Raw genomic sequence first — 144179 nt, forward strand, 5'->3', positions numbered from 1 at the left:
ACTGATTTTATTTTTCCGAGAGGAAAGTGCTGAGCAGGAATGCGGACTGGCGGGTGTCTTGGTTTGTTAGGGCTGCTTGCATTTTATTTTATTTTATTTTGGTCGTGCAGTTTTTCTGCACGCTCCTTTTTGTGTTGCCATTCCTGTGAACTGCACGTTGGTAGTTTTGGGGCAGTTTGCATGGCAGATGTATCGGTGGCCCCTTGTGATGCCTTTGGGCATGTGCCAGGGCTGTGGGCTGACATTACTTTACACTGTGACTGGGATGACTGGACGAGATGCCAGCGATCACTTGGGGTAGGGGGCAATGTGTTTCGGGTGGGTGTGTTTCTTCTCCCCTCCTTAGCTGCACCCAAATAATAGGTTGTAACCGGTTCTCCCCCACCACCTCCCCTTCCTCCCCCTCCCCTTCGCCCTCCATCTCCCGCATCTCTGTTCCCAGGTTGTAAAATCAAAGCTCTGCGGGCAAAGACCAACACCTACATCAAGACCCCGGTTCGCGGGGAGGAGCCGCTCTTTGTTGTGACGGGCAGAAAGGAAGATGTGGCCATGGCCCGCAGGGAGATCATCTCAGCGGCCGAGCACTTCTCCATGATCCGAGCATCACGGAACAAGAACACAGCCCTGAACGGCACCGTCCCTGGCCCCCCGAACCTGCCCGGCCAAACCACCATCCAGGTGCGGGTGCCTTATCGCGTGGTGGGCTTGGTTGTGGGGCCCAAGGGGGCCACCATCAAGCGCATCCAGCAGCAGACGCACACCTACATTGTGACCCCGAGCCGGGACAAGGAGCCAGTCTTTGAGGTGACAGGCATGCCCGAGAATGTGGACCGGGCCCGGGAGGAGATCGAGGCGCACATCGCTATGCGCACCGGCGGCATCATCGAGCTGACGGACGAGAACGACTTCCACGCCAACGGCACGGATGTGGGCTTCGAGCTAAACGGCACGGGCAGCCTCTGGAGCAAGCCAACGCCACCCAGCATCACGCCCACCCCAGGCCGCAAGCCCTTCTGCAACTACCGCAACGACAGCTCCAGCTCGCTGGGCAGCGCCTCCACCGACTCCTACTTCGGCGGCGGCACGGGGGGGGGCGGCGGCGCCCGCCTGGCCGATTACAGCCCCCCGAGCCCGGCGCTGAGCTTCACCCACAACGGTAACAACAACAACAACAGCGGCAGCGCCAACGGCTACGTGTACGGCGGCGGCGGCGACGTCCTCTCCTCCCCGGACTGCTGCTCCGAGCTGCCGTTCGACTCGCCGCCCGGCTTCGACCTGGCGCCCGCCCCGCCGCCGGGGGCCGCGCTCCTCTGGCCGCAGTTTGAGCGCGGCCCGGCCGCGCCCCCCTCGCCCGCGCCCTCGCCCGCTACCGCCTTCCCGGGCGCGGCGCCCGCCAATGCCAACCTGGCGCTGCTGGTGAGCGGCCCCCGGCGCGGCGGCGGCGCCCCGCCCCCGGCGCGGCTCTCCCCGCCCCTGCACGGCGGCGCGGCGGGGCCCGAGCACCCGCTGGCGCGGCGGGTGCGCAGCGACCCCGGCGGGCGGCTGCTGGCCGGCTCTTACCCGCTGTACGGCAACGGGCTGGGGGCGCACCTGCCGGGGCTGCCCTCCGACTCGTCCGGCTCCTCCTCCTCCTCCTCCAGCTCCTCGTCCAGCTCCTCCTGCTCGTCGTCCGGCGTGCGGCGGAAGGGCAGCCGCGACTGCTCGGTGTGCTTCGAGAGCGAGGTGATCGCGGCGCTGGTGCCCTGCGGCCACAACCTCTTCTGCATGGAGTGCGCCAACCGCATCTGCGAGAAGACGGAGCCGCAGTGCCCCGTCTGCCACAGCGCCGTCACCCAGGCCATCCGCATCTTCTCCTGAGGGCCGGGAAGAGCAGGGCAGGGCCGGGCTGACCCGGTCGCACCGGGGCCCGCGAAGGGGGTGCGGGCTGCGAGCAAGGCGCGGCCGAGGGAGGGCGGGGGGTGGTGGTGGTGACAGCGGGTGCATGCTATAAATAATAACGGGCGACTCCATTCTAGTGCTAGGCTAGTTTTTACACTGTACTTTAATACGAAGCTTCCAAAACTCCCCCTTTTTTATAAACAAACAAAAGAAAAAAACATAGAAAAAAATACTGAAAGTAGAAGATGCTTATGATGATGACAATGGTGTGTGGACTGTTAGTAAACCGTGCTGGTAGTTCCTAGGATGCTTATTATGAAATAATTAAATCTATGGGTGGATACTTTTCTGAATGTTCTTGAAAGGACAAGAAGTTCCTGTGAAAAAACCATGATACTGCAGCTTTATCAAAGTTTAAAAAAGAAAAAAAAAAAAAGGAAACCCACAAACTGTAACATATCTCTTATATATATTAAAAACGTTTAAAGGTTTTAAAGATAAATTGCATTAATACAGATTGAAGTATTTTATTCTTTTTTGACTTGAAAATTATATTTCATATTGCAAAGATGTTTACAAGTATTTTAATTTAAGTTCAGTGAACTTTTTGTAGCTGGGTTAAATCTTTTTTATTTTAGTATGGCCTTATGGCAAAGAACACTGTATTATTTTAATATCACACAATTGTGAACGGAATTACAAACCATAAAATGTGTAATGCTTTGAACAGTATTCTGTTGGGATGGAGATTTTATAGGTTCAGAAAAAAAAATCTTTTAGATCTGCTTCACCCAGCATATTTTCTATTCAGTGATATAAAACATATTTTATTCTATATTATTACAAAAATGGAAATGTATAAACATATGTCAAAAGGAACTGTTGAAGCTTTCTAACATTTGTATAAATAGATTTCAGTGGAAATTACAAAAATTCTGTTGCACCACTATAGTTTTAGTATTTCTATTTTAATACATTTGTTTACCACTTGTTTATGTATATGTAGGTGACGTTACTTGAGCTTAAATGTACTTTACTGAGCAAAGTTTAAAAACAAAGTATATTTTATTTTATGATAAAGGGCCTTTAACCTCATGGTCAAATACTAATATTATATTTGCTGAGACAAGATTTGAAATTGTATCAAGAGTTTTATTTTTCTGACATTTAAAGTTCTACATAATAAAAGTAAAACTTAAGTAATGGTGCTACTTCATGTTTTTTTAAGTATTTCTATATAAATAAAATAAAATATTACAGAAAAAAAAATAAGTGCTCTGTGTCGTGATTTGATGTGATGTGCTGAGAGTTTCTTCTGGAATATTTTATTCCCTGCTTGTAGCACTAAAACATGTCGGGAGTTCAAACTCTTGTCATGTTAATGTTGCTGGAACTCTAGCTTGTGAAGGCTTCCAGAAGAATCCTGCCAGCGATTCAGCGGTCATACCTTAGAACATGTTTTTAAGGAAAAAAATGACTTGTGTTTTTGTAATGTGTGGTACATTGCTGAGGTTATTCCACATCTAAAAATATGATTTTTTTCCCGTAATTTTTAGTCATGAAAAATACTTGGTGGTGTGTGAATTGTTACCTTTAAGTAAAGCCTGTGTAAGAAGCAGAACTGGCAGCTTTGGGGTGTACAAGCTGCTGTAGCAGGGGTGGCTCTGCTGTTGGCTGTGTTCTGTAAAACTCATGCTTGGGGACCTCCCAACGCTGCCCAGACCTGGTTCTACAGTGGAGCCAGGGCTTCAGCTGCCTTCCTTAGTGCTTGGAAGGGCTGCTTGGTATTTAATGGTTGTGGTTCAGGTAATTGGTGTTGACAAGCTTATTTAAATACAAAATCTATTGCCGTATAAATTTTGTTTGCTTTTTGATGGTGCCTGCAGTGGTATTGGGGCAAAGGAAGTACAGAAAGCTCATTAGCTTTCTGACTAACGAGCCTACTAACCCACCAGGCAAACCCTGCAATATTTTTGTTGCTGACTGTAGTTCAACGTGTTTGAATGAACTTGCTGGATAGAGTGTGTCAGAGCATATTTCAGGAGGTAGCTGCAGATCACTTTAAATGTTGGTTTTGTGAGTGTGCTGGTGCACTTCTCAGCAGGAGAGTGCAAACAACAAAACAAGCCCTAAACTGTAGCGTATTTCATATGTCCTACTTTGTGCTTAGCAGTGTGTGCCAGAGCTGCTCTGCTCCGATCTCCTTTATGGACTCCAGAGCTGCTGGTTGGGTGGGAAGGGGGAGGAGGGAGGCTGCGGCAGGGGATGATGGGATCTCTTTGTTTGATTTGATCTGATTTTTGCTTCTTTCATTGAACTGTGATTGTGGTATCATCTGATTTATAGAGTTAAAATCCCTCACTTGAGTGTTGCATTTGTGTCAGGAAGCTTGTCGTTTTGAATGATGGGTAAAAGAACCCCACCCAGTGCTGTGGAAGAGAATCCAGAGAGTGGCAGAGAAGGTGTGCTTAAATACAGTAGTGGTACGGATACTGACCAAAAAACACTTGGCAAAATTGGTTACTTCAAAAGGATCAGGAAGTTTAAGTCCACATGTATATTTTCTTAATGATGGGTGTTTAGGAAATGTACTCAAAATGCGTCAATCAATTTCTTGTTTCAGTGTAAACATCCTGTGCTCTTGTCTGGGATAAGTTGTGAAAATGGGTATGAATAAAAAAGTGAGTTTGATCACTTTGTATTTCCCAAGCTTAGTGAAACCGAAAGGTCAATAGGATGAACAAAAAGTGAAAACTAAATTCTCCTCCCTCTTTTTTCCCCCTTAATGTCCAATGCTTTGTGTCTCCGTGATGTTGACTGCAGTGGTACAGAGGGCTGTGAACTGCCAATGTCCCTCTGGAGAACGGCACTTATGCAGCAGCTCAACAAACGCCATGGCCAAGGCGGTGTGACAGGGCATTGCCCCGCACAGCGCTGAGCCCCTCATTAATGTGACCACCTCATCGTCTGTGTTCATCTTGCAGGACTTCACTTGCTATTTTCTTTACCAAGCTGTGGCTGAAACAAAGGCAATCCTCTCTTCATGTATGGTACTGGCTGCCTTTTTAGCCTCTGTGTGCTGTTTCACCCCATTTGCATGCTCCACATGCAAGTCATTTTAGAGATGGGAAGATGGGCTGCAGTGCCTTAAGAACTGATTGTGTTCATTTCTTTTGGGGAATTATTTCGCCTGCAGAGGAATTGGTCTGGATTACTCTTGCTTTGGTGTCCAAAGATGCTTTTGCCTGGTGGCAGTGGCAGAGCCAGTCCTTTGCCGCCCAGCACGCTGGTGGGGTCAGCAGCCTCTACCTGCAGCAGTTCTGACATAGGGCCGGTGTGTTCCTTGCTGTTGACAGGTTTTCAGAGGTGTGCTGGCACATGCAGGGTCCATTGTGCTATATGTTATCCCGGGTTACAGTGATGTGCCCCGGACCCAAATGTGTTCCCTGTGGGTGTGGTGTTAAATCCCTTGTCTTTGGCTGGTAAAGATAAGTGTGTGTAGGAATGTGCAGGCTACACATGTGTGCTGTGCCCCAGATTTATGCTGCAGGTCAGTCCCTCAGATCGCAGAGGCCATAAATCAGCGCAGAATTTGTCCCAGGGTCTGGGGCCATATGGTGTGCTGGAGCAGGAGAGGGATGCCCGTGCGGAAGGAGAATAAAGGCCTGTGTTTGGTGCAGGAATATTTCAAAGCCTGAGAAAGGGGCAAAGTTCAGTTTCTAATTGAGTGCTTTGAAACATATAGATGTATATGGTCAATGTTTATCTTCCAGAACAAAGATCACTTTGTTTTGCCAAATGTTTGTGTGTTGGTGCTGAAAACTGCTCCACGAGAGGCTCCGTGGCAGTGCTCAGGGGTGCAGATGCCCCTGTCACATGTGCCCAGCTTGGCCCTGCTATCCAGCCCGCTGCTCGGAGGGATCTGCAAGGACCTGCACCTTCCGGGTGTTTTCCTGCCTTTGCTAATGTATGTGTGTGGTTCCCAGTGCGTATACACATCATTATCTCCAACAAGGATACATTTACACTTGTAAGAATTATTACATACCAAGTCCTGAGCTTAGTTATTCCTCTGTCCATATCTTGTACTCCACAGAATTTGCATAACAATCAGACATCAAAGCCAGAGCCCTTCAGTGGAAGAAAGGATTTTCCACTATATTATTTTAATAAAATAAATTATAATGATCAATTTAATCTAAATTTACTCTTTAGATATTTTTTCTGCAAATCGATTGAAATGAGACTTAAAAGCAAACTTTAAATTTAGTAGTAAGAATCTAGTACAGTAAGGTATTTAAATTAAATTGCTCTTCGTTTGATGTTTCTCACTCCTCTCTACCCCTCACTCTTCTTTTTTTTCCTTCATTCTCCTTGTCTTGCCATTTTGGAAATTGAACTGTCCCTGAAGCAAATGGGAATTCTGCTGCTGGAAGAGCACACTGCTGAGTGTTGCATTTAATTGATCTAGAAATAGCAAAAAGTAATTATTCACCCTGCCTCTGCTTATTTGTGTTTCCTGTACCTGTTGCCTCTCTAGTAGAGATGTTTTAATTAGAGAACAAAGACCATTTTAAAGTCAGGGTAGTTAAGGGATGCCTCAGTCTGTATGATATTTGAATTTCTGATTTACCTTTTTATGATAATCAACCTGGCAAATGCCAAGGGGCCTGGGCTTGCAGGTAAAGAAGTGGTTTATCCGATGGTGGGTGATGTGGGAAGATGGTCATAACTGCTGTGTTCTCTTGCTTTGTTCTCAGAAAAAATATATATATATATGACCATATATTTAATATATACTTGTGTACACAGGTGACTGCTTAAAATTGTCCAGAAAATCATGGATTATAAAGTCTTTCGTTTTTCAGTGCATTAAACACGCTGTAATACCAGAAAAACTTTTATTGTAGTTTTATTACTTGATATTAAGGATTTTAATGAAGCTTTCACAGTTGGATATGTAAATTAATTATATCTCATCTAATTTCTAACTTTGATTAAAATGTAAAAAGCTTATTCTGTCTTAGTTTTGGTGAATTAGGTTCTATCGTGATGTGCTTGTATAGTGATGAAGTTGTATCAAAAACACTTAAGCATTTGGTATATGGATTATTCTTTAATGTTATCTGTACACCTATAGCATGTGCAACTCTGACTGTGCCCTAGATATATACCTGCATATATGCACAATAATGTAAATACCATAGAGCCCGATCTATAAGGTTTGTACAGACCTGATAAATAGCCTCTATCATGTGATGTTGAATTTTTGGCTTTAGAATCATGGAATGGTTTGGATCAGAAAGGACCTTAAGATCGTCCAGTTCCAACCCCTTGCCACAGACATGGACACCTCACACTAGACCATGGCACGCAGGGTTCTGTCCAGCCTGGCTTTGAACACTTCCAAGGACGGCGCATCCACAGTTTCCTTGGGCAGCCTGTTCCAGTGCCTCACCAATCTCACAGTAAATTATTTCTTCCTTAGATCTCCCCTGTTTAAGTTTAAACCCATTATCCCTTGTCCTATCACTACAATCCCTGATGAAGTGTCCCTCTTCAGCATCCCTGTAGGCCCCTTCAGATACTGGAAGGCTGCTATGAGGCCCCCACACAGCCTTCTCCAGGCTGACCAGCCCCAGTGCTCTCAGTTTCTCAGCCTGCCCTCATATGGGAGGTGCTCCAGCCTCCTCCCACCCCCCACCCCCCCCCCAATCATCCTCCTCCTACTACTTAAGGAGTATCAGGTGTGGCTGCAGGAATTACTTAGATTCATTCTAGACTGTTTTCTTCTGGGGTTTGAGCTCCATGAAACCAATAGCAGAAGTCCCCCCTTGATCAGGAATTAATTTGGCCCATAAATTAAACTCCGGGAAATAAGGTTTGTTTGCATATAAAATCGTACCTCAGGCACACAGCTACTATTTCTCCTTTGCAAACACCTTAATGTGGGTTTGTTATTTGTTTGGGGTTTTTTTGTAGGAAATATTTTGTCATATTTTTTGTAGCAACTTATAGCTGGTAAGAAGGTTATTGGTTAAGAAAATCAGTCAGTTAATACATTCACACTAAATGTCTTACACCTTTACCACTACTTTAGCTTAGATTGATTAGCTGCCTTGAGAAATGTATAGCCTTTGATAAGATTGCACCAAGAGAAGTTTCTTGTTAGTTATAAATGGAGAACAAAAAGAGATTTTTTGATGTTACTCGTTACTGGTTTTCCACTTGTGATGGAGATGAAATACAGTAAAGTGCTTTTTCCTCTCATGTGTAAGGGCTCTTCTGCCTTTCATACCTGGTAGAATTGTGTGCCCACTCTACATTAGTATGAATGGCAATTACTTTGTAAATGTGACTGCTATGAATGGGTGAATAGTCTGTCATCTCCTATTTTGTCCTTTGTCTTTATGTTTTATTCACTTTTACCCTCCACAAAAGAGCCATAATTCAGACCTGAAAAAATGGTAGGATGCTCCAGTTTGTTGAAGGTCTAGTGACAGGTTTTATTTGCTTTTGATGTTCTTTATATTTTGATGGGTGTACTAAACAGCAGAAGCTATTTTAATGAAAGGGAAAATTCAGCGAAAGCATGATCTAGAAACAGTGGGTTTGATAGAGTCACAAAAGTTCGTGATACACATTGGGAAATTATTTCAGTGATTTAACTGCAAAGGGCAAGTAAATCACCTCCCTTTAAGAGTTAGAACAAAACAGGAGTGTTTTTCAGGATCTTCAGTTCTGCTACTGAGTCATTGTATCATCTCAGCTAATTAATTTTACCTTTTTTATGCTTCAGGATTTCCATCTGTGAATGAACTAGTGACACCTACTTACAGGCAGTATTGTGAAGATTAATTAATTGACATTATTGAAGAATCCTGAGGTTGAAGTCCTGATGTAAGTACAAATATTATTACTGATACTTTGTAATTAATCAGTTCACAGTAGCCAGCATGTGGGAATCATTGGTCTAGAGCAAACAAACACAGAACTGCATTATATTTGAAATCTGTGTGGGGTTTTTTTCCCAGATACCTGGTTTTACATGTTATTTGAACAATCTTACACTGTAAGTGTAAGAATCTCCCTTCTTCCTGTTGTACACACAGGTGTGGTAGTCTTGATGTGGGAGAAATATGAGATCCCAGTGTTACACCTCGGTCCCTGCTAGCCTTTGTTGAGGATACAGAAAGGCAACTTGGGCTAGTAGTTTTCCTGCTTCCTCTGGTGTAACATTACCAACACCTTAAAATGTGTTATCCTTTTTTAATGGACACTAAAACATTATTGTTATAAAGACGCATACAGCACTGATTGAGTAATCCCTGTGCATTTTGCTGGCTGTTACTGGAGAGAGCTTTTTCTGGATGAAGGCAGATGGGAGGAGTGATGTCTCATGTCACAAAGCATCGGAAGGGAATTGATGTTGTGAAATTGTTTATAATTTATACGGATAATAAGATCTATTCTAACTACTCATGGCTGGGATGCTGTTTGCATAATGATATGAGTACAGCTGTGCAGGTCTTAGGCCACTTGTTTTAAAATGGCAGGAATATCTGAAAACAGTGGATTTTGAGCCTCACTATAATTAAATACTAGAATGTAACTATTTTTTCGTAATGTTGAATATACAGTTGACAGTAACATGAGTGTAGTTGCTGTCTGTATCGCTTTATAAAGACTGACATTCCTGAATGACTCGATACACTTGTTGTGGTTGGAAATCTAAGTCACAAGATATTTTTATTGGAAATATTTGCAACTGTTGTGCAAGTGCAGGAGGGAGGTTTAAAGCTTCATAAACATTCATATTTCTTTCTCCTTATGTCAGTTACTTAAAGAAAAGAAAGGCAATCACATGCAATTATGAAACTGCTTCGTGTTTGACACAGTTGAAGATGATTTCAGGCCACAAAAACGTAAGTTTCTGTGAGTAATTTGAATTTAAACCCCACTATGCCAGAAAACATCCTCAATCTTTGGAGTCACATGGTTCTTGGAAAGCTCTCTCTTGGCTGTGCAGGAGGTCAGCCTTTCAAGGAGAGAGTCTGTGCACAAACGTGCAGCGCTGCTAATGAGAGGAATTTCACACTTCTCCTGGACGCAAGCTCTGTGTTCATCCTGCGGACTGCTGCCTCTGAAGCCTTTTGGTATTAGATGCTATAATGAATGCTGGGCCATTACTGAGCTGGTGTAGCAAACCGCTGGAACTCTAGCTAAAGAGATGCCTTCCAGAAGGCAGGGTCACCCCTCTGTGAAAATAAAAAGTAATTAAAAGTGGGGTCAGCTGTTTGTCTCTGGCAACATGGCTGCCCTTCCTTTCCCCAGTGGTGATTTTTAAGCCAAATGTCCCTTTCATCATCACTCTGGCTTAGCAACAAAGTTGTCTGTCACTAATAGCAGGCTTCACTTCTTTCCCAGCTAACTGGTAGTCAGACTGCCAAGGAATGGCCTATCCAGAATCAGGATATGCTCAATGCACCATGCGCTGGTGGTGTTCCCATCAGCCTAATTATATGACTTTTGGGTCAGACAATGTCTCATTGTGTGGCCTTTGGCAGCTACAGGATGCCTAATGCTGCATGAATGTCTAATGCAGAGTTTGATGGCTATGACTGAGGCTGCAGTTCCATGCTGAATTGAAAACATCCGTGTCGTTTCCTTAGAAAACCAGGTCAATGGTGCTTCCATAAAACATTAGCCCCAGGGAAAGCTATTGGTTGCACATTGCCTGTACAAATCCATGCATGGTGAGCAGTTTACAGTGCATTACTCTTTCAGGTAAATCACAATTAAGGAGTCAGATTGATTTAGTCTTTAGTGACCTATTTCAGAATCCGAATTTATTGCAGGCACCATCCATCATCCGTTTATCTCCACCTTTTCTTCTATTTTGTGCATTTAAGAACACTTGTGTTCTTAATGTATCTTACAAATATTGCAAATACAATGAGTATCACTTTGTAACAGTAGGTTTAAAAAATCACTTTATGTTTTCTTTGACTATAAAATTTTAGGTGGAACTATCCTATCTTTACAACACTTCCTGTAAAACCTGCCTTTTTTACAGACAGAAGCAAGGTATGAATGTAAAAGGCAATTCATTGTAGATGAAGGCTGTAATATGCTTGTTCATTTCAAAGGAGAAGGTATAACTAATTATGTTTTAATTGAATCTCTAATGTCAACAGCTGTTTTTAAGGGATCTTTTAGGCTACATTTATTTTTAGTATTGTTTAAGATTGTATTTCTTTGCATGCATCTCCTTTCATGCATTATTGCCCTTTAAAAAGTTTTCCCTTTCAAAGTGTCAGCTAACTCTGGCATATATTAAAGGCTAAGCACTGGTAAAATTCATGTTTTAGGATGCTGGCTGCGACTTTTCCAAGCAAAGAGAGCAAAAGACATGACACAACCAAAATGCCCTTTGTTTTTTTTTTAGTCCCAGAAGTAAAAGGTTCGAGCTCCAAACCCCAGATTGCTGAGGCCAGTTTTCAGCTGACAGTGGCTTATGTTGGCTGGCTGTTATCAGTTCCTCTACAGTGCAGCTGCTAATTATAGTAATAGCACAACTATCTCTTTAGACTGAGTAAGCCACACTGATTTAATCCTTCTCCCCCCTAAGTCAACAACTGCCTCAGTGAGTAGCCTTTAATTTGTAGAGGAGATAAAAAATCTAACCCCTTTTCACATGAAAAAACTTAGCCAAACTTAAGGTTTCATGTATCAAGGCTTGGTCCTTTTGAGTTTTCCTGGAACTCCTGTCAGCCCATAAAGCTTCAGGTGTTACTGTGGCTTCTTAGTGTTCTGGGTTTGTCGTTTACAACTTGGATCATCCAGTAGTAGAGAGGAAGGAAACAAAGAGTCTTTACTCAGCCTGTAGAAAGATGGAAACCCTTTCATGTGAATCTCCGGAGCCTGATGTGTCCCAGCTGCTGCAGGACTTCGTGGTGAGCTGTATGTTGGGGACTAGGGTCAGAGCCACACCAGTCATCTCTGTCCCTGACTGGGTGAGAATCATATCTGTTGGTCACCATCTCTGCTGTAAGAGGACACAGCTCTACCCTGCACCTTTCTGCTTACCCCTAAGCAGACCCTGCAGCCTTTAATGCTTCTATGGAGGAAGGAGCTTACTGCTCCGCAGAGCAGCATCCTGCAGTTAGGCTTAGCACCCTGCAGGGCATGGCTGTAGTGCTGCTGTATCTTCCTCACCCATGGTAAAATCATTCAGGAGCATCTCCCAGCCCTGTGAAGAAGTTAATGCATCCCCTTTCTCTCTGCTCTGATTGGAGGTGTTGGTTCATGTTGTGGTGGATTTGCAGGTAGCCTGTGTCTTGTTGCTATTTCTTTGCAGTTGCTGGGCTTCCTGTAGTTATGGGGTCAACCCAGAGTAAAGACAAACTCTGTAATTTCCTCTGTTTCCCCTAACACCTCTCTTCTTGCTGAACTGGATGGTTTTGCATGATTTAGATTGAATTTCTTAATTCAATGATTCTTAATTCATGATTTCTTAAGCACTCCAGAAATAGATGGAAATATTTGAGAGATGATTACTGTATTGCTGTGCAGGAATATGTAGCTAATATCAGTTTACTATCTAAGCTCTAATTTTCTGTAAACATCAAAACCCAGTCATGATGAGAACCCTGTGCTGGTTTTGGAAGGCAGTTCCATTATAGATTGGGATGCTGGTGTGTTTGCTAAAATTGCATAAATAATAAATAAGGATTTATTATCTCTTTTAGGAAATGAGCCTATAGGCTCAGAAAGACTTGTCATCTGAGACTAAGATAATAATTGATGTAGTGGTAGTAAAATAATGGTAAATCGGAAAAACTGGTGAATCCTCTACTCAGCACCTGCAAATGCATGGTGATTATATTTTTCACTGATAAATAAAGATTTGTGAGACCCATAATTTGCAAGAGCAGAGCTGACCCTTTGTATTTTACCATGTCTTGCCAGACACCTCTCTTTGTAAGTGCACTGCATCTAATTTTGATCTCAGGCAAGTGTAAATCGCAGTTAACACTGGTGACATCACTGTAATTGCATCTATCTGAAGTAGTGTGTTTGAGAGAAAATCAGACCTGTTCGAGTGGATTCCTCAGAGGCTGAGTCTCCGAAACCAGAGCAAATTCACGTGAGTGACATGAATTATCCCTAGCCCGCTGCTACTGTAAATGAAAGCTGAATCTGACCGGCTTAGTGCCATGGCTTGAATGGGATTTTTGATGAAGCATGCCACAGCTGTCTCTACAGCAAAAATGCCTTTTATTTCAATAGTGTAAAGCAAGCAGAAATACAAAGATATATGGTGTTTCCTCAGCATGGTGAAGGACACTTCTGTGTCCACTTCTGATAGATGGACCAGCTGTTCTTGGAGCAGCAGGCAGCTCAAAATGTTTTAATGACCTGATGGGGTAACTGAGCCTAAAAACAGCCTTTGGGGCACTTGCAAACATTTCTGAGAATATCATACTGAGCAAAAACACTTGTTGTGGTCTTGTGGGATGTACACAAGATGGAGTTAAGAGTTGGTCTTGCAGCTGTGCCTCTGATGTGAGTGAATCACTGGATTTCTCCTCTCAATTTAGTTATTAAACAGGATAATAGTCTTTACTTGCTGTATTAGGGTGCTGTGAAGATAACTTCCATTAAAACATGCTTAAAATTCTGGATTGGAGAGCATAATAGAAGTGTGAAGCACTTCTTGTTACGTTGGACGCTGTGGCATTGGCAGGCATGGTGAATCCCCAGTGTTCAACAATAATTTCTCTGTAGCAGGACAGAAAAACAGGGCCAGGAAGAAATGTGCCATAGCAGGGCTGATGGTGGCTGCAGTGAAGCAGCATTTTGATTTGTGAGTCTCTCAGAACTTTGCTTAATGAATTACTATTTCTTCTTGTTAGAGGTGAACGAATAACATAAAGCTGAATTCCAGGAACTGAATAGCTACATGGCATTGTATTAGGAGACATACCAATCATTCTAGGATTGCTATCCTGATGTCAACAACACATACTGCATACCAACATCCACATTGTACCAGAGATGCTCTTCCATATAGCTGGAAAACTGTATGACGGTTTGTGCAAGATGAGCATATTTTGCAAGCTGTCTTATTGCAAAGCTGAGTAACTTTACTAGTGTTATTTTCAGTAATATTTACCAATGCATGGACTTTTAGACCTCCTGGTGAACCCCCAGCCTCCTGAGTCAACACACGCTTTCTTTCTGACCTCAGTGGATTCACAATTTTCTTGCCATTTACATTTGCTGCCTGGACAGCAAGTCAGCATTTCTTTGGCCTGTGTGATCACACACGTAAAGCTTCATGGAGCAGGTATGTTCTGTGTGGCTGATAAGTCAGGGAATGCATGTTGTCTCTCATAAACATGCTTTTCCTGTTGTGAAGGCTATTCAAGTTATCTGTGTATGATATCATGAGCTGGAAGAGAAAGGAAATTTGTGCCCTTTGAAGAAGCTCCTCCAGATTCTTTTCTGTCTCTCTTCAGTGTGATACACCACTATTTACATTCTTTTTTATCTCTTTTTCCCCCCACTCTGTTCTTTCAGGCAGTTAGAGTCTAGGTTTGGTCTTGCTGGTGGATGCAAGTGTTCATTTCAATGTGTTACTGGATTTTTTGGTTCTGGTGCAGAAGCCAAGCTGTCTTACAGCAGCTCCTCTTTGCATCAGACCATGTCAGGTCTCTCCTGCACTGATGCACTTATTAAAAGCTTAGTTATTTATTCATTTCCTCTTCAGTATCTTTAGGTATAAGCCTGGACTTGGAAATGATCAGTCATGTTTATTTCATGTTGCCTTGCTTTTTTTATTCTCTTACATCAGTATGGAAAACCATGGTTGGTGTTGGTACAGGATTCACCCCTGGAAACTAATGTTTCTGACCCATTTATCTGTACAAATAATTTTTCTGGATTATTTTTTCTGCTTTTCTGAGTAAAAACCTGCTGACATTGAGAACTTCAGGGCTTTGCCATTTACAAACCTGATTGACCTTTTTTTCATTGCTGTGAATGTTTCCAGAAACTAGTCCATTTTCAATTACTGCTTGTATTATTGTATATTACTATATATTATTTATATACCTGGCTTATTTTTCCCCTTGGTCCAGGAGGGCATAGTGTGCCTGCAGACCTCACCAAGGGAACAGAGAATAAGCAAACTTGGGTTGCCTACTGGGGATAAAGCTGCCTCTCAGTGGGGATACCCAGGGGTGAAAGGATAATCTGATTGTTTCAAATTGTGGTGTTTTGTGCAAGATTTTGGTGCTAAATTTGACTGAGCAAGATGGAGAGGATTTAGAGTGGGCTCCAAGCTGCAGCCTACTACACATCCTTTCAAAATGCGAAGTGAAAGACAGGGAAAGCAACCAGGTAGAATAAAAGTTTTGAATCCAGACATTCCAGTCACACAGTGAGATGTGGTTTATTTTGGAGAAATGAGCACTTGCAATCACCTGGATCGTCTGCTGGTACCTATCTAGACAGGTGCTGCTAAACCTGAATTCAAATAGTTTAACTGTGAGGGAAAACCTATCAGTACAAACCAGTCTGCAGACACCTTTCTGCATGCAAATGGGAAAGGGGGAGGCTTGCTTTAGAAGCACAAATGTAACAGACATAGCAAAACAGAGGAAAATGGAGGTATGCTGAGAAAGCAGCGGGGCCGGGGGGGGAATATTGGGTAGAGGTAAAAAAATGGTCTTTCTTGGGAAAGTCACAGCAATATAGTGACTGCGCTGAGAACTGCTAGCACTGCCCTCTAAAAGCTGCTTGGTTATTGGAAATTAAGGGGAAATTCCCTATTAGATCAATGAGTGCTATAGATGGCACAAAAATAGACAGTTTCTATGCTCTAAGTGTAATTTGCCTTTTTTTAGCATAGATTTTGATTAGGATCTGGGCAATTCCTTAGGCTTTGAAGAGAGTGCATGTGAGGCAACAAAGGTACATTTTCACAGGTGCTGTGATCATTAATAAGGAGCTGTTCATGATGCAGGTTATCATCTGGTAATATAAACTTGATCTGAATCAAGAGGCACAGTGCCATCACACTTCTGTCAAATTAGCCAGCATGAATGATGCAAAGTTTATGCAGCTTTATGTTTTTAGATTAGTTTTATGCTTGCTGTGGGAGGGTGGCTGACGGTGAGCCAGACAAGGTTAGCAGCTGATCTGGTGTAAAGTCTCCCAGTGCAGAGTTACCCCATTAAAGATTTTACAAGAAGTTTGCAAAGGCAAAATGAATTTGCATTGGCCCAGTTCTTTCTATCCAGCGGTCACAACATTGTGTAATACCATAAAAACAGATTTAGCATCCCGTCAGGCTGCCAGCACAGCTCCCTGAGGTGCAGTTTTCCAAGGCCTAAGCCCCTAGTGACCTCTGTGAGCAGAGCAGGAGCTCAGCACGTCGAGGGGCAGCCTGGCAAGTTCCATACGTGCATCTGAGGAGTGTGGACAGATTGTGGCTATGTGTGGAGAGTCCCAAATTGCACTTGCAGCTTAGTTGTGGGGTAGTGATTTGTTTGGGTTTGTTGGGGTTTTTTACATAACTGTATGCAAGTTATAATTCTGAAAAGGTACCTCCAGAGGTTTCAATACAAGTTAGAGGAGAATGGGTTCACCTGAAATGGTAGGTTAACACGAGTTTGTGTTAAAGCTGGTTGTACTCCCTGAAGCCAACTGTTAAAATCTCTGCTGATTTCCAAATAGGCATTAAAGGCTTCCTGCAGCCAGCTCTGTCTCCCCTCTATGCCTCTTCCCAGGAACCTCTTGCTCTGAAAAGGGCTTCTCCTTTTCTTCATCTCCTTCCTCCACCTTACACGTTCATGTTGTCCTTGTCTTCACCTTCTGCGCTTCAGCTGCATTTGCCCTACTAGTAATTAATCTGGCAGTGTACACATGGTAACAAGACAACTGAATGTCCCACATAAATCAAATGCAAATGGAAAGAGATGGTCACACAAATGTTTGTGGAGAGGGACCAGGTGGGAAGAGACTGGTATACTTCATATCAGGCCAGAGTGTAAGACTTCATTAATGTAATTGGCTTTCACTTGAACGATGCCTTTCCAGGTCCTGGTCCATGAAGAGTACTTGTCTGAGTGCAGCTGGTCAGTCACTTTAACTGGCACCAGTACCAGGCATTCTTAAGATGGGTGAGGATGGCTAAGGAAATCTCCTATTGTGTGCTAAGAGAAGAGTCATTACCAGCCTGTGTTATAGTCATAGAATACCTCCAGAATATCACTGGCTGGGAAGAGCTGGGGGACTCTTGAGCTTATGGATTTACTAATCTTCAGGGTGTAGCATTGATTAGAGAGGCTGTCTCATAATTTTTAGTTTAGTGTGAGGTGTCCCTGCCCATGGCAGGGGGGTTGGAACTTGAAGATCTTAAGGTCCTTTCCAACCCTGACTATTCTATGATTCTATTCTATGATTCTATGATTAATTTTAAAGTAGCTTGTGCTAGAGCTGATTTTTTCTTTCCCCCTCCCTTCCAACCAGCGATGCTTTCTGCTAGTAGTACAGCTACACCAATGGTTGTAAACAGGTCCCAGGTTGGCTCATGTCTTGCCATCATTTAGTTTTTACCTTAACACAGGCTGTTTTTTCAGTTCTGACTAGCAGAAGCTGTGGAAAAAAAAAAAAAAAAACGATTAATGATGTGTTTCTCATGGTATCAGTTTAACTTACTGTGATATAATTTCACTCTTTAACTAAATGGGTTGCTGAAAGATATATGAGAACAGGTGAATGTTTTCTGCCTGAACAGCTATACTGGGGACTATACATTTTGCATAGGTCTGCTGTGTCTGCAGCTAGAATAGCTGAACAGGAGTGTTGTTGGCACTATAGTAACTTGGTAGTGTAAAGGAACTCCCCTTGAGCCCACTATTTCTTTGGCTGGATGTGAACAAAACTTTTGCTTTGGACACCCACAGGGAGGGAAGGAAAGGACTTTTCCTTGTCATGACTGTGAGCTTACACTTGTTCTCTTCCCTGGCACTTCAGGGTGCCCAGGTTCCAGTTTCTGATCCTCTGAATTGTGCCTCAACTGAGGTGCCCAGAGCTGAGGACATCCCCCACAGAAGCAGAGCCCATTGTGTCATTCTTCATTCTCTCAAAAATGGAAAGTCATTAAAAGTAATGATAGATAAGTGGTTGTTTTATCAGGGACTGTCTTGATGTGAGTTCAGTTGTGAAGTAGCAAAGGGGTAGAAAGGCTAATTCCCTTTAAGAAATGAGTCCATTTAAATTTGGACATCAGAAAAGAGTAATACATGGTTTTGTTTCTGTAAGGAAACATCGTTGCTAGAAAAATAGAGTATTATTTTTCATCAGTTCTCCCCAATTTAAATATTTGTATCAGGAGAGGTAGGTCACCTTTCTGCATAAAAGGTGATTAGAACAAATAGAGAAGCTAGAAATATTGGTACAGGATTTTACCCCCTCCAAGCATGGCCCTGATGTCATTTTTGCCTGTGGTTTCTCCCTTCACTGCTGTGTTGGTTGGGATGTGAAGGGGAGCATGAGCTGCTGTGATCACCTACTGCTGCATGACAGACTGGTGAAGTCCATGGGGAAAGCTGCTGCTCTAGAATTACTCCTAAGGTGCTTCCCACATTGTTCATGCTTCATTACTGACGGGAATAACTGGGCAGGTGGCTTCCTGATCTTCTGTTGCTGCAGCTTTGCTCAAAATGTTGCATAGGTGGTTTTGTTAAAAAATATTTAACACAAGGTTTGGGATTTTATTTCCCCTCAAAAAAAAAAAGCAGTGACTGCAAGAGAAATTTCTCCTTACAGTTCCTCCTGGGAAGGATTACCCAGGTGTCTGTTTGTCGCATGGCTGCTCTTGTTCAAATCTATAGAGGGAAAAGCGGCAATCGTGGCAAAGAAAGCAGCTGCTTGGAGGTGTCGGTCTTTTTTCTTAATCTTTTTTTCTGTGTTCGTTGGGGATGACTTCTGGTGGCTGTTTTCTCTTGCATTCATTTCTTCATGTCACAAGAAAAAAATGCAGGGCAAAGAATTGGTAGAGCAGGTCTCAGCCATATGTTTTCATATTACAGGGTGGTATTGGCATCCAAATAGTCTTTTTCTCCCAGAATATAGTGATTGTTGATGACAATAACTGAGAGGTATAAATGAAAGCTCCTTCCACCCATCTGCTGAGTAGTACCTTGCTCCAGTGGAGCTATTCTGCCCATTTCTGGGAGTCTACTTGACATCAGTGAAGTTTTCAGCTGTACTGGATGAAAATGAATTCTGTAAGCACAATTTAGGCTTGGTTATTAATCTACAGATGAGCTTTTAAACAGATGTTCAAACCTCATTATCATCTGCCCTATTTAAAGTGAAAGGAAGCTGCCCAAGAGATCAGAATCCATTCAGCTATGGTTTTGGTTTCTTTGTGAGAAATGTGACTTTTCCTTCCCCTCTCTGGAGGACGCACATCCCTCCTCCTGTTGGAGAGGATCAGCACTGGCATCTGTGCAAACCTTCTTGCTCGCATTTTCCTGTTGGGAATTTTCTGACTTTGCTGCCCACACTGGCTCTCTAGAAACCACCTTTCCTTGAGAATCCCTCAATTAACTGTGGATGGTGCTGGGAAAGAGCCTGACCCTGTTATGCCTTCTTTGAAGCAAACCTGGTTATTGGAGGAGGGACTCTCCATATGGTTTAGCTTTCGCCATTTCTTTCTGTTCTTCTCAGATAAGCTGATTGACCAGGGAATCCACTTGGCCATGGCACAATTTAGGCTGTACATAATCACATGACAAAAAAAATGTGAAAAGCCAGGAAAAGTGTGGTTTCTGGACCATGCACTTAGCTGGACTGGGGCAGATCTGCTTTCAGGTCCCAGATCTGCTACAAGCATCATCTGTAATTTTATGCAGGTCACTTAACTCCTCCATGTCTCCATTTCTAGTCAAACAGAGGGAGCAGTGCTTCTGCTTTGTCCAATGGTTGTGCTTTCTGTCTCCCATCCTTTGGAGCAGGGCTTCTCTTTGTTTACAAGTTACCCAGCATGATGGCGATAACGATCTTGCTTGAGGTCTGTGCAGTCTCCAGTAATAGTAACATAGACCATCACTTAACTGAAACAAAAATAAACATTCAACCAATATGCCTGTGAGATTTCTCTCTTCATTGGATTTTATTATGATGTATTATTTGATTTACTTTATACATCTAGGAATATTTATTTAGCTTATTTATGACATTATGATTTTCTTAGAAAGTCAGGAGATGGTTCTGAGCAGTCAGGTGGATAATGCCTTTATTCCTGCTGCTTCTCATGTAATAATTCGTAGCCTCTACAAATACCTACTTCTGGCATGAATGTATTATAATTCTTGCATAGTTTTTCCTCTCTCAAGTATGATGAAATACTCACCCCTAGCTGGCTGGATTTGGACCTTCTGTTTGGGCTGTGATGGCCACATTGCTCCATGCTCAATGCCACTGTGATTGCCAGACTTTCAGCATGAGTAAGACAATCTAGCTAACAGCAATAGTATGCACTTTATTTTTCCCTTTCAGAGGTTATATCTAATGACTGTGTGACTGGAACAATGAGACTAACCTCAGTTTTACAGTAACAAAGCAGCTACGAGTTTTCTGGGTAAAGTATATTTTGACTGACATGCAAGTAGCTGTAGCTTTGCTGCACAATGGAGAAAATTACTTCATTTAACAGCTTTCTGTGCCAAGAAAGAAATAAAACAGTTCTGAGAATGTTGAAGATTTTTTTTTTCTGTTTTAATTTTAAACCTAAAAGAAAATGCAGTTGCCATATAAGTCCAAGTCAATGGAATATATAAATCTTTAAAAAGGTTTCATAAAGTAATAATGACTTCAGTATATGTACCAAATGAGATTAAAGAGCTACATTTGGTTCTAATACAGAGTTTCACATTCAAAAGGACCATCAGTTTCCTGTTTAAAATCTACTTATATTGAACTGAATGGAGTTCAAACATAATGCCATTGTATTTCAGACATTTATCTTAATCTAAAACAGCTGAAAAACATTAACAGAGCAAGGAGATGTGGAGGTATGGGCATTCCTCCCTTCCTTCTCTGCTTTTTAAAATAATCAACTCAGATATAACATACTTCTGCTTACATTGTTCTGCTCGTCTTGTAAGAGACAAGGTGCACAGTATCAGCCCCGTTGAAATCAGAAGAATAATAGTCTTTTTGAAGGGGTAAAGGATATGAGTGAAACTTGCTTCACCAAGTGTCTGTTTCTGAGCAAGCGGGTTAAACCTATTTATTGGGGCACTTTTTACCTAAAGCATCTACATGAAGCATTTGCAATACAGGCACATCAAGCTGAAACTCTGGCATGAACACTCTCCCACTTTTTGGCTTTGATCCCAGTCTCCTCTTCCTTTCTAGTCAGAATTCTCCCTCTTCCATGACTGTCTTTAAACATGTAATATCAAATCACACCATCATTCTTTTTACATGTCCTTCATATGAATTTCACCTTCTCTGTTGTAATTCCAGAGAGGGATTGTTAATTCTGTGCCAGTTGAGCTTTTCAGAATTGTTCAAATTCTTGAAGCTCTGAATTATTGTCAATAAAAATCAAAGCTGATTTCTGTTTCTTTATTACAGCGCTGTCTCTCAAGAGGAAATGGTGAAGAAAATGCATGATAAGTGCATGGGAGGTCAGTTTTAGTGTAAATACTTGAAATATGCTGATTTGGGCTGGGGCATTCTTGTGCTAGGTGCTGTACAAACACAGAGAACAGATAAGTCCTGCCTCTGAAGGTCAGTAATGTAAGTAAGCTTTACAATAATTTTCCAGTGAGTTTCACACTAGAATAAATTACCTCAAAACCCCTTCAGCATGATAAAGGAATCTTCTAGTTTGATGTTCCACTTATGTGGGAACACCTTTTCCCCAAAGACACCAGATATCCCACCAATCAACGTATCTGTCTAGTGGAATAATGTGAGAATGTAGTTTTCATTATCAGGATCTTCCCAGGGAGCCTAGGGTACTTTGTAGTGCTATATTCTTTGCAGTTCTCAGAATCATGTGCATTAAAGGTTGCTTAACAGCTGGTGAGTCACACAGCTTGTTCTTTGAGTGCGAATGCTCCATTAGGACACATTCGCTAGAGGTATTTTAACCTTTGGAAAAATCAATACAAGTGGCTTAAGCATTCTAGGTTCTAAGGGGGAAAAAGCCACAACAGAAAGCCCTAAATAACGACAAACTGCCTGCATGATGTTTAATAAATTAATCTCTGCTTTAGTGGGTGTGTCTTAGGGGTGTAGCGTTTGCTAGAGAGCAGCACAGATCTGGACCAAAAAGTCCCTGTCCCTCGGCACCAAGCAAAGCTTTGTCTGGAGGAAGTAAAATGTCTTCTGAGTTTAAAAAAATCTCCAGTTCACTTTGTTCAACATTGCATGTGGGGACAGGAATGACTCTTGGAAGAAAACTACTCCCTAATTTCACTGGGGAGTTGGTCCTTTCCTTAAACCATGAACTGTATTTACTGCAGATAATTGCAAAAATATGGCTTATATGTATCAAGGCACAGTGCTTGACTGAGTAGCCAGAATGAGAGAGGAATTCCACAGGCAGTATGTATTCCCTCTGTACCTGATGTTAAATGAGTTGAACTAGCCCTGTTTTAGCCAGACTTCTCAAGGAAATTAAGTATATGCTCCCACTCTGCTGGTCAGTGCCAGTGCTTCTCCTCTGTGATATAACTTGGTGGAGAAAGCCTGATTTGAATCAAATTTGACTGTTAGATGAAGGACTGAAGGATATTGCAGTCCTCCAAATTTCACAAGAAGAGGCAGTCCAGCAGAGGGAAAACAAATCAGTGCTCCCTTTAGGGAAAATACTGCAGAATTAGCTCAGTTGCATTATTAGACACCAGAGAATCCAGCCCTTTGCCACGCACACACAAGCCATAACTGAAGAAAACCAGATTTCCAAATGTCTGCCTGTGGAATGATTCCTTTGCATAAAAAACCCCAAAGTGGTTTTATTTTTCTCTTATGGTGTAACTTCAGTGATTTCATTTCTCATTAACTCTCCTTGGGATAAATAGCTAAGCTGTATCATGTATCTTAATTCCTGGATTTCCTCTGCTTTGGTCTCTTTGGCATCAGTTTTATCCTGAGGACAAGGTGGAGTTGTCTTGCAATGCCTCCCATCCCCTGAGCCAGCCGGGCTGGGATGCTGCTGCAGCTCTTCCCTTCATATGTGGCTGGGGGCAGGTTGGTGGCAGGGCTGGCCGAGAGCAGTTTTGGGTCACCACATGGTGCTGTGGTCAGTGTATAAACTGATGGTGAAACCCTGGCCAGACTGAGGTGAGTTCAGGATCCTGCTGCAGTTAGATGGCAAGCAGTGGCCAGGATGTTGCAGTGACATCCTGTCACTTGTAAGGGGACAGTCCAAAGCTGTCAGGCAGCCTCAGTGTCCCAGTATCAGGTACAGCATAGGGTTGCTGTCTCTCTGCTAGGAGTGGAGCCTGGATCTGGTGGGAGAGAAGCCATTTCACTGTGCCAGAGAACAGGCTGTGCGACCTCCCTAACGATGGTGCGTACTGATTGAGACATGCTGCTAAAATTTGTTAGGATTGCTGTGAGGCACAGCACAGGGAGAGAAACGCTATTGAATACGAGGAGAATTTTCTGGTACTTAATGCCACCAGGATGTCAGAAGAGTTAATGGCAGATGTGGTTGTGAAAATGTTCTGTATTTTTAGACAACCTTTAATTAAGACACTTTGTATGTAGCAGCGACCAAATAATATGCTGCCACTTGAAAGCTGTCAGAAGGGAAAAAGTGTACAAAGCTTCTAGATGCAGCCCTCTTTATTTTTATCTGAAAGTGAATTAGGAAACCTTTCCAGTAACAATAACTGTCCTTTCACGTGAAATGATTTATTTAATGCACACTGTAAATACTTTGGGCATCTATATGGATTTATACTTAACCTCTTTCACTTCATGTTGTTTAATCTAACCTCATATTAAAAAGATTACATCTGAAAGCTGAATGGGTTTTGTGATCCAAGCCTTTTCTTCTGAGACTAATGTTTTATATAATTATTTTGTTACAGCAGATTTTATTTTTTTTTAATCCTTTCATAAACCTTTGTAAGGGGTGAATACACCTTTCAGGGTTTTCACTTGGGTTAAATTATGAGAAAACAAATGTATTGAGTACAGTTCTATTTTGAACTTGAAGATGCCTTTATTAACAGATTATTTATTTGCCTATAGGGTTAGACAGATGCTAACATGATAGAGGGTTCTCTAATAGAGCACTAATTCTTACTTTGGTGTAGCAGAGATATAACACACAAGCTCAGGCTTGATGGAAAGCAGTGAGGTTCAGTAAGCCAAGATACAAAAAATCTGAAAGAACTGTATAAGCATCATGTTGACATTCCTAGAATTTTGATACCCGTCACTGTTAGTATAAACACACAGTAAATAGCAATTAGATTATTAGTTAGCCAATATATTATGCACATTTACAGAATTAAATTGGTTAATGTATTTAAACCGTTCCCAGCCCAGATTCACAAGCTGCCATTTGAGGGAAGCAGCAGGCTAATCGAGCACTGCCCCATGCCTCTTTATGCACCTAGAAGTATGCTAATGGTATGAACAATATCCATACAGAATACAAGTGGAAGACAGAGTATTTAAGAACTGCAACGACAATAAGTGTTCTGTGTGTGGATATTCATTTATAGACTTGCTTCATCTCATGTCAAATAACAAAATCTCTATAAGGCATAATCAGGCCCAAACCAGCCCAGAACAATTTTGCCTTCTGCAAGGCTGCTTATATTCAGCTGAAAGTACACACGTGTGGAAATGATGGCAGATGTGCTTATTTTCTGGTTTCCCAATTCAGTTTCAGTGTGTCTCCTTCATTCTTCGCATTTTGTTAATTTTGTTGTTGGTATACGCTTTGATATGCTAATGTGGAAGGAGAACTTGCCAGCAGTTGCACAGGGGGAGACAATCTCTAAGCCTCAAGGCTGGTCCGGATGTTCCTATAAGTCCACATCACTGCATCACAGCTACCGAATGCCATCCTGCTTTCTGCTGTGTACTTGCCACCAGCTCATTGATACCTTTTGTAACAACCTTACTGAAATAATTTAAAGAATCTTTATAATGCTATTAATATGTATTCTATGGCAACACAAGTAAGGACCACTAACAGTATCTGTAGTTTGTGGTAATGCTCAGAGAAATTTATCTTGGCTTTTCAGGTTCCAGCTCTTCTAAGCTCAGCTGCAGAAGCTGACTAAAATGCTCTCCATGTGTGGTAAGGATGGTGAGAAAAAAGGTATCTGCATGTTTTCAAAACCAGAGGGGAGGCAGTACGTGCAAGTCAACTGGTCCTTGTGCATATGGGTATGTATTGATTTAGTAGTGTCCTGCATGTGAAGAACATGCAAAACAGCAGCAGAACATGTCCTATTGTTAAAAGCACTGAATTAGTATTTATTTCCTTTTAATTCAAAAGCTCCCTGTAGTTCGGTAAGCTCTTCATACTATTCAAACCCTTGTTTCTTCGGCAGGCAGAGGATGAGTCACCTGGCTACCCAGTTTCCACAGGTGCTTTCTAACACATCACAACTTTGTAGTGGATTGGAAACCAGAAAAGAAAGGAAAAAGAGGATGCGTTTCTCATGTTATTTTTCTGAGTATCTCCTCTAATGTCGCTGGGAATGGTGCTACATATGTCTAATATCAGCATCTGAACTAAATCTGATGTCTTTGCTCGCACTGAATAGCATTCTATTCTGCTAGTATACCTATAAAAATGCTTGAATGCTGTTAAGTCACAAAAATACTGCCTCCCAAAATAGTACTTTAGGCAGTGACATACTAGAGCCAGAAATCAGTGGAATTATTAGTAGTGCAGGTGATAATGATTGTTACCAGAGGCATGAGAATTTGCCCTTGAAAGGCTTTCTGAGCACCCTGTGTTGGCAGTTAACAGCATTCAAGTGAATATTATTTCAGAAAGACAGATTTTGCACTGAAGTAGTGTCTTCTTTTGGGCTGGTTCATACAGTAAAAATCCATGGTCACAGCTGTAGGTACACAAGCCCTTCTTGAGGGCTAATACTTCAACCCTAGGCAAAAAGAATCAATTTATAAAGTACTCTTATTTGAGTGGCAAAATATCCAAGCTGTTCTGTGTGCCTGGACTCAAAGACACACTGGTTCCCCATGCCACCCTGGCTGGATTGAAACCTGTCCTGTAGGAATGACTGATGTATGGAAAGGGGAGGAGAAATATAGACACATCGAAAACCAGAACAAAGAGCACTGTCCCTGCCAGGTTTGGTAAAAATAATTGAACTGTCGCTGTCCTGGGCTGCTAATGAATTGTGATGGATTGAGATTCTTCATTAGTTGTCTGTGGAGGTGAATAATGGAGCTCAGAGGCCGATCTGTTACTTTGGTGTAACCAAGGGGTGTGCCTGTGCTTCAGTGATTGCCTCAGACACATATTCATGAGCCTTAATAGAGATATTTTGACAATGAGTTCACTGCAGCTGTAAAACCCACGCTAGAAGCTGGTTAAAAACTTTGGTGATTAGCTTGTGTTAAGTTGTTACCATCAGTTTCAGAGCTGGTTTAAAACTAGCTGTGATAACATCTATGGGAGTTGTGGTGTGTCTAGATGAAATTATTACTAGTCATGCATGAATCTACATAGAATTATAAAGCCAGGTATTTTTCCTGTTGTCACCTGAGCTGTGAGAGCAGAGCTAAAGGGAAGAGGAGTTAGTGGGTCACATGCTGAATTTTGGCTTCTCTAGCCAGCAGACAGTCAAATAGCTTCTTAGAAGGTAGCATCTGCTTCAACAGACACAATTACCTACTTAAAAATTACTTCCAAGCTAGCAGCCAAGTGTAGCCTGGTGGTACTGAATAAAAAAGCTATTTATGTTATTTTCCAGTATTCATTCAATATCACAGAGTGCCCAGGCTTGACTCTTAATTGCTTTTCCATGCAGCTGAATATCGAGGGGCTGTGTGGCAGATTAAGGTGATCAGTAGAAGCCCCATGGCTTGGTGTGCTTCAGCTGTAAGGCTGCTAACAAGCCAATAAAGGGAGTAGATCCCCCCAGTGCTTGCTGGGTGTGTGGCACAGTTGTAGGGTGATGGGTTTCAACTTTTTCTTTCCTTCCCTACTTTACCTCTTTTCTTCTTCCTTTCTCTCTGGGCTGTATGGTTCAGCTGGGTGATTTGGCATGATCTTTATGCCTTTATCCAGACTGCAGTGTACCTCTGAGGACATGCTTTTTAGCTGCTCTTTATTTTCCAGGATTTTATTCCTCAAAGGGATGCTGTAGTGATTTTTCTGGCAGGATGTTGCTATTGTAGTAGCAGAGGGCTGTGTGTCCTCACCAAGAAATGTCAACCCTTTGCCACAAGGCAGTATGTCTGCATCTTCAGTGCTCCTGATGTGTGCTATCATGACTTAGTGAAGAGATTTTGACAGGTGACAGCACTTCAGAGGGTAAGTTAAAAGCAATATGCATTTGCTTCACTAAACTGGAAACATACTTTTACTTCCAGAGCCTGCTAACAAAGAATTGCAATGACTAATCTTCATTTAGAGGTTTCAGTCTTACACTGCACATAGCTTGTCATTTGAAATACACCCAGAGAGACTGACTGTGTGCTCAGTAAACCCGTGCATGGTGCCAGCCTGGTGCTCAGAGATACAGTGTGGTGTGTCTCTCAACAGCAGAGTCCTTGCTCTATTGGACTTGAAAAGTGGGTATCTGATTGTGCTTCAGGGTACAAGTGTGGTGTATGTTTTACTGAGTCAGTGTGCTGGGTTGCTTTTTGTGAGAGGCTGCTGGAATGGGTTTAGGACTGGTCCTTGCTGAGCACGGCTTTGGTCTCTGGCAGCTCTTGTGCTGCTGAGCCAGTGTAAAGGCTGTGACTTTGGCTGGTAAGCACTGGCAATCTGTTGAGTATTCTCACTGTCAGTGTTTTTTATTCCACATTAAGCTTTTGAAATTCCCTCTTAATAAATATGTCTTGCTGGATCCCCTCCCACAGCCTCTTCCACTAAAGCTGAGATGCCTGGGAAACTAGTGCAGTCAGTCTCTTTCTTCCCCATATGGATAGGAACAGACCTTATTTCCACGTGGAAATAAGCAGGCCTTTGCTGAGTCAAACAGAAGGCATCTTTCAGCTCTCTAGGGAAGCAGGTATTAGGAGACGCATCCAGAGCTGCATATATCTTCACCACAGCAGGTTATTCTCTGAGTGGTTTTGGCGAATGTGAAGTTGCCCATCCATGTCTTCTCCCCAGAGGATGGTGGCACATACATGGTGGGTAAATAGAGACAATCAGTGTAGCCTGTTGTCTTTGTCCTTGAATTTCTTTTTTGCCTGTATCTGGACAGCAATGTTTTATCTCACCCTGGTACTCCTTCAACAACCTCTTTCTGCTACTCTTTTAAACTTTTTGGCTCTCTGGTCTCCTCTTTGCCTACATGGGGTGAGTAGTTAAGAATATTTTGCACAATGTTGTATTGAACTTCCTACCTTGTTGCTTCCAGAAAGAGTTCACCACCACCCTCTAAAGAACTGTGGCTATCAAGCACTGCCACTTGTCTTCTTGTATCCAAAGTAACTTTGTTTTGTGAGCTCCTTGAAGTAGAGGAATTTCTTGTCATTATTTACGTGTCTGCTGTGAGCTGATGTTTACGCAGGCGTGTTGTATCAATACTACTCCTGGCCTGAGTTGCAAAATGAGACATGCTATACTTGACACAGGAACACGTGCTCTTCCATTAGCATTCATTATTTGTGGTCACAGTCAGACAGATAAAGATTGACATTGATAACTGCCTGAGGAGGGGAGCTGTGCACCAGCCTGTGCTTTGCTTGCTGCTTTGATAATGCAGAGATGAGAAGGGAACAGCCACGCTAGCAAGCTATGGCTCCCTCCTTGTGTTGGCTGGCAGGTGTTTGGCTGTCATCTTCCATTTACCTCTTTGGAAAGGCAACACTGGAAAGGAATTCCCATTAACAATTCATGTGTATTTAATTAAATCACACCTAGCTGGTAGCTAATAGCCGAATCATCAAGACTACCTCTCCAACCGAATGAAACCAGCTTTTCTGGTGCGTTTTCCTTTCTAGTAGCTCCTCCTCATTTGATATGTATTTTTTTTAAAAAAATGGTTTTTTTATTTTTAAACTTCTTCATTTTTTTGGCAGTGCCTAATTATTCCACACATGGGCCAGTATTCCACAATGCTGTACAGGCTATAAGGCAGCTTAGAAGGACTTACAAGATTAAAATGATATCTGTTACATCTTTCTTAACATGGGCTGAGAGCTTTCTGCGGCTGAGGCTTCTTTTTTTCTATTCATTTATAGGGTGCTGGCTACAGCAGGTGTCTCAAGCTCATGTTTTACAGGAGCTACTGGATATATATCACAGCACTGTGTTGTTTCATGGGTCTCTTGATATATGAATTGCTGATCAAGACTTTTTTAATTGTTTGAAAGAGCTCTTAGTGCTGCAGTATCTATTTATGTGACCTTTTTGCTGGAGGCAAAATATCTATTATGTGCTTCTAAAAAAGTAACAACTGCACAGCTAGGATTTTTAAAGAAATTGAATTTTCCAGCTGCAAAATTGTCCTTTAAGGATAGTCAGGAAATGGTTGTCTAATCAGACTGCTTTGGAAATGCCAGCATTATATGGCTTATAGCCACCAAATGGGCTCTGTAGAAACCTTATGTATAGAATAGGCAGGCTGTGACTTACGAACCCAGGAATCCGAAGAGCATGTTTGTAATGGGATTGTTTCTGGGAGGTCTTTGTCATCTTTGAGAGGTGACGGTTGATGTAAGTAATTAGAAGTAATTAGAAATTTTGTGTTGCTCGGGGATGCTAAGTGAAAACGGGTTATTAAACAGGTTTTACTGGAAACTATTTATGAATAATTATCTGCAGAATAATCAGAAGCATTAAAATAAAAAGAATAGATATGTCATTAAAAAAAAAAAAAAAGAGAGAGAGAGAGATGGGATCAAAAGGGATCTGGAATTAGCATTCCTCATTATTTTAATGCCAGAACATGCTTCTGTACTATTAATAGAAGTTAAAGCTGCTGCAGATTTTTCTGACTGCATTTGTACAGCTTGAAGAATCATAATCATCCTCAGGCTGAATGTCCCTTTCTTAACAATAGCACCTGTTTTACCTTCCTTCGTTTGTCTCCCAGAACAAAAAAGGTCCTGTAAGGTCATCTTCAGTACTTTCCAGAACCAGGACATTTTTTTTTTCGTTTACTCATCATAGACAAGGCAGAGAAGCTCTGAAATCCTTTGAAAATTGAATAGTCAGGGTTTTTTTCCCTTTATAAGCATTTTACAGTACAGCATTTTATTTCTTGCCTTTTTTACTAGTATTTCCTTCCAAATACTTCTTTTCTCCCTATGTAACATGTCATTAAACTACAGAGCATTTCAGCCTGGACTTTCCCTAAGCATTATGGGCTGTTCACAGCCAGCCCTGTGAAGTCAGCTATTATTCCTCATAGCAGGGTTTAAAAATAATTGCCCAGCTCCATTAAAAAAAGAAAAAAAAAAAAAAGGCAGTTAGATAATCATTTATAAGTTATATTTGTCTGTTACAGAGCTCGGGAATCCGAAAGACCTATTTGCATGTCAGGCCAAAATTATGACTGATTTCTGTGTGCATGGAGGCGCCAGCAGTGCACCCACGGGTGCCCCCCTAGGGATGCTCAAGTGGGAGCACCCATGGGTGCATAACCCCACTCCTGCTCCAAGCAGCTGGCACAGGTGAACGCTGGTTTGGGATGTGTCAAGCTCTGGGGGTTTGGGCTGGTGCCCATGCTGAGATGTCAGCTGAAGTGGTGGTGTTGGATGTGGGGTGTAGTCGTGCACTTACATGTCTGAGATGTAATAACCTTTAGAGTGGTTTTGGGAAGTGGCCTTCCCAGAGGTGCACTCCTGAAAACCTTGTAAAAGGATGATGGAAAGGTTAAGGAAACCAACCCTCATTTTTGTGAATGCCATTAGGAGATTTTGGGTTACAATTTAACAGCTGTATTTTCTTTGAAGAATATGATTGCAGTTTGGATCTGAGATAAAGTTCACTGATGAAAAGGCTGCTGTGGTTTATAGTGAGCTCTGGTGATGGTTATTTAAGATGACTTCCTTTTTTCCCTCTCATTTTATTAATGAATTCTGTTGGTTTTCTTTTTAATTGCTGAGACAAAGTTGATGGGTTGAGTGGTACTAAATCATTCAGATGATATTTGAAAACTGTGTTTTCTTGGGGAGGTGATGGATATTATCCTTTCCTAGTGCACTGAATTAATCCTAGAAAACTAACAAAAAATAATGTAATAGGAGGATATAACCAGGCAGCCGTAGTTGAGAACAGGTTATTTTACTTACTTGCCTTGTGATTCTGTTGTAGAAATATGGGGTCAGGTAATAAAACCAGAACACACTCCCACTTAAATGAATGGAGCCATTCATTTCAAGGACAGCTTCAGGGTTTTTTTAGTCTAGCAATGTAACTAACTGAATTCCCCAAAGACAGATGAATCAGTGAAGGGAAAATGTTCAGAATAAGGATTCCAGGTTATGTGCTTTAGAGTGTTGTTTTGGGTTTTTCAGTTTTGTTTTTCCTTTCTCTTTAAGTGTTGAGGCTAATTACTCTGCTGGGGATGGGAGGTGATGGAGAGGGGAAAGCTGGGTTTGGCGAAGAGGATCTTTGTGAGCACTTCCTCCAGGCTGCAGAAGCAGCTGAATTACTAGAGCCCTGCAATCCTGAAATCCAGCTAGGTTCAGTAAAACATGTGCTGCCTTTTTTTATGTGTTTGGAACAATCCAACGAGAAACCACTCAGAGACCAAAGTTCTTGTGATCTAAACAATGAAACAATATTATTGTGCTTTAATATAATAATATTTTAGGATAACAATAATGAGCTCGTTTCTCCTCTAGAGGCAGGTCATAAAGATAAGCACTTGTGGAGCACTTCACTCCTTCCGAGTGCTGCTCTGTTAACAATAGCATCTGTGATGCTGAAAGCAGATACAGAGAGCTCTTAACTTCTGTTTATTTCTGCAGTAGGCTGATCTTGACTGTGGGAAGACTTCTATGAAAGACTAGAAGAGGCTTCATATGAGCCTTTTCCCCCCTCAGGATAATGGTCTCTTTCTTAACAGGTTTTCAAAGGAGTGGAGAAGGAACATATTCTATGGTCAAAATAGAGTGTTGTGGGGAAAATAAAGGTGATTCAGATGAGCGCATCTTATGGGTATGACTCTCCTGCTGGAAATTCAGTAGCAATACATAAACAGGACATTATCCATTGCAAATCCAAAATGCAAGCAGTGCATCATCATCCATGCCCTGTAGGACCTTAACTTTGCACTCTTAGTGATCATGGGGAGTTGTGGATAGTGTTTTGTATTCTTGTCTCTGAGTCACTTGGTCTGTCCCCTTCAACAGCAGAGAGCAGAGGGAGTTGGTGGGTTTTTTTGGATCATCCAGGATGTAAACCAGGGAGAAGGCATCACTGTTCTTTTCTTGAAGTAAAGGAAAGATCATCTTGTGCAGCAGAAGCAGAGAACAGGAGCTAGCAGATGGGCTCTCGCCTGCCGTTAGCTATCACTGCTACTTCACAAGACAAGGAAGACACTTGAAGGCTCATCAGTATTTCCACACCACCCGCCCACTCCCCGTCATAAACCCTGAGTGCTCCCAGCTCTGGTTATCTTAAGTGCTCAGTTTGTCCTCAGTGAAAAGGTAGAAAGGGATCCTTCACAAAGGCAGGGGATTGTGTAGGACATCAACCCTACCTAATGTGTCAGGGATCTGCTTCAAGGAATTAGTAAAGGCTTTTCTCTCAGCTGATGCTACTGTGTAACCTGCTGTTCCTTCTTCCTGTCCAGCCCTTGAAGAGCTGTCTCAGTGCTTGTGGGCTGCAGGATCTAAGATGGACTTGTGGTATCTATAGCATTTCCCAGGAAGTTCAACTTTGACCTTCAACTGCTTGGCTTTTCATATGAAGTTGAAAAGGCTGTGTTTTCTTTTCCCCTTTTGGGTATATTTCATTGTGTATATGATCCCTCTTTACTGACGCCTCAAGATAGCTAGATGTCTGGGGGAGTGTAAGTACAAAAATAAGTGAGAACATGGAGAAATAGGTGCTTTCACTTCTGATTGTATTTCTGAGAGAGCTTTAAACATGCTTGTTTTGTACCTACAGTCACCATAGCAGAGCAGTGATCCTTGCCCAAAACTACGTAGTAGGGGTGACACTACTGGAACAAGAAGAATGGGAGAGCAATTGCAAGCGCAGGGAGCTCAGGCCCCAGCTCTGGTCCAAGTCACTTATGTCTAGGTCATTCCTAATAAATGTTCAATGTGTCTTTGAGGCCATCTCTCAGTGTTGGTGTCTCTCCAGCTTTCCCAGCAGCCTGTCCCTCTGTTTCCCTAGTCTTACCTTCATGAAACTTTTTTCTGTAATATCTAAGGTTTTTCCTGCAGGATGAACCCCTTGCTCTTTGTTTTATCCTCTGCACATGTTGTGTAAAGATTCTCCCCTTCCTCTTGGAAATGTAGAAATTGTGTATTTATTCATATCTTGGTTTCTTCTCATTAACCTCCCTGTTTCTGGTTTTCACGCTGTCTGTTCGTCTCTTCAGCCTTTTTTATGTCCCTCCCTTAATTTTCCTTTGTCTCTTGAAAAATAAAATCCTCTTTTCAACAAAGAGAAAAACCAACTGGAGGAAAAAAAAACCCTCAATGTAAGATGAGTTTTGCAAACTCTCACACTGCATCTCAGCCCTTTGTCTGTCTCCTCTGTTTAGACAGCAAGCTCTTTAGAGGAGGGGCTCTTTTCCTGTGTTTGTACAAGTGCTTAGCAGACTGAGGCCCTGATATAGCTGGGTTCCTTAGGGGCTATCGTAATGTACAATAATAATGAACCATATGTCGTTTTAGCCAGGAAAATACTAAAGCAACAGGCCAGTAGGCAGTTTTTTCCCTTAATGGACCAGGTATTGCTTAGACAGTGCAGACCATTTCCCCTTCTATCCCACTAATAATACACTTCACTTCTAAAGGAAGTAGTCCTAGGGATGATGACGTATTTTAAAGTTCGTGGGCCTTATTGTTAGTCTAATTATATTGTAGACATTTAGAAGTATGTTACTGAAGTGTTTTGCAAAGCAGGCATTCAAGAATTACCTGTGCTTTAACTCTCGTGGGGCAGTAGTTGTGAGGTGGTGTTAGTATGGGGCCAGCCCTGACTTTATGCACGGCCCAAGTGGTGAAGTGCATTGCCTTGGGCTCAGCATCCCGCCAAGCTATTTGCTTTATTGTTTTTTTGATTACTTCTGTTTTGGCTCACTGGCAGAGCAAGTTTGTGTCAGCCTGTAGAGTGTTGCTCAGGTGTAACCCCAATAGCTAGACATGGTTATTGGCCTATTTCACATAGGTACCAGCCTTGAAGTTATCTGTTTGTTTGGTAGAGGGATCTGGTAGGTGTCAGCAGCTGTGGTAATTTTGAAGGTAGCTGGAAACTCAGATTATTTATTTATTTATTTTATTTGGTTTAATTTCACTCTTACCACTTTTGTCTTCTCATCGAAATATTTTGAGCAAAGTTTTAATTGTGTAAAAACACTTGGAAATGTTGACACCAAGATGAAGCACTTTGACTTTTTTTGAGAAGTAACTTGGAATTTTAATTTCATAAATGTTTTTCAAAATGTCCTGAATTAAAGCAAAAGGAATAAAAGGCTGTGTTTTAAAGATATTGAAAAGATACTAAGATGCCCCTGCTTTCAGCCAGAAGCTTTCTGGGACCCTTGGAGGTTCTCACCATGTCTGGGTGAGCCTCGCAAGGAGATGATCAATACTGATGTGGTCACCATGGCTGCCCTGTCCTGGTCTGGTTCTGCTGGGTGACAATATAAATCTGCTGGAGCTGTCTAAGGCTGCACCTCTCTGTTGTCAGAGCTCAGTTCAGCAGGAATCATTGGAACAGGGGGAGGGAAATAGAGGATTTGCTGCTTGGTAAATCCTCCCACTTCCCTCCTCCCGGTGGAGACATTTGTGATAATCATGGAGAATGCTACCACTTCAGCCTGCAATAATAACCACCGAGCAGCTCTCGCACTCGTAATTGCTTTACTGCCCAGGGGAGAGAGAGGACTGTTTTCCTTTTTTCATTGTCTTTGGCGTTTGGTTCAGGTTTTCTTTCTTCTGTCAGTTAAATATTCCTACATATCATCATCTTCATTTCCCTCACTAAGTAACACATGGGGTTATTTTCAGGTGGTAGAAGGGACGTGCAAGGCACCATGAGTCCTGAGATGTTGGGGTTGATATTTATGGGTAAATTCAAACTGAGTATGATTGCATGGTCCTGTGAAGTGTGGATCTGCTTGAATAAAGAGAAATATTTTAGTGGATCTGTTGTTGCCTTTAATATGTTTTTTTTTATACGTTCTTGTCAGAAACTGAATTAAAAAAAAAGGTGCTGCAGTTCAGTGTTAGCCTGTAAAAACATAAAAATCTGGCAGAGAAAGACCTGTCATCATAACTTTCATCATGTTACAAAGCCTTACTTTGCCACATCTGCTCATTACATGAGACAGGCAAGAATTCGGAGCAGCTGAGGTCTGAGAAATTCTGTTGTAGAAGGTAACGACTGATTAAAAGGTCAGGAGACAGCTTCAGCGATTTTCCTATGGTCCTTGTGGTTCATGAACTTCAGAAGTGGGATACTGTTAGGCTGGGGAATGAATTACAGTGAGGTGTAAAGTAACTGAAATGTAAGCTGTGCAGCAAATGTACTTTTAAAAATGGTTGGTGTGTTTTGTACAATAGAAGGGGAAAAAAACCCAACCTACCATAGCCATTTTGGGAGCACAGTGAGTGAGATCAAGCATGGAGTTTTAAAGCTAATGGTGCTGTGGCGATTCATCTTAGCCAATGAACTTGCCTATGGGCTCTAACTCTGCAACTTAGTCAATAAATGTGATTGTAGTTATTATGCTTACGAGTAGCTATGGATTTTCAGTCTGAATGATCTTTGCTTTTGTTTTTACTATTATTCTCTTTCCATCTGAAATATATGTCTTTCTGTGAGAGCAGTGTTTGGTTGCATCCTTTCTCTGCTGTAAGCTACCTCTGAAGGCAGTGCAGCTTCTGGGGGCTGTGGGGCAAGCAAAGGGCTGCCTCCCTGCCATCCTCTACCTGAGCAGCCTTTTCTGGTACTGATGGCTTATAAATTCTCTGCAACAATTTTGATATCAAAGGAATAATTTTAGTTTGGTGTGTAGGGTTTTTTTTTTTGTTTTTTTTTTTTTTTTTTTTTGGGGGGGGGAGGGGGGATATTTTAAGCAAATGAAGAAAAAAGTAACTAGCATAATCCAAGGAATCCAGAAACTGGAAATTTAAAAAAATTAAGTCTTGAACATTTACTATAGTAGATACTATAGATAGTTATTATAATAAAGATCAGAAAACAAGGTGCTAGTTATGTTTCCATCTTGTCAGATCGTTTCAGAGGCTTCTTATGTTGTGCATAGAGGAAAAAGGCTTTCTCCAAGGCAGTTTGCTAGCTGGTTTTTAAGGTCTTCGGCCTTTCTGAGTCATGTGGACAAGTAACTTCACAGCTGGATGATGTCAAGGCTACACATAGTTCCCCTGTAGCTCTTGGTTTTTAAATGCAGGTGTACATAGTCTGGTGTTGCAGTTGCAATATTTTCTAATAGATAACATTTTAAAATGTACAAAGATACATTTGGTATAAATATAGCTCACAGCATGAGGCACTGAATAAAACATTTCTCTTCACTCATCAGGGAGGATCATGCATAACTTACTCTTGGATCTGCTTCATCATTCAGGCGTTGGAGAGTCACCCCTAATTTGTGAAAACATATGGCTTATTCCACCCTTCCACACTGAGGATTTGTTCGAAGCATGCTTGCCTGCAGTCCTGTGCTCACCATCTGGATCAGCCTTCTGCAAGTTGAGGTAATCGGGAGTTTCGGTAAAGGGGAGCAGGAATGTACATTCCTCCTCCTCTGCTAAAATCAGAGGACATCTTTTCTAACTCCTGGCTTTGTTACAGCCCGATGGACTGAATCTCAGAAAAAAGTATCATGGACTTGGCAAATAGCCGGATATTGACCCCCACCCCCCCAACCCCCCCATGTTTTAGCCAATAATTATAAACTATAGAATCATTTAATGTTTTTAGGCTACATCTTGATTAACTACCTAGCAACAGTGAGAGAAGTTGCTGATGATCCAGTAAGAAAATATTTGGTATGTCTCAGACCTATTGTCCATTTTGAACCATAGATCATAACTTCCATTGACCCAGAGGTTTGGGCTCCCATTGTTCATGCTCAAATTTGATGGAATAGGCTACACATAGACTACACAAACTACAGTTTGTCAGGAGTCTTCCACGGCCATGCATTACTAAAGCAGGAATGAAATATTTTTACCAGTTCATCAATCTCAGTTGCTCAACAAGAGACAATTGATTATCTACATGGAGCATCATTTGAATTCGTATTATTTACTGTGGTTGCTCAGTCAAGTCAATGACAAATTAACAAGCCTGTTTGTGTTCTGGTTCATTGTTTTGACTGTTGTGATTAAGCAAGGACTTCTTACTCTGTTTTGGCTCAGAAAAGCAGTGTGAGGCATGTTGAGGCCTTACTATTTGCTCTAATGCTGGCTCCACAGTACTCTCCCCTGGAGGGAGCCTCAGCACATGGTCAGAATTGAACAGGCTGCACTCCCCAGTGCTTGCCTCAAGCAACCTGTGGAGACATACAATAGGCATCAGCATTGCAAACCACTGAGGTGATGGCTGCACCTCACTTTTACTGCAGTCCTTCAGCTACCCCTTCTTGATTTTTGTACAAAGAAGCTGAACTAATACCTCGTTCTGGGTTTGAATGCGAAGTCTGAACTGTTCAGTTTTGCTCTGAGGCCCTCTGTAATACCAGTGGTCACTCTATTGTGGACCTGATCGTAACCTTCTGGTATATTCCCAAACAGGGAAAAGCTTAATGCTGGTTTAAGGCATCCTTATGCTATTGAAACTGGTTACATCCTGGGGTTAGTAGCAACGGTAATAGTTAAAACCTGTTTTTTCAGAAAACATATTGCAGCTTTATTCTACACTGTTGTACTGGTACTGAGCCCCTGTGAAGCAATCTCTGTTTCTTTTTGATAACTATAACTTCATCCTGTTTCTGTAACAAGGCTTCATTTGAGTTAGTCCTGGATTAGTACATAGGTACAGAGCTTGTGTCTATCCAAATAGAAAACTGTAAAGCTTCCTTATGGTACTGTAAGCCCCTAACAGTCCATTTACTGGCTGTGTGTAAAGCATGGGGTCTGCAGTTAAACCTGGTTTCTCTGCCTGGTTTCTCTGCCTAGCTTCTCCTAGGTGTGTGCTTCTATCATCCTGAAGCACCATTTTCCACCTACTGCTCAGGCAGCAGAACAGTGTTCATCCAAACCCGCTGCATGTGAATTAAACTGGAGTTTGCCTATTGCCTGTGAATCCAGCCAAAATAGGTATTTAAGCAGGTAATGGCATATGGGGATAAACAGGGGTTGGGGTTAGTATATGTTTCTTTCCAGACGGATGAATTTCTGTTCTGTATGTTGGAAAGGGTTCCCCGTGGCCATATTCATGTCAAATGATTTGTCAAGATCTATCAAAATACAGGGAAGTGGCCACCTTAACCCTATGAGTTGCTTTGGAGTGATCCTTTCGGTTTCTTCTTCCAGCTAAAGGAGACCATGTTTGTGTGAAGGCAAGCCTGTCCCTCTCACCTTGAAGGCCACTGCTGTATTTTCTTTAAAGACATCCCTGTGTGTTTTCTGGACATGTCTTTTATTACTGCTAGTTTGGTCCGACTCAGGTTTCCCTCTTTCAGGGCTGGCTTTTGGGTCCTCCTGGTTTTGAGAACACTGAACATATATGAAGTAATGTATTATTTGCTTCAAAGTTGTGAAGGGTATAAAAATATTCTGCACTGGCAATGCCTCTGAACAGCTTTCACAATTTCCTCTCCTCACCACCCCCACATATACTTTCTCTCCGGTGCGTTTCTGCAGTGATACTGTGCAGGACCCTGCGTTGGCTGCAGTCAGTTGTGTCCTCCATCACCCAGCTACTCCTTCACACCACTGTGTCCCCCAGGGAATCACCCATCACAATCTGAGCTACAGGATGAAAGAGAGGCAAGTGCAATTATTTGGTGCCTGAGGACAGTGAGATCTTTCACTGCTCTGGGGATGCTTCATAGTATGTGAGCATGAGTTCAGCCTGGTATCCCAGACTGAATTTATTTAAGGGTGTATATATTAAGACTATGCCTGTCCTAGTCTACCCTCTTTATTTCCTTCTGTCTTAATCATAGTGTTCAAAATGATTAAAACAGATTAAAATGCAAACCAGCACCATAATCAAGCAGAATGTAATAGCTGGTTATCTTGAAATAACATTGAAATAAAAGATAAATAATTTATGACTAAGTCCCTCATCAACCTTAGATGGCCATAAAACAACACTAACTAGCTACCACCCAAACCTCGAGAATATGCATAGCCACGTTACCTGAGCCACATTACTCTTGTCTCCAGGCCCTGATCATGTTTCAAATCTAAAGATGCTCCATATGCCTTTCTTAGACAATCTTATAGCCTATAATTTTTATGCATATAGTTTCAAATTTTAAAATAACTGCATTTATATGGATCTGAAGATTTATAGATATGCTGAAAATGGTCAGTATTTTACAAATGCAAGTTTTTATTAGTGAACCTTCACAAGCCACATGTGTGTCTGGCTAGTCATACATTTGGTTTACAGAGAGATAACATCAGGGGACAACAAGGAACAACAGCTCATGTAAGATAGGAAGGAAGACTGTGGTTACCAAACTAGCAGATTCTGGATTATTGGTATTTCTGAAAGGCTTTGACACCAGTGTTTTCAGTACTTGCAGAATATCTGCAGGAGAGGTAGGTCAGAGCAATTTAAAGGTCTTGTATGGTTTTTTTTTTTACTTTCAAGTTTATAAATAAGCATCTGTACCTCAAAAATAAAAATGAGACTGAATGCTTTAGATGAGCCTAATGAATATTATCTCTAAAATGGGATGTATGTTCATAGATGTAAATGCAATGAGTTCAATAGCCTGAAAATACTTCAGGAAAGCTTGAGGAGCTTCTTTCTGTTCATATTACCTTTTTTTTTTTTTTTTTTTGCCATATGGATGGGTATAAAGGGAGATTGATTGGAGGAGCTGTTATTGTAATGTACCCATTAAGATGGTTCCTTTGTTTCAGTGTATAGATTGCATTTTCAAGATGATGTGAAGCTAGTTTAAACAAAATGAGATGTATGGAAGCTTTATGTTGTCCTTTCTCTCCAGCTTCTGCTCAGGTCCATGTAATTTTCAGGAAAAGGTTAGTAGCTCGTAGGTATTATAGCAAAATTTATGTCTTCCCCAGTGTTTTAAATGGAACCAGAAACATCTGATGAAAATCTCTTTTAGTGAGAAGGGTGAGGAGATCATAATTTGATTAGTGTACATGCATTCATTTTAGAAATATTCTTGAGCTTAAATGTTCTATCAGTGTGTAAAAAATTCAATTAACTTTATACTATGCAAAATCAAATGTTCTTCAACCTTGATTTTAAACCTTTTGTTGGGGTTCGCCTGTCAACAGTATGCCATGCTGTTGTGGGACATGTGCAGAAAGCCCATGCTGGCATACACAGCTTCAGGATTGCTTTAGCAGTGATCTGCAAGGGATGACTGTGATGCTTGTCTTCCCTACCCTGGTGACCTTCATCTGCTGTAAGGAAAGGACATTCACTTGCTGAAACACATTTGGTGAAAGAAGGTTTTATGAATTGGCTAAGGCAGTCAATCAGATTCAGTTTTAAGGGTGATGTCCTGTACAAAATAATATTCTGGACATCCAGTTAAAATGGAGGAAGTTGGATTTATTTTTTCCCCACACTGGATAGCTTATTTGCTTCAATTTGCATGCTATTTAAATTTTTAAAGTTTAGTGTTTGTGATCTGTTTGCTTTTCCGCTCCAGCTCATTTGCAAGCCGATGAGGATGTTGCATTCTAAATTTGGGAACAGTTTGATTTTGATACAAAAAGTAGATCGATTGCAATTCCCAAGATGAGAGCATGGTTACGAATTCTATTGGATATCTCAGAGCAGTTTCTTGCCAGTGAAAGGACTGTATCTTTTCTGCCACAATGAATTCCATACATTTTAGCGTGCACATCTGTAATTTCTTTTTGCTTTATTTTTTAAATTATACCTCTTCTAAAGTCTTTTGAAGACACTGATTGTGTTGGTGCACACCAACCAGTGCTAGAGTTCTTGGCAGCAAGATGTTATTCATGCTATGTATATAAGCTCCACATTGTCTCTAAAGACAAGATAGGTATTTGTCTTGAGATTTCAGCTGAGAGCTGGGTTTTGGAGCCAACTTAGCTTTTAAAAGCTAGGCACATTTAAAAAAAATCTAATTACTATTTAGAATAAATGGTAGCATTAATTGCAGTCAATTCTCTATAAAAAGAATAGGTTATCACTTAATTGCATTTAAATTTGTAATACAAAAATGTATCTTGATTAAAGAAAGATCAGGATAATTCTTTTCTTTAGTGATGAGTGAAATTTATACAGAAAAAATCACATTATCCTGTGGAGCTGTCATTGGCTTCTTCCTGTAGTTGGTTCTCAGTCTTCAAATAGATATTCAAACACCCGACTGTCATTTAAGCTTTGGATATTTTCCCGTCTCAGACAATAATTCTCTGCACCCAAAGTTGAAAGCTTTCCAGCTTTATGCAATCTCTGTTCTGTGGGGGTGCAGGTAGGAAGCAACTGTATAAATTGGCATGTATATTTCTTCATGGTATAATTTGCAATCAAGTGGAAATTTCAGTTTTGGCTTGTTTTTATTTTTTTCTTTATGACTGATTCAAACCCTTGCTTAGAAAACCCAAATGTTAGTCCAGGAGGGGGCAGGAAGGAAAGCACATGTGTCCCAGAGCCCTGCTAGGGAATGAAAGGTGCTCAACTGAATTATTTTCTGAAAGATTGAAACCTGGTGTGTTGTGTAAAGTCTAATTTTAGACCACATTATGCTGCAATATGGTATCAGATTCAAAGAGCAGCAGGTGTCAGAGAATCTGCTAGCTGACACTCCATGTTACAGCAGAAAAGCTTTATTAAATTCATTTTCTAAGCTGCAAATAGGACTCTGACATGGTGTGAAATTCAGCTAAACTGAACTTCTTCAGCCCCTTCTCTCACATGTCATGGATTTTCTGTGATCGCCCACTGTGATCTGGCTAGCCAAAGTTTGGAAATGCCGGCTATTAGCTTTAGCAGGAAAATTCTTTGCTTTCAAGCACTGTGTGCTTCCCACCCGCAACCTAATGAATCCTCAAGGGGGTCTGGAATGAGACAAAACCCAATCCTGAGCCAAGTGAGAACAGGAAAATCTATTTCATGCCTTTCCCCCAGGAGATGGATCTAATTCACCAACAAATATTTTGTGATGGGGTTGAGGTTATCTGGATGAAACAGCTATTTTTATTTTGAATATTTGAAATACAGCTACGCCATAAATTCCTGTGTATGAGATGCTTTCCCGAAAATTTCGAAGGTTTGTCAGGGTAGAGTTATAAATTGTGCCAACACAACTTATAATGGCAAGGCATTTTTAATGAATGCTTTCTATATGTCTGTGAATACGCAAACCCATGCTGACATGAGGAAGGACTCTGCTCCAGCTCCACTGCAATGGGCTTCATGCTGCACTGATCCCAATCTCAATGCAGATGTATGCATTAGCTCCATGTCTGTGCTTCCGAGCAGCAGGAGCTCAGTATGGTGCCTCTGCAGTGCTTGCCCTCCAGCTCTCCACTGCTGCTTGAGCCAGCTGCAAAGCACATGGGCTAACAAAGTCTTCCAGAGATGGACAGATAAGAGGGAGGAAATGTCTGCAGTACTGCTAATTTTGCCTCTGTAGTGCCCCGATTTTACCTGTAGCTGTTGTGTAAGGGGAATTCAGTAGCCATAGCAATAGGGATAGTGTTATGAGAGGACTTGCCATTCATTTTAGGCTGCTCTGACTGGGTTTAAACATTCCTGGAAGTGTTGGGAAGCAGCAGAGAAGATCAGAAAATAATTATCAAGGCTCTTGGAAGCCTGTGGAATTAATTTAGAGAGCTCCCCTTGGACAAAACAGTGTCAGGTAAAGACAGTGTTTTATACAGATCAGATGTGATCAGCTGGGCATTGCTGGCAGTCCCAGGGAGTAACAGAATACAAATGAAAATGGAATGTTCAGAGTGCGAGTTAAAGCCCTTTCTTCCTGTTTTTTGGGGTGGTGGGAGGTTGGGAGGATTCTTCCCTGCCTCTTTTTTTGGAGATAATTCCATATCTGATCTTATAAAGAGTAAAGATATAACATGCACAGGACTGTTTTCTGGGGTTGTTTATAACTGACAGGGTTTCTGTTGTATTTCAGGTCCTTGCTGGGAGTCTGGATTGCCTTTAGCCATTCTGCTTTGCTCAGAAAGGTCCTTGGCAAGTGAAAAGGGTATGAACATAAAAATCTTCAGGGAAGAACTGGGAGATGTGGGTTTTGCATATAGACCCCTTGACAGGTTGAATGCCTGATGGCTTCTGTGAGTTGTGCAAGATCCCATTTTGGGGCAATGCAAGGTGCTGCTTTTTGTCATCTATCTCATTCAAATTCTCACCCAATAGCCTGGCAATGCACGTTGTATACTCACTGACTTTGGTTGCCAAAACAATAGTAAATCCATAATTTTGGTTATGTTTTCAAGTACAGTAGTTGTACTATGACAATCATTCCTATATCAGATACATGTGAAGTGTGGCTAAGCAGTGACCTGATCCAGGGCTGGAAGATCAGCCTGTTGAGAATCAGATAGACTGGGACACCTAAAAAGTATTTTTGGCTTTGTAAGCAGTGCAGGGATGGGAGCTGAGCTGTGTGGAGTTAATTTGAAATGTGAAAGTAGGGCAAAATGGCCTTGTCAGTTTGTGGGCAATTGCAAATAAGTTTGTAATAGGCAGTGCAAACCATTCACGAGATCTTGAAGCTAGATTCAGTGTAACTGTGTTGGTTTGTATGAATCCATATTGAATTTTTTTCTTTAAATAAACCTGCACTTCTAGCCAAATCCTAAACTGAGCCTTTAAATATAAAATTAAGAACAATTTTGTTGGATTCTGTGAGAACCTTTCAAATTGTTTACAGTATCTCCACTGGGTTCCCACTACACAAAATGCATTTGGGTACTTAAAAGAAGTAGTAGACAAAAATGCCAAGCACCTACCATTTGATGGGCATTCTTAGAAAGGGTGTCTGAAGCACTGATAGCAACAGCTGTATTTTATTCTAACAGGTAAAACTGCTTGTATTTGGGATAGGTGGTTTTATTTTGTTCATAATTTTTTTACAAGGAAACAAGACTTCAGCCTGGGCACTGCCTCAGTTCTTTGGAGAAGGCAGGAGAGTTCTAATTCAATTTCCGGCACTGCTGTTCTTGTGCAGAAACCATCAATATCATCATAATGTGTTTTCAGACCATATTATGTGCAGAAAATCTGTGACTTCATCTGAAAGGTGACCTGTAAAGGAAGCTTTAAAATAGGCTTCTACCACTCCTTTTTGTTTTGTTTTTCCCTATGGGTTTTAAAAATGTTGTACAGAGGTCTGGGAAGCTTTGAATATTCCCAGCTTTCTGCTTGTGAGTTTCTTTGTTATTATACTTAAAAATAACAGGAATGCAAAGCCTGCTTTTGCTGCTCTCCCCCTCCCCCTTCTTTCCCTGGACAACTCCTTGGGGATTTCAAGGACAGGAAAGTGAAACATGGCTTGGAGAGCTGGAGGCATTTAGGCTTATAAAAAGAAGAGCTTTCTTCTAAGTGCTTGGACTCAACAGGTGTTAGTGCAACAAGCAGAATGTTAGACCTGAACCAGCCTCACTTGACATTTCTTCTTTCTAGTGCAACTTTCACAACTTTCATGTTCTTCTGTAGTCATAATTACATTAGTTTTCATGGGGATTTTTTAGGATAGAAAAATTATTAACTTTTAAATGTTAAAATATTTCCCAACCGTTATTTTTATTTTTTTTACTTTCATCTCAAATCAGTTTGTATGTCAGAAATAAGAGGAAAAATTAATTTAATGAATTACAAAGAGAAGATTCCAGAAGCTCTAGGTTAGGAGCAAAAGTGAAATGAGCAGCAGCTCCACAGCCTTTGGTGCAAATATAAAAGTACGTGGCTTCACAAGCTATGGTCCCAGTGCTATGCAGGATTGGGTAGCTGGGCAGCCATGCTGAAAAGGAAACCAGTGCTCTGCAGCTGATCTAGTTAAGAAAAGCTGGATGATGATGTGCAGCAGGAGTTTTACACTTGAAATCAGATGTGAGTGGTGGTTTAGCATACACACATATGCAGAAGAGAGTAAAACCCATTCGTTATGCCTGTGGTACTTCATACCAGCAAGGTGATGGGGGAGCAGCCTATCTGACTTGCTGCTTGTTTTGGGATCAAGCGAATAGTTTATGTGCTGGAGAGTCTTGCTGGTCCCAATCTCCTGTTGTGTTTGAGGTGCCTTTTGAAAAGGTGTTGGCTGGGAGATGTGTGTGAACAAAACTGTTCATCTGGCTCCAAGCTTGCTTTCTTCTTATGCCTTTGGGGACTTAGAGGAAAATGATGTCTAGGAGCAGACTGACATGCAAAAGCCCATGGGTCATACCTTGTGTTCCCTCTGTGTTATTTTATCTGCTTGGTTGGGACACTAACGTGATGAATTTTAATTGAAAAAGAAAAATCTTTTGGTGGAAGCATATTCTCAGATGGGGGAAGTATAAATTACAGAATAATTCATGGACTAGTTGCAGCTCTTGGGAATTCAGCTGGTCTAAATAATATATGTTTATACATATAAACTGTGTGTGTCCCTGCATATTTTAAATGTTTGATTGTTTCACATTAAGAAACAAGTGAATAAGTGCTGACTGTAGAATACTGTAACACTTGCCATTTTGGTTTTAATTTCTCACTATTATTATGCATCTCACACAAATTTTTCTCTGGTTTTCATACCTGCAATTTATTGCTGGCCTAAACCTATAGGCATCAGACAGCATCTATTTAAAGCCTGAAGAGCATCAGTAGAGACAGAGCAGCCATCATCCCACAGCTAATTAGGGATAAGAAGCGGTGGAGGATGCAGTGCTGCCTCCTCCTCTGCCTGCCTATCTGCTGGGCTTGCTCTATTGCACAGATAGAGCTGCTTGTACCTCATGGAGAATAAAATTGCATGATAGATTTTCAGTGCCTGGCACTCTGGCTGTGCTGGTGACAGGGCAGTCCCAGCGCACCGCTAGAGTCAGAGCACAGAGAGGCTGCAGGGCTGCTGCTGGCAGCAGGGGCCACGTCTCCAGCTTGTGCAGACCTTGGCCTCCTGAATCTGCCTTTTTGTAAGTAAAGGAAGAGTTTCTCTCAGCTAGAACAGAAAATAGTATGTTGTGTTTTGCAGTGCATGTGCACATGCATGCAAATGTCATAATAATCACCAGCTTCTTTAAACTCAGCGTGGGGAGGAGTTAAACGAACAGTGAATATCTGGATGTGTAACTGAGCTTCTGCATGGTGGTAATCCAGTCACTCAGATGCCCAGGCTGCTAATGGTTTGCTTCTGTGGATGTATTTTAGACTCAGGCTGTCATCGACTCTGAAGGAGAGCCTGAAGATGAAAGAGGATTTCAGGGTCCAGCCGTGTCAAAGGCTGCTGCTGTGTGTGTGTAAGTATTCAGCCTTGTCTGTCAGTGTTACCTGGCCGTGGCTGTGCACATCATTGTCCTGATTAAGGAGGACAGCATGTTCTTCTATAGCTACACCTACATGTGTGGATCTCACAGTGTATCCAAGTAGAATATGCTAGTGAATATAAGGAAAATGATGAGTTTATTAGAAAGTCTGAAATAGGGATGAAATGAGAGGATATCTGCAATTCTTGATGGATACTTGCAGGTTATGTGTGCTCTCTGAGAAGTCCTGAATAAAGCAATGATAAATGATAAGCAGCTGGAAGGGATCTCCCTCATGCAGGCAACCTGCAGATCTTGCTGCTCTGTGCTGCCAAACATAAACAGAGAAAGCTGCACCAGAGTTGAAATGCAGGGGCAAAGCACATCCACATGTGTTCAGGCTGATTTTGAAAGATGGGGAAAGAGCCTTCCTGCATTGGTTTTGGTTGGCCAGTGCTATGTGGAATCACAAGTTGTTGCACAGGTGGAAACCAAAATGTACTCATAGTGCAAAACACCGGGGCAACATGTGGGGAGCAGGGAGAAGGTTTTCTGGAGTAATTCGGGTTCAGTGTCTTGTAGCAGTTTTGTTGAAGGGGTCATGGTACAAAATTAGGTTAATTCACTTCCATGTCAGGATAACATCTTGTCCCAGCTATGAGGACTGTGTGAAAATGGATCCTGATGAGACCCTATCGGCAAGGCATTGGCAGGTGAAGGTTGAATTGGTGCCAGAGAAGTGCTGGTGCAGACTGCAAGTGCTGCCACATCAGCTTGCACACCATGGGCAAAGTACAGCAGAGGAGGATGAGTGAAACAAACAGACACTTTGAGGGGGGGAGGGGGAAAACGACTTGTTTCTCTGTGATGAAACACCAGTTTTGGGTCATTTCAGACTCCAGCACACAGGGTAAAGGTGACATGAGGCTAACAAGTATGTCCTGGGCACTGGGGTGGTGAAGTGATACGGCTGGTTTAAGGGCAGCTGTGGAGATGGGCAGCAGCCCTAAGGCAAAGCATGCGAACCACAGCGAGACTGTACCTGTGAGCTCAGCGCGTGCAGGTCACCGAGCATCCCTGCAGAGTGACTGGTTTTGGTCATTACCAATTTGAGCTGGATTCAGATCAACAGCCTAGAGGTAAAAGCTGTGATTTTTGCAGGGCATGATGGCATATTTAAATGCAGAATGCCTTCACCTTAGAGTAGCGTACTATCAATAGCTGCCTATTAAATAGCCTTGTATTTTAAACAAGATATTGCTGGTAACCAACATTCACTATTAAGTGTAAACAAGTTCCAGAAGTGTTGCCAGCTCTGTGGGTTTTCTCAATTCTGCATAGCTATTAAAGCTCCTTATTTGCAGTCCTGGCTAGCTGTGTTTTAGAGTTATATTTCTTTCACCACTCCTGCTCCTTGCAGGTGCAGAGTCACTTCCCAGTGAGACAGGTTTACCACAGCACTTCTTGTATTGGCTTACCTGGTACCAGCTCTGCCAAGGCCCCATGAGGTCCCAGTTTGAGTGTTGGCTGTGGCTGCATGCAGGTTGCACACAGAGTTCAACTACCAGATGGGGGACACTAAATCTGCTTTGTCTAGCCAAGAGCTGGCAGACAGAGCACCACTGCTGCTGTCAGCCAGAGAAATACTGAAAATTGCTCAATCAACATAATTCACGAGGCTCTGTGGCAGGTCTGCAGCTCCACAGGCCACTGTGGGAGTGCCAGGTCAGGCATGGAGATGTGCTAAGCCATGACCACGATCATCTATGTGAAGAACACATGCAGCCACTGCCCAGTGCGATGGCTCTTGCAGAGGTACTTTCAAGGGTAAAATGCTGTGAACAACACGGCTGCCCAATAATTCCTGCTCTGTTTGCAGAGTGGGGTCATGGCTGAGAGCTCTGTCCATGATCCCTTTTATGATGCTGCCTTAAAGCACGCTGAAGACCAGGGAGTTACTTGTTTGCCCCTGCCTACCATCTCTGCTTGTCATAAACTACAGACTCAAGGTGAGGGGAAAATAGCAAACAAGTTTAAATCTTTATGGGCAGAGCTGGGCAAATACTCTGACAAGTCTTCTCAATCATTCTTTCAAGCAGAAAGGTTTAATCTGTGGGATGGTACTTCCAGCCCTTATTTGCTTTCCGTGCTCTAGGGCAGTGGGGTTTCTAGTGAACACACCTTGAGCAAATGAATCTTCAAAGGTCTTGGCTAAAGTGATAAGTGCTGCAAGCTGTGGAAATGTGCTGCCTTGGGGTGCTAGATGAAGTGTACACTTGTATGGTGTGTTTGGGTGTCCAGCTGAAACATCCTCTTTGTTTGGTCAGAAAGTGGAAGGAAAGGCTGACAGTGAAGAGCAAGCAGATGATGTGCGATGGTGAACAGCTCACTAGTTTCATGATCAGAGAGTCAGTGGTCCTGCACCAGTAACACAAATAGATGTAGGCCAAACATTGAATCAATTGATAATTAAATTGTATGTTTCCATAAGCACACCATAATAATAATATACTTTTCAGATTATTTCTACTATTTTTTATGTCCTAGGCTGTAAATTGTTTAACCTGATAGCTCTTCTACGCCTGAATCCTCCTGTAGAGGTCTATCCAGCGTGTATGTGTATGGGTGTAAACGTTTGTAAACATGCAGGTAAATCTGCATGTATGTGTTTGTATTGCCCCTGCTAATGCCTAGGAGAACTGTTTTGTAGTATACAGTATGGAATAAATCTTGTAAATACTCTTAAAGAATCAATTACAGAGTTAATTTAATAGCTATTAGTAATGAAACATAAATGCAACTTTACAATTCTGCCAGCTGGCTCAGGTAACATGCTTTCATCAGCTACAGAAGCAAAGCATTTTTAAAATCTCTGGCTGAATAATAAAACCCAAAATTAAATTATAATTACCAAAGGGTTTCATGGCAGAATGTAGCCAGACCAAAGAAGACTCGTCCCTCCTGGGTATTCTGCAGAAGCTCCACTCCAGAGTCTGGATCTGCACCACATCACGTCTGCTCACGTGGGGCAGATAACTGTCAAGAAATCTTTGTTTTCCCCAGTATCAGCAGGACACTGGTCAGGAGATTTCATCAGCTGGTTGATTTGTATGAAAGAATGTAGATTTCTGTGCTTTAGATCATGGCAATAGTTTTCAATTTGTTTTGACTTTTTTCTGGTCCTGTCAATAGTAGCAGTTACTTTTGTTGACTGTGGCTATATTTCTAGACTTTGTGGGGATATAACATTTTTGGCTGTTCCTGTGTAAGATCCCATCCCCACACACAGTGCAGTTTCATATCTATCACCTGCATGTCATACCTATGTTTTCCATAATGTGGAGCATCCTCAGTAATCCTGTACTTGATAACATGAGTCACACAGCGCTATGTTGTATCAGCTCAGAAAACAACAGACTACTGCTGTGTTAGAGTATTTCAGTAAATAGAATACTAGTACAGTGTATTTTTGTGAGGCAGTTTGTTTCTGTTAGTGGCCACTGGGTGGAGGAAAAACTGAAAAAGCTGAAAGCAGGAGCACAAAAGAAAGTGGCCTGATTTCCAGGACATTCAGTGCTCCTGCAAGTCCTCTTGTCTTGTTGACAATACTCAGCAGCTCCTGGAAATCCGATCATTTGTTTAGGTGCTGATTTTGCAATATAGCAGGCTGGGACTGGGCTTGTGATAATTCCAAGACTCAGTTTATCAAAAAGGGCAAGGAAAAAGTAAGCGATGACTGAGTGAGCAAAGCTTGGGCAGTGTAAGGTGGCACAATGAGACAGCACTAGTGGGAGCAGGGCTTCGGAGGGAGTTTTGTAGGAGGTGCTTGCTAAGAGAAAACAATACTTATGCTTGCTTTTTCTTTGTAATTTTCTTCCCTATTAAGATCTGGGGACCAGAGGGTTTGTAAAAATAAGTGTGAATGTGACTTGGCCATACAAATACATCTTCTAACTGCGTGATATATTCCTCATAGAAATTAACTGTGGGTGCAATGATTTAAAAACACTGTTCCTTTTGATCCTCCCCCTGTTGTATGTTAATCTGAGGTTCTATGCAATAAATTACTGTTTCTAACCTAGTTTCCTTACTCTCCTGTAGCCAGGGGATGAGACTACCCCCTTAAGTTGCTGCTAATACTTCTGAAGCATGGGCTTAAAATGAAAATGAAGCAGTTGCTTGGAAACCCTCCTCTTCTTTGTGCTACTTATTTTACTTTCTTGAGATGTCTTTTTCCAGACTATTAAGTGGCAAAAATATTACAGGCGGAGCTGCTGGTGTCTCTTATTGTGAAGATTGTGTAATGTTGCCTCTTAGAAGCCCCTGTTTTGATTGGCATACATTTTGCCAGACTTCAACCATTTTGAATAAAATTTGAGGGAATTTTCTATGTTGGGCATCTCCCTAAACTCTTTAGGACAATTTCAGCCAAAATGATTCCTGTGAGTAGAGCTAGAGGACAATACATTGTCAAAAAAAGAATGTGGTGAACTTTGAAAAGATAAAATATCTCAATGCTTTGAAGCAAGGATGTGAAATTCAGTGGGGAAAGGATTGTTCAGCTCTTACTCAGAGATATATGTCTTACACTTCTAATCTATGAACATTTAGCTAAACTGTAGGGATTTCCATAGCTTACAATTTACATGTGTTCCATACATGTTTTTGTTTATTTAGCAGCTAAAACTAGAATCAGTTTCAGCCATGATGGCTACTCTGGACCTAACTGAAGTCAGCCCTCCAGCGGTTATGTCTCATTGAAGGGATATGCAGAAAGTATATAAATTATGTGCCAAGGAATCCTGATTCTGGCATTTCTGAAATTCTGAATACTTTGCTTTGCAACCTCAGTGTTCTTACAGGATAGTTTTCTTGTGCAAGATACATATTTTTAACTTCAACTGCATGTATCTTAGAATTCCTGCAGCACTTCTGGTACGTAATACTAATTCCCCATACAATTTTATTGTCAATCTGTTAGGAATTCAAGCAAACATAGGATCCCCTATCCTTGGTAATGGGGATGTTAGTGCAAAAGGCTGTGTGTGAAATTTTAAAGTGTATGGATCCATAAAATGCCTCAGGGTTACCCCATTGTCTGCAGGAGACAGTCCTACAGAGAATACACTGGGACTGGCTAATGCTGAGAAGGCAGCTTTCCTGACACTGGATTAATGATTTATTTCATTTTGGAAGTCTCTTCTGAGGAGTGGGGTGGGGGCAAGATAATTCTGAAGAGGGTTTAGCAGCATGAGGTCTCTTGTGCAACTAAGCAAATAGCTGGGCAGTCTGGTTACACAGAGTTTCAAAGTACACTAATCATCCAAATCTTTTTTGAGTAAAATAGTAAAATGCTGTTTGTTTCAGTGACATGTAGAATATGATACATACTTTAAATTTTTTAATGTGGAAAAAGTATTGGCGGAAAACATGGATTGTGGGAGTGAGACAGGAATTATTTTCTTCTGTACTTTTTGATGTTACTACAAACTATTTTTTCCCTCCATGTGTTAATGGCAGTACTACGTAACTGGATATTTTGGAGGCACAGAGCAACTGTTTTGTGTTCAGCAGACTCATGTCTTTCTGGGTCTTGCATCTCCTAAATAAGGTCAGGGTGATGGGTGTGTGTAGGCTAACAGGGCCAGGAGGCATCATTTGGGTAGAATCAAAAGGGGTGTGGGGTAGGGAAGAGATTAGGCTGATTATTTTGGCTATGAAATCTGGTTTAAAACTGATGTATTGCTTCATAGTCAACAAAGGACTACCATAGATCTGAGCTACCTGGATCATCTTTTTCCACCTGATAGCCATCTTACTGGGCCTGCTCTGCTCAGAGCATCTGGACGTGTTCTCTCTGGGATGTCCTCTTGAGAAATGCTGCAGCCCAGGCCTACCAGCCTGAACTTACATGGATGCTGTCTCAAACTTCTGTATCCCATAAATCTGGCAGAAATGGTGTATCAGCAGTGCTAAAATATGGCTGAAAGCTGCGTGCATCTCCCAGGAGCTGTGTTCTAGCATTCCCTCGCTCAGCAGGGGTGTGATAAGTTTTTCATTAATATTAGCTGTCTGGAAGGAGCAGATGGTGCCAAGATCTTGCACCTCAGTGCCAGAATTACAGTTCGGAGCCAGCTGCATCATTTTCATTAGCTCTAGAGTTTCACAGACCTCTTCTAGCCTTCATTTACCTTTGTAAGTGGGATGAGAGTGCCAGCTCAATGAACTGATGTGTTAAACATGAATAACATGTTGAGTGATTATTCTGAGCATCAGTGCTGACTGATGAGGGAGCACCACGTTTCCAGCCTCTCTTGCTGATGGCATATATTGCTTTCACCAATAAAATCCATAGATTCTAGAAAACCTGCACTCAAGTTGCCTGGAGAAGGCCATTATGCAGCAGCAGCAGGAATGTTCAAGGGCTGGACGGCAGAAAGGCCTTTGGCGATTCTACATAACTGCTACCTGGATGATGTGACTCTTGAGAAAAGATAGCAGAGAAGCGATAGGTTAGATCAGTATTTTGTACTTGTATTTTTGTGTATCAGATTGGTGAATGTTGCATGAACACAGATATGTTTCATAATACTGAGATAGAACAGAAGCATTTTTACTGTCATGAAGAACAATGATAAAATTAAGATATGTAAATGAAGGTAAAGATACTGTGGTGGAACAGTAAGATGAAATCCTTACTGATAGTGCAGAGATGGAGAGGGGAAATCAGAGAATCTTGATGCAAATTACTCAATAACTTCTAAAACAGAAATAGCAACTTCAGGTTGCAGTTGTGTGGTAGGTTTCATAGGCTAATTCAGTAAACTGTACTCTGCTTAAGCTCACTAGGAATGTGTTCAGACACATGACTGAAGATACACTGTGAGTAGCTTGTACCAATAGCAAGTGGAATTTTGAACATTTGGCTTAAGTAATGCAATGTGTCTTTTGCTTTCCAATGCACTTTAATCTGCTTTAAAACGCAGATGAGTCATCTCATTACCATAGAGTTACAGACTTTAAATATCCTGTTGATGGCAAAATAATTTAACTCCAAGAGAAAGGATATCTCCATCTTGGTGTTTACATTCACTTGTCTAACTCTTCAACTCTGGCATACAACCTCTCTTTTCCAGGCTCTGATCTGCATACAGAAGTCAATGAGAACATTGCTTTCAGCTTGGCAGGGCCTGTAACCAGTACTGAGATTATTGCTCTTGCTACACTGTAAATTTGGACAAGCTAGCTAAACACTGCAGTCTTTTAAGTGGATGGTTGTGAAAGGTTTTTAAATCTTGTCTTTTGTCCCTTAAGGGCTTTTCTCTGTTTGTTTTTTTTCCCTTGTTGATCCAGTTGGTTTGATGCAAATGCAGTGAAACCATCCAGGAATACAAAAAAAGTATCAGAGAATAATTTTTAGAACACTTTAAAAGGACTCACTGAGATTTCAGCTAGATATAAGGGGGTCTCATGATTTTATTTTTTTTAAATAACTTTTTTATTATTATTTTGCCTGGATTATGGAGTGTATTTTATTCTTTTCCCTAATAACTGGCAATTAAACTCAAAAGGTGAAATATATTCCACTGAAGTGAAGGGCAAAACTTCCCCCTGTCTTTGGTGGGATTAGGTATTCACCAAAAATGTACTTAGAGAAATACTTTGAACACAATGATGTAAGCATTGTTTTGTGGTAGTAAAGAGTTTTTACTAAGCTCACATCACCAGCTATTCGCATGATGCATTTGAGAGGTCTTTGCTGCACTGCTGTCTTTCTGATTACTGAAGGACATGTATACCTATTTATTAAAGGGGAATTGGTAGCTGTGTGTGCATATTTCTTTCAGTCAATAGATACAGACAGGGCTTCCAGATACTAGCCTGTGTCTGTATGGTGGAGGAAGTGTGCCTATTGTAAGACAAGGAAGTCTCCTTCCAGCCTTTCCTTCTTTTTCCTGGGCCTAAGGAAGGTTTAGTCAGCTCCATCAGGTTTCTGATGCAGTCTTAGCTATTAGGATTGACTGACACTGTGACTTCATTAACCAGCTTGGTCAATGGGTCCAAGTTTCTTGACTGGCTGCTGACTACCCTCCCCAGGCAGAGTTATAATGCTTCGCAGTAAGACAGTTATATGATAGCCAGTTAAAACCAAACCAAAGCCCCCTGAAATCAGAAAAAACCCACAAGTGTTGTCCAGCCATATGGCTTCTTGTCTGTCTCTGCCTGCTTGCCAAGGCTTCATTAAGAAAGGAACTGTTGACTCCAGTAAATTAGAAAAATTTGGGCTGGGAACTTCAAAAATATCCCTTGTAGGGTGAGAGGGAGGGCAGGAGTACCTGAGGCAGGGATTAATAATTATTTTGGCCCAAATGCTCTCATAGCAGAGATTCGAGTGTAACTCTGCCACCTTTACCTGCTCCAGGGGCTGCTGGGGGGCTTATCTGTCCCCCAAGTCCCAGCCTGTTTTCTGCTTGCAGCTCTTCATTGAGGTCTCAGGAGGAGATAGGGAGGAAAGAGAATTCACCAGAAATAAATTAAACACAGTCGAGTAGGAACAGTGCAAATGCTGGCTGCTTGTAGAGATACTGCTTGTTACAGGAGTAGAGTAGCCAGTAAAGAGAAGAATAAATGTTTAACAGCAACAAAGCTGAATGCACTAATTTCACCACAGAAGTGTCTTGTACACTCCTGAAGATAGCCTCAGATATGAGAACAGTGTGATGAATGTAAAACATGCCTGTGCAGGTCCCCTTCTGAAGGGCATTATTTATGCATTTCGGGTGAAGGTCATTGACATGTTACAGCAGCGATCATTGTCCATCATACTTTAGTTCCAACAGATGAAACCCTCACAAAAACAGCTTCTGCTGGACCTGGCCAAATAACCCAGATAGTTTTGTGGTTGCCTGGTGTGCTGGTGAAAGCAACATTTACTAGTATGCTTCGCACAAACAAAGGAGGGTCCAAAATGGGAGAAGCTTTAGCTTCTTCCAACAGTATCTCTCCTTCTCAAGTTCAAATGTCAGTAACTTGGAAATCCTTTGGTAATAGAACTTTCTTTGCTTGCTCAACAGAATTAATTGAAACTCTATAATAGTAAAAATGAATGTGTGGGGTGGTTCCTGGACACTAAATGTCCTACATTGTGCTCACATGCAGGGTAGTGATGTTGCTCCTAGTGCAGTCATGGGACAGAACAATGGATTCCCTTCTCTACCCATTATAAGTTGTGTGCCTTGAGAGAAATTCAGGTTTAATACTGATTCACACTACAGCTGCATGTGGGCTCCTGTGGTATGAGAAAGGAGGGTCTGTGGCTTTTGGTCCTTTTTCTATGTAATGGGACATGAAGACTGACTTGGAGAGATTCTTATGGCAGAGGTAGTGGGATCACTGAACATGCACTGGAGATTTTCTTGTTCAATGATAGGTTTCCTTCATGAAATTCAAATAAAGAAGTTGCTATTTAGAGAGGAATATTAACAAAGGATTTTTTGTTCTTTTTTTGTCTTTTTTGTTCCCAAATCATACTCTCAATAGTGAACACTGTGGCTGTTAAAGAGATTTCTTGTGTACAGAGGGTAGGATGCCAGGTGCCCACCAAAGCCACTCGATCACTCCCCTTCTTAGCTGGATAGGGGAGAGAAAAGATAACAAAAGTCTTGTTGGTTGAGATAAAGAACAGGGAGATCGCTCAGCAATTCCTGTCATGGGCAAAACAGACTTGACTCTTCCCCTGTTCCAGTGTGGGTCAACCCACCACAATACAGTAACTGTTTTTTCAATTAGTATAATGTTAAAAATCTGCTGTAAGGTTGTACAGAGCTGAGAAATTGTGGTTTTGTGATATAGTCAAGGGGGTAAAACGGTGAAAAAATACATGTTCTGTTAGCAAGACTTGACATATGCATCCACTTCAGGTTTTGTTAATAATGTTCTTAATTTGCAGTGTGTCATAGGAGGGCAGCATTAGTTATTGTAATGCTGTATTTATGATGCTATCAGTAGCAAAGCTGCAGTATAGTTTTTGCCACAGAACAGAACTCAGATTACTGGGGATTTAACATGAAAGTTCAATAACAGTAATTTAATATGTACTATGTACAGTTAGAATGATAGCTTTTTCTCTTGCTCAGCAGAAATAAATGTGTTTAATCATTAAGCCTTGCTACCCTGTTCCCCATTCAGAAAATAAACATACATATATGTCCATATCGTTCCATGGTTTTATTCTATGTCGTTATGTTGGCTTTGGTAGTGTGATACTGATTTACATCAGGAAAGCATCCAGCCCAACTGTCAAATATAGTATCTTTATATGACCATGAAAGTAATGGAATAAAGTCGTATCAGATCAAAAGTATTGACTGTATTTTTTTTTGCGAAACAGAATCTGGGGTATTGAGGGAAAAGTGTATTTACTTTTCAGTCTTTGACTACTGACTTCTGGTTCAGAACAAATTGTCAAGGACCAAAATGCAGTAATTTTTAAAACTTTTTCCAAGTGAATTTATTGCTCATGATATGTTCTGAGTTGACAGCCCTGGAGACTGAAGCCTTTTAATTTGGGTGGATTTCAGGATCATCACACCAAGCCTGAGTGTTTCAATTTTTGGGAAAGGATTCTCTTTATTTGTCCCTTACACAGTTCCAGGCATGCTGCTGATGCTCAATAAATAATCATAAATAACAATAAGGTTAGAATAACATGATGTACACAGCTGTCCTGGATGGGGCTTGGAGACAAGACCCACCTCATGCTGGGTCTCAGTGCTGCTATACCTCTCCTGGCTGTTGCTCCTATACATACTGCCTATGGACTGTAGGAGCAGCCGCTGACATGTGCCCTGCTCTATGGGGCCTTTACAGGGAGTTTCAGCCTGTTCTCTTCTTTGACAGATATAGGAATTCCCAGCTTGAAAGGATTGATTTCAGCTTGCTGCTAAAAGCAATTTTTAGTTGTCCCTTCTGGGGTCAGGCTGCTTATTCTGCACCTGAAGCAGAATGTTTTTTGAGCCAAAACTACCAGGATTATTCTGTCATTCCCACGGGTGTGAGGAGCAGACTGGATTTCAGAACAAAGGGAAGGGGTGCTATAGCTCAAGCGCTGACTGTTCAGATGTGCTGCCACCATGGGTAGATGTCCATGTACTTGATGTGAATTAGGAAAGAAGGAACTGGAAGGTTGTGTGGAAAATTTCTCAAGCTCAGTATCACATGACGGGTTGAAGCTGTTACAAGTTACAAAAGTTTTCCCTCAGACTTAAGCATCAGTCCTGGGCCTGCTCAGTTGGTGAGCCGGTGCAAGAACATCACAGAATACTCTGCTCCAGTGAAGTGTCAGCCCACATGTTGATGCCTGGTGTTGCCACAGGCTGGTAGCACCTTGCAGGAAACATGTCTTGCAGGACTGGTCTGCAAAGTCTTTCCCCTTTCCCCATCCAGTAAATCCACTGGCTGTAACAAGGGAATGGAGTGACAGGCTTAAAGTGCTCTTTATAGGGGATATATGTTGATGTTAGGACTTACATGTGTGACTTTGCTACTAAGAATGGTCTTGAGTAAGTCACTTATACTTGGAAACATGAATTTGACAAAAATGACCAATACAAGATAAGGATGGTGTATGCTAAAATCAGGATGTGGGAGAAATGTGAAAAAGCTGAGCCAGGTTTTTGCCCTTTGAAGACAGCAAAATGTCTGCATAATGTTACCCTTTATATCAGATTAAAAAGAAATCATTCTTTCTTATTGTTGTCAAATTGGCCTGAAGTATCACTGTGAATACATGTAGCTGTTTCCAGTTGCCTGTAACTGAGCTAAATATTACATATTTCAGTCCTTTATAAATGCAAAATGAAGTTAGCATCATTTTCCAGAAGGCTCACAAGGCAGTATAAACAATTCAGCTAACGTAAAGTATTTATTAATAACTTCTGAAGCACTGTAAAGATTATTTCCTTTTCTCTAGCTAGAAAATGCCAAGTCCCTGCCTCTGCCTCCACAGGAACAATCTATTGCTGCCTCACAGGCACTTCCTATGGGAAGGCAAAGATCTGTTCCTAGAGCATTCAGTATCCAATGTTTGCTGGTTATGGGGACAGTGGTTTCTGGTAGTTGTTGGTATCTGGCTATTCATCAATGGCCAGAAAACCAGACATTAGACTTCCAAGTCTGTTAGCAGAACTTGGCCTCGTGCTGGGCAAATTGATGCTACTGTATTATCAGAGTTGGCATCCTTCAGTTAAAATAAGGGAGTGTTTTATTTGACTCACTCCAATTACAGCTCCACCTGCAAAGAAATGACTTGTTTCTCTTTTATTAATGAAATTTTGGATTTCCCTCCCCCCTCACTAATTTCTTGTCTCTGGTCCCCTAACCTCTTGCACATTGCTCTGCCAGCTCAGCATACTTTTGATCAGCAGGAAAAGATTGTATCTGTCTCTAATGCTAAGCTGGTCTGTCTCTTTGCCCTTGTGGGAATAAAAAAATCCAATGGCATTACAAAAGGAACATGAAGACTTCTAATGTCATCCTGTTCAGCATTCTCCTTTTTAGTAAAACAAGCCTTAATATGCAGGACATTGAATAAGCTGTAGTGAGTGCCAATTTCTTACTTGTATACTTGTTGCGTTGCCAAAGTCTCTTTGGCTCTCCAACAGGGATGCACAATAGTAGAAATGAGTAAAGTGAAATACCAGATCCAGCTCTGATCAAACTGGAGGAGTTTTTATTTAGATTTGAACTTTCTCACACCCATTTCTATGCAATAGTTGCTGGTGCTTGGTGGCTTGCCACAGCATAAATATCATATGCTGGAATGTGTTTAGCTGTAGAGGATTACCTGGGAAAAAAGCCTTTCCAGTTGTAATGCTTTAAAATGTCTGTTTTAACCCTGACTTCTCTCACCCCTCTTTTCTTGCCTTTTAACACCTGCATGTGAATATAATCAAGTGCAGATTGAAAGTGGTCATTTACAGGGAAGGAAGAGCCCTGGTGTTGTAATTGAGATGTTACTGCCTGCCTCTATGGCACATATTAGCTGAATAAAACATGCAGTCAATAAAGTGAAGCAAAACAATAAAACTAAGCCCTTTGGTGCTCTGTTATAGGGTGTTATGCAACGTAGAAACCTGCAGTCATAAAATTGAGAATGAGGGAAACCTTGCACTTTCAAGAACAAAGGCACTCAAGCATTAAGTTGGAAACAGCACTAAACTCCCATTCTCTTTGCACCTGGAAGCAGTTAGTTTTAAAAGCCATACTGGTTTATACCGTTCTCTTCCAATTTAAATAGGGCCTTCATGTGTTCTTGTTAGATGCTTCTACAGAAACATGGTTTTAATTAAGGCATGCATTGATCCAAGTCCAAAAGATACATTTATTTCGGAAGATAAATTCATTAGCCATGGGCATAAAAAGCTGGTGTTCTTACTGAGACATTTCCAGCCTTGGGAACCATGTTCTGTATTCTTTTGAAGCGTATGGTATGCCATACAGCTCTGTTTTGTATGGCATCAATCAAATATACTGTATCCTTAAGCCACTTGGCATAGTTAATTTTGAGAAATACAGACAAGCTGAAGGAAGAAAATTAAGATGTATAAGCATGGGAGGACAGATGTTTTCAGCTGTCAGATTTCACTAGCATTTATCAGTAATTTATGCGTGATACTTAGTTATGGAAAATAAATCCTAATGAATAATTTATTGAAATATATGACTTTAAGTAAATTGCTCAGACAGTAGCAAGTTTCATGAATGTCTTTGTAGGTATTTCTGGATTAAAAATATTTTTTTCAATACTTCTTGAGATGTAAATGAATAGAAGTCCTGGCTGGGGATATGGTATATTTCTCTTCAGGTGAGCATAACTCACTCCCTATGCTTAGAAGCTGAAAAATGTGTAATATTAAAATCTATTCCCCTGGAATATCATCCCATGTGTATTCCTGAAACTTCTGTGAGAACATGGAAAGCATAAAAATGACTGTGACCATCTATTTACAGTGGAAAATAATTAAATTGTTATATAGTTTGTGTAACTATATACAGGGAAAACTTGCAAAATTATAATGTGAATATTTAGGAAGAATCAGGAGTTTGGTAACATTTTCTGCCTTGCTTTCTCATTCTTCTACTTTAGATAAATTTTGTTCTAATATGCCAGTTTCTGAAAATGTATTAATGTGCATGCTTATAGATGCTGAGAATGGTGCACTGTTTTCTGACAACCACTTTAGTAGAGTCTGGCCTTTTTCTGTGAACTCAGGCTTGAAATGATTTTAGTCAAACATATTCTTGACTATCTTCAATCACAAGAAATGCCCCATCTGACTCCTGACCACTTTCATGTTTGATGTTTTTTATGGATCTCATTTAAAGTCAGGGCAGATGACAGATGTGCTTTGACATCAATGAACTTTGAACATGGCACTGCAGGCTCAAATGCTTGCAGGCCTGGGTCATTGGTGTGACATCTGCTTTCTATGGGGCTACGGGATAGACCTGATTGTACCACTTAAAGAGACTTGGACTGCATGATCAGAAATACTTCTCAGTGACATGTATCTCTTCTTCAATTATACTGTACTAAGCTAAAGGCAAGAGTGCTTTTCCACTTTATTACTGCTAGTATTGTGTGACTAGACCTCATTATTTGCACATTTTCTTAATATGGAGTTAAATACTCAATGTCGCTTGTGCTTTCTCACTCTATATAAAACTATTGGACATTGTGTATTTCCTAAAACTGAAAAGTTTGACAGTTTAGCATGAAGATTTTAGTCATGAAACACTGAAGAGAAAAATTGACCTTACTGTATCTTTTCACGGGGTGTCTGTGAATGTAACCAGTGAAAATATTGACAGCCTGTGTGAACTGAATAAATTTATCGTGAATTGGTTTGTTTCAATGGTAGGATTGCTACAGAAACTTCTAACATACCCTATAGTTACCTCTTCTGTTTTCTATTCCACTTTAGGGAAAGCTTAGCATGAAATAAACTGACAGTTTGACAAAGCTACTAAATATGTGTTGAAGAAGTCTCTGCTGTACTGTGTGTCTTTGAATATTGATATTTAAAATGCAGTAAAAATATGAGGTAATGTGATCAGATTAACTGTATTTACCTTCAGAATGGGATTGTATTAGAAAAACCATTTACTTCAGCTGCTCAAAATTCTGTTTGATTTTTTTTCATTTTGAAAACCAGAATATTTTCTTCATGCAATGTAAGATTGTACTTGCTTCATTAAATTTAATTTCTTCATATGTAAATGCCAGTTTATGGTTTTTGAGAGGTGAGTAGTCTAAGGAGGATGCTGTGGTTGTGGAAGTGGGTTTACAGGCATCAAATAACGCTTTTTTCTACCTCAGCATTTGCTTACTTCCAGTTTTATGAATTCAAGGAATTGTTGCAAAGTTTTGAGGTGATCAAACAAGCCAAAATTTTCTGGTGGTATGTTTTTACTATTAGAAAGGGCTTCAGAAATAATACAGACATACTGCCCCCACTCCATCCACAAAAAAATGCTCAGAAAGTTCATGCTTGCATCCATCACTAGGGGAAGATGTAGTGGAGAAAGAGGGAGAGGCAAGAACGATTTTTCTCAAAAGCTTTTTAATCTATTAACGTTGATTAAGCACACAGCCTTCAATCTGATGGCATTAAGTTTTTGTGTCACTTTTCTTGCTGGCTCATCTGATAATTTTTGTTGGTGTTTTGAAGGACACTGAAGGAAAGCTAAGATTCCACTTAGGAGATGTTTTCCATGCTGTCCCATTATGTATGTCATAAATCCTTTTTGTTCTGAATCAGTGTGGCATTTACTATAAAAGGACCTTGGTCTATGATCAGAGGTCCTGCCTGTTACTCTGATTTCCAGAGAAGAAAACTGGATAGAGAGTTTGGGTCCTCCTGGACACATTTAGATCAGAAAACCTCTCACAGGGCGATGCCAGCTTTGATTTGAAGAATTGTGGGTTGCTTTTTCTATTTCAGGCAAATACTTACCAAAACTACTGCAAATACATGAAGTAAGTTTGTGGCCTCTTAAATGAGTGTAACAGCTCAGCTCTCAGGCTCTGGCTTTCTGCCTCCAGCATTGCTTTTGAAGTACTAGACAGAGGGGCTCTGTTAGAGGTGAACTTTCCTGAGTGGTTCTAACACTCGGAAATTTACTCCTTGCCTACTCAATTCTTAGAGTTTTTAATGTTCAAGTGACTTTTCATGCTCTTGTCTCTCTCTCTGGAAATTAGTCTCTCAATTGGTACAGATACAAATTAACATACTACAGAAAATGTCCATTCATGTTAAACATTGAACACACAGCTAGTCACTGAGCATGTAAGTGAATGTTATAGAAGATGAACTATGAACTATAAGATGCTATGTGAAATGTAAAATCAAAGAATTTGGATGGTTTTCCAAGATTTATTTTTAAGAATTCAACAGACAATTTGCAGATTATTAGAGAGGGATTTTATAGACTAAATAGTAGCTGTTCATGAACATAAATGCCAGCATACAGATTTACTGTGGTGAACTACAGCATTTCTTCCTTGGAGAAATACACAGCCTCCTTCAACATGCTCCAGTAAAATAAGCATTTCTAAAGGACTGAAGTTACACTATAATTTATAGTTATCATTTTAAGCACTGAATTTTCAGACCATTTCCCTCTGTTTTCTCACTGGTGAGGAATGTTCAAGGACTGTAATATCAGCATGTCTCCTGTTACAAAGTTAAACTCCAGAAACATTTAACAAGGTGAAAGTTCTAAAATTAGCCTGATTTCTGCAGCCCACATATCACACACCTGTGGGAGAATGTGGCCATGTACTGTGTACTCTACGCTTTCTTTCCTCATTACAAATCAAAACACTCTAACCCAGCATACAAAACCAAGCATTGCCTATTTTCATTAAGTCTAGAGACCTATTACTTCCAGATGTAAACCATTCCGCTTATCCTTCTTGAAGCTGGAAAGGGTATTTTTCTGTACCTGTGCCTGGCTTTTAGCATGTGAACTCTTTCGTCTAACATATAGTTGTAATACTGGAAAATTGCCTAATGCACCCCTGAAGGTTTGTTGCTTCAGTTGTGCAGCTGCTGCAGAGTAAAGGCATGTCTAAATGTGAAGAGTTCATCAAATTCAAAGTTTTAATGTTCTATAACATGCTTTCAAGATCAATTTGATCAATATGTGCTCAGTTTCCATACTTACAGTGTACTACCTGACCAGTGCTTGCAAAACTTGGGGCTACAAACCCCTAGTTGTCAATAATTGCTTTCAAGAGGTACACGACAGTTATAACAAGCCTGAGAAAAAGAAAGATTGCTGTTATATGATATGGGGTCTTTGTTGCAGCTATTAAAAAATGTAGATTTTCACAAATGGGTAGAGAACCACTGACTCGGATGTTTTCAAAGTAAGGATCAGCTTTATCCTGAACAATTTTTGGATGTTTATGAATCCAGCTTATTTCTTAGAAACAACATGTTTTACTGGTGGCTTTGCAGTTTTTTAGCTGGTCTGTTGGTGGGAGCTTCTTTGTGCGCAAAGAATATCTCTCAGGAATCACTGCAGTTGAAACAGTTTGGGGTACAGGCAGTAAGTCTGTAGTAGTAGCTAACAAAAATGACCACATCGCTTCATGCACTGATGGTTTCTGTCACAATTAGTTTAATGTTTTTTTAAGCACTGATGTGATAGAAGGAGCGGATCCTTTAGTCAGTTAAATATGTGTGGATTTGAACAATCTGATTGACTGCCAGTTGACAGTAAATTTATGTCTGCTAAAGAGTCCAAAGAAGCTGATTTTAGCTGTAGTGCTTCTAACACAAGAGGAAGAGAACATGCTGGTCTAACCGTGAAATGGGCACTGCAAGTGACTTGGCAGCCCTCAGAAAAGCTTACTAGCTCCATTGCTGATAGACTAAGCAGTAATGCACAATATATTGCTGCTGCTACTGAAACTTTATGCTTGTGTTGATCTGCACAACAGTAGAAATTAATTTTGATCCTAATGTTAATAAAGGGGAACAGAATTGGGAATGTATGGATAAACTCATCAGCAGCTGGTCTTGGGCATTAATTTTACAGGAGAATTTTTCAGGGTTAGTGACTAGTTCTCTGATGTGTGTTGGTGTCGTGACTAAGAGGTGGCAATCTGTGCCGGGGGCTCCTAAGTGCCATGGTAAGACAAATGACTGTTCAATTGCCCTTACTGCTGCAAGCTTTGTGATATATCTGAGTACATAAGTTTTATAAAAATTATTTACACTACATCCTTGCTTTCCTTGTATTTCAGGATAGTGGCTAACCGAGATAGAGAAACAGGCTAGTGAACAACCAAGGGAAATAAAATTGTCACTGTATTGCTGGCAGACTTTGAAATGAAAGTGCTGTGTAAAATTTTTTTTCCCTATTTTTCTTTAACCAAGAATAATAAAAAAAAGAGTGTTTAAGGCATAAGTCAAGTTGAAAAATGTAATTATTTTTGTTGGAACATGATGGAAAATAGAAAATCGAGGACAGACAAGTCACATGTTCTTAGGTATAGAACTTAGGTATAGTTCACTGCTTGGGTTGCTGCCTTTGCAGCTGTAAAATCCCTTAATTTTTTTTTTTTAAGTGATTCATTTGGCACAGTGAAATAGAAGGAATAGAAGAGAATATATTTTTTCAAGTCTCGTGTATACATAGTTTGGCGATGGTAATCTACGAATGTTTCCAGTGAAAATTTTTGTTATGTTCTTTGGGTCTTGTGAAAGGTGAGGACTTTATAGCATTTTCCAGCTCTCTGTTCTCCAGTGGACATTAAATGCAAAGACTACAGAAAAACCTTCTCATGAAAAGTTACTTGTTGCCACTGAGACACTGACTATTAGTAAATTAAACCAAACATTCTTACATAATTTATGCTTTGATTGTTTGCAAAGCTGGAGTGTGGTGCTGGTGAAAGGTCTTTAATATTTATTTATTTTCCTTAGCTTGTATGGCTTACAATGAGAAAAGGCTTTTGTTAAGCATATGTAAAAGGAAATGCAGGCTATTCATGAGAAATACCAGGAGGAACATTTTCCACTGTTACTGTAATACAGTAAATGGGGAGTATCCAAGTTGTCATTTGTTAGGAGCCGTTCTTGCTACCCTCTGACTATTGCTGAACATTCATACCCAGTGGTGCCCATGAAGAGTGGAATCAAAAGTAACCAGTTGGGAAACAATTAGATGATGAGGAGATCAATGATGATGAAGATGTCTTGGGAATAAATTCCATCTGCACGGTGCTCTTCAAGAGCTGTTGACTACATACAGTGTATTAGCATGTTAAAATGCCTAGGAGAGAAGTCTTAGAGCAGGAAACTGGCTTGCTGATAGCTACATGAACCATATAAAGGTTGTGAGGGCCCAAGTACTGTGCCCCTGCACAGCTGGTGTTGGATGCCATTGCTCAGAAATCTTCATGCTACTTTTGATCAACAAGCGAGTCTCTATTTTGAATATGAATGAGTGAAGTCAACTGCCCCTTAATTTATACACATTGCCAGAGACTGTCCCAGGGTTTGGAATTAAATACTCCAGCACAAATCTCTTTAAACCTCTCCTAAATAAGAAATTATGCTAAAGCTCTTTAGTAAGGAGATTCTCCCCCCTGTTGAAATAAAAATCAATTATGTTTGCTCTGCTGTGAACAATGTCGCTCTGTAGCCTTGCTTTCTAATTGGGTAATGCCTTAATGACCTGCTGGGAGGCTATGATGCATTGCTTTGGACCCTCACTGCAGGCTTTTAGACTACCAGTCAGATGTCAATGAAGCTTGACTCAATAGGGGTTCTTTTTCTAAAATTCCATTATTCATCAGGGTTTACGCACTAAAATGATCACAAAATAAAACCTTCACATCAAGCAGAGTTAAATAGAATTATGGATGCTTTACTTCATTGTTAGACTCTGAGATTGTCACTGGATTAAAATTAGGTTCTTTTTTATTTGTTAAATTTGATGAAAACATTTTCTTGAATTTGGGCTTTTTTGTTAAGAAGCATTGAAAGAAGCAACTTTAAAGGTGTTGTTTTATTTTAATTTTTTAATGAGGAGATGCATATCTATTTAAAATTAATTTTATCTATTACTCTTTATTTTAAACCATGAAATGGTTTAAAGAGTGATATTCACAGTCGGTGAGTGATAACTATGAGACCGCTTATTTCACTTCATAGGTTTATTGAAGCATTCTGGTTTTCTATCAGAATTGGGATAAATAGGATAAAAATCCTACATTTGCATTGTGTTTTCTTTCAAATATCCAATAGAGACCAGTAAAGTGGAATTTTAAAAATTCTTATTAGCTGTTTTACAAATGTAGTGCCTGAGTTCTGGAGGACTTCTCTTCCAGAGCAACAAGGACCGTCATTTCCTTTGCATGGAGAAGATGCTTTCCATAATGACAGCCTAAGGATATGTAACTGTGAGAAAGGTAAATTTAAGCTGAGAAAGCATCTTTCCTATTTAATGCATACATACACAAACACAAATACATGTATTAAATTTGAAAAGTAAAAGGAAATGACAAATGTATGTTTTTATAACAGTCTCAAGAAAAGTTTTATAGCCATCTAAACACAAGTAATTTTGTTATGTAGTAACAAATTAGGAGTTACCAGGGCAACTTTGTATATTAGTTTATTCATACTACCTCTGGAACACATACCACCTCCTTAATGTGACTGACTGATGTGTTGTGTCAAATACATGTGTTTTGAAATTCAAAAGGAAGTTAGTCATATGATTACAGTAAAAGGGCAACTTTCCCTCAAGCTTATAAAGGTTAGTGAAGCTTACAAAAATGCAATTACAAAGAAGTGAAATGTATAAATAAGTGAAAAGTTTATTTGGCTTAACTCTCAGGCCCCTATGTTCTAAAATTCTCTAAATCTTAAGTTTTAACTTTCTGGTTTCAAACTAAGGCCAGAATTAGTGTATCTTAGGGTCCACATCAATAAAATACTAATTTTTTGTCAGAATCCTCCCTTTTCAGAAGCAGTAAGAGATTTTCTGCAGCTGCTTCACCTTCATCTCTCACACTGAACATTGCATTTTCAGCGATCCAGCTCTTGGTCTTAGAACTTCCATGTCCTTTATTTCCTGATTAGTACTATCACCTTTACTGTTAACAAATTTTAATGCTACGCTTTGTCTAACTGTCTAGCATATAGGTATCATTTGTCATCTATCATTAGCAATATATAGGATCTTCTCATCTTACTGATTATCGCAGAGGAAAAGGAACTGATGTTTTCTTTTACACATGAAGGAGATTGACACAATTTTTTCCTAAAGCCTTCAAAAGCTGCATTAAAACCAGTCTCCCAATCATTCAGACAGTACATCTTAGTCCAGGATTTAAATAATTTTTTCACATTTACAAAGGTTTCATCAACATTTGTCTCTTCAATTGCAAGCTAGGTCATGAAAGGTGCCCTAACTACAGTTTCCTTATGTTTGCTAGCAACTTCTTCAAAAGCCCATTTTCTCCTCTGTTGTTCATTATTTAAGCAGTTTGCCAAAACAGGCTATGTGTTAAATTGTCTCCAGGAATGAACACCCACCACAGTCACAACTGACTACACAGGTTTCTCAAAACAACATTATTCAGCCTCCAGATCCGGTCTGCCTCTGTGCACAATTAGAATGATAAGTGTTGAAATCTCTGAAGTTTGCAGTGTCTTAATATGAAAAGCCTGTAATCCTTGAAAAATATATTGCACCTTGTCAAGAACAAAGCATATTTAGAATAATTGGAGACTTCATAGTTTAGTATTGATCAATTACTTAAGGTGTGAGCATGAGCTGGTGATTTGGAATGCTGCAGGCTCACCAAATGCTGGTTTTAGGAATTTAGAGAGGCTTGTTATGGATCCAGCCGTCATGTTTGATCTGTAAATATTAAAAAGCTGTTCTGTTTTATAACACCATGCCCTCACCCCTATCGTGCAAGAACCATTCTCTGCACATCTAATTCTAATCAGTAAAGTAAATTAACTTGAACTTGGAATACTCTCAAGAGCACTTGCTCATGTTTTCATAAACACTTAGGAAAGGACCCAAGTTTCTGGTAGCTAATATTAAAGCCTCAGCTGAAATACTCATTCTGGCTGTCCCAAACTAGAATTTCTTCCAGTATGCACTTGGAGAATGAGGGGACTCTGGAAAGTGAAATGACACTCCACAGGAAACTGTAAAGTCTTTTGGCCCTGAAATACAAGACTGCAAAACTCATTAAATTTACTTTATTCCTAACCCTTCTGGAGGTATCTTTTTTACATCCCTCTTCTCCCCCTGAATACTCCTGTAGATCTGTTTGATTGTTGGGCTTAAACAGTTGCATTTTAATGTTATTTTATGCGTGACAAGAGAAAAGCCTGGTTTTTATTTTAAAATGCACAAAATAACTATAAAAATCAATATACAAATGATATGGCTGCCTGATATATTCAGCTGCAGTTTTAATGATTATAGAAAACTAGTGGGCCAACTCACAGTGCAAACCTATCTGCTCCCCAGGGAATGAAATTTTACATTTAACTTTGATAAGCATAGGCTTTTATGGAAGGCTACTATCTTTCTAATGGATGAATTACTGGCATCTGTTTAACAAAGCTGGGGTTAAGACTCAGGGTTGGATCAAATTGAAATAAGGAGATTTTTGCTTCTTTCAATACTTTTTGCTTGTTGTCTTCTTAAATGTCACAAAATGTCCTTTTTAATGTTTGAGGATCTATCCTCTGAAACTTACCCCAGTGTATGAGATTTGTCGAAGCTTATTCAGTACTGAACTTCCTAAAATGCTACTTAAGTGTTATCAAAGCCTTGTGCTGTTCCCTTTGCAAGGAGTTGGGTCACCCTGAAGGATTAGATGCTTAACTTATCCTGGCTGAAGAGATACATTTATAATTTAGGCAGCTTTTTCTCTAACTATGGGGCAGCACTTTTTAGTTTTCAAAGAAAAAAATATAAAGTTTTAATCAGAAATCAGTTCGATTCTAACTTAATTTTGAATATTCTCTCTCTATGTCTTTCTTACAGTATGGTAAAAAGAAAAATAAGAAAGTAAATGTTGGTTCAAATCCAGTCCTATCTGTAGAAGGAAAGCACATAACAATGGGTTGTACTGAAGAAGATATCTTTTGTTGAGCCTCAAAGCTAGAATCAGCTTATTTTACACTGATGTACATGTACCTGTGGGCTCTCACATTCTCTGTGAGAGTGGAACTCCTGGTTTCCCTCTCTGAGAAAGCAAACCAGCAAATTTCTGGTATAATAGATGTTCAGCTGTAATTTTTGGCTGCTACACTTACCAAAGGTGATTGATGAGAGCTACAGAAATAAAGAACTGCTGTTGATTTTCAGCTTTTACATGGCTTCCATCCCTTTGTTTCATAGTCTGACCTGGAAAAAAACTTTAGAGAGAAGTATCTTTAAGAGGCAACTTCTTCTCTTCTGATCAGTTTTTACATGTTGTAGAAGCTGAGGTTTAGGAGTTCATTAGTAGGATGTGGTTTTCCGGATTTGCAGCATAAGCCGTAATCAAACTCCTTGGATGGCTGAAGTGTCAAAGATTCTCTTCCCTATGGCCTAACTGCTGCACTCTCTGTTCCCTGCTGATGTCCACAGAGTTCCTAGTGCACTAGTGAACATCAGGATTGTATTACAGCAAGAGCCCCCATGGTGAGTCTCATTATTCTAGACTGAAAATTTTGGATGTACTTAAGATGTCTATGATGTCTTATCCATTTGGTTTCAGATTTATATTAGAATTTCAGCTGATAATTTTGCAGGCTTCTGCAAACTTCTCTGATGTCTTAAAAACATGGTCTTCGTTTTGTGGTAGACTTGACTTTGATAGTAATGTTTTGGCTTGAAGCTGAATTACAACTTCTTTTTGTCTTTACTTTGCTTATAGAAATGTTAACCTTATTAGAATATGACTCCAAAGGATTTTGGTAAGTTTTCAATTAGTGGATTTGTAATGAATAGTTTTCACATGGCATCATAGCTTTTTCAGGCCAACACTGTGCTATGTGAGGTCATATTAAAAACACTAAGCTGAATTCATAGTTACTATGTTAACTGATAAAAGAACTTCTATAGAAAATAATACTTTACTATTAGAGTGCTGGCATTAGCTGTGTCTCAGATGCAGAATTCGGTTTTTCAGTCTCCCTACTGGTAAAACTAGTCAAAATTAGTTTGCTGCAAGGTTTTTTCTATGATAAGATTATCTAATCCCACCTGAAAGTGACTGGGATGTCTCTGTCTTTGTACTAACACAAGAGATATTAATTCCTGCCCTGACCAAGAAACCATTGTAAAGAAATGTAAGTTCAATAATTCCATGAGCTTGCGGCTGTGTCCTTCCTGTTTTCTTTCAATCCATCTTGCAAATTGCTGTCTTTTATTGCTTTTAATTTCAGGAACTGTTTGTGATTTGATAATATTTTCTGATGTTCACCATGAGATGTCCTGTGCTATGACTACATTAGCGAATAAATCAGCAAAATAGGGGCAGATTAGTTGAGTAAAGAAGTTGGTGCTGAGGTTTATGCATCCACATCTCATGTTCTCTGGAGATTTTTCTTCAGAATAAGTTCAGCCTGGTCTCCTGGACTAAATTTCCATATCACAAACGTGGTAGAAAGCTGTCTAAAGGAGCAGCTATTGATTCGAATCCTTATGTCTCTGTAAGTTGGTTAACACCTGAAAATGTTAATCAAGTTACAGTCCTCTCTGAAAGCATGGAGAACTGCTCTGTCAATCCAGCCATCATGGGGTGACTGGATTCAGGTGTGGACTGTCCTCAGAGCTGCCCTGCTGCTGCAACCAGAAATACCCATATAGGCACAAGTCAGCTGGCTCTGAGTTCTCATAAGGAAAGACTTCTGAATTCCTGAAAGCTAGATCTCTGTAAGGTATCTCAAATCCAACTGTCAAAATGCTACTCATTTTGGAAAGTGTAGAACACAGTAAATAAATGATAGATGTTTTAACAGTGTCGGTGCACAGGAGTAGTTTCACTACCACTAAAAGGAATATTCTGATACAGACTGGATAAAAGATTTTCAAGTAAAGAGATTTCACTGAGAAATGAAGAGACTTAAAAATTTGGGGTAAATTCAGGGAATTATTTCAGCCAGAATTGACAAGTAGGATAATATTTTAACATATCAAAACATGGCATTTTATAGATGGAATGAAATAATTTATTTTTTTTTTTAACTATTTCAAAATATTTCATTTTGAGTTGCAAGATGTAGCTGACTTTTTTTTTTTTTTTTCCAATTCTGCCCAACAGCCACAAACACTTCTGCTTCAGATCAATATTTTCGTGGGTTTTTGGTTTTGGGGTTTTTTTTCCTAAACCACAAAATGGGAAAATCAATTTATTCACTTGTTTCTTATATGTTTAATTAGCTTCAGATGTCAGATCTGAAATTCTGGTTTTCTCCAAGGTAAGGTTGTGTCAAAAATTTCTGTGAGACAGTTTTGGTAAATCTGAGCGTTACATAAATAAAAGGCACCGAGCTCAAAGCACCGCTGCTTCACTGTTTCCATTGTCAGCCATAGACTGCTATACTGTAGAAAGGTTCTTGTGCTGTGCTTGTGGTTCCAGCCCAAGTGTATTTCAGACGCTTGACAGAACATGGAGAGAAGCGAAGTAAAAGCACATGCTATTCTGATATAGTTCTTGCTCCATCTGAACCAGTTCACTCACTTACTGGCAATAAGAATGTGAGATGATGAGGTCTTGTGGTCGTGCATGAGCAGACACTCAAGGGGGCAAATGAAACCCAGGGCTCTGCTAAATAAGCTTGGGTGGCAATGTGAAGCCCCACCATCCTTGGCTATTGCTCTGTGCTGTCCCTTCCTGCCCACGGTAGGCACTCCTTGCCCCTGCAGTGAATCAGAGGAGACATATGCCTGTTGTTGCAGTTCAGCCTGGTGTCCAAGTGCAACCCACTTTCTTTGGCAGTTTAAGCTAAAATGAGCTAAAATGTCAGTTTTGAGGAGAAACCCATCTCATCCTGTTGTATGGCTCTGGAGGCTGACACAGGGCAGAGCAAGGCTCAGCTGCTGGCTGCTTTCTCAGAAGTCTGGCAGAGCTCCGATATAGGCAGGCTTAATTCCATCATACAAGTGCATCATTCTGCATCTGCAGTATCTCTTTAAGGTATGTATTTTGAAGAGGTGTTATAATATTAGGTACAACATATTGTAATCTTTAGAAAAGAGCCACTCCTATGCTGGTATCTTGAAATCCCTGATCTGGAAATCAAACTAAGAGTAAATTCTCCCTGGTCCTTTAATATCGTTTTACACTTCCAACAAGCTCCATTGTTAGAGGATATTAAAGTGCTTTGCCAGAGGGATGCTTCCTTTCTGAGGTAGTACACAGAGATCTGGGTTTGAGAAAGCTGACTGATTTGTCCAATATCACAGTTTGGTGGCAAAATTTAGCTCCCAACCCTAGGTCCAACCAGTAGTTATCACTGCCTCTCTTAAGGATTAGCTGATTTAAGTAAAGTATCATAAAGCTGCATTATTTGTATGAGCTAATAATTCTGAACTACCCTGGAGTAGCTGGCAAGTCTGCAGCCAACAAACAAAAAAGCAAAGGAAAAACTCCTGCCACAATTTTGCATGTGAATAGACATGGCAAACTGCACCAGATCAATGAAAGGAGTAAATCAGTCTATGGCACATCTTTACCATGCAATCCTGTTTGACACAGTTGGTGCTCCTCGTTTTTGTGGGAGCTGTTCTTGGATTTCATCTGTCTAGGAGGAGAGGGAAATGCTCCGCCCTAGGGAGAACAATTGAGGGGGACAAAGTATTTCTTAAAATCCCCAGTAAAAGACTCCCTGCTTTATCTAGAGCTCATTAGAGAGTTTAAAGAAAACCCAATGTCATGTTTAAATGCTTTTCCCCCCTCAGTTTTATAGATAGTTAAATGGCACACAGGTTGTGGCTGTCTCAGCCATCAAAAGCTAAGAAAGGAGGTTAAAAGACCCCAGGGATCCTTCACATTAATTACTACCACTGTCAGTTGGTGTGAAACCATGTTTGGGCCTTTTAGAAAGGAAGAGAGTGTAATTTGTGCTTTCAGTTTAGGCTGAAATAAATCCTGCACATACTGATGGTATATACTCACGTGTAAAAAAGACTAATTTGTTTCCACTGAATTCTTGCAGTTAATCTGAAAAAAAAATTATGGGAAACCCCCTCACCCTACCCCAATAATTCCAAGTGGATTTTAGCAAGCTGTATTGGCAGAGTCTGTAAAAACTGGCTTGAATTAATTGGAAGCCTAATCCACGGAAATTAGCTAAAAAAATGCATTATTCACTCCAGTGTAGCAGCAGGGAGGAGAAATAAAAGAAGCAGAGGAAAAACAGAAGCAGCACCTAAGGGCTGTCATTTGAATTTCATAATCGAGGGTGAGACAAAGACACCTCTTTGTCCAAGTAAACTACCTTCTGAAAGGGCAGATCTGAAGAAAATACAAAACTATGCAGTGTGAGCATTGGGGCTGGTTGGACTCTGGACCTCCCATCACTTACAGTGCTTCACAAAACCAACCAAAGTGAAATGAAGTTTCCATATCACTGCAGCACAGTTTATGGGTTACATTTGCCCCACAGTCTGCCACTCAATTTTGTCTTGTATTGACAGCCTGCTGAGAGAGACACATACAAAAAGTCTGAGGTGCACCACAGCCACAGGAAGACTGGTTTGAAATCTCTTCCCACACCTGCATCACACCCCATATGATGGCAAACCAAAAAGAGACATTATACGCAAGCTACTAAACACCTGTATGCATGCAGAGAGGTGGCAAAGGTTGAAAGATAGTTAGAAATTATCCGGAGTACAAAGATGACAATTATCTCAACAACTGGTGATTATCTTGCACTACATAACAAGTATATCTCAGGATGCCAGAGAAAGAGAATGGGAGCTGGAAAGAAAGCGGATGAAAGCCTGTTTTTAATTTTTAGCTGAAAAGCTATGGACTGTAGCATAATCTTATCCCTTCTAGTTATGACTGGAGGTGTTATAATTAGGAGTGACAGCTTCAGATTGAGTCTTCTCCTGGGTAGAAAATATCCAGAGAACTGTTTGAGGCTGTTCCATTGAATGGCCCAGGTCCTGAGCAGGGCAATCCTGCTACCATTGACACAAGATGGGACAATGGTTGTCCACAGGTTTAGACAACTGAACGGGCTCCCTGGGCTGAGACAAGTGCCAGGGCTGAGCACACTGGATCATGTTGCTGAGCAGCGAGGAGCAGGATTAACCCTTTTAGTAGCAGCTCATTCATCTTCTGAATCCTCATCTTAACAGGCTCTGTCCTTGTAGTTTCACTTGGCTGCTTGTCCTAAAATCTTTGGCACCATTTTGCACAGTCCTCATGCTTTTCAAGACGTTACCATGTTAATCTACCTCACAAAGGTGCAGAGTTTGCCTACCAGAATTTGGCACGTTTACGGCAGGGGTTCAGTGTTTCAAAAAGGGGCCAAACATTGGAAGTCTTCCTTAGCAGTGGGGAAACTGAAAATAGTCTCATGCTTGCAGAAATGCCAACTCCTGTTTTCACCCTCCTCAGCAGAAGCACAAGAGAAAGTTGAAGCACAGACATGGCTTATTATTTATAATCAATATTGCACCCCAACACCCTATGACCTGTTTTTTGGCATTGCCATATATGTGTTTTATGATGTGTAATCTCCCATCATCTGTTTCCACCATCCATAAACTGAGCTCTATGCAGACACTCTGCAGGGCTGTACGCAGGCATGGGGAGAGGAAGGAGGCTGTGCTGCCTTGTACCTGCTCCCTGCACTGCTTGTAACTCATATGTAAAACTGCTCCTCTACTTCCATGTGCACACCTTGCAGAGGGCTGTGGAGGTTAATTAATTGCTGTTTGTGAACTGCTTTAAGATCTTTGGATGAAAGTACAACCGAATATAAAATGATTAATTTTGTGGTTGGTATAATCCTCATACAAGGAAGGATAATCATGGCTCTCATCTACCTTCCCTGCTGACCCTCACGTGCACATGTATTGTTTCTTGCATTCTTCATGGGGAGCAGGTAGGGCAGAAGGCAATTTTATCATGGCCTGAACTATTTGCCTTTTACTAGACTCTTTTGGAGAAGGTGGCTGCTTCAGAAAGGCTTAACATTTGAAAGACTGTAGCTGACTGATGGCAGTCATGCCTAACACAGGTTATTTGAGGTTTGGTGATGTGATGGGATACAGGTGTGTCATAGAGCAGCGATCCTTTGCAAATTCCTAATGCAGAGCCTAATTCCTTAGACTGATTAGCTGACTAAGAGCAGCTGCTGCAACTCTGAGGGCACCAGTCAAATAGGAGGCAGGAGGAAGATGCACAGGGCTGCTTCAGAAGACACCAGAAAGAAAATGGAGGAGGTGGGATGCTGTTTGAGGAAAGGGTGGAAAAATTACTGCTACTCACGAGGTATTTGTGTGCTAAAGGTGGAAGAAGTGTAGAGTAGGGCTGGGGTAGGCTTTTCCCACTATCAGCCCAGAGGGGAGCTGAAGAGAAAAAGGATGAATAGTGAGGTGTGTAGCGGGGCATAGCCTGTGGCTTGTTGGTCTTCGCTATATGGAATTATTCTATTTTGTTCTGGAAAGGGTGAGATTTTGGGCTTTATAATAAAAAAACTTGTGGATTTTGTGCCCGAAATGTCATACGTAGAGATTGCCTTTGGGAATGCTTGGGACCCTTTTGCAATTTAAAACTCATTTGCTGTGAAAACTCTGTAAGCCTCTCTGCAATCTCTAATATGTTTGATGAGAAAAATTATGTATGGGTAATGATCTGAGAAGCTGGCCATGTGTCTGGTTACTCTGGAAAGTAGCTTACAAACCTTCATCAGTTAGAAATCATTTGCAAAGGTCAATCTCGTCTTTATTCTTCTCTCTGACAGTGTACAAATTTCTTTTTTATGGAGATCTTTGTGTCTCAAAAACAAACAAAAAATCATAATTCAGTGGCCGAGGAAATTAATACCATTGTGGTCCTTGTTTTCTACTGTATTAGAAGTCCTTCTGTGTGTATGTAGTACTAAGGCTGTTAGGAAAGCAGAAGAAATGGCTTCATCAGCCACCTGGATGGGCTCTTTCTTATCAGTAGATACAGTTGTACCCTGGTTCTTCTGATCAAAATCCAATCAATAATGTCTAGTTAATTACGGTTTGACTGTTACAATCTATCAGCTTCCCACCAGTTTTGTATGTGATAAAAGCCTCGGATATTTTTCGGGTTTACAAATCTAATTGCTAAGGCAAGACTGAGGTTTTCTTTTGCTTTTTACATAATATCTTTAAACAAAGGAAGGATTAGTTTTCAGGTACTATTCTGGTGGTGTGCTGTGATTGGGAAAAGCCTTGCTATTTCTCAGGAGCAGTCTGTTAGTAATATTGAAGGGTTTTGCACTTGTACTCTGATTTCACAAGGAACCATATGCTGAATTCTATACTTACTTGCTTTAAAATCACTTCACTGAAATTTTGCATAGAACTTATCATTAAAAAAGAAAATGATATTGCAGTAGCATTCAGTGAATTGTGTTGCCTACAAATGCAGTATAGTTCACAAAATGCTCAGATCACTGCATAGCTGCTTGTCCTGTAAATGCAGCAGTTGAAAGCTGTGCTGTTCCTCTTTTCCCAAACACGGTCAGAAGCTGCAAACTTGTTTTCACAGTGGCAAGGTAGCATTAGACATTAAGAGAAAACCCATGTGCAACTATGTTGGGTTGCAGTCTTAGAATGCCTGGTTATGATTCAAGGATTTTTTTATTTAGTGATAATAATTTGAAGGCAATCATTGGCCTCTTTGGTGCAGGATCAGATGCTATTTATGAACTTAGAGATATGAGCTTAGCATGGTACTTGCAGATACATTGTCATTTGTTGAGAAAGGAACCTAGTCTGCTGTTTGTTTTAGTTCCGTTGGACAATAAGATTAGATCTTGAGAAATAATTTATTTATATCCCTGTTCCAAACTTGAATCAGGGTTGTTGGGGTTTATACTGCAGATTCTCTCAGGTTCCTGGAGCTTTCTAACCAGCTTCTGCTGGCACTTGGGACTGGGGTGCAAAACCAGAGGGGTGGTGATGTGCTGTAGTTGTACTGCTTTGCACTGTGCCTGCATTGTTCTGTGAATGCTCCCTGCTATTGCGGGGGTGAGATGGGTAGTGATGGATAACCTAAACTAGGAAAAAAACAAATGGAGCCTCATGCACTGGGCAAATAAAAACATCGGAGACCTGAATATAAGGGAAGAACTTTGTGGGTCAGCTGCTGATGTGGGTGAATTTTCAGGGCTTTCCCTGTCCTCTGGGGATCACAAAGCCCTTCCTCTTTGGGATGGTCTGCAGAACAAACATTTTGTGATTGCTTCTCTCTGGAAGAAAATGTTACAGCAACAACAAAACACAGGTAATAAAGGAGGGGAAAATAGATAGAAGGAAAGGTGAAGTGAGATAGAAAAAGAAGGTAAAAGACAAAAAGTGAAAAGGGACAGAAAGGTATCAGATTTCTTTTGGCATTCATGTGCTCTGTGTATGGAGTTTGAATATGTTTCCCAGAAGAGTATTTCCCCTTGCATTTGCAATTCAAAGCTTCTAGCAAATTCCACTGTTTCCCTTGGCACTTCTTCAGCCTCTGTGGATTTTCCAGTTCTGCTTTTTAGATGCAGTGTAGTTGTCAAACTGGGGTTTTATTTTTATTTCCCTGAGGTAATGTGGCTTAAGCTGTATTGTGGCATTCCTTAAGATTCTGGTTCAAAAACTGAAAGGGGTGCAGGAACCGTGTTATCTTCTGGATTTCTGGTTTAATTCATGGTCCTTAGGACTTCTTGGATATATAACAATGCTGGCTGTCTTTCTCCATTTTATTTCTTTGTGTGAATAAGAAGATTTGGGAATCTCTGTGGTATGGGTAGATGGTGATAAACAGCTATTCTATTCAGGTAAAAATACCACTACTGGGGTGGTTGGGACATGCTTGTAGAAATAAATAAAATCAAAGGGGATGATATAGTTGGGATGATGCATAGAGAAATAAGGGACTTGGTTACAGCAGTATCTTAAGAACAATAAAGCTTCTACCCCACATTGTAGCCAACTCCATCTCCCCTGTATGTCTATACAAAGTGTCCTTTTAGGCTAGTAATTTTGAGATCTCATCAATAAGATAATAAACATTGTCTAAGAATAAAGAGTACAGATGATTGTTTCCTTTATTTGTATCTCTCCTAGTGTATAAAATTAACAGTTTTTTGCAGAGCCTTGCTTTACATGCATGCTGTTAACTACCTGTAAACACTTCATATTTGTCAAAGCAGGACTGCGAAATAAAACTGCGAACTCTAAAGCCTGGATATCTGTAGAGAACTGTTATGGTGGGGAGCTGGGAACTAACTAACATGTGGCTCTTCAAAAGCCCACATGCAGTGAAGATGTGTTAAGAAAGTGAAAATTGTTTCAACTTGTTCTGAACTGAAGTAGGATCCTGCTAATGGATCCATTACCAACATGCAATAAGTTTTTTCCTAATCGCTGCTGTGATGGGCTGGTGAAAGTATTTGGGATAAGCTGCAGTAATAGCTAATTGTGTGTGGAGGCCCAGCAGCTTGACCAGGCAAAGGGTTTCAAAGGGCTGCATGGGAGAATTCACTCAACAAGAGGCCCCTTTCAGATACTCTCCAGGTTTGGAGCTCCTTTCCTTTTAGTACACATTCTGGGAAAGCACTTTTATAATCCTCCTTTAGAGTTATTGCAAGCGAATGCACTGATGGTTCAATGAAAAAGCATGAAAACAGTAATGGAATTTCTTTTCTTCATGGCTTTTTCTTTCTTTCTTTCCTAATAGGCCCTTCAGAAAGTCAGACCATATATGTAGAAGCCTTGTTAACTAGAAGCCAGGTTTAGGAAGAACTGTGATAAATTATCAAAATGAATTTGAAAATAAGCCTAGAAAGCACACATCCAAGTTCTAAATTAGTATTAAAAAAAAAAAAAATAGAAAATCAGACCTATAATTATTTGGTATCTTATGACAGTTCAAATCATGTTTGGTGTGATTTTTTTATAAGACTGAAACTTACTGGGCAGAAAAGGTATTGTTAGGAAAAGTTTAGAATGCTGCATATTTCACTTTGAAATAGCTTTCTTATAAGAGAACTATAATTTTACATTCTCTATATCTTAATACATTTGTTGCAGAAAATGATTTTTAGTAGGCTATGTAAATGTTCTGGATGACCTACATATGAAATACATAAAAGCGGTAGACTGTTTCATGTAGCTGAAACTTAGCGGAAGCTAAGGCTGGGGGTGGAAGGAGAAGGCATTATTTTTCTCTCAATGAACAAGAATTTTTTTTTCTTAAGGTTATTCAAAAATATTCTTGGCCTACAAGTGTTTCTGTGTTTATAATTGTTCCTGACTTTTACAGGTATGTACATTCTAGGGCTTTTCCTTGTGCCACCTTAAGTAGAAAGGATGAATAACTTAGAGAAATGGGCAAATCTTAGGAAGTTTTATGTCTAATTTGTATAAAGGCCTCTGTTTAGATATGACCTGAATTTTGTGTGGATTACATGACCTATTCAAAGATCTCTGAAAACTATTATTTTCACCCTCTCATCCATAATTAGAATCTATCAGCTGGTCAGTCCATGGAATGAGGAAGAGAAGAGCTGTTAATTCTCTACTTAACTCAAATGAATGATGAGATCTGAATTGTTGGTGTAAATTGAGCATATTTCAGAACACATGTGCATTGCATATACAGTGTGATTGTGTCCTTTGAAGAAAGCATTTACTGTTTCCCTCCCCAAACTGCTATTCCAGCATGGCCTATCTGATTGAAGTAATACCTTTTCTTTACTTTGCATTAACCACTTTCAGATTTGTGCTGAAACCAGGACAGCACGTGATCCTGCAGATTATTCTGACAGCAAACATGCACAGAACAATTCACAGAACTGAGCTGTATCTTAAATTGCCCCAAAGTTTTTGAATTAAACTTCTTTGCAGCTGGTTTACTTCTTAATTCATTACTGAATGAAATATTGTTATTACTGACACATCTTGGAAATTACCAAATAAAATATGTTAGGGGAAAGCAAATATGAAAAGTGCAGGAAAATCTTGCATATATTACAATTCCCCTTATCTGTTATTAAATGCACATTGATCTTGCTTCTAGGTTATGAAAGCCTTTTAAAAACTTTACTGATTTCTCATGTTATCTTTTTTTTAGATGGCTCCAGGAAGATGATGTTGGCTGTTACATTTTAGCTGTCTCAGTGGGTCAGTGTGGAACATTTTTGTCCTGTTATGTGTAATATATTTTTGGGATTAAGATTTTTTTCCTAAATGTTCCTGCAAATGGTTAAGAATCAAGAGTTTGAAATGTTGCAGATAATGATTTTGGGGGAAAAAGATATAAAAATTAAGCATGTTTAAGATGACAAATAATTGCCTTTTTTTTTGCTAACTTTTAGGTAGAGGGAGAAGGGAATGGAAAAGAACAGCAGAGAATGTAAATGGCTGGTTTTTTTGTTTGGGGTGTTTTGGTTTTTTTTTTGGTTTTTTTTTTTTTTGGAGGGAGAGGAGCAGGGGTGTAGGAGAGTGTGTGTTTTAAAATCCCTAGTCTCTAGAGCAAATGCTTGGTCAGGGAAATCAGGGTAGACTTGCTACTCTTCTTACCGGTCAGATTAGAAATAGTTTTTGTTTGACAGCTGAAACCTGCCAATTGAAAAAACCAAAAGCAGCGTGGAATGGAAAACTTGAACTGGTAGCTTCCAAGGCTGAGACATACTGTGTCACTGTTTCACTCCATGTGAAACAGCAGCCTTGTTAGGAATAAAGGATTCTTTAACATCTTATCTCAGAATACATCTAACTCCCATATCTGAAATTGGTGGAAAATTACAGCCTTTTTGGTGGTTAATTTAATTTTAGATGTGTATTTTAATCATAATAAAAGGCAATATTTATTTAGAAATGTATTTTTCCCCATCTTTATAGTTTACTGGACACACTAATAGAGCACAGCTTTGTTGTTCCAGCTTTGTTGTTCCTTCACACAAATTAGCTAGAAATTTTGCTGTGAGTTAACACAGATTTGTCTACAGATGGAACTGCAGGCGAGTCATCATCATTATGGTTTAAACCTATTAATGTTTACAACCGTTGTTTTAAATCAGATTGGGTTTTAAGTAAGATGATGGTGAGAATCCTTTTGTGTTTCAAAGATCAAAGGAAATGTATAAATAGCTGGTTAGCTGTGGCATGATTTAAGAAAATAATAACACCACCACCCCCAACATAGGACCCCTGCTGTAAGACTTCACTTTTGCTTTGGGTGTGAAAAAGATTGTTCCTATTATCACTTGTAGAATTATTATTGTAAATCCCAGTAGTGTTTATTGGCTGAGTTTCCGGAAAAATCAGATGGAGTTGCTTATTTGACATGAATATTATAAACTCGTAGTACAAATGCCTCTGCTTTCTCAATTTCTTCTTAAGTGGAATGTCTGTTACTGAGCTCCCAATTTAAACTATTTAGTCGGGATATCTACTCTTTTAATCCCTCCTAAATGTGACTGGATCCAATTGTATCACTTTTTTTCTTCAAGAACAGTTTGATTATAAATGTGGGCTAAAGAGCATGCCAAAAGGCCTGGGCAGGTGTTAGAAACCTGGGATGCTGAAGCACCATGTGTTTTGCTGCTGGTGTGATAATATCATATTTGGCAAACAGCTGAACATAGGAGGAAGTGCAGTTTAGCTTTTGCATAGATATCTGATGATTAAATTGGATAATGCCTTGCAGTTCTGGGCATTAAGATGTACACTAGCTTCTGCACTTGAAATTTCTCTCGTGTACTTGACAAACTCTGCTATTCTGGTCTTGCTTGTATTTTAGGAGAGACAGATAAATGGCTGTTTAAAAAATAAACAAAAAAATACCTCAGGCTACAGCTCCCAAAGAGATCCTTCATTTTGAAGAGAAGGATTAATGGAGGGTAATTGTTTATGTATGGAATGTATTTTTGCTTTCTAAGCAGACTTCCAATTAAGTGGCATAATTATGTCATTTTTTTCGGCTTACTGAGGAAAGCTTCGCTCTGCATTGGACAACACTTCATTTTTTTTTATTTTTTTTAATTCCCCCCCCACTATAAATTTCCATCTTCCTCTGGAGTGGAATATTGACAAAGCAAGAGAGGGTTGCTCACAGAACAAGCTGTCCATAAGCTTTGATATGGGAGCAATTACTGCCATGTCAGAGAAGCTAATGACGACTGAATACCCCTTCTGTTCTTGACCCCAGTTCTCAGGAGTTCATGAAATGTACCTGTTGTAACTATTTGTAATGCAGGCACATGCACATTTAGAACAGGTTTCTGAGCATCACTCAGCAAGCAAACAACCTCTGGTCTCTTCTGATTGTTGCCCATAAAGGCTTTTAAAGAAAGAACTGAGTCTCTTGAGAGGCCTTGGTTGATTGAGAGCTTTGTTACTTGTATAGCAGCAATAAATACAGGACTGCCTCAGATTAGACACTTATCTAGTCATAATGCTGGCATTCAAAACTTTAGGACAGTCTGAGGTTAAGCTTCAAAGATGATGTGTTTTGTTAGTATAATGCTGTTCAATATTAAAACATCAGAATTGTAATATTGAATCAACAGGATAGGGTGTCCTAGATTTGATGGAATAAGCTACTGCACATAGGTCACATGTGAATGCATTCATTTGATTATTTTAGGGAGCAAAGTCACATTTGACAGTTTGCTTCCGGAGATTTTTTTTTTGTGATGAAATCTCTAACATCTGCCATTCAACTTGGCCTTGCCTGGTCAAGAAATGACTAGGAATTTTGCTTTGTTAAAGCAGCTACATCACTGCAGAGGGAAGATTGCTGAACTTGCAAACTATTTTCTGCTGTGCAAGCATTCAGTATTTCACATGATAACTTTAATAAACTTCGTCTGTCTGTTTAGAGTGACAAACCTACAGAAACAGATACTTAAAAATTATTTTTAGTTAACATATAACATGACCAAGGCAAGTTTCAGGCAGGTTAGTGGGAGGTGAGAAGTTTGCAATGTCCTGAGGCATCCCATTCCCCTGATCTTTCATATGTGATTAAATTGCTGTTTCTAGATGTAAATCTTGCCAAATAGCTACTGGCTTTTTATATAAACTACGGAAATGTAACAGTGCAGAATAAAATTGATAAGCTGTATAAAGGCAAATTGAGAGTTGCTTCTGCTCTTCTCTTGGCTAATTGCTGTATTCAGTGGTTAGCAAGATCTGTATTCTGTCTTTTCAGCTGCTATGAACTGCTTTGTGTGTAAGCAGCTAGAGCTTAAAAAATATTTTTTTCTATTAAGCAGATGTAGCAAAACGTTTCTGCTTATTTTCTTTTTTAATTTCATGCTGGCTTTGTGTTAGAGTTTGAGGTACGCAGAGGGTGAAAACCTGAGCAAAGACTGGACTATATATAACAAAGAAGAGGTGGTACATTGTCAAAGTGCAAGAATTAATTTTTTCCTGTTCCCAAATCATGGGGTTTCTCTTCTGCTGGGCAGTCTTGTGTGCTATGTATTCCTTTTATTTTTATTTAAGAAAAAGACTTCTAGGATGTTACTTAAAGTGATGTCTGAACCTATTTGTGTTACATTGGGAATGTTTGAGGAGATTTAGGTCTTCCCTTGTGAGGCTTTGGAATAAGGAAATGCAGGCTAGCAGATGGCAGTGTCCTGAAGACAACAAGCAGTTTAAGCAAGAAGGTCAGATAAGCTGGAGAAGAAAACAGAGATGCTGTCTTGCATCCTGCTGCATAGGAAACATGGTGACACAGGAATGAGTGTACAAGTAGACCATCTTTCTGCAGCAGTCTTGCAGTATCTGTGACCTTTTCTGTGCCCTCTCTCTGGAGAGGATGCAGAAAGGGACAGTGGGGATGGAGCAGAAATTAAATGTTATTTTCTCTGTTATGGAAGTCAATAATTACCACCTTCCCCATGATGATGGTATGATTTTAAATGTAGCTGCTTACGTTTGGGGAACAAAACTAAATGCCCAGCTTGGCCCTTTTTTGGAGGTGATCTTGGAGTGTATGATAGCTCTGAGGCCAGACAATATCTACTGAAAGCTATTTATTCATTATGTTCTGTAAACAAAGGTAATTGTCTTGGGTGCTGTGATAATGCCATGTGCAACTGGGTAAACACAAACTAGCCTAATAGGACTTAGGTTAGTTTGAATAATTAAAACACAAGCAGAATGCTTTCATGACAGCTTTCTAATTCTTTTACTTCAAATGATTTAAGCAATTTAAATATTCAGTTCATAACAATAGCATATGACAAATATACTAAATGTTGGCCCATAAGCGTAAACATATCTCTTTGGAGGTTCCAATAGTCCTGTATTTAACCTCTTGCTAATTAGTTCCTAATGCACTAGCAATAACAGGAACTCTGTAACTATGCAACATTCATGTTGAAACAATTGATTTGTTTAAATATAGTTGAATTCTGGTCTTCCTCCGTCTCAGGAGTATTCATGTTTTCTGGAGGGTGGGTTTCAATCACTGTTCTCTCACTAAAGATATTTAAGTCATTTAAATCAGGCGTTCCTCTGGTTCTGATTTATGTTGAGCCTCCAAATGTATTATGATAAACAGCTAACAAGGAGAATGAAAAGATCCTCTTAATTTTACAGAAACTAACTTTCACTCTGGAAAGCATTTGGAGAATTGTGCTTTCTTTGTGAAAATGCAGCATGTCCTTTTGCAGTTTAGCTGAAAAGGCACATAATTTCAATATGTTTGGTGATGCTTAACAGCCCTCTCTGCAGTTGAAGAGATGTGTGGTATGTTATGTCCTGCTAATGTTTGCTGGTGCTGAGCAGCAGTTTGCTTGCTTTACCCTTACAGCTTTTCTGGGATTTAACTGTTCACGTTGCAGTTTGGCTTGCAGGAAGGGGAGGCTCTGGGAAGGTGCCTGCAGCAGCAATTCAGCCTAGGGGTTGTTGAGTGAGAGGAGTAACCCCAGGCAAGCTTCAGAGGTGACAGAAAGGAGGATGACCTCCTGAGAAGTCTGCTGCGACTGCATAATATTTGCTGTGGGATGCCAACAGTTAGACTGAAGCTAAGGGGCAGTCCTGCAAATATGAGTCAGGGGGATGTTTTTAACGTATTTTAATCCAGTTAACTCCCCTTGCAGAGTTGGCAGTGTCTTAAAGAGCCTGCTGTGTCTTTGGCCATGTTTATTTTAAGAAAAATAGACATTTTACTTGAGGCACACTCACACAATAATTGTGTGTGGCAATTCTCAATTTCAAAAATCAAGATTGTCCAAAATGGATCCCTCCCCTTTTTCTTTCTTTCTTTCTTTCTTTCTTTTTTTTTTTTTTCATAGCCTAATTGAATTTCATGAAGTTCCTTGACAGAGGTGCTGGGTTTTGCCACTGTTCTGTTTTTTGCTGCTGTTGGGCTGGCCTGTACCTGAGGAATAATATTTTGATGAAAACTAGAAAGAAAAAAGCTATCCCACACAATTGCCACACCTCACAAACTGATCCTCCTGCAGTTTCCCATTATCTTCCTTCTCCTAGTTCTTATCTTGAAAGGGAATAGATGCTGCTAAGGAAGGACAAAACCAAAACAGGGATACCAGCTTTTTTAAGCTAAAAGCCATGCAAATTCCAAATTTGGCTGCACAGTGTGTTAGGATGCTGTGCACTTACCTTTGCACAGTTCCATATTCTTCTGTCTGGGAGTGTTGGCTGGGTCCTTACAAAATGGAAATGGTTGATGGGATTCCTTTTTTCTCCCTCCCCAAGGTGAGGTGCCTGTCCCTCTGCCCAGTACTTGCTTAGGAGATGTGAAGCTATCCAACTTGATTTTTGTGTGCGCTGCACAGTGTCTGTGCTTCTCTATTTCTGATCAAGATCCTAGATAGATTATTAGATTTATATTGTATATGAAAGTCCAGATTACTTTGGGTGCAAATGAGACATGATCTGCCTTAATTCAATCCCTAGAACTGATTTATTAAAAAAAAAAAAAAGAACAAACCCAAGGTTGAAATTTGCAGGGTCACAGTCATAAAGAAAAAATTCTGTTTTTTTTTTTTTCCTTTAAAAAAGCAGCACCAACAACCCCCCAATTGTTTTCCCCAAATTGATTGCAAATGTGCAAGTATAAGTAACATTTGGGTTTCTTTAACAAACTCCCAAGTGATTCAGCAGTTGCCAAGGTAACACTGCTACTTTTAATAATAATAAAGCATATAAAATTTCCACATTTCTCATTGTCTAAGATAATGCTGCCTGATGCTGTAATAACATTATTAGCATGTACTTTCTTTTGTTCATTGAGAAGCATGTCTAGTTCGTAAATTGGTTGTACAGGAGTGTCTAGCACAGTGGGGTTTGGGCTTATTAGGACTTCTGGATACTACAGTAATGTGAAGAAATAATAAAGTACTTTTTAGCTCCCCATCAATTTCTTAGGATGGCCTCTTTGATTTTGCTTCCTGTAGCTGTCATTGCAGGATGTGGTTGCCTTAGATTATTTGAATATTATTACTGTGATCTTTTTGAATGCAAAAGCATCAGTATGTTCTAAGTAAGTCCTGCAGATAGTCTTCACAACTAAGCTGTACTTCATGAAACATTGAGAGAACTGTTTTATTATTCATGGGAAGCTGTGTATTGCTGAAGAAAACTCAGTTTCTAGTACTAAAATATTGTTGTTCTTGCATCTTTTAGAGTTGCTTTTTTCGAGTCTAAATGGATGTCTTCTGCTGTCTTTATTCCTCCCTCCTGAAACTTGAGCTTCAACTGAACTTTGGTGGATAGCTCAATGTTGTTACTGTGAATATAAACTCCTACATCTGGGTGGATTATTTGCATTCTGAATACTTGACCTCATGTTTCTTTCTGAGTTTTCCACCTTTCTATCAGGATTTTGGCACTTCACAAACAAGAGAAGCCTGTTTTCCTGCTTATTTCTGCAGTCAAATCTGTGATTTGAAGATCGTGCCTCTGTAGTTTTAGCGAAATGAGTCTTTTAATAAGAGGTCAAAATAAACATTCAAAACCCTTTCACTGGAGATGTGGACTATGTTATTTTCTTTTAGAAAACCTCCTATTTCTTTTTAATATTTTTATTTTGAGGAAATTGCACTGAAATTGTGTGAGTAGTTATAGATGACTCTGCGCCACCAACTGGGATCCTTGTTGCATTGGAGATACTAAAGTTTAATCTATGTCTCAAGATGGAGACTATTTTAAGTTTAAATAAAAAATGAAGAAATTACTCATGGGCTGAAGATGTGAGATGTGGAAAGAGGAATCACTTCCCCATTTGTAGTCTTTGCTGGTACTGACACTGGCTGGTCATCTTTCACCAACACTTAGTGACCTCAGGGGGAGGGTAAAGCAGATTTAGCTCACTGCAGGATTAGATAATAGTTTCTGAGGTATAATCTGCATGAGTGTCTAGTTCAAAGCTAAAACATATATGGGAACTTAACAGTTTACTATGCATTAGTCTGCATCATGGAGTGCTCTTAGTGCATGTGAATGCAGGTTTTCTTATGGGAAATAAGAGGCTACTTTATCTGACTCTATATGAGGGCATATTTTATCCATGACAGCATCAAATATTCAATATTTATTTTAAAAAGTTAGCTATGCTAATACAGAGAACCTTATCCTAGGGCAGTGCTGAAGGCCTTTGACCCAGGAAAGTTGTCATTTTATTTGGCCTCTAGGCAGGAGTCTGTTTCAACTTGATCTGGTCGTTCAGATTCTTTTTTGCTTACACTTACACTAAGATGCTCTGGGGCAGGGATTGTCTCTTCTGGTTTGTTTGTGCAGTGCCTGGGACAATATGGTCTCTGTTCCTGGTAGGGCCACCTAAGCCATGTTGTGAAGCAGACAATAAGTTACTGTAATTGAGAAGGATAGCTGACGAACAGCTTATTTACTTATTTTTAAAGAGTGATATTTCCAGACAGGAGCTGTAAAAGGAAGAGAAGAATGGTGATGACCATTAATAATCTGTTACAGGAACAGACTGGAGCAGATACTATAGCTGCCATAATTTACAGCTTAAAATATATCAGTATTGATTTAAGCTTGGGACAAGATGAAGTGTTTATAAATCTTTTCACCTCTATTTTGGCAAAACTTTTTAGGATAACTATCTGGTGGGTTGTATTTTAAGAAGCGCAGAGCAGTTGTTTCTTCACTGCAAATTTAATTCCTTAGTTAGGATTACAGTAAAGAGTGTTTGTGCTTAAAAAACCCAACAGAACGCTCTCTAAAATATAACAGTATCACATTCTGCCTTTCTGCCCAGGCATGTGTACACCAAAAGTGCAAATTTGCCATTTCCAGAGAAAGTTGTTGCCCGTTAGGGGCCAAAAGCTGATGTAATAGCAGACTGATGAATTCAAGATGTAATTTTCCATGTCTTTACAATTTCACTGTTTGGCTGGCATTTGTCCTGCTGTTATCTGGTCTTGCCTCAGTGCATATATTATTGACTAATATTCCTAATAGAAGAGAGTTGTTGCTTAGTCTTGCATTTCTCCTTTTTCTGTTTCACTGCAATTAACTGCTTGGTAAGAGTTTTAACAGAAGAAAGTCTGTAGCTTGGTGCTGGTCTATAGGAAAAGGGAAAGCATGTTTGAGGTTTTTTTCTTTGTTTTTTCCTCTGCTCTTCCCCAATATTTATTGGTAAAGAAACAGAAGTATTTGGAAGTATTTTGAATTGTCTGATTCTGCTTTGTCCAATGCCAAATTTTTGTGCTCAGCACATGCCTTCTGAAGAACTGCCTTGTTCTTTTCAATTCTTTGCTGAACATATCTGGGAGTTGGTCTGCTTAAGAGGTGTTGCTGGGTATTTTATTTCCAAATGTTTATGCCCATGATCAGCACCCTGTCTGCCATGGACAGATGCTCAATGTCTTGTTTTGAAACGCAGTGCAATGTCTGGACCCAATCAAGGGATTCTGGAAAGAAGTGTTCAGGCAATGTCTTGGAGAAAATGGGGCTTGAAGGCTGGAGAGAGAAGTTTGAATTGTTGTCAAATGGTTCAGAGTTTTACTTGGATTGATGGGCTTCTCTGCTGATTCATTAGTGGGTCTGCCAGTAGGGCTGCTGCTACATTAAAATACAGGCCTGCCCAGCCTTGCTTGGAAAAGCAGGAAATAGCCTAAATCTAATTAAGGACTGAGTTATTACAAGCTTCTGTTCTGGCCTAATTGGGAGCAGCACTGGACTTAAGAATATATAGGCTAAGGGAATGTTCAGGCTTTTCCTGTAAAACTTCATGCTCAGAAAGAAAAAATTGTCACTTAATATTCTTTTCAATTATAATAGTTGTCTGTGAAGAGCTGTGAATGAAGCACTGATACTATGTAGATGTTTTATTAGAGATGTAGTAATATACTTGAATTCAGAGAAACTTAGGTGACCTTTTGATCAAATTTCAATCAGAGGTGATACTGCTCAGGGCCAGAGCTGGCACATACTGTCCCTTTATTCCAATTGCAAATGAAACTTAACTGCTACTATCATAACTGCTGTTTACTGCTTTAGTCACCAGCACGTGTTACTGATTTTCAACATGAGCTGCTTGTTAGCTGTTCTCTTCCACTATCTGCTCTTTGTGGTAGATGCTTGGTCACTTGGCTCACACCACATATGAGTTCTTTCTTGATGGGTGGCAAAGGTTTTTGTTCTTTCTACTGCTTGATTATTTCTCTAAATGACCAGTTACAAATAGATCATGCAAAGCATTTCAAGATAACTTGAAATAGACTGTGCATCTTGTGGAATACTGATACTTGTAGAGCTTTTTTGGAAATAGTTTAAGTATCCTGTCACCACATTACCAATGAGCAACAAAAACCAGCAGAGCCAATGCTTGTATCATTGAAGACATTTGCTAACAATTGATTCTAAAGTTCGATCAATGTTATCAAACAAAGTTTTGGTAGATTGGTTGAAGGTAGTGTTTTTTATTGAAACCCAAAACTCAATAAAACCAAACAGTTAAAGTGGCTGTAAGCTAACTGAAGATGTTCTGTGCTGAAGCATTTGAAGTCTCATCATGAATGTTTGAAAAGGGTGATTTTTTGAGAGCAGAAACCACTTTTTCCTAAAAAATTCATTAGAGGAAAAGATGGGTCAAAGGGTTTAGATGTGTGCCGAGAACAGGAAGCTGATGTAATTCAACAGTCTTTCAGGGTGTCAAAATGTGGGAAGGTGCTGATGCTGAGAGGTGTGTTGACAAAACTGTCCAGCAAGTTGAGACACCTGAGGACCATTTCCTGCTGTCCCTGAGTGGTGGAGTCCTGTTTTTCAAGCAGTTTTAGAAAATATTTTCTGTGACATGACGCTTGTGGCCATGCCAATTGCCTTAATGAGTGCCTGAGTCTGGAATATGTACAGTTGTTAATATTGTCTGATCATAAATCACTTTGCTAAACTTGTTGTGGCAATTACTGCCCAAGATCAAAGGTCTTTGGTAACTGTGTGGTTTTTCTGCCAGCAAGTATTTTTAGTAATATTATTATTTACTTTTTAAAAATGAGAAAGGAATTACTGATAACCCTCCCAGTTATACCTGGAGGAACATTTGCACTTTAACTTGGCAGTCATTTAAAAGCATTGTACAGGGATTCAACAGAAGAAAAATGCAACCTATCCATGGATATGGTTCAGAAGAACTTTCCTTTTAATCATTTTAATATGATGAAACTAGGCAACTGGACATCTTGTTATGAAAATGTTCATGGTCTTGTGTTATGGTGGAGTGTGCTGATGCCATACCCATTCTTTCTTTGTGTCACACATTGTGGAAACGTGTATGTGAAAGTGTGTGCATATGTTTTATTTAGAAGTTTCATTTTCTGCAGGCATTATGGTCAAGCCAGCTTCTCATATTGTCAGGGAATTATAAACTGGATGATGGGTCATATTTGTAATACATCTAAGCTTAATAACTTTGGGATCAGATTTTCTGTAAGATCTGACAGATCTGAAATGTGCCCCTCTCTATTTTCCTGCTCAGTCCAAAATTATTTGTGCGCTTTGACTTATTTATTAATTTTTTTGCATAAGAAACCCCTGGGCACAAAACAGATTGACACAGAAATACCAAGTGCTCTTCTATGGTTGTCTTCAGCCTGTGATGTTTTTCCCAAGCTTGGGAGCAAGCCAGTGTCCATGTATTGAGCTTATGGCAGGGCTGTATCTTGCTGGCACTTCACAGATCAAAAAACATCTGCCATTCATTCTGAACTTGAGGCATTTATTCTCTTGCTTTAGGAAGAGAGTTGGGCTAGCCCTTATCTTACCTGAAGTCCAATATGGCAACATTTTTCCTTTGTAAATGTGGCTGAATATGGCATTCATTTTTTTTTGTCCTAATACTGTTATTTGCTATTAACAAGCTGCCTTGTTCCGGTGGGAATAGTTGGTTCTTTTAGGCAAAGCGTGAAATGGAGTTTATACAGAAAAACAGTGAAGAGCATTGAGGTCCTTTTATAATGAAGGATGTCAAAGATAGGTTATTATTTAGACTTTGAGTAAGCCAGATTTGAACTTTAACTTGCTGCTTTCTCTTTGTGACAAACAAATCAGGTGGATGGTGAGATGACACAAAATGCCATTTTGTGCTTTGTAATTCTAGTGTTTCTTGAAAGACTCTTGCTATCAAGTGTATTTGTGTGTGAACTGTTCTTTCACCTGAATAGAGTTTTTTATTGTTTCAAAGACCAGTATATGTATGATTTGGGTAACTTTATGAGGTATTATTATTGTAAATCAATTTTTGGGGGGAATAGTACATATTTCATTTTCAGTAAATAACGTAGCCAGGCTAAAATGAGAAAAACCCAGGGGTTTCAGTTTAAAGAAATCTTTTATTTCCATAAAATTGCACACCTATAATTAGCAACTGGTGGTGCAGCTGTGCAAGCTTTTATAACTAAAATGCTTATGCCCTTGATTATCTGACTTACAGTGGCAGAACAGGCTATTTAAGTCATTGTGATAGAATGAATTGAGCGTCATGGCACTTAAACCATTTGAATACTAATGGATTTAAAGAACACAGTTTTCTGAAATGGTGCCCACTCATCCTCATGATATTCATCGTGCTTCTCTAGCCCTGTTTTCTTCTAGCTACTGATAGTAGCACTCAAACATCTGGATGTTAAAAAGTGAAAACACATAAGTATTTAATTTAAGTTATGTGTGAACTATGCTCTGGGATGAAAGAAATGCCAGGAGGACGTAGTATAGTGCTATTTGCTCTAAATACTTAGACTGTCCGGAAAATTTAGTAGCCAGTTTTCAGGAGAAGTGTGTATTGGAGGAGTTGAGGGGTGACAGTGTCTTTCATTTATTCACCACACTGAAAATCTTTAGCTGCTGATAAATGTAAGGCTGTTGATGCATGTAAGGCTTAGTCTGCTGGTTTTTTTGCAATACTCTTAGCTTTCCACTGCCATCCTACTCATGCCTATCATTGGGAACAGCTTGCATACAAACTTTCAGGAAAAATTGCTTTGGTAGGATGGGTGCAGCTGCTTCTTAGACTTCAGCAGTCCTTCAGACTAACGGTTTTTGCTTGCAAACTGAATGAGAGAAATATAACCATGTGCACCTTTTAGTAATATAAGTGACTCAAGTTACTTCGTTGTTTGATTACTGTAAATAGGACAAGGAACCAATATTTACTTTTGCTTTAATCTTTCCCTGGTGATTCATAGGAACTGGCAAAATGAAGCAATAGTTAGGTTCTTATTCCAGTATAAGAGATTTTCTATCATTCAGCATGTGGTATTTCTCTGTTTAGCAAAAAGAATCTGACTTAAGGAAAAGCCTTGCATCTTCACCTCTTGGTGAAAATGGAATATTACTTTTGACTTTGGTGTGGTTGCATCTGCTGGAGAGTATGTATGAATATGTGAATTATGCTGGATGTATGGCCTAAACAATGGTTTTAGTATCATAAGATAAAAGCTGCTGTATGAATGTGAATGAAGTTATCTGATGAACTATAGCTTTAAGGCAGGGATGAAGGTTTTTGGCTAAGGCATCTTATTACATCCCTTCTGAATGCATTAGAGCACTGTGCATCCAGTTCTTTGTAGTTAACTGACCTGGATGGTCTAAATGCTGATACTTTCTGTTGTAGGAGAAGCATTTCTTTGGGCATATGTCACTATGATAGCTAAAAAGATATACGTGCAGTCACACCTAATAAATTTGGTTTTGCAAAAAGTATTGCAATCTTGACTAAGAAAAATTGAAAGATAAATACCACTGACTGAAATACTTACTGCCCTTCCAACCGGTGATTCCAAGTGCTCTTGTAGGGTAAGTCAGGCAGGTGCAGAGCCAGAAGCAAATATCGCTGCAGAGTTGGATTGCAGCACCCTTCTTTCCAGGAGAAACTCTCCTTCACTTATTCCTAGGATGCACGGCTTCTCCTGGGATGTAATTCATATACTTGTGCTTTTCTGTTTTCTTTCCTTTCTAGCATTGCCAGTCTTTTCCTTGTTCTAACCCACACCCTGAGAACTTATCCATTCTCCTTTTAGAATCCAGATCTTTCAGTATTACCCTCTCCTCCTTGCTGCCCCTGTCTTTTCCTCTAAATATCTTGGCTTTAGTCCTCTTGTCCTCCCTTGCACTTAAAGACCTTCTGACAATAAATTTAATGGAAAATCTGGACTACAACTCTTCATTTGGGCATGTTTGGGAAAGAAGTGCTGCATTAACAACTGGAAGTTCTCTATGTGCTGTGTTCTAGTGAGATGATGCACACAAAAAACATGCCAAAAAAAAAAAAAGATTAGTCAAGGTCAGGGGCAATCTAGCCTGGACTTGTCTGGGTCAAAAAATGCCTCTTATTTCTGAGTGCAAGCAAAATATCTATCTGTAATGCTTTTCTAAGGCAAGAACATTTTTGGTTGCATCATTTCAAAGCTTCTATGTGCTATAGGTATAGCTAGATTGCTCTTATCAGCCTGTGCTCTATAAAGGTGGTAAATAGTTATCTTTTGAGTGATGCAATTAAATTTGTCTTCCAGCCCCCTTGCTATGTTCACCATCAAGTCAGTGGCATCGAGAGCAGCTGATTCTTAGGACTGTATAATGAGTAACACTCTGATTATCTTCTGTATTTATAGAAGGCTGATGTGTAGAATTTGTGGATTGGGGATCCCTTGCAGCTAGGAACGTGTTTGATCACATCTGCTGGCAAGCAGAGGCTGGCAGGGTGTGTAACTGGAGGGGGGGGGTCTGACCATGGGTTCAGGTGACTGCATTCCCTGGCTATTTCCTCTGGCACTGCCTGAGATGAGAAAGCAGGGAATTTTGGAAAACCTGTTCTGCTCAGTACCAGGCTGCAGGGGAAGGCATTCCCTCCCACTCTTCCTTCCCTTTCTCTGACAGTCCTCATCCTTTCTCTTGCCTTGGGGCTAAAAAGGGTCTGGAAAAGAAAAAGCTAAGAGCACAGAGAGGAGCAAAGATATATGTAGGGTTATGCAGCAATTAAAATGGGATTGTCTGGAGGGTGGGAAAGAAGGAAAGAAGAAGGAAAATTGTTCTTATTGCCCCAGTCCTGGTAGTTTTGTTAACAGTTTATTTACATTCAAGAGCAGGAAGTTTGCAAATACTAATTTTGAGCACCTGTACTGATTCAGTGGGTTACTAATTAAGGCCTGTGAAGGAGGTTTGTCAGACAAGTTTCTTGTTTACTTGTAATGTCATAAATGTGTGTCTGAAAGAACATGCTTTTTGTCATTTTTTCCACTGCCATATGTATATCCTGCCCATTTCCTGGGTGTTTAAACATGGAGGCTGTTAAAACTGTGAAAGATGCACTGTGGATCAAGGAATAGCAAACCAATTTGGATAAGATTACTAACATCCAGAGAAGAATCTGCAGGAAGTTATTTGACTTTTAACCTCATCTTCTCATTGCTGTCTGCAGATAACTTTTGTTTTTCCCTAAAAGTGTTCTGATCTGCTGATGTTCCTGCCAATAAACTCCTCTACTGGATTATTACTGGAAGATGAACAGAATAGTTTATAAACTCTTTATGTAAGTTATTTCTTTTAATTTTATCAGTTTTGCATGAAATAACCTTTTCTTTAGGGCACTTCTTTAATGAAAATATAGCTGCTTGCCATGCTCCACCTTGACCTCTGTTTACCTTTGAGGGCAGCCAACTTCTCTTTTCATCATTTTATGTATTGAAATTAATGGGGTTTGGCTGGTTCAGCAGAAAATGGCTTGTTTTCTGAAAAGCACCATGAGAGGTTGTTTTTATAGTACCATTCATGCTTGAACAGACTTGGTAAGTACCAGAAAGTCTCACTCAAGCTGTTCTCCTGAGACTTCCAGCTTTGCTTTAGAGATAATTGAGTTTTCTCAACTTTTGGGTTCCTATCCTAAACCAAACCTCTGAACCTCTTTTGAAGCCTGCCTGTTCTTACAAGAGAGCTTAGTACAGAGAAGGTTTGTTTATGAAAGGATATATTAGAGTCCTTTATTTGCAGCCAACAAAAGCAGCTCTCTCTTCCTGGCTGTTCTAATTAATTTTTATTTTTTATTTATTGTTTTGAAGTTAAACAAATTGTAGATTAAAACCCCTCCAACCAATGCCTCTAGATATTTTTGCCACATAGTAAAAATACTAGTGCAAATAAAAAGCAAACCACTGAAGCTTGAAGTATAATGTTGCTTGCAGATGCTTTAGCTGTGTCTATTAACTTGTTCATGACTGCATCTCTTTTCGTGGGCTCTGCTGCCGTTGCTCTGGGTTTCTGCTGTTGGAACCAGCAGTAGTAGCATGAGTTCAGATGAAGCTGGCAGATACATAAAAAGTGCAGTACTTGGTGTAGTGCAGGTATGAGTATTTGAGTGAATATAATAAAGGTTGTTTTTAAGTGAACTTTATTCAGTATTCCCTAGGAAAAGTTTAAGAATGGCTCAGAAAAAACAGATAATTCCACTTTTGACCCCAATTCCTAAAGCCAGAAAACAAGAGACAGTTAAAATCCCCCTTAAGAAAGCAAAGCTTTGTATTCCGTCTTGAACTTCAGCACAAGAGAAATCTTTTAGCAATTTCAATCTGGTTAGACTTCATAGAATCATAGAACAGTTAGGGTTGGAAAGGACCTTAAGATCATCTAGTTCCAACCCCCCTGCCATGGGCAGGGACACCCCACACTAAACCATGGCACCCAAGGCCTCATCCAACCTGGCCTTGAACACCGCCAAGGATGGAGCATTCACAACCTCCCTGGGCAAACCATTCCAGTGCCTCACCACCCTCTCAGTAAAGAATTTCTTCCTTATATCCAATCTAAACTTCCCCTGTTTAAGTTTGAACCCGTTACCCCTTGTCCTGTCACTACAGTCCCTGATGAATAGTCCCTCCCCAGCATCGTTGTAGGCCCCTTCAGGTAGTGGAAGGCTGCTATGAGGTCTCCATGCAGCCTTCTCTTCTCCAGGCTGAACAGCCCCAACTTTCTCAGCCTGTCTCCATATGGGAGGTGCTCCAGTCCCCTGATCATCCTCGTGGCCCTCCTCTGGACTTGTTCCAACAGTTCCATGTCCTTTGTATGTTGAGGACACCAGAACTGCGCACAATACTCCAAGTGAGGTCTCACGAGAGCAGAGTAGAGGGGCAGGATCACCTCCTTTGACCTGCTGGTCACGCTGCTCTTGATGCAGCCCAGGATACGGTTGGCTTTCTGGGCTGCAAGCGCACACTGAAGCCGGCTCATGTTCATTTTCTCATCAACCAACACCCCCAAGTCCTTCTCTGCAGGGCTGCTCTGAATCTCTTCTCTGCCCAACCTGTAGCTGTGCCTGGGATTGCTCCGACCCAGGTGTAGGACCTTGCACTTGGCATGGTTAAACTTCATCAGGTTGGCATCAGCCCACCTCACAAGTGTGTCGAGGTCCCTCTGGATGGCATCCCTTCCCTCCGGCGTATCAACTGAACCACACAGCTTGGTGTCATCGGCAAACTTGCTGAGGGCGCACTCAATCCCACTGTCCATGTCACCGACAAAGATGTTGAACAAGACCAGTCCCAACACCGATCCCTGAGGGACACCGCTTGTTACTGGCCTCCAGCCAGACATTGAGCCATTGACCACAACTCTTTGCATGCAGCCATCCAGCCAGTTCTTTATCCACCGAGTGGTCCACCCATCAAATTGATGTCTCTCCAATTTAGAGACAAGGATGTCATGTGGGACAGTGTCGAACGCTTTGCACAAGTCCAGGTAGATGACATCAACTGCTCTGCCCCTGTCCATCAGTTCCGTAACCCCATCATAGAAGGCCACCAAATTGGTCAGGCAGGATTTCCCTTTAGTGAAGCCATGCTGGCTGTCACCAACCACCTCCTTGTTTTTCATGTGCCTTAGCATGCCTTCCAGGAGAATGTGCTCCAAGATTTTGCCAGGCACAGAGGTGACACTGACTGGTCTGTAATTCCCTGGGTCATCCATTTTCCCCTTCTTGAAAATGGGGGTTATATTTCCCTTTTTCCAGTCGTCGGGAACTTCACCTGACTGCCATGATTTTTCAAATATGATGGCCAGTGGCTTAGCAACTTCATTCGCCAGCTCCTTCAGGACCCGCGGATGGATTTCATCAGGTCCCATGGACTTGTGTACGTTTAGGTTTTTAAGATGGCCTCGAACCAGATCCTCTCCTACAGTGGGCCTAGGGTCTTCATTCTCACAGTCCCTGTGTTCGCCTTCCAAGACTTGGGTGGTGCGGTCAGAGACTTTGCCAGTGAAGACCGAGGCAAAGAAGTCATTAAGAACCTCAGCCTTCTCCAAATCCTGGGTAGCCAGTTCTCCCGATATCTTCCAAAGGGGGCCTACGTTGTCCCTAGTCTGTCTTTTATTCGCTACGTACCTATAGAATCCCTTCCTGCTATCCTTAACATCCCTAGCCAAGTTCAATTCTAACTGGGCCTTAGCCTTCCTCACCTGGTCCCTAGCTTCCCGGACAACATCCCTGTATTCTTCCCAGGCCTCCTGTCCCTGCTTCCACTTTCTATAAGCCTCTTTTTTTCTTTGAATTTTCCTGAACAGCTCCTGATCCATCCAAGGAGGTCTCCTGGCCCTCTTGCTGCACTTCCTTCTAGTTGGGATGCAACACTCCTGAGCTTGGAGCAGGTGATCATTGAATAACAACCAAGAGTCTTGGGCTGTCAGTCTCTCTTCTTTTCCCTTCTATTGCACTATTGTTAGCAGCATTTAATGAATTTTTAAATCTGTGTCATGAATAGGCCGGGTCTCTTGACAGAATATGAAATGTCTTCATGAGACAAGGAGCTTTTTCTAGAGAAGTGACAAAACCATTAAAAAATAACTTTCATTTTGTGCCATAACACTTGTATAGAACATAATTAAGTTTGAATCTGTAGCAAATACATAATTCAGTCTTAACCTATGTACATTCACAGGCCCCCTCACATGTTTTTATGTGACAAGGCAGGCTGTAGGTCTGGTTCAGCAAAGCAATGAACAGAATGATCTTGTGCTGAGTGACTAGGTGTGATTCCTGAGCAGTTGTTTAGGTTCTTGCGTTCCTCTAGCCAGTCCAAATCCTGATACTGCATCTCTCTTCACTGTAGTCTTCATTTAAAGGTCATTACTGACCATTACTGGCTGACTGCCTTCCCTCCACCACTGTTGCTTCAGATGAGAAGGACTGCTGGATTTTTCTGCTGTGCTTGCTATTCAAAAATATCACTGGGTCAGATAGCTAAGTGAAGTGATGGACTGTCTCTGATATCAGCTGGGTCCCTGTGTATTCCTTATTTACAAAATCAAGGTATATTTATGAACCAAAGATGACAAGAAACTACAGATCTTCATGATGAGTCCAGAACAGAAGGCTGATCATGAAAATGAATGTGCAAAGGTTTTCTTCTGAACAGACATTTTCTATGTTACTCTGAGCCCATAAATTTAGGCCTGATCTTGGCAGAGAGGTGTTTTTGGTTTGTTTTTTTGTTTTTTGTTTTTTGTTTTTTTGTGTGTGTGTTTCACAATGAAACGCGTTTAATTTTATTAGTCAGGAGATAACTTATACGCCAAGAGCTTGTCTTTGGAAATTATGCAGTTGTCTGTGTTCTGTGTTGCTAGATAATGAGATTATGTGAAATTTAAAATACACCCATCACTTTCGCATATTACAGTGCAGTGAAATTTAGGGGTATGCTACAGTTTGTGTAGTCTCGTGACAGGATTTTTGTAGTATTTATCTTGGAGTCACTTGCCTCTGTGTTTAAAAAAAAAAAAAAAAAATTGGAGAGAAATTGTTTTACCTAAATGTTATTTGGCTTTCACAATACTTAATGCTTTAAGGAGATCTTAACTTGCTCCCTCTGCCTGCCAGGTAATGGGTGAGAAACATCTACTTATAGGAAACTTGTGAATGGTTAAGCTTTCTAAAAGAACTCATTATGAGATCGTAAGAATTAAAAATGCTAAGAACTTTGAGTTCTACTGTAAAAGTGGGCTGATGTGGTGCTGAATCAGTCATTAGCTCTGAGGACAGAGCACTCTGAAACAGTCCATTAAGGCAAGAGATCGCCCAATTAGATATTCACGTGGCTGTTAAAATTACATCAGAATGTTAACCACTTCCAATTTTCAGTCAAATGTCCTTTTTAAATTTAGACCGAAATGTTAGTTCTTCCTGCATGGCAAGAGGAAAGAAAAAGTGCTTGAAATACTTGTAAATAAATACACACACCCACCCCCCCACCCCCCCCCCCACCAATTTCATGCCAAGTTGTTCTTTATGTAATTTGAAAGGGCTGTGATATTTAACTTTAAATAGTGAGAATTTTAAAGAGAATATTAATATGCTAGTATAATGTCACCATACTAGTGCAAATGATGCAAAGGTTTCCTTGTAAACCAAAGCATGTTCAAATGCTTTGAACCAAATGATCTTCAAAACTTTTGATGCATTTCGGAGTTTGGGTTGTGGTTTTTTTGTTTGGTTGATTTTTTTGGGTTTGGATTTGTTGGTTTTTTGGTTTTGGTTTTTGTTTGTTTGGTTTTTTTTTTAATTGCTAAGGAAAGAAGTTGCAGTAAACCATTCTGGTTAAATTTAACCTTATTTAAAATAGATTTAAATGTGATTTGTGCTCTCCTTGAAGAAATTGCAGCAGTCACTTGAGGGGGGCCCTTTACTGTATGGTCTACAATTTCTGTTAAATTCATCCTCATTGACCAGTTTTCTAAGAGTTTTGGATTTGTTTGGTTTTGTGTTTTGTTCTTTTTTTTTTTTCCTTCTGGTTATTTTTTTTTTCTGTTTCAAACATTGGCTCAGTAAATAGAAAGTTGAAAAGTACCTTGGGCTGATGGAGCCCTGGGATTCTCCAGAGTTTACTTATCAGTACAGCTGTGGTATTCAGTAAACTTGATATGAATAGATTAGGCATTATAATACTAAAGTCAGATATTTGCAACTGTCTAGTGAAAACAGGACAAAGACAGATCAAATTACCTGGAAGTCTGCATTAGTTCTGCACTTGCCATGCAGATAGTGTCAAGTATATTAGTGCAATTCCTTCAGGAATGACAAGAAATGCTATAATACCAAGGCTGTGTCAAGAGATGAATACGTAATACTTGCAGGGATGGCTATTTTAAAGGCTGTTTGTTCTAGGAGTTGGTCAGAATCTCTGGATACTGTTAGAATTATATCCCAGCACTGTTGTCAGGGCTATGTTTAGAAAGCTTGTTTTGAAATATTTATAGGAATGTTAAAACTTAGTGAAGTTGGAAGTGTCTGATATCTTGAAAACTGGTTCTGCAAAGGATGAACCTAGGAACCCTTTTACCCAAAATTCGGGTTGTAGGTTGTGGTGGTTTGGGTTTTTTTTTTTCCGCTTTTTTTTTTTTTTTTTTTTAATACAAAGGGATGGAAGGCTATTAAGCTCTTTGACATTTATGTATTATGTAGCTTGTATTAAATGCCATTGGGCATTTAGTAGTTGGGTGAGCACAGGCTGATACTATTTCAAGTTTCATGTGGCTGTGATAGCATTAATGCAGGCATTAGGTTAAAAATCATAGAAGAAAAGTAGTACGCCATGTTAGGGTTTTTAAATGTAAATATTCTTAAGCTCTTGTGATGTCTGACTTTATAGGGTTGAAAAATAAAATATTTAACTGAAGGAAAAATTCTTCTATAGAATAACTGGGAAAAGCATCCCCTATATGGTGGAAATTATTAATAGTGGATGCTATTAGATTGAGGGATTGAAGGAGTCCTTCACTGGGCTAGCTGTGGAAGTAGAATAACTCCCTCTGTCATTACTTTAGATTTAGAAGCCCAAAATGTAGTTCAAGGCAGTTGAGTAACTCCTTCATTGAGAAGCAATGATTGAAAAATATGAAAACGATTCAGAATTATGATGACAGATTTCCAGGTGCAGTAACTTATACTGGAAATGCAAAGATGTCTTTTTAATAATCAGATTTATACCTACCAGAAGAAAACACAAGAATTGTTTCAAGGTAATAGAAATAGCAAGAATGTGTGGTAAGTAACTGGTATGTACCAGCATTCCATGGGGGAATGGAGATTAAAAGCTTTTAGCAGACTTTAAAACAAATAAATAAAAATAATAAAAATGCTTGGTTTAAGAGATTCCTGAGGTCTAGAATGTGACTAACATATGATGCCTTCATCTGAGAGGGTCAAGTAACATACTGGAAGACTTTAGACTGCACTGTTTGACGTCATTCGTATGGAAAGTCTTAGAAGCTGCTTTAAAGTTTAAGTGAATTTTAACGGCCCAAATGAGAAAACACTTGGAAAAAATGTCATATAATTAACTGTTTATCTGCTGAAGCATAAACCAGTTCCACTGGCAGGCTGCAAAGGAGTATTGAAAGCCAAAGAGATCCTTCCAGAATCATGAAAACTCTGAGGAAAGTTGCTGTGTATTACAAAGTGCTGGGAGCTCTTTTGCCATCAGTGTCTTTCTGTTCTTGACAGAAGGCAAACAACACAAAATTTGTCTTAAATATGCTTAAAAAGTTTAAAGTTGTTAAGGAAATAGGGTATTTGTTTCATTTAAACAAACCAATATACTTCGGGGAAAAATGGCTCAGGAGGACAAAATTGGGAAGCAAATGGGAACCATCAGTAAGCCTTAGAGGTTATGAAGGGACTGTAGTGTGTGATCTTAGGATCTGTGGTGGAATCCAGGCTTTACATGTGTACTGTAATTGCCTCTGACAATGGAAGACAAAGCAAGGATTTCAAGGCTAAAATCAATGAAAACGAACAACAAATAATGGGGCCTCCCTCACTCCAATTAGATACAGGAGATTCAGATCACTTAAGTTTCTGCTCATAAATTGCAAAACGCAGTCAGTGAGGAAGCTATAAATGGGGGGGGACGCCTAACAGGCAGTTTAAAACATCGTATATAACTGGTAGATTCCAGAGCATGCTGCTCAGGAAAGACACTTTTAAGTGAACATAAAAATCCTTGAAGTGCTGATCCCAACATGCACAGCTGCAGTAAAGAAGGCAAACAGTGTTAGTGCCAGAGGACTGCAGTGTAAATAAGGAGGCTGCCATTCTTGTTATCTGCTGGTTAGAGCATGAGCACAGGGTCTGCTCAGTGTAACTTTCACAGGAAATAGCCACTCTTAATGGGATTTGAGGGAGATGAATCCAACTGGCACCATAAATCTTAGAGGTGTTGGTAAGCATAAGGCAATTAGTATCCTTTTCACTGCAGAAAGGAGACAGTTTTATTACTTCTTTTAAAGTGTATTTCTTAAGTGATATAGGTACTTATTTTGAAAATGTTTCATTTAAATACAGCAATGAGTGAGGGAACCTAATCTTGCCAGGACAAGCAATATGAGGTTTTGAGTATGCTATTTTACACAAATGTGATCTAAACAAGCTGTATGCTAGTTTTGAATAATTCAAAGTTAAGATTTGGTGTGTTCACCCATAATACAGAGTGCAAATTCCAGCTTCCAATGCAGTTGCCCAGCTGGTGTTGCAGAAGACCTGCTTGGTAGATGATAATTAACAAGTCCAAATGGTTCATTCCCTCTTCCCCTGCTGAATTTTACTCCAGAATCTCACTTAGCAAATACAGTGCTAATCTTTTGAATGCAAATGGCATCTCTTAGACTAAGAGCTCCTGGGTAGGTGCGTGGCTCCCCAGGCATTACACAATGGTTGTGGAGGCAGTGGTGGAAAGGTATGTGTATGTTGTTGCACCAAGTTCTGAAGCTTTCCTGGGGTTTTACTGGTGAGGGTTTTTTTGAGCAAACTGTCTATGCCTATTTTATGTACAGTTCTGTTAGGAGCTTTTACAGCTTAAGCTGACACTCTTTGTTTTTATAACATGCTCATCACCATGGTATCTGAGCACTTTGTTTTGCACTGGTAACTTTGGAGCTTCTGCTAATGTATAGAATCCTGTTTTTTCCATTCCTTTTCCTGAAAGGCCATTACCTATTTTCCTGTACCAGCTGGGGACTTCACTACAGATTAACACTCACCCCTTGCCCTACTCCCCAGTTGGAGGAGATAGTTTATTGCTATTTCCTTCTTTCAGAACTGTGCGAATTCCTCAGTAGATGGGCTGTCACACACACCATACAGCCAAGTGGTTGTGGGGGGGTTTTTTGTTCATATGTCCAGACTACAAATGTATCACTATCTGCAAACTGGTTAAATTCTTTGTGCCCTGCCTTGAGAAGTCTATTTTAGAACTGTTTTATATGAAATCTGTGGTATGGTTCTTAGTTTTTCATTGCTTTGCATGCAACCCAGATGCTGACCTCTGGATATTTAGTTGCATATGAGTGGAAGAGAAATTTAATGTGGTATGCTAAGGGTTTCATATTGCTGATTACTGATCAGATTTTCTGAGCCTAAGAATGAAAAGACTTTTTCGTTCTATGTGGAAGGGATTCAAATTCCACTGAATTGGAAAGACAACTCATTTCTTTGCCTGATTCGCATTGCTAATAGTGATTTCAGTAATTCCATTCTGATCTTAATAGTGCTTGTTCTTACTTCATTGCCTATATACTTCTGATCCTTATTGAATCATCCTCAGTGTTGCTATTAACAATAATGAGGAGCATCTATCCCTGTGGGCATGCCTGAAGATGTCAGTGGGCATTGTAGATACAAGTCTTGTCAATGAGGTAGCTTGTGAAAAAAGGATGACAGTTTGTCAAGGAAAAGTAGTGTCTTATATCTGTGGGACTGCGCTGTATAAATCAGCTATTTTTATTTGCTGAAGTCATATGAAATAATCACACTGACAGCTCATTTGGCTGGTGTCTCAGGTTCTTGTTCCTCACATTGTCTTGTAGCATGGTCAGTGAGCACAACTTTGAGCTATTCTGTAAACTTCTTTTCCCCATGAGAAAACTAGGGTTGTAAAACTTGACTAATGAAGGGTTTCACAAACCAGAAATGAAGAAAACTAAGTAATAGAAGAATGGTACCAAATTCCCATGTAACTTGAGGGAACCTCCAGGTAGAAAAATTGCAGGAACGTGGGTATCTGGCTTGTGGTACTTTTTAGGAGAAATGAAAAATTGCGCTTAAGGAATGGAAGATTCAGAATATAGTAATGCAAACTTTGGGAAATGATCAAATGGAAACTTGTCTGCAACAAATTGCTTTAATGAGCATCATAAATGTGTTTTAATTTGGATTAATTACAGCCTGTGAAGACTTTACTTCTAAATAAACTTCAGGAAAATGTCATCCATAATGAATATACTAAATAAGCTTCAGTATAAATAAATGGGTCATGGCTCTCCTTTCCACTGAAGACTTGCTGTGTTTAGAAAATGTAAACAAAGCCCTGCATATATACTGTACCTTAAGGTATTTACGTAATGACAAAAGATCACTTTTTCATTTTCCAACCATCACCAAGGGATTGCAAAGCAATCAAACTTTAACAGCCAATTAATCTCTCTAGATGATGTTTGTGTAGCACTTAACCAGTTTCAGTAAATTAGATCCCTGTGGGCTGGGCTGTTACATTGATAGAAATGTTACTGCTAGCTGGAGGCATTCATTTACTAGTTTGTAAGAACAGCAGTATTGAGAAATCGGGAGCATATGGAAACAAACACTCTGCACCTTTTTTAAAGATATGCTGTTTGTGAAGAATAGGAGGTTCCGGGAGTCACCCCAGCATGGAGCCTTACTAAAGTTAAGTAGTTTGTCAGTTCTGTTGGGCTGGAGAGTCTGCTGTTAAATTTCCTGTAAGAAACAGAAGAAATCCATTGGGAGGCAGCTGTGGCTAAAGAAAGATAATTCATTGCAATAGCATCCACTTGAGCATATTGTTAAAGGAGCAGATTTATTTAAAAACCTTTTCCTGGGCACCTAAGCAAAAATACACTAAAGTAACTTAAAAAAATCTCCAGGAGAGCAAAAGCATATGCATGTGATAAAAAAATCTATCAGAAAAGTATTGTCTTTGAAGCTGGAAACTTCAGTGTGGTGGATTTAGGCATCTACACTAGTTTTCAGGCTCTGTGTGCAAGTTGAAGCCCACAAAGTGCCATTGCAAATCTCCAAGCAGAGAGCCACATGAATGATGTCTGTGTACCTATGGCAATAGAGTTACGATTACTAGGATCTGGATTCTCTGTACGTGTTCCTCAAGGATCTTAGCAGCACCATGCATGATTTCTATGCTAGGTTGGTGGAAGTATTCAGTTTTGCCCATCATGGCTCTGGAGAAGGGTCCTAGAGACTCATGAATGAGTTCAGCTCTGTCTGCTTTTTGCTTGGGTCAATTCCACCTGGGAACAAGGCAGGAATCCTGTGTAAGACAAACTGTTCCTGCTTGCAGCTGCACCAGTATCGCATTCAGGATGCAAACCTGGAGAGGGAGATGCCTGAAAGCATTTCAGTAATAGTTTTTGATCTGTGGAAATGTCAGGAGGTCTTGAGGGAGAAGTTAATTCCTGGCAGAATGAAGGCACTTTGTAAAAGTCGCAGTTTAGATTGCTGCTTTTGGAGTAGGTATGTGGTCAGTGACGTGTGGTTGGGATCACATACTGATGCTGGCACAGCGGACGTGGAAGCTGTGTATAACATTGGCCTTTCCTGGTAAGGGTCAGGGAGCCTGTGGAAGTTAAGAACTTGCTGTTATTGCCTGAAAAATGTCAACCCAGGAGTGTCGTGGCCTAACCTGTTGGTAGAACAATTGGAGAAGCAATTGTCTTATTTATATATCTTTAATATTTAATTTAGTTTAGATTGGACATAAGGAAGAAATTCTATTCTATGATTCTAATGTCTTGTGAATGTGCTCAGTGTGACTAGATGCTTGCCTCTGAAAGAACAGCCTGCCCAAACCCTGCTCAAGCCTGTGGTACTTTGGTTCCCACAATTTATTTGCTACAATATGTGTGAATATTAAAATATTTAGAAGTCTCTGAAAGCTGTTCACTGTTCTGTGGATGTTTACTGAGGAAAAAGCAGGGCCATGAGCTCCTGCTGAGAAAGACAGATGGTAGCAAATAGGAGCTGACCTTTGGACATGACCTTCTGCTTTATTCTTTCCAATAACTTACATTATCATGCGGTGGCTCATGATGTGGCCTGACCATGTGGTGTTAGCAGGAGAAGATTTAATTATATTGTAGACTGGCAGCACATACACTTGTAAGGCCAGAGAAAGAGATGATAAGAGGTCTGATCCTGTATCACACTGCCATTACTGAACTTGATGAACTTATGGCCTAGAAATCACAGAATGGTTGAGGTTGGAAGGGACCTCTAGAGGTCATCTGGCCCACCCCCCCCGGCTCAAGCAGGACCACCTAGAGCCAGTTCCCCAAGACCATGTCTTAGATGGCTTTTGAATATCTCCAAGGGTTGAGACTCCACAGTGACTCCCTGGGTGACGTGTGCTAGTGCTCAGTCACCCTCACAGTGAGAAAGTGTTTCATGATGTTCAGGTGGAACTTCCTGTGCTTCAGTTTGTGCCCAGTACCTCTTGTCCTGTCACCGGGTAAACAGTGAAGAGAGTCTGGCTCTGCCTTCTTTCTGGGGCTGAGCAGAAGTGAAGTTTTTGCCTCCCTCAACCTTTAGGCAATGCTTGCCTAATGCAACCTAAGATACCATTAGCCTTCTTTGCTGCAAGGGCCCATTGCTGGCTCATGCAGATGATACTATTTGCTTAGGTGCAGTTATTCTTGGTGGCCTGTTTAGCAGGACTTGGTACCTGCTAATGGTAGGTATGATATGCTGTGAACAGTTTGAGCTCTTTGAAGTGATACAGACTGCATCTGGCAGTTGTTGTTTGTGTTCTCATAGTCATAATTAACCCTTACTTTTACAAATCTCTTTCAGGTGTTTTTATTCTAGTGCCCTTGAAACACTGCTCTGGACTTCTACAATGAATACAGGGGAATGATAAGTTTAGATGCAGCTCTAGATTACTCCTTGGACAACTGGAAGCATGATGGGAAAATGATTTACTTAAACAATAGAGCAGTTTTCATCAAAGGAAAGAGATAACTATTAACCAGGTAAGCAGAAAGTAGCATAGGGTATGTGGATGCAATAAGAGCAAATATATAGGCTCTCGCAGTTCTGTTTCCAAGTATCTTACTAAGACTTATACTGCAAGTGTGAATGTTTAGAAATTCTACTTGAAAACAAAATAGGAATTTTGCCCCATGCTGTAACAATTGTAGCATTTGCAAGAGTGGACAGGAAGGTTTTTGAATGTGGATATTGTGGTCAAAACACAGTTTAGAACATAGAGAAGCCTGTAGTATAAATGTGCTATTCATTACAATTTTCTAACAAAGATGTGGTCTGAATGGTTGATAATGGAATGCTTTCTCAGTGCAGTGATTTTACTTACTGTTTAGATGTACAATGGACAAGTTTGGATAGAGGCTCTTTTTTGAGAACAGATGAACGACTTCATGTATTGAATAAAATTACACTTCCTAAATGACATGCTGGGAAAATAAATATATTTAAGTGATACTTGGCTTTAGGGGTGAAATGAAAGAACAGAACTACAGGTCTCTCTGCAGCCAAGTGAAGCTCTGACAAGGTCATGTAACAAAAGCATAATAATATGACTCTGGGTTTCTAGTTATCATTTCGGTATGTGCTCTGACCAGTGAAAGCATTGCTAATTTTGTTTTGCACAGCTGTCCTTCATGTCATGAGTTTGTATTTTTGTATTGTTGGATCTTGCTGTCTTCCAAATATGCCCATTTTCTGTATCTTCCGCTGTAATAAATAGCTTGAGACTGCTAAAATAATTCTCATAGTTTCAGCTGGAAGTGACAATAGAATATTTTTCTTCAATTTAATAGCTGGATATAACTTGGTTATATCATATATCTGCTAAATATTTTCACTCTCCAATGCAGGCAGGCAAATGCATCTGATTTTTGCACCATAGTTTATAATCAAGCATTGTCAAGGCAGAAGTGTAAAGATTCAAGAGGTGATGATTCCTCCTGTTCAAACACTAGCCCTTTGCAGAGCATGTTAATGGGGTGGGAAGCTGCAGAAGGAAAACCATATGACACTTCAATGCCTCTTCCTGAGATCTGCAACTTGGGAGACTGCCAGCCAGAAGGGTACAAGTCAACACATTGTTCCTGTCACCTACAGGTGCCCCCCCTCTAGTTCCCCAAAACACAACTTAAATTTATTAAATGTAATAGTGTGTGGAAACCTCAATAGTCTGTTGTCATCCAAGGCAGGGCAGCTGCTGTTTCCTGGAGGAGGTCAAACATGGAAAATCTAGGTATATGGTGCAGGATGCCTCAGGGAGCAATCAAAATTATGCTGAAGTTTGGTTCACAGGACCAGTCCTGTAGCAGTGGAATGGTGATTTCAAGTGACTTTTAGGTGCTATCCTATTGAACCACTGCTCAGTATATAAGTTAGCAAATTTTGTACCAGTATTTGAGGCATTTACTTCCCATTTTCTTCATACTAGTATATTGCAATTCTTTGAGTCTTAGAACTGATTCTCCTGTGAACTAGATCTGTCAGGTAATAATTACCATGCTTACACACTCATCTCTTTCCTCTATAGAAGGGGAAGGTGTTCAGTTCAGTAACAGTTTAGTTCTGGTGGTATGTGTTTTTCTCTGACAATGGTGGATGCTGGCTTTGCTCTCTTAATTTTTCTAATACAAAAGCCTTAAGAAAGGCCGTGTTCACCTTGCCCAAAGGCAATCATACAGAAAAGTGCTGGATTAAATGTGGGGTTTGATATTGCACTAGAGATGTGAAGAACAGAGCTGCTTGTGTCAGGAGTTTGTGGGACTAGGAGGCCAGGTTTTCTATTTGGTGAAAATTGTTGAACAGTTTCTGGCAAAATTTTTGGGTTGTAAAATTCAAAGAGTGAGGGAGCTCTGTGCCTGAATTTACTTGTATGAAAACATTCCAGAATTGGCCAGACCATGTTATAGGGAAATATTTATTATGTTCCTTCTGGACTGTATTTGTAAGCCTGGTCTCGATGAGAAATGCTTTGAAAGTATGATAACACATGTTCATCTTGGCTTGAATCTGATGCTTAAGGTAGTGGAGAGAGTTAAATTCATTTGAAGAGAATTTTTAAGATGGTATAGACTTTCCTTATCTTTCTTCTCTACAGATTACATTACGTCTACAGAAGGGGGAGTGGGAAAATACTCAACACCCCCTATGTTTTCTGGAATAAATATTCTGCACTAGGAATAACCACATTCAATCTCATATGCACGTATGTGTGAACAAGCAGCAGCGCTCTATGCCCCTGGGACTGGCTCCTATCCAGTGACTGACTTACATTGCAAGGGGAAGCAGGTGGCATCTTTGCACTATCTCCGATTTCAGATTGCATGTTATCTTTAGGGCAGCTTTAGATTCTAGCCAGTGCTCTGTGGGAGCCTCTTGTCACACACCATCTGGTAGAAACACTGAATCAGCCTGGTGTGGTCCTGTCCTCTGGCTGAGGTGAAATTATGATACTTTTTTTTGTTGGGTTTTCTTTATCTTCCTGCTGTGTGTAACTTCAGATGACCTTTTAACTGGGGACTGTGATCTGCCAATGGCAACCTGGATCTAAATCGGATCTTCTAAGCTGTGCTTTGAAAAAGTGTTCTTGCACTGAGGAGAGTTTTTAACTCTAGGACTGTCTTGTGATACTATATTCCCATCTAAATTGCCTTTTTTCCCCCCCCGTTTGAAAGAGTATCTTAGCTCTAGTTTCTTCCGTTTTGTACCTAAACTCTCCCTTCTAGAATTTTCTTGTCCCCAGTGCTTTCTCCAGATTAGAAGCAGAACTGAACAGTTTAAATAGCGAAGCAAAAGTTGGATGCCACAAGATTTGAGTGACAAACACATGAAGGTACTTTATTTTTCATTCTCTGCTTCTTGGAGGATTACTCCCGTTTGATTCATTTTTCCTTTGCTGATGAACACCAAGCTGTCAGTTCCACAGGACTGTCCACAGATCTCTTTTCTGAGTGGTGATAGCTGATCTAATCACTCTGTATCTCGGTTGGATTGAGTTCCCCATCATACCTGTGGAACATGACTTTAAAGTTACTGATGTCGAATTCCATCAGATAAGGGCTCTTGGTCTCTGCAAGAACCTTGAAGACTGGCCAAGGAATCTTAGAAGTCACCACTTGGGGAATAGAGTTATTTTGTATTTTGAGTTGTTGGCTTTTGCTGTATTGCTTTCATCTCTTCAGACCTTTGGGTTAGTGTAAAGGTTTGACCAGAAAGAAAGAAAGGGGGACAGACTATATTAAAAAGTGCTAGCTATTCATTCCTTGGGGCTTATAAGTACTACTGTATGGGTGAAAAATTATAACTTTCACTCCAAAGCCCAGAGAGGGTCTGAGGACATACCAGCTTAGGCAGTGCTCCACCCTGTCTGATGGGGTTAAGGGAAGCAAATGGCCATGGAAGGAGGACAGACCAAATGCAAGTCTCTTGGCACCAACCCTGTTAGAAATTCCTGGAATGCTCTACACAAGTAAAGAAGTTTTAAATCATTAAATAAGTCTGATGACTTCATTAGGCCTCACTGAAAACATAAGACAAAACAGCAAGAAGCTAAGTATTGCTGTTACTGCTAATATATTTTTAGAAGTTCTTAATTTTGTTGTGCTTTCTCGTTGTGCATGATGCATAGCCAAACTGGTGCCACAAGCTAATATTTTCATTAGTATTCCTATTTATCTTCAGTAAAACTTAGCTACATTTGAAAAAGCATGTGCACAGGATACATATAAACCATGTTGTCATGTTGGCAATTCTGTTGTTCATGGTTGTTAACTTTACTGTAGCCTTAGGGTTCTCATGCTGACTCTGTTAAGCATAAAGTGCTGTAACTGGGAGTACTGCTTATGTGTTAGGACTTTAAACTTATCTTTACAAATGTTTCTGCTAGTTTTACTGTGTTCTGTACCTTGCAGCAGGTCTAGGTGTTCAGACTATACAATTACCAATCCATTGCTTGTGTTTTTCTTACTTTCCCCCCCACCCTTGCTCTTCTTCTTCAATATTAATAAAGCAATAGGAAATTTATTATATTTTATATAGTTACTTATATACTGAGGTTGGAATGCCCATGTAAAGTGTTTCAGCAGTTCTCTCCAGGATGGGGGAGGGAGAGGGACAAGTACAAGAAATAGGAGTTGAGAGTCTGTGGGTGAGAATTAAGGGGCAGGCTGGCAGGGGCGATACTGTTGTGGGTGTCTGTTACAGGCCACCAGATCAGGGTGAGGAAGTTGATGAGGCCTTCTACAAGCAGCTGAGAGCGGCCTCACAGTCACAGGCCGTGGTCGTCGTGGGGGATTTTAACTTCCCTGATGTTTGCTGGAAGGACTACTCAGCAACCCAGCCACAGTCCAGGAGGTTCCTCCAGTGTATGGATGATAACTTCCTCATGCAAATGGTGGATCAGCCAACCAGGAGAGGAGCGCTGCTGGATCTCATCCTCACTAACAAGGAGGGGCTGGTCGAAGCAGTAAGGGTTGAGGGCTGCCTTGGTTGCAGCGACCACGATACGGTGGAATTCAGGATCTTGTGTGGTAGGACCAGTACAATAGCAAGTAGAATTGCAACCCTGGACTTCAGCAGGGCAAACTTTGGCCTTTTCAGGCAATTGCTAGGGGAAGTCCCATGGGCAAGGCTGCTTGAAGGTAAAGGGGCCCAAGATAGTTGGTTGGCATTCAAGAATTGCTTATTCCAAGCTCAAGAGCTGAGCATCCCGACACGTAGGAAGTCAAGGAAGAGGGCCAGGAGACCTGCGTGGCTGAATAAGGAACTGCTGGGTATGCTCAAGTGGAAGAGCAGAGTTTATAGGTCATGGAAGGAGGGGCTGGCCACTCGGGAGGAATATAAGGCTGCTGCTAGAAGATGTAGGAAGGCAGCTAGGATGGCTAAGGCCTCCTTAGAATTAAATCTGGCCAGAGGGGTCAAGGACAACAGAAAGAGCTTTTTCAAATACATAGCTGATAAAACTAATACCAGAGGCAAGGTTGGCCCACTGGTGAACGGGATGGGTGCCCTGGTGACAGAAGATACTGAGATGGCAGAGTTATTGAATGCCTTCTTTGTGTCAGTCTACTCTGTTGGAGGCAGTCCTGAAGAACCCTGTACTCCTGAGACCTCAGATGAAGTCAGGTCACTGGAGCGGTTTGCCTTAGTCCATGAGGAATGGGTTAGGGACCAGTTGAGCAATCTGGACACCCATAAATCCATGGGTCCAGATGGGATGCACCCGCGGGTGTTGAGGGAACTGGCGGAAGTCATTGCTAGACCACTCTCCATCATCTTTACCAAGTCTTGGGAAACGGGAGAGGTGCCTGAGGACTGGAGGAAAGCAAATGTCACTCCAGTCTTCAAAAAAGGCAAGAAGGAGGACCCGGGTAACTATAGACCGGTCAGCCTCACCTCCATCCCTGGGAAAGTGATGGAACACCTTATCCTTGATGCCATCTTAAGGCATGTCAAGGATAAGAGGGTTATGAAGGGCAGTCAACATGGCTTTACCAAGGGGAAGTCATGCTTGACCAACCTCCTAGCCTTTTATGAGGAAATAACATTGTGGATGGATGATGGCAGAGCGGTGGATGTGGTCTACCTTGACTTCAGCAAAGCATTTGACACAGTCTCCCACAGCATCCTCATAGCTAAATTGAGGAAGTGTGGCCTGGATGATCAGGTAGTGAGATGGACTGCGAACTGGCTGAAGGACAGAAGCCAGAGAGTTGTAGTCTATGGGGCGGAGTCCAGTTGGAGGCCTGTATCTAGTGGAGTGCCTCAAGGGTCAGTATTGGGACCAGTATTATTTAATATATTCATCAATGATTTAGATGAGGGAATTGAGTGTACTGTCAGCAAGTTTGCTGATGACACTAAGCTGGGAGGAGTGGCTGACACGCCAGAAGGCTGTGCTGCCATCCAGCGGGACCTGGACAGGCTGGAGAGTTGGGCAGGGAGAAACTTGATGAAATATAACAAGGGAAAGTGTAGAGTCCTGCATCTGGGCAGGAACAACCCCAGGTTCCAGTATAGGTTGGGGAACGACCTGTTAGAGAGTAGTGTAGGGGAGAGGGACCTGGGGGTCCTAGTGGACAGCAGGATGACCATGAGCCAACACTGTGCCCTTGTGGCCAGGAAGGCCAATGGCATCCTGGGGTGTATTAGAAGGGGGGTGGTCAGTAGGTCGAGAGAGGTCCTCCTTCCCCTCTACTCGGCCCTGGTGAGACCGCATCTGGAATATTGTGTCCAGTTCTGGGCCCCTCAGTTCAAGAAGGACAGGGACCTGCTGGAGAGAGTCCAGCGCAGGGCGACTAAGATGATTAAGGGAGTGGAGCATCTCCCTTATGAGGAAAGGCTGAGGGAGCTGGGTCTCTATAGTTTGGAGAGGAGGAGACTGCGGGGGGACCTTATTAGTGTATATAAATATATAAAGGGGGAGTGTCATGAGGATGGAGCCAGGCTCTTCTCAATGGCAAACTATGATAAGACAAGGGGTAATGGGTATAAACTGGAACACAAGAGGTTCCACTTAAACTTGAGAAGAAACTTCTTCTCAGTGAGGGTGACAGAACACTGGAACGGGCTGCCCAGGGAGGTTGTGGAGTCTCCTTCTTTGGAGACATTCAAAACCCGCCTGGACACATTCCTGTGTAACCTTATCTAGGTGTTCCTGCTCTGGCAGGGGGATTGGACTAGATGATCTCTTGAGGTCCCTTCCAATCTCTAACATACTGTGATACTGTGATACTGTGACTAAATAGCTTATTGTATAAGTGCATAGCTGGCCCAGGAGGAGAAACTAAGATCTGCAAACAGCTTCATCCCAGCAATGCTGGTCTTTTATTGGCAAAATTCCAAACTCAACCTTTGTTAAGTGCAGTTAGATAATTTGTGTTGACTTTAAAATGGAAGTGTATCAGTAATAGAAATTTGACTAGTGTTCGTTGAGGCCAGTCATAAAGTGGGAGAGTTTCAGCACACTTCACATGCCTTCCATGTTGATTCATGAGTCCCGTGAATCACAGAGCTCAGGACTTCAGCAGTAAATGTAGAAGCGTCTTGCTGTGGTTATGATAGTTGAGCCTGAGTTATGATGGCTCAACTACTGTAGATACCTCCAGCATGCTACTGCCTGAACACACTGCTGCAGTTTGCTCAGCCATGTGCTCTGCATCACCTAAGGGAATGTTTTGAGCTGTAAGGCCCAGGAAAGAGGGGTGAGAAAAGGGCATAGATGGGCAGGAGTTGAAAGATATCATGGTGGGCTGGGAGGTATTAGGACTGAAGGAAAGGAATATGGTATTGAGGACCTGATTGGGGATGACAACATGTGCTATTAGGGAAAAGAGGAGGCTGGACCTCAAGCTTGAGGATGAGGTTTGGGTAGGCAGACCCGGAGTTCAGTAGAAGTAGTAGAGTAACAGAAGAGGCTTCTGCTTCTCAGCACTATTTGAGGCCTTTAATGTAAAACCAGTCCTGTTTCCACATCTGTCATAATTATCTCTAAACAACAGAAATAAAAATCAGTGCATCTGATTTGCTTTATTTGCAACTGTAAACTCGCCAGAAAGTTTTAGGGAGTAGTCTATTGTATATTACTGTAAACAGGACTTAAATCTGCTGCACTCTGTGTTATACTGTTCCCTCTAGAAGCAGATGTTAATATGTTTTAGCACACAGATTTCATGTAACTACGTGGATATGCAGTTTTGCATATGCCAGGTTACTCAGAAATGACATAGAAATCTTCATTGTATGAGTCTTCAATTTTGACTTGGTTAACATTTGTGATCTGAAGAAGATAATAATAAGGATAAAAAAAAAAATCCTTGCTTTAAAAGAAATAGTGCTTGGTAAACCACCTTTGGAGGGGAACACAGTGGTTGGGGCTTATATGTCATTAGTTGCTTTTTGAAAGCCTTGCCTCCTAGTTTCTAAACTGATAGGATACTGAATAAGTGAAATGTCTATCAAAAAGGAAAATGTCTGTCAGAAGTATTGCATCTTCCCCCTGTAGGAGGATGCTTTAAATGTGAAACTTCTCTAAACATTCCCTGAGAAAGCTGCTTAAAAAAGAAAAAGTTGCAGTAATGCTGCCTATTTTGAACATATTTCAACCTTTCAGTTCTCAGTATGCTATTGTCTGTGCGTGAGATCTTGCACTATCTGAGAACAATGGTGGAAGGCTGAGAGTATGTCCATTTATTTGCATCTAAGGATTTAGTTGCAGGTAACATGGACAGTTACGTAAAATATATCCTCAGGAAAGGTGTTATGGTGGAACTCTCCTCATGATGAAATTCTTTAAATAAAAAATTAAAATGTTTAGTTGAATTTCACTGGTGATAGTGAGCTCTGCACCTCTCTCCATGAACTCTGGAATCCTTTAATCTTTTGCATTTGCTGCAATTGCACCTACTTCAAAGCATTGCTGCAGGCATTGGAAAGGATCCTCGCACTCAGTGGGAATAGGGCGGGGATGTGAAATTCTGTCATCACTTGGAAACTGCAGCCATTTCTGAAGTGCCAGTGTGATCTATCTTTACAAAAGGGCAGCAGTATTATGCAACTGATTTGGCAATGTAGGAAACCATGTCTGTATTGGCTGTAGTTTTGAAATGTTTTTTTTTTTTTTAAAAAAATCCTAATTCTTTATACTGAGAAGCACTTGACAAATAATAGCAGGAGAGAGCTGAATATAGTATGGTAATGATAGCTGCACATCTATATGGATAAATGCTGTTCTGTCTTATTGTTTTGAAACCAGCTGTAAGAAGATGAACCTGGACATAATCCAGCTGTTGATATGTGGGGTCTGGTGGTACTGGAATGTAACAAAGGGTCTTGGGAAAGAGCTGGAGAAGAGGGAGTGAAGTGTTAATTTGAAGAGGTAAGGCTGTGTTAGTTTTATTAAAGAAGGTAGTCTGAATTTTAGTTGTTATCACTTGTCTGTCAACTGATAATTTAAGACATAAATTCTAATTTAGGGTATGTGAAGTTTTAGGTGAGCTAAAGGTGGTGATGCCCTACAAGAAGCCAATCCCATGCTACCTCTATTAGTAGGAGCAGTAGGTCAAACCCACTGCTGACTGATGTGAGAATGATAAAAGTTGTAATGAAAATATTTGTCATCTCTCAAGACTGATTATATTTGTATGAATACACAAAAGAATCATGTTATTCACAGATACCTTAGTTTCGTATTAGCTCATATTTGGGAAAAAGATTCAGTCATAACGGTCTCATTAATGGCATCTACTTACACTGAGCTGTACTTTAGCATATACAGCTGCTGCTTTGACTTGCAAAACTGCTAGATACTGCTTTTCGCTGATGGAATTTAAGTGTGGAAGAAGCTGTAAGATTTTTATGCTACTTAGATTGTGTTTTATTTTAAAGGCCATATTAAGAGCATTCTACAATTAAGTTTCAAAGGAATTAGGCACTATAAAGCATTTCAAGCTGCCACTGCTATAAAGAATTATAATTCTTGGGGTATAAAAAGTGACTAACCTGTTCCTAAAAATGAAATCTAAGAAATCCAAGTGCACTATAGGTTTTTTTTTTTGTGGTGCAGTGCACTTAAATTATGAATTCACATGGTACTAGGAACAAAAGGCAATTTCCAAGCGGCTTCCAAGATTGGTGGAATCTATTTTTTACTTTTTTTTATCTAGCTAATGAGTTTTCAGATAACCTCTACCACCAATCTCTCAGTAAAAGCTGAATCAGTTGGAAGGCTGTCTTGTGTAGGTAAAATACATTTTAGAATGTAAAGCTCAAACATCTAAGTTTTGCAGTCTTACTGTGACTTTGTTAGCTCATAATGAGTGCTATATGTCCATACTCCAAACTAATGCGCATCCTGATGTCAGGTGAGGAAGAACAATTTTCAAGCTAGAGCTAGGAGAAACATGGGGCACAGTGTCCAGAAGCTGTTTTTTAAAATTAGAATAGCACGTTATCTGTTTGCAAAAAATAACCTATAAATATAAAAACTTTCTCTAGAAATTTATCTTCAATCTTTAATTGCTGTTGGAAGGGAAGGAACTAGACTGCACTTTGATCTGTACTTAATAAACTTGATCTTGGTTTACACTTCCTTCTGTTATGAAAGATCAAAGGATGCTTAAAGCTGAGACCTTCTTGTATTTTGCATGTTTAATGTGATGTTATTTTGGATTTGGTGTTGGAGACAGTGCTGTTTCCTTGAGGTGATAAAGTAAGGATAGGTAGCTATTATTGAGCCTTTGTGATAACCGCTCTGTGTTAATGTTATAGATGCCCAAACAGCACGTAATCTGTTCATGCCATTGACTTAGCCCAGTTAACTGGCAAAGATCAAACTAACCAACCAAACAAAAAGCAGTAAAAGAACTTATACATTCACTGGTGCTTTATAAAAAATACATAATCTTTCTCTACAGAGATTGTAAAATGTGTAGACAATCTGTAATAATCTCAGTCAAAAATTAGTACATGATGTACTTAAAAAAAAAAAAAGTCATGACACAACATGGCCAATACTGACATGAATTAATTTATGTATGTTACTAGACATGACATCATTCAGAAGGAACAAATGTTCCTTTTAATTAATCTTGAATAGGACACAACCTCTTACCTGCCCAGGCAAGAACAGATTAAGAATTATTGTGTATCTGTACAACAAGGGATCAAGCTGTCGTGTTCATTCCAACTTTATAGCTTTCCACATAGATGCATTTTACAAGTATTGTAATTGCAGTGTTGTTGAGTCTTTAATTGCGTTATAAAAATTATTTTAATCAGTGTACTTTATTCTGCAGACATTCTGCTATACAACCTTATGCAACATAAACATAATGCTTTTGTTACATGATTGTATGAATCATGGAATTAAAAAGTGGACTATCCTATAGGCAACAATAAGGATATGGGGAAAAGCACATATAAAAATTGAACTCCAAGGTATATATACCATTTTTAATTTTTAACCTTGATGTGTACGCATCATCTACAACTATCTTAGACCTGCTTATCCACAATTAGGATTGGCCTCAAAATTGTATTTCTTATGGTGTTTTCTGGATGTTTGACTTTGTCCAGCATTATATAAGGTAAAGATGAAGTAGTTTGGGATGGCTGCAATATTAGATAACTAGAGGAAAAAATGATAAACACAATTTTACCACCTGTTCATCTGTGGTTTCTCTTTGCAATTTTAATTTCCCTGATTGTTGTGTTTTGATAAGTATTGCTTGCTTTATTTCCTCAAAGCATCAAAATATAATCTTATTGGACTGTAAGCAGAGTATAGGAAGAATCTAAGAAATACAAGCATTCTAGGTTTTGCTACTCTACACTGCACCAACAAAACATAGTCTGTGGTGGTATGATTTTGCAAGCTCAGCAATCCTAAACTAGACTCATATATGGCTTGTGAGACCACGGGGGAATCCTGGGTACTGTAGGCACAAACTGAAAGGGCAAGATCAAACTCTTGGCAAATATTAAACCACAGATGCTGAATGAGCAGAAAGACTTCATTTGGTACCATCACTGCTGCTGAGCTGACAGGTGGGGGGGAAAAAATCCCACAACAAAAAGCCCTTCCCCTTCTCTTCAGTGAAAGCTTTCTGTTGTTCTGCTTGTACCTAATCACATACAGAAAGCAGTACTTTGTAGTTGCCTCTTTCTGGACTAATGATACAATGCATTATCTATCCATGGCAGTAAAAAGGTTTTGATGAAAGCCAAAAAACATCTCTTTTGTGATTTTTCTCATGAGCAGATACTAGGAGACAGATAAGAGGCAAGTGTGGACCCTGTGAATAAAAAACCAAGACTCAAACTTGAGCTTTGCTAATCCAGCCTAATGAGTAGCTTTGAAGCAGACCTTGTTTTTTAATGGCTTTTTTTGCAGGTTTACCAGGTGATTAGTGCCAAGAAAACCAATTGCTTTCCAGCTATTTTCCCACAGTTGTGTGGTGTCTCTTCTCTCTTGATGCAATGACATCAGAAGATTTTATTATTTTTTCTTCAAGAAGACCTGGAAAGCAAAGAGTAAATTTCACTAAAGTCTAATCAGATTTTCTTAAAGTAGAATCAGAAAAAGTGTCTGTTTCCCTGTCTCAGTTTCTGAAAGGTTTGCACTACTTTTTTGTGTTTAGTTAAGTTGTATCTCTGGCTTCCCTGCTCTGGTGATCACATACCAGTAGTTGCATCATTCAGTCATCTTTCCAACAGAGAGGAAAGCCCTACAGAGCATGCTGCTAAGGAGTTCAGTGCCATGGCAGAGTTCTTGGGCCTGCCCCCCCGAAACATTTTTAACACCTTTCCATGTCTGAAACAGAAGAGCAGGGCATATTAGTTCTTGGCTGCTGCTGCTGATTTTCATAGTATAGCTATGGTGATGCCCTATAAACATCTCTGAAGAAAGCCAGTATCATAATAGAAAGAGAATGCTGAAAGAAGATCTGTGTAATGTTCATAGACTGACCGTAGGCTCCTGTCCAGAAGAACTCGGTGTGATGTACCACACCAGGCAGGCAGAAGAGCCACTGTGATACAATATCCGATGTGCTGTTAGCATCTACTCTGCTCTTTCAGCTGAGTGCATCTGAGGGAGCAGCTTGTGCTGTTAACTGACCTGCATCTTAATGCTTGCTTCCATTCTCATTCTTCAAATACTGTAGAATTAAATTTATGAACAAAGCCCAGTAGACTTGGCAGATTCTGACTTTATTCATGAAGGCAGATCTGATGTTCCCTGACAAATTGCTCCAGAGAAACTGTCTTGCAAAATACAGTATCTGCCAGTTTCTTAATACCAAACTATATTCCTATTAGGACATAGTGTTAATGATTCAATAGAAAATACAATGCTTGGTGCAGAGTGGATCTGAAATCACTTAGCATACTTGATTGTTAACCGAGCTAACTGTCCTGTGAGTGCGTTGGCTGCCATCTGTCCATTTACTTGACAGCCTTGGTGGGGGGGAGATCTTGAGAGCTGGCAGTGGTCCAGTTTGCCGCAGGTCTGCTTTCTAGTGTTTTTGTAACAGATGTTGTGCCACATGCCCAAAGCTGTGCCTGTAAGCTGCTGTGTGCTCGAATTGTTAATTTTGGGTGTGCCTGACTGTTTTTGACACAATTTGCATGTATTTTAGAAGCCTGTTATGGGCTGCCTTTGTTATAATGGTAATCTGATGAAAGAGCCACAGCTGAAACCTCTAGGCTTCTGTTGCAGGTTTTCTGATGACTTCAGCAGGCATTGGATTGGATCCTGACTAGCCAGTTGTTAACATTTTTCATCTTTTCCATTTAATCCTCTGTATCTTAAAGTACAGCATTTATTATAAACCACTTCCTGTGTAATTAGGGAGCCTTCAAGTTTGTAGTGTGCTTTTGAGGAATTTGGTGGTCCCTGCTTATCCAGGATGCTCCAGAAGTACTTATATACATAGACATGTGCCTTTTATGCACAGGCAAACTAGAAATTACACTGAATTTTTCTTCCTCTCTTATCTTCAGTGCATAATTTCACTGTAAGCCAGTTGATCCTAAATTAATGTAAATCAACCAAGTCGAGGTGAAGCTTTAGAAACTGCCGTGGTTTTCAATTCCATGATTAAAATGACTTGCTCCTCCTTGTGAAGCTTTGTTGTTGTCAGCAGAGTAGCAGGAGGGAATTATCATCTTCCTGCAGCAAACCCTGCTGCTGCTGATAGGAAAGATTTGTTCTTGCCTTCCTTGCTTTTCATTAAGAAAAAAGAAAAGGGGGAAAAAAAGGTTAATTAGGCAATGTAGCATGCAGCACTGTGTGTATCTGTGCACTTTTTACATGTCATCCATTTCAAAAGGTTTGCTATTAGAAACTGATAACATGGTTGTCCACAGGATGTTTCTCCCAACCTAGTTTATATATCCACTTGATCACTGTGTAGTGGACTGGCTGTATGATTTCTTGGAGGATGAAGGATGATTTGAGTGTGACCATTCAGCTGTAAAAGCAATTGCCCATTGATTTGCTGTTGACTGTGTGTGTAAATAAAATATAGTAAAAGAGGTTGACCTGCTTTGTGTTAGGCATGGGAAGCTTTCCAATCTCAGTCATTCATTTATCACCTTTCAATGGAAAACTTTCAGGTTTTTGTTGTGTGCATGTGCCCTAACTTGCCTTTGTACGTTGTCTAAGCCTCTTTGAGCTTAAAATATTTGGTTCAGAGTATCTGGTTTTTAAAATACTAATGGAAGGTGTACAAAATAAAATCTGATCACAAGACTGAATCTTCTTGATTAGTCTTTGTTGTTCAGTCTGTTAAGTACCATTTGCCCATCAGGGAAATGCATCCCATGTGCAGAGAACAGTGCTGGGGTGCTGCAGAAGTGATCATATTTAGAATATCCTGAATTTTGGTAAAAGGTGTTCATGTTCTTTTTAACTAGAATACTGACTAGGTAGTTAATCATAATTAGGATCTTGGGCTGAGAAATGCTACTAGTTCATGTTGTGTATGCAGACATCTGTTACTCAGCAACAAGTGTCACACTCTTTCCAGATGAGTTATTAGCCATTGTTAAAATGACAGGTATACAGTAAAAGTTTAATGCCTATGAAATGACCTGGAAGACTGCACATGCCTTAGCATCTGGGATATAATTCAGAGTAATAGAGATAAGCATTCCAGAGTATTTATGATGATTAAAATACTCTCCACAAACTACTGCCATGTAAAAATGGAACAAAGAATTCAATCTACTGTTTCAATAATGCATGCTTTACAAATGTACATGCTATAGTTTACGGATGCATTTAGCTGAACAAGGCAACAAATATTTTCTGCTGTGAAGTAATATGAGGTAGTGTATTCATCTGCAGTTGAAAACGTATAGTTGCTTTCCTGAAGATTGGAAGTAATCTTATTAAAGCAGAATGAGAAACTGTTACAATGTCAAGATTCCAGTAGAGAACAGGCAGAAAAGCTTCACTTAAATCAGATAAAGATACAGCATTTATCTATTCTAACTGATTAAAATACCACACCTTTCTGTAACTACTAGCACAGGAACAGAGTTAGAGCAAGCCGTATCTAACACAAGCATTTTCCATACTGCACATAGTTTAAGTTACATAAAAACAAGCATCTGCAATATTTCTCTAAAATATAGACAGCAAATTCTATAATAGTTTCATCAGGGCAGTTTCTCTGGTTCTTACCTGTTTAATCCAGAGACAGATGTTGACAGTTCTGGTGCGTTGCTGCTTGTGCCAGTGCTCCAGGATGCAGCTCAACTCTGTGCGTGCTGGGTATGCATTGGTATAAATACTGTACTAGATCAGATTAATTGTAGTACAAATTGTTTGGAAGGCAGGCGATAAAAACAAAGAACTTGAAAGTTCATATAAATAAGGCTGTATGGAAACCTTACTTTTATACCTCCTATCTATCCTTCTAATCCGAAAGTCAGGCACTCTCCCTCTCCCTCGTCTTTTCTCCATTGCTTAGCAACATTCATGGGTGAACTTACTTAAAGCAGAGCTTTGTTCCCAGATGTGATTTCAGTAGTATTTGTAGACTCAACAGTTCTGAGACGCAAAAATCAACCCCCTTCCTTCTCACCACCATTAGCCAGCTTTGTTAAATAGTCTCCTCTCCTTCTGCACCCCAGGCATATTTCAGTTTTTGTCTCCACTGTTTTGATCTAACCAAGAGTGATGTGGGAAGGAGGGGGGAGGTTCAAATAAAGCTTTAATTATGGAGGACACTCATACAATATGTGCAACAAAGCTGTGTGTTGGGCATCAAATGGGAGTAGAAATGCAGAATGGGTCAAGTAAAGAACTGTTATTTCTCTCCACTCAATTTGATTCTTGAAGTTGAGATTAAATAAATGGTATTTTTAATGCCAACAGTTACATACTGAATTGGTGTGACCAACTGCATATTACAATATAGCCTTGAATAATCATTTTAAGTAGGGAGAAGCTACAGTAGCTAATTGCTTCCTACATAGTTTCTCTAATTTTGGCAACACAGTGGCAGATCAGCACTTCCTAGAAATGTTCAGTTTGCCAGGCTAATCTGCAATCGTTCCTATTTCTGAAGGATGAACTGGTTTATCCATTCTGTTTCCTCTTCCTTTCTCTGGCTGTTTTTCTGCATTTCACTAAGCTTTTAGTCCTGGGTGGGTTTTAAGTGTGTTTTTCTTCTGCAAGCCAGATGATGTTAATGTAAGTCTCTTTGATCTTGAAAACAGCAAAGTAGACTTCTGTTGAAATGCAAACATTTCTATTGAAGTGTCTCTCAATTTATGTGCAAACCACTTTGTTTGTATGAAAGACCTATGTAAAAGCTGGTGGTAGGTCTTCATGTCTTGTATTGCTCCAACTGTGTGCCGTAACCAAGTTGCTGATGTTCCATTAAAAACACCCTGTGTTTTGAAATGGAAGACTTGCCAGTCATGGCAAAAGCTTGGAGCTTTTGTTAGGCAGAATCATCTAGCATAAAGGTTGTTATATTTAGACATCTATCATATGGGTTTGATGTTGACAGTCAGGTGAACTGCCTACCTTGTGAAATCAGTAATTTTGGGGGCCCTGTTGCTCAGAAGGGGATCAGGTATGCGCTCATGTGCTCCCTCAACTCTAAAACAATGAATAAATGAGGCACCTTAAAAAGTGGCAGAGCATATAAAATCCATTGATATATCTCTAGTATGTTTTGTAGGAGAGTCACAAAGTTGATTCTGGGAAAAGGCTGCAAAATTTTTCTGTGATGACTTGGAAAACTGCAAATTATCTGAATCTAGAATCAACTTGCCTCAGTTTGTCTGGAGAGAAACCAAATGAAATTGAGTTATTGTGCATTCTCTCACTGGGTCTTGTGTCATGGAGCTTTGCTGTTGGATACTTTCCTTTCAACAAGAGGTTGAATTAATGAAGGTCTGTGTATCCCTGTGTGAAGTTACTTGTAAAATAATGCCTGAATACTTTTGGTAGCAGTGCTGAAGACCTTTGTGATTTCTTATTCTCTGTCTTGCATACTAGCTAGTATATTCCTGACTGCGTCTTGTTTTTCCATGGAAAGTGTGCTATTCACTTCATAATCTTTCATGGTTGCTATGTGGTTTCCTTTTATTATAAGAAAATACCTTCTCAGTCCCTAAGTCCTGCTTTTCTTTTCCTATTTTTGTTTGGCAAGCTTATTTTATTTTTTTTTTTTTTTAAGTGAATTCTGTATCATTGAGATGTTAAACTGATTTTTTTTTTTTTTTTTTTTTTTTTTTTTGGATGTAGGTAGGGTGCTTTGGGGCACCCTAGCACTTCCTGCCTCCTCCATGATTACGTCCATCCCCAAGCTTTTCTGTTGCTGACAGAGAATATTACTTAGTGGAACTTCTCTTGTAGTTCTTCTTAGAGCAAAGCCTCTATATTCCATCCCTGAAGTCAAGGTAGTGCCCCAAATCACAACTTCCCCCACACCCAGGCTCTCACAATTTGGAGGATGTATTTCCAAATATCATAATAACTTGCAGAAAATTCTGAAGGGTGCAGCAAACCTCTGAATCTAACATCCTATGGTATTAATCTATTTCTTTACTTAGCTTTATTACAGATCATGGATTAAGTTTAAGAATAGAAGCTATAAATCACATCTTGGTTGAAACTTTCTCTGGCTTTACTCTGCAGGCCAATTTCTTGGTGGAATATTTGATGAATGTGGTTATTGCAAGTGTGAAATGTTTTTAATTCCTCAGAACTGTGCAGAAGGGCACTGTTCTAGTCCATGGCAGTCCATGTACTGTACTTGTGTATTGAGAGATTTTATTGCACCACAGAACTGAGTTATGTTTGCCTATCCTTGCTTCTGTTATCTTGGAGAATGTAGATAGATTTCATACAGAAGCTAGAGATGATAGTCTTTGAAGGAAAAGCATGTATTTATTTTCTATACAGTGTAATTCTACCACATTTCCCTGTCACTGATGTGCAGTCAGACAGCAGAATGTTTGACTCTTTTCCTCCCATCACTATAAGTGAAAGCTGCTTTTTCAAGAGTTAATTGGAAACTGGAGAGGCCACTTGCTGCAGTGTACTGTTGTCTGAATTTGGTCTAAACAGCAATAGATAAGTAAAAAGCTTGCTCTGTGCTGCTCTCTCACTGTTGAGGTAGAAGTGGTTTTCAAAGGGAGGTGTTAATCTTTGGACCAGTGTTCTCTAACCTACCTGAATGGCTTTAGGAGTTATGTTTGTATATGTAGTCTCATAAAGCCAAAGGGAGTTGTTAATTGCTTTGTAACTGTCACAGCTCCTGATCCTTTGAAAGTGAAAATCACTACTATTGTAATGATTTTTTTTGTTTGTTTGTTTCTTTTTTAGGTACTTTTTTATTTATTTATTTATTTATTTATTTATTTAGACAGAATGCATCAGAAATTGTACCATTGGGCTGATCTGAATGAACAGTGGTTAATTTTTTGCAAATATCAACCAACAATCAATTGCCACTTGCTTAAAAGCAAATAAAGCTTTTTTTTATGTGTGTTTAAACTATTAGTTTGGCCAAATATTCAATAGAAAACTGTACAGCAGCTCAGTATGGCTATCTTTCTAAACTCTTCAAGCTACATGAACTATTGATCAGTGTGAAACCTGGTCACAGTTTTGCAGGAAGCTGTGCAAGCATGGAACTAGTTCTCCACTGTAATAGCCTAGTGTATCACCAGGTGCCTTGTACCGTTAGGATTAGGCATAATGCTGGTGGTGATGAGGCTGAAGATAACACACTTATCATGTGCTTTTCATGTTTAAAGCACTTTAAAATTGGTATCTAATTAATCTGTACCACAACCAGATTAAATATTCCAAGTGGTTCTCCAACTCGGTTGCTGTCATTATCAGCGCTTTGCAGGTGATGAGATATTCTGCCTTTATTCTTTAAATTCCAGCTGCACTTTGAAATCCTGCTGATTTTGCCATTCTGGCAGAAACCCCTAAAAAAAATTGTTTTTATTTGGAGCAAAATGAAATGCTTGACTTTGAGCAAGGTGTGGAAAACTAGGGCTGGAAAACTGGAGAAACTTGAGTCTTGTTGTCTGAGTGTTCTCAGGGATTGCACTGGACTATCCCTTTTGTTCTTTGTACCAAGGGTCAGGATTAAGCGTTATAGTTGTGAAGCAAGATTATGAAGCTTTTGGGGAGTGGATCCCAAACACCTATGTTACAAATAATGCTCCTTATACCAGGTGTTTCCAAGATATCTCTTCTTTCAGTCTTGGAATGCTATTGCTGCTGTCAGCATTTGTGACATGCTCCCCTTGTGTTTTGCTTTGGTTTGGGGGTTTTGGTTTTTGTGGGGTTTCTTTCTTTTATTTTTCTGACTTTTTTTTTTTTTTTAAATGCAAAACTGTTCTGTGAATTTGCAAAGTGGTTGGGAAAATCAAAGACAAGAGTTGGTTTGGTTTATTTTTTCCTCCAGAGAAGGCACTGTGTATTTGGACCTTTTTCTGTTGCTGAGCTCTAGCGTATGGTGCTGTCATGTTGTTAACTTCCAGCTCTCTCACCCTTATGACTGAGTATTTTTCATATCTTGTTTTAATCTCTGTTCTTGGTCTTCATGGGAGAAAATGCACACCACTTGTGTGCAGCTGAGAACAGAGGAGGGACTTGGACTGAACACTCAAGTGTTCTGGTATAAATGGTGCACAGTAACTCCACAAAGCAGGTTTGCTGTTACAGACATCAGCCTTTGTGCACACTTGCAGAAGTCTCCCATATGACATATAAAAGTGAAATATGTTAACTTGTTCTTGCAGGCAGTTATAGACAAAAAGGTAGGCGAGGACACTGATCTTTCCTTGTTCTTGTGTTTTTAAAGTTGAAGAGCCAGTGACATGTAAAATCCTTCAGTATGTTGTTTCTGTTACTAACTGCGGTATAGCATTTCAAAACTTTTTAACCCTTTTATAATGAAGCTTTTGCATGTTTAAGTACCCTGCTAGGCAACTGTCTCATTTCCTCTTCTAGTCGCTTTTGTGCGGAGTTCGGAGTATCCCCGACTGGCGTGCTGGGAGCGGTGGTGGAGCCCTCCTGTGGCTAGCTCAGTAAGTGCACCTTCCCACGAACGGCCTAAGAAGGTAGCACATTCTGGGCCAAATCTTGCTAGGATTACACTCTGTTAGTGTTATAAAGGTACAGCAGAATGTTGATCGCTTCCCAGTTAAAATTGGTACACTTGGTGCAGATAAATTGTGCTTCTGCGTGTGCATTCTGCTCATGCTTTTGTTTCATTTACCCTATTCCTTGTATTTCTGAAGAAGAGTGTACAGACAAGTGACTAACATTGACATCCAATGACTTGGGCTCCAATCCTTGCAAGTTCTTAGGCACTTGCCAAACTTTATTTGCAAGCAGTTGTATTGATCCTATTCTGCAAACTATCTTTTTGTGGCAAAGAGCTTTTAAAAATTGGGGCTTGAGGGATGATCTTGTTCTATTGGAATGGATGGTTTTCTCAGACTTTAGTGGGAGCAGGGGTGAAACTTAAACAGGTAAGATTCCTGCCCCCCTCCCCCAACATAGCTGCTTTAATAAGGGCATATTGTCTCATCAATTTTTAAGCTAAACTCCCTATAGAAATCAAAGAAGAGTTCTGCTGAAAAATCAATTGTACAGTATGACCCACAGTTGCTGCATGTCTTATGAGATTGAGCTGCTCTCTTTGTAATTTGGCTTCTTTCCCACCTCCTGCTTTTTTTTTTTTTCCCCTTCTCCTTTATCTTTTTTTTTTTTTTTTTCTTTTCCACTTTACTGAAGCAAAGCATGTGCAATCTCCTTTGGAGCATGTATTTAGGCATGCCATCTGATGGCTGAAACTACTTCATTTCCTTTGGCTGTGGAGGATAAGTTAGCACCCTGTGAAGCTTTACCTCCTGCAGACATCAGAATAGTATGTGAAATATTTACCATTTTAATTGTGTAAGGCTTCATTGAAAACCTTATTTTCCTTGCTATGTGTCATTTAGAGAGGCAGTGCTGAACTATTGCTGAAAACTGGAGCCCTGACAGACAGGGAATATGGTGCTTGTTTAACAAAGAACAGCATGCAGGCTCCACATACCATAATGCTTAAGGCTATATAATTCCATTTTCTTCTGTGGATTTTGTTTCATTGCTTCAGTATCTGCAGCACAAGCCTTTAATATTCAAGGGAAAAAATTCAAAGCTTTTCTAATGCAATGTCATGTGCAGAATCATTTAAGTTTTGCATAATTGATGTTTAGTTTTTAGCCTAAATGTGATATACAAAGAATGTAGAACTCTTAAAAAAAAAAAAAAAAAAAACAAAAAACAAAAAAACAAAAAGAACCACTCTCCACAACAAAAAACATAAAACAAACCCCCATCACTTTTCATGTTATCACTGTTCATATTAAAGAAAGTGTATGTTCTAAAGTATTCCTGTCTTTTAATTCCTGATCCAGAGAAAAATTACCTTTCCACACAAAACCTGCTATTAGTTCAATAGATGATGCTTTTCATAACACAGTGAAAGAAATGCATCCTCCAGGCAAAATCATTAATTTCTGCTTAATCACCATATTGGGAAAGTTTGACTTTTCCGCATGGGTGAAAAGTGGCTTTTTCATGGCAAATTTGTTTCTCATGCTCCCCCTTCGCCTTTAGTCATGAAAAAAATCTGATGGAAAAGAAGATATTTATTATTTGTGTAAATTAAGTTCTTCATTTCTCCAGCTAATAGCTTCTATCAGTTGTCTCAAGAGCATTCACTCACATGAAAATCTCCAGTAGCTCAGCTATCTGAAAACGTGGATTTGGGCCTTGTAACTTATTCCTGCCTGCTCCAACCCTGTAATGAGTCACTTAGTAGCCCATGGTTAGTTTTTCATTCTTTGCAGGGACTGTAGCATACTACAGTAAGTGTTTTAAGTAAATAAACGCAATTACTTTGGGCGTGAATTAACATGTGCCTTCTCTAGCTCAAATCCAGAATGTTTCTGTGACTTTTTTGCTATCTGTTTGGGTCTTTTGTTACTCTTCTCAACTAGCAGTGACTAGAAGCAGAAAAAACAAAATCCTAAAGGAATCATATTCCTAGTATTTCTTACCTGGATTGGAAGGTAAGAGTCACCTTGTGAGACTTTGACAGATGCCATTTCAGCGTTCACCCCACTTTTTCAGATGCATGTAGTTTTGTGTAAAGTTCATGTTAAGACTCTTTATTAATTGAATCAGAAGCTCTTCTAAGATTCAGTCATCATTACTAATTTTTTCTCCTGCTTTGACGTACTTATAATTCATTTTGTATCATATATGTGTTGTAAGTGCAAGCCTCTTAACCTATTCTGACTAGGTAGAAATTATAGGGAAAGATAAGCTTTACGTATGTTCCAGCAAGAATAATGATGCAGAATTGATGAATGAGAATGTCAGTCTATATCCATCACTAATAGGAATTTTATTCAGTGTTACCTGTGTGTAGCTGTAACCTAAAAATACTGTATATGATCCACAGTTAAGATAGAAAATGCTGGGAAATACTAGAAGCTCGAAAGACCTATTGTACCATTTTTTTGGTGGCAGGATTGGCCAACTTGCTTTATGTGGAGACTTCAAAATTACCATTTTTCTCTTTTTCTGTGAAAGTTGGAATGTCAAGAACTTTTCATTATGTTCTTTTCTAGTACAATAACATGAAACATTTTTTTACCTGTAGGTAGTATTTGAAGCTAACTATATGAAAACTGAGTGGTATAGTGGAAAATTAGAATCTTCAAGCAGTGTGTGAGGTGTGGCTTGCATGCGAGCATGTGAAAGTGCAAATATCTATTATCTAAAAGAAAATGTCTCGTTATTCCTTTAAAAGATCTTTGGTGCAGTCCATGCAGCAAAATCCATGTCAATGTAGACCAAACACGAAAGAACGCTATCACTGTGATTAGAAACAGTTTAGTAATCTGTAAGAGCTGTTACCTACCAGTGCATCTTGCACAACTATTGTTGCATCCATTTGTGTTGAAGGAATTGATTATTAGAGCTGCAGGCACGGAGCAGAAGCTGAGGACTTTGTGCCTTCTGTGCATGCTCTCTCTCTCTCTGTGGCTGAGGATGTGCCCAGGAGGTTGAGATGTGCTGCCTGACACTCAGGATGCCCATCTTGTGCCTAAACTGGAGAAGGTGCTAAAGATCCCATGCAGGGTTTTATTTTAATTCTTTGCTTATTTAAGAAAGTGGAGGGTAACTTGAGGGCACATCTGAAGTACTTCAAGTATTTAAAGCAAATCAATTTGTGTAAAATAAGACATAGCAAATAAGGTTTCTCTGAAGTCTTTGTGAGGTACATGCTATTTTCAAATTAGTGTCTGCTACTGTTGTCATGTGCCAACTTTGCCCAAGTAAGATCCTTGGACTGGGCTTGTTAGCGCAGCCCCTGTGGGGTATTTTTAGTGCTATACAATGAGAATTTTGAGCCGTAGCTTTAATAATTATGATGAGTTTTTAATTTAACAAATAATTTAACCAACGTGAGAGGAAAGAGGTTGTTGGGCAGGGATAAATTTTGTGTTTCTCTCTATCTATAGTCTTGTTACCAAAGATAGCCACAATGTTCAAGGGAACTTGTGATGAAGATCAAGATGCCAATTACCTTACCGTATTCAAGAGTTTCTCTTGTGTTTTTCCCTCTCATCCTATCAGGCACACATCTCTCAGAACAAGCAAACAAATAAAAATAACCATCCAAAACACCTCGGCAGCCTTTTTTAATCCCTTTCTTTGTGCTTTTCTAGTAATATAACTATGAGGGCTGTCACACTGTGTACAAGGCACTTATTCCTGGAGTAAGCGTATGGAAAGTTCTTCAAATTACCACTTAGTGCCAGTCATTCCTAAGGTGTCAGGCTTTATGTTGTGGTTGCAGTGGTAATATAAAAAGAAATCAAAAGCAAAATAATATTACTTTGAAATAGGAACTAAGTGCAGATCTGAAGTACTATTCTGTTCAAAGGAAATTAACTTAGAGCTTCACACTCTGGTCACTGGTAGTTCAGTAACTTATTTTCACCCTGTTACTGCCTGTATTTTGGTCTTGGCTTTACAAATGATTCTGGAAAGGGTTACTGCTACTTTCGTTAATCTCTTCTACCAAGAAAATAGAAGTACTAGTTCTTCATGGTGAGATTTAAATCCTTTGATAAAAATATTTTTGTAGTTATTCAAGTTCTGATCTGATCCAGTTTGCAATTTAGTTGAGTGCCTGAGTCTGTACCAAGGCCTTGGGAAATAATAGATCCTGGTTTAGAGCAACTGAAGGGGCAAAACATATGTTACAGTCAGTGGAGGATGGAGGCCTTGGGTCTTCTGAAAACTAAGCAGCTCGTTTTAAGTTTATGACTGTACTGAAATGATTAGTCACAGCCACTCAAGTTAAAAAGCATCGGTTAGACTTCTTTGTACAACTGATCTGTGTGAAAAGATTACAAGAGATGAAGGGAAATGGGATGCAGTGATCCCACGAATGGAGGTATCGTTGCTACTAATAAAAACCAAATACATTGGCAAAGCAACTTTGGGTAGGAGAAGTTGGCAGGGCTGAAAAAGATGAGAAGAATAATCTTTGGGCAATGTGGTTAGAAGTGGAATGTCTTTGGAAACATATCAGTCTAATAAAGCATTGATTATAAAACTGGAGGGAATACAGCATTTTATAGGAGGCTATCCTGATCTGTGGCACAAGGAAGAAGAAAGAACAGGAAAAGAAGTGGGACTTGTGTGCCAAAGGGGAGGGGATAAAAATCTGTGGAATGGGAATAAATTAATCCAAAGAGTTTTAGTACTTGATTTAAAAAAAGTTATATGTCCTTTTGTTATTCCCTAAAAACTTCAGTTTTCTTACTGCTCAGTATGTTTTCTTGCTTTGTTTGAAATAGTTTATTTGAATACTATGAAAGTTTCGTACATAGGAACCAGCTAGCTTATGGTCTTTCCAGAATGACTGGAAGTAATCTTATAATGGTAATATAAATATAGATGTTATATGAGATGCTGTTATCAGCCAACATTGGTGTAGAGGTTCACACTGTGTAGTGTGCAGGAATGAACCCTAATTCCTTGGTTTGCCAGAACCTGTCAGAGTGTGAATGGTGTAGTTATGTATCAATAACTACAGCATCCCTACCTTCCAGTGGTAAGACAATTTGGTTTGTGATTGACGTGAGTTCTAACAGTGATAACTGTAATAGGAGCTCAGAAGAGCTTATGCATATATGTATACACTTCAAACATGCAAATCAAAGAATAATTATTGTAACACTTTGGAAACAGAAGAGAGAGCTCCATATAACACATTAATGCACGTTTCAGCAAGATGTGTAAAACATCTGCAATTATGAATGAATGGACTCATTATTCTACCATGTGCTCACTGTGCTGAAGTAAAAATAAATCTTTGAGACACTTCTATCGTTTCCTTTTTCATCAAGAATTTACATCTGGAACCCTTATGGAATCTTTCAGAGTACCCATGTAAAATGATCTGCTTGACTAATACAACTATTACATTACATTGATTATGGCTTTCTTACGGTTTAATTGTTGTAGCCCCTGTAACGCTAGCCACTGGAATGGGAGATGCTGATCTCAGTCAGATGACAGATATTAACCTGTTGTTAACCTGGATTCTTATCTTCTGCAGAAGGTCCTTTCTTCTAAATAAATGAGGAGTCTTTTACCCAGACTGCTGTTATCAAAGACCTCAAATTGAATTTTTGTTGTCTTTTTTAAGGTAACAAATTATATGAATTTACGTATTTTTCATATTAAATACTCCTGAAAAAGCACAAAGGTGTTACGTTGTTTTAAGGACCTGCTACGTTTTCATCTTGAAATCCTGTTTAACTTTGAGCCAAGTGAATAATCCTGAATTAGCTTTCTTTGCTTCCTCTCAGACACATGCTTTAATTCTGCAGAAAGCAGCAGGAGGCCTTTTGCTTGTTTGGAGTAGTGCTCATAAATATAAAATCAGACTGGCCACTAGAGTTTCAGAATGAAGGATGAATGTTAATAGATCACACACAAATTGGTCTCTGTTGCTTCCAGAGTCCATAGTGTGAGGTCTACCAATTGCCAGGCAAAGGATTGTACTGTGGTATAAGGCTGACTCTTTCAGCAATTTAGATGTTTCATTCAAGTGTAGTACTAAGAAAAGAGAGTTTCCAGAGTGCTTGATGGCAAATTTGTGGTAGGTTCTTCCAGATAATAGAGGGGTTACCTTAAGATTTAAGACTGTAGTGCTTTTTTGTTCAGTACTTTCTATTGAGAATTTCAACATGGATTTGAATTATTACTTTGTTGCTGAATGTAGTATAGCTTAAAGCTTACATTTTTCTCAGCATCGAGGTTTATGAGATGCTCCAAGATAAGCATAGTCTAATTACAAAATTAGTTGTATGTAAGAATAACAGACAATGTAATTTCACAGTGAAGAACTAACTAGTCATATGTGTAACTTTGTGCTACTTAAGTACTGTTCGTAGTTGTAAACATGATTTATATTCTACAACATCTGAAATGCGAATTCTGCTTTTGGAGGAGTAGAAGCAAGCACAGAGTCAAAAAGATTTCTCTTAGGTCATAGAGTAAGTGCATCAGAGTAGAAGAGCTTCGAACTCCAGGTTTCCTATCACTGTGTTTACTTGCTCCGTTTTGCTTTCTAGCCCATCTGGGGATTAGATAAGGTTTTCTTCCAAGTTAACTTGATATTTAGTTGTGTAAATATAGCTTGAAATAGACTTGGGTTTACCAAGGAGATTATGGGGACATTAGTCTTGTCTGGTGTGCTGTGTGAGGTCCTGATTTTATGATGAAATATGGTGATGCAGCTTCCTAGAGAACTTCCTGCCTCAGGATGCACAGTGGCTTCTGCCACCTGGGGAAGAATCCATTTTCTTTAACTTTAGGCTCTTTGCCCCTTTTCCTGGGATCCCAAGGATCCCAGCCTTGGGAATCCACCCTGAAAAAACATCCACCTGTAAGGGAACTGAACTTGGTATGTGGCCATCATGTATGAGAACTGATGTGTTAGCCAATGCTATTGAGGTGTTTATTTGAACAGAAAGCTTTAATGGCTGCAACTAGGTGACAACAGGGGAATTCTGCTTTAAATGCTACAGCTTTGTAAAGAAGGAAAAAAAATATTGGAATTATTTTGTTATTTTATAGCTAGCCTCCCTGCTTGATTCTGGCAGAAGAATAGCCTTAGACCTTGATGAATGAAGGACAGTAAATCAGATTGCGCATATTAACAAAGTCTCTCTGGTGGGAACAAATCTCTAGAGAAATACACTACTTGGAGAATTTTCACCCTTTAACAAGATAAAATGATAATTAGGAAGGGTTTCAATTTGAAATAAGATGACATGTGGAACAGTGGTTGTGCAGTGAGAAATTAAAGCCCTGTGAGGAAAGTATGCCCGAAGTTCACATTTTAATGAGGATTTTTCTGACACTTTGGAAAATGTTTCCCACTTTCAGATTCCACAGAAATGCTCTGATCAAACAGGACTGAGACAGGTCCTGTCCTGAAGAAATAGTACAGGCAGATCAGATTAGGTTGCTCATTCAGAAGAGCTCTTGAATTATCTCAACATACATTAAGTGCTTGTAAAGCCTTTCTGATTTAGGTAAGAGGCCCTTATTTAGGGTAATATACCTAATGAATGATGCAATAAACACATTGATGTCAAATATAAATTCATCATAAACACAGATGAGTAGTTACCTTGTTTTCTTAAGGAAGATCTCATTTAACCTGTTTATGCCTTACGTAAAACTGCTTGGAAAGTCTTTAAAAAACAAAACAGTATTGGAATTACTTTGTTATGTGGTTTGGGTATGTCTGAGATCTGATATACTTGTTGAGTTAAAGATACACCCACACTGATTTTCCTGAGTTTGCTTCTGATGTGCAGCGTTAATGTTTTATTTAGTTATATGATGCCTAGTGGATGATACAGTTGGCATTCCTTACTATTTTGAAATAATGATTTTAATTTTAATAACAGCTTTCCTTTATGACTGCAATAATATCAAAGATGCTGTGGTTTGGAATCTGAAAATGCTTTTATACACACTGTCACTACTTTATTGAATTGTCTTATTAATGGCCTTTAGATGTACTTGTCTTTTTACACAGCATGTCACTGAGATGTGTGGATTTTAAGCTTCATGACAATCTAGTGATTGTAGCGATCTTACCATTGTGGCAAATTCTTAATGTGTGAGAGTGGGGGAAAGTTTCTTCCAAATATCTGGCAGTAGTTCAAAGATGGATAGTTCTATGAATGATCTTTTGAGATAATAGGTTTTTGTGGTAGTTCAAAATTAACCATACTGTAACGTGTATTAACAAGAGAGAACTACTCATGGAGATCCATCTGAAAGGACAGTAAGAGTGGCAAAGCCTCTCTGTCTGAACTTGCTAAATTTTAGCAAAAGAAAGCATTCACCAGAGGTTTGACCTGAAGTGTGATAATTCAGCTTAAAGATGCCTCATAATTAAAGTCTGTGCCAGATGGTGGATACTGAGGAAAGGTGAAGGCAGAAAATGCGACTGAAGGCCAGATTTGTAGTCCCAAATGCTGAAATTGAGGATTGATCTAGCCTGTTTGCTGACACAGGTTAGATGTGTTTAACTGTGTTATATGCACAGCTGCCTGCAACCACAACAGCCACAGAAGGCATGCATTCTGGGAGCATTCTCTGGTTTAGTTTGGTGTCTTTTATAGTGCAGAGAAACAAGAATCAAAATTAAAGTCATGAAGGCTGCACTGAAGAAGTGATGTGTTTTAAGTTAGAAGTAAACTTAGGTTCAGTTAAACTCACTTGTCAATTTAAACTAATTTTCCAGTGTCTTAAATAGCTCTGTTTCTCCAAGGGTAAGTACTTACAACTTAGATCTGAGCTTAAATTTAGCTCAGAACTCAGCTGAACTGTATTTTATGGCCCACTTTCATCCATCTCAATCTCTCCTAAATCCCTATGCTGTGTCGAGTGTTTCCCATGATTGAGGTAAGGGGGAGAGGCTCAGGTTAAATTTGGGCCCAATAGTCTGAGTTTAAGACAAAAATCTCTCCTAAACAAGAGTCTGGCCTGCAAGGTGTTAGTATCATGGGTAAACTTTCTGAAGCAATGTTTAAGGTGTAGGGGGAAGGCTAGCAATGGAAAATAGTCTAGGTAGATTGTCAGTACTTGGTGTGTCCTCATTGAAATGGTCGTTTTATCCCCAGAAGGTTTATAAATGCAACAACTGGTCTTAGATCTGCTATTACTTTATAACATACCTTGCTAGTCAGGGTGAGTCTTGAGGTGCTTCATGAAAAAAATATTCTAAATATATGTACAACAGAGTCAAAATTTTCCCATGAGAACCAACATTTAATGTCTTAAGCATGGGCATTGGACAAGATCACATTTGTTCTGAAACAAAAACAAGCTAAGCCTGTGTTCATCTCCCTCTTGTGTATTTATAACAGGTATATCATGAAAGATCTTATGTGTTGTTTTTTCTGTTCTGTTCATTTTAGCAACTGTAGCACTAGAGCTCAACAGGTAATTTTAGAGTGTGGTGCTGTCTATGAAAGAGATGGGTATCTATTTTGGTTTCAGAGAGGCAGAAAAGGTGCTGCGTTTTGTTGGCAAGTAAGTGATGTTTAATTGTCTGTCTGTCACCCATACATACCTGGAAAAATGATAAAGTATGACTAGCTAAAGACCATAAAATATTCAGTGATTTTTGTAATAGAATAGTTTGTGATTGTCACAGTCTTGCAGTTTTATTTCTCTACATGAGACTGAAGACTTTTTATTTATTTTTTTTTTTTTTATTAATGATTCTGCACTTGGCCTCGAGCAGTTGCCAGAGCTTCTGGGGAAGCTTTGTAACATGTTCAGGAGCTTTTACTGCTTCACTGAACACAAGGAACTGATAACTTGCCTGACATTGAAATGGTCTCTCCTTGTGTTACCCAAGATATTTTTCTTGGGCAACGTAGGAAAACAATGTAGGGAAAGAAGAAATGGCAAAGCATGAATAAATGTTGTAGCTTTTATCTTTGTTATAATGAAGGTACTGGAAGTACAATACACAACAGAGAAAAGCAGAAATTCATTTTACTGAGCTGGTGTCTAATCAAGGCTAAACTCCCTTCCTGTGCTTCAATTTCAAGGAATGTACAAATTAGCCTTTGAAAAATTCAGGTCAGAAAAGGCGTGATTTAGCTTTATATGTTAAAAAATAGCATTGACTTTTCTGTTCCCTTTCATCTGCCATACACAGGTGGATATAAAGTAGGATGTTGGCCTGAGTTGATGCATAATCCAGACTAATCTGGAAAAAGAATATGGGAGGCCAATTGGGCTGAGTTGAATCTTTCTTCTGATTTTTATTCTTATTTTTTTTTTGAAGGCTGCTGCTTTTCACTACATTTTTTTCACAGGTGTGTATCTGCCATTTTTTTCTCTGTGAAATAATGTGCAAGAAAAAAATGGATCCTTCCTTTTCTTTAACTTTGATTGTGCTAAACATGAGTATGTTATGTGCAGCATTGGCAGACTCCAGCCGAAATGCAGAGGTGGCGACCACCTCAAGTGGCTGTGGAGCATCGGTATATCATGTGCTGTCTGTGTGGTGTAACAAAAATAATCTTCAACATTAATTTTTTTCGAATATGATGTTGACACTCCTTCAGTGGAGTGAAGGTGAGGAGCTGAGACCAAGATAACGAAAGATTAGGCAAAAACTAAGGCAGAGGACTGTGCTGGACTAGCATATTACACTAGAGATTCCTAAATAAAATCATACTTGCTTCATGAGGAAGGTCGTTCATATTCTCTTTTCTTCATTTCTCCTGGTGCAACATTAAGGATGGCTATAAAAGACAAAACCTCTCCAGAATCGTTGCTGATGCTTACTAGGAAGATTAAGTACTTAAAAGTAGATGACTCAAATTACAGAAAAACCCCTAGAAAATCCTTTAGTCATAGTTTCTGAAACCTCTTTTGCGTCTTACGATCTTGCTCTATATTACATGAGAAATAAGTGGAGTCCTTAAGTAAGGCATAATTTCCTCACATCCTTTCCTGATCTTTTTGAAATGGCAAGAAACCATGAGAAGTAGCTAGAAAACACAAAGCAAATAAAGAAAGTAATGATAAGATTGATGCAGCCAAAACATAATGAATAATCAGCAAAATCCTTGAAACCTTTTCACAGGTGACTTACAATTAATGACCAAGAAATTCTTTGGATAAGATGGTTTACTCATAATCTTAAATTTTGAATGCTGTCATCTTGTCGTCATTGGGCTCTATGAATATTTACTGTGTAGAATAGCAGAGAAAAATTACTTTACTCTGGAGTGTTTTTAAGATCTCCATTATAAGAGACTAACAAACCGTAGCAAAATAATCTGTATTCCAAACATGCCCAAACAATGGCTTAGCACTGTGAATATCCAATAAATAAGTTGTCTTTTTAATAGTTATTATGTTCAGTATCAATGGCTGACAACTGCTGTCACCCCATCGAATTGTGCTAAATCCTCCTAAACAAGACACCCTTGCAATAAAGCTTCACTTGTAATCATTTTTTGGCAAGCGCATCTTATAATTGTTATTATTCTAACTGCTCACACTCGCGTACAGCATGAGGTGCCAATGTTTGCAGTTCCAAACATTAAAGATGTGGTGATAGAGAAGGCGAATCCTTATTAATTCTGAGAGATTTGCTTAATTGGGACACAATGTGAAGATTCTCAACAATAATAACAGATGATGGGGAATAAATAGGCATGGCAGGAGAGAGGCAGTTTCTAGTGTGAATTTTCTTTTGCTTCTATTTAATTGCATTACATACTGTGGGAAGTATCTGGAGTATGCATTTTCTAGTTAATTTTTCTTGACTGCATGCATCTAGCTACTGCTCCTGGACATTTTAATGTTTGATAATACTCTATTTGCATATGACTACACATCTATAGCTGTCGTTAGAACCAATTTACATACATGATTTGCTTCTTGAAGTGTCAACGTCTGAATTTTATCTAAAGACAGGAACAGGGTCAGGAAAGTTTAATTGATTGTATAATGCAATTGCAAAGGCTGGCAGGGATCTAGGGCAATTTTGGAACATCTGTCTTTGAGTCATCAAAAATAAAGCACATAACAGCTGTGATAACAGCAGGATTATGATTAGATATACAGCATTCACCATCAGATTGAACAAGGACTGGAAAACAAAAAGGAGGTAAATAAGGCAGTTTTGATAATATTACAAGACTTTAACAGGTCTTTTTTTTACCTTTTACAAGTTTATGGGTAAATATAAAGTTGAACAAAAATATAAACAAAATCTCTGGTGTGGGTTTTTTTCCTATCAAAAACTTGTATGTATTCCTCAAACTTGTTGCCCAGTAACAAGTTATGTAGCTCAATATTGTATCCTACTTACTACACTGTGTTGTGTTAACAATTCCTGCTTCAAAATTGCAGCTACCAAGTCCTGTTCATGAAAGGATCTATGAAATATTTGTGACTCATTCCCCTTACACAGATAAAGCTGAATCCATGTTTTATCTGTTATCTTTGTTTCTGTTATGCATACAAGTGCAGTTAAAATTCCTTTGCAATATTCTAATTTGATGAAAGCTGAATATATAACGGCATCCAATTATACAAACTTATTTTAGAATTTTTGCATCTGTAACTTTTGGATGCAATTCAGTTAAACTTGGTTGTATGACTTTACAACAAGAACTGAACATACATTTTATATTCTGTAGTCACCATATGAAATAAGAATAAATCAGAAGAAAAATGCATAACTTCAGCATTCATTTATGCTTTCTACTTAAACTTTAATTCAGGAAAATTGGACACATAAGTAATGACAGTTTTAAAATTAAAGCGCTAGTTTGTTCTTCTTTCAGTATGAGAAGTCATTATGCTACAGCAACATGAGGAATATATAATTCTTGCAAAAATATGCAGCCCAGAGCCACTTTCTTGTCCACAGATGATTGTTTAACAAATTAATTTTAGGATCAAACTAGAAGACTGACATCAGTTGAGTTGCTAAGATGTTCTGTGGCTGTATAAGTTTGCACTGTGCTATTGGCTTTGTGAGAACATTTTTATGTAAGATTTCTCAGCAACTGCCCCATGTGGTATAAGGCAACTTGGAGCCTTGGAATCTGTCACTTATTTATTTCAGACACCCAAATCACTGCTTCATTTAGAAGTATGCTTTGGCACAGAAAAGCACCAACTGCGGAGAAGCATTCATTTTATGCCATTTTATTTTTTTCCACCCTAAGTGTCAGCACACTAACAATCATGTCATAATCAGTGTTTAGCAGATGCACTATTGTTTTAAGTCCTGCAAGCTCTGTAGATTTTTCTCTTGCATCTTTCATATGAACATAACATCCTCATTTACTGCAGCAAGTGCATGTGAAATTTCTGCAAGGCAAAAAAAATATGCTGCCTTATCGATAGCTAACAAAAGTAATTATTTAATCACTGGTCTCCAAAAGATACTGAGGTACTGTACCTCAATAATTAAGAATGGTATTATGGCAAAGGACTTTGAGAGAAACTGTTGGTTAGTTTTGATTGCAGTATTCTGTATGGTTTTGACTGATCTACCATATGCCAGTCAGGAGCTGTTTTCTAGTTCAGTTTCTCACCTACCTTAAAAATGCTTGGTGGTGCTCAGCTCCTGAACTATGGCAAAAATGAGTGGTTCACTAGACATTTTTTGAAATAAAAATGAAACTGCATGTGGGAAGTATTAAGCGTGTGGGAAGAAGTGAAGTATGCTTGTAAGTTTTGCCTATAAAGCTAACATAATGGCAGGTGATGCTGACATCAGCAATTTGTCTCTAGCCTAAAAATGTTGTATGAGTTTGTTTTCCTTTATGATGAGGAATAATAGTTTGGGGAAAATGTGAGAGGAGAAAGGCAAATTCTTCTAAGTTAGCTTAGCTGTAGTTTGATTTTTTTTTCTGTCAAAGTGAACTAAAATATCATTATGAACCTGAGTAAAAGTGTCCGCATAAGTTATAATAGTGTAAGTACAGGAAATGTGCTTTCATGGTGGAAATAGAAATGGCAGTGAACTTCTTGGGCTGGGAAGTACCTGGGGTTCATCCAGTTTGGAAAAAAAAAAAAAAAACAAAACCCTAACACAAGGTCTCAGATGTAGCAGATTTTTGCTCACCAGCTGCTGTCATCAGATCTTTCTTATATGTTAGGACTTCTGTGCTGCTGAAGCCAAGGATATTCTGGAATATAAGACGTAAGTAACTGCTGACCTAACAGCTATTGTTAGGCCTGCTGTGAGTCTGCAGTTGGAGTGTCATGATACTAGTAAAGGCAGAGAAAGAGGGTTGTTGTTTTTTGGGTTTTTTTTGAAGATTGAGCTGATGTACTCTGGGAGTGAAAGGAAACAATGCAGGAAATCAAATGTGTGCAGATGGGTGCAAAGCAGAGTTCAATCAGAGGTGAGAAAGATGAATGGTGTGTAGCATTTGGGGAAAAGTAAGAATTTTCTACAGGAAATGCAGGGCTTCACTTGGAGTTCCTCAATAAGGAAGACTATTCAAGAAGAAAAGATCTACATTTCTTGCAGATCTGTAGGAATTTACTCACTTTATCTCCCAAGTAAGGATCTGCAACTTAAGCTTGTTTCCCTGGTCTGTGTTTCAGGATCCTTTTCCAGCTAGGATCACCAAGTGCTGAGGAGCTTTGTGTTAGAGCTGGTTTCAAACTCTGTGGGAACTTGGTACTGATGGCTGTTCCCAGGAACTGGCAATGTTGAGGGTGCTGTTATTGTGCACAGGGTGCACAGAAGAGGTTATGAGGTGGGCATCTTCATTAACCGTTTTTTATTCAGTTTTCCCTTGTCCCTTTTTCCAAGGAGGAGAATTCCCATATATAGATGCAGGACATAGTAATCAGTATCCCGTCAGCTGGGGTTAAAATTCCAGGCACTTTTTGGAGGCTCTTTGAAAGTCTTTACTTGTTGTAAGGGTCTGGTGTATGACATGGTTAGAGTAAATCTATCACTTTTTACTCTCTCAAGCTGACACTACTATGTTTTTGGGTAAGTGGGACTTCACGAAGGAATGCTTTCACTTTTTTGTGTAAAAGATTTGAAAGTTAACTCTCTTCAACTTATCAAGTACACATGAATGGCAGATAACAAAAAAACCCTTTGATTTTATTTTCTGAAGTCTTGGGAAAGGCTTGTGTAAGTCCTAAATATGATTGAAAGCTCTGTTCAGAACACAGCAGTTTTGATTCAAATGAAGACTCATAAAAGATGGTCATGTTCCTGGCACAAGGATGAGACAATAAAATGAATAATTAGTTTGCTTGTGATGCCTCTAGGCACACAAGGCAGTTGCAATCTCCTTTTTCCTTGAGAGACCAGGGAAAGCATTCAGA

General features: G+C 39.9%; 1 protein-coding gene across 1 annotated transcript in view; it reads left to right on the forward strand.

Moving 5' to 3' along the window:
* MEX3B (mex-3 RNA binding family member B) overlaps positions 1–2075 on the forward strand; it is a 3391-nt gene extending 1316 nt beyond the window's left edge. The window contains exon 2 of the mRNA XM_080626100.1: positions 443–2075. Within this exon, the coding sequence (XP_080482226.1) occupies positions 443–1857 (1415 nt within the window). The 3' untranslated portion in view covers positions 1858–2075. The remainder of the gene's footprint in view (positions 1–442) is intronic.
* The last annotated feature ends 142104 nt before the right edge of the window (positions 2076–144179 follow it).

This window comes from Psittacula echo, assembly GCF_963264785.1.
Source record: "Psittacula echo genome assembly, chromosome: 10".
Lineage (NCBI taxonomy): Eukaryota > Metazoa > Chordata > Aves > Psittaciformes > Psittacidae > Psittacula > Psittacula echo.